Source organism: Chelonia mydas, chromosome 1, assembly GCF_015237465.2.
Source record: "Chelonia mydas isolate rCheMyd1 chromosome 1, rCheMyd1.pri.v2, whole genome shotgun sequence".
In the NCBI taxonomy this organism is placed as follows: domain Eukaryota; kingdom Metazoa; phylum Chordata; order Testudines; family Cheloniidae; genus Chelonia; species Chelonia mydas.
This window is the reverse complement of record NC_057849.1, coordinates 114,609,262-114,743,542: the sequence shown is the minus strand read 5'-3', so window position 1 is coordinate 114,743,542 and position 134,281 is coordinate 114,609,262. Positions and strand designations below refer to the sequence as shown.

Sequence of the window (134,281 nt, the reverse complement as noted above, 5' to 3'; positions counted from 1 at the left end):
CACCCTTAGTGTACCAATCTCTATCTTTTTCAAAGATAACCTGTATTTAAAGGCAATGAAAAATTTCAAACGTCACAAAAATGGGGAGACTTACAGTTTTGCAACCCCATGTGCTGAAAATCATGAGTCAGCTGCCCCCCCCCCCAAAACCCCATGTGATTGGCTTCAAAATAATGAGATTTTTAAATAATAATAAACCTCGAGTTCTTTGCCTTCTGTTTCTTAAGCCTTTAGAATTAATGTTTGCAAGCTTTTCTCTGCAATCACAAGGACAAAAATCTTACCCTTCCTTTTAATTAAAGCTGAGATTCTTATGGAATCACTTGACTCCAGAAGCTGAGGCTTTAAGAAAAATACCAAACATTGAGAGATTTATGATAAAGTACAAGAGTTGGTACCACACTTACCATGGACTTCAAAATGTTTTCATTTTGAACTTTCTCAAGTGTTCTTATTTCAAACTTAGTGTTTTAACTTTTTATGCTGACTTGCATACCTGTCTTAAATTAACGATTAAACAACGGTGGTTGTGGCTGTGTGGGTCCCAGGATATTAGAGAGACAAGGTGGGGGAGGTAATTTCTTTTATTGGACCAACTTCTGTAGGTCAGAGAGACAAGCTTTTGAACTTGCACAGTGATTTTAAGAAGAGCTCTGTGTAGCTCAAAAGCATGTCTCTTTTAACCAACAGAAGTTGGTCCAATAAAAGATATTACCTCACCCTCCTTGTTACAGTTAAAAAATGTTAATCTATCTTCTTGGTTGTGTGTGGGTATTTCCTCTAGTAGGACAAATAATGCAAGTATTTTTAGTTGCAAAACACACTATAATTAAGAACTTTGAAATCAAAGAGGGCAGGCAGTATGAGTAATAGACTGGCCCCGTTAAAAGGACTAGAAAGCTATGGTGCTAAATTGCCTAGTTTATTTACTTTCTCAAGTGAAACTCATTGTAGCTTTGGTTTCACAGGTGTAAAATTTCAAGACCAATATTCATTCTTATTTGTTATAGTCCATCCATTCTCCTTGAGCAATTTAGATTCCCATTACATGACCTTTCTATTAAAATACAACAGAGAGACAGTCTAAAAAAATAAGTTGAGGGCTTGATTTTCAGCCGTGAGTGCAATTTTGGACCAGCAATAACTGTGCCCATATTTTTGTGCCCATTGTAGGCACAAACAATAACTTGAGATCTAACCGGCTGTATGCAGCCACAAATCAAATAGCTAGCCATCTAGTTAATATTTTTCTAGCGACAACAGATCAGTTAGTTTGTTGAATATGACTCTATCTCATAGTATTTGAAATGTTTCAGAGTGACAGCCGTGTTAGTCTGTATTCCCAAAAAGAAAAGGAGTACTTGTGGCACCTTAGAGAGTAACCAATTTATTTGAGCATAAGCTTTCGTGAGCTACTGCTCACTTCATCGGATGCATACTGTGGAAAATACAGAAGATGTTTTTATACACACAAACCATGGAAAAAATGGGTGTTTATCACTACAAAAGGTGGGGGGAGAGAAAATCTTTTGTAGTGATAAACACCCATTTTTTCATGGTTTGTGTGTATAAAAACATCTTCTGTATTTTCCACAGTATGCATCCGATGAAGTGAGCAGTAGCTCATGAAAGCTTATTATCAAATAAATTGGTTAGTCTCTAAGGTGCCACAAGTCCTCCTGTTCTTTTTAGTATTTGAAATGAATCTGCTGTATCACTATCGCTGTATCACTACTTCAGCTACTAATTCCAGGGCACTAGCAGCCCTTGAACCAAACACCTACTATTTGATCTTGGCTTTACAATATTATCCACAATGATAAGAAACAATGAATAACAATAGGTATTCCTCATTGCTGAAGTAAATGGGCTCTTATTTTTTTTTAAGTCCTCTTGTAATAAAAACAACTACCCTTTAGCCAGTTCAGTTTGTCTTTACCCCAGGAAAAATTTCCAATCTCAAAAGGCTTTTGTTGGGTGGGTAATCTGGGAGAAACCAACCACCAGTGAATGAAAGAGGAGATTGAAAAGTTTCTGCTTGCTGAAAGCAGATTTACTCATTTCCCCTTAGACCCACCAGTATATACAGTGTGAGTAATACATGAGTAACAATAATAGGACTTTGAACTTGCATAGCACCTTTCAGACAAAGATGTTGTCATATTTTCCAAAGAGCGGTTAATTTAGAGTCCCTGAACCCATGTGAGTTAAGCAAATATTAATATTGATATCCTCATTTCAAAGACGAAGAAACTTCAACAAAGAGACTCTGTGACCCCAAAACCATCTTTCCACTCCTTAGGCATTCAGATGACTGAAACTTCTTCAGATGAACAAAACAATGGACTGAAACTGTCTCTCTTATTCGCTGCACAGAAGTGGAAGAACTTGAATGGAAAGGATGTTGTTTGTAAACTACCTGGAGTCAGTGAAAAACACCTGCTGTTTAAGAATGTTTAATCTCCTACAGTCCAAGTTAAAAGAAGATATCTGGACAAAAACAATGTGCCAGGGGCTATTTGGGTTATGCCTTTACATCAGAAGAGGATGTAAACCTATGTACCCACCTGAAGCAGTAATACAAACAATAAATAATACAGCATGCCAGGATGGACCTTACAGTGTGGATACCATTGACTTGCCTTTATTTACTTGTGAGGTCAGATGTCATCTGGCAACGTTAGTCTGTCACTAAGTTTGGCCTGGGCCTATACTTGAAACTTAGGTTGACAGCTACATCTCTGTGTGACAGATCCACACAGCTGAATGACATAACTATGCCAACCTAATTTCTGGTGTAGATGCAGCTGGGTTGATGGAAGAATGCCTATATCTGCCTAGCTAACTCTGGTCCTAAACCAATGAAAAAACCCCTTATGTCAGAGTAGGCTGTATCTACGCTATGGGGTTATGCTGGCATAGCTACAGTTGCATAGCTATGCTGGTATAGTAGACATGGCCCTTGAATGCAAAAATTCCCCCAATTATGTTGTTGCAAACTAAAACTTTGGTCCCCCGGTGTGTGCTACACTATTTGTGTAAACACCAACCTCCCGTGATATAATTTCAGTTCAGGAAGAGGCTTGTTAACAATATAAAGCACTGAAAGTTGTATATTTCTCCTATGAGCCTTCATTACCTCCACTGGGAAACTAGGAGGGTTATACTTTTTTTACTTCCGTTGAAGACAACAATATTATTCAAACTAGCCACCCTTCCCTGTACCACCTAAGTCTGGTGGACTGATGAGAAAAGGTAGTTACATTCAGAATAATGACTGACCTCTGTTGACAAAAAAAACTATCTAATTTGATCTCTGATATAGGTATATTATGCAAACACACACCTCTCAGACACTCCAACAAAACCGAATAGACGTGTAAGGAAAAAGAGAAGTGAAGAATTTGCAGCAAATTGACTTATTTCTTGGAGTCTGAAACGGAATCTCTTTTTACCCAGTGTGGTCCAGCGGAGTGGGCACCAGAGTTAGGAAACTTGAGTTCTGTTACTGGACCTGCCACTGGCCAGAAGCGAGTCCTTTCAGCTTTCTGTGCCTCAATTTTCTCATCTGTAAAATGGGATAACGATATCTTCCTTTGAAAGTGTTTTTGAGATCTAAAAAGCAATATATGAGTTAAGTATTTTTTTATTCCACCAGTACTGTTTGAAACGAACATTATTTTCCTGCTTGTAGAAACTGAAGTGTTTACTTTTGTATAATCAATAACTGCAGGAAGATCAGTAATAATTGTTGTAACAATGGATCATCATTGCTAACAGTTCATTCACGTATTGTACTTTTTTTCTAAAGCAATCTCTGACTGCATCTGTGTTTGGCTCGATCTGTTATACTGGGGTATCAGCTGCAAACGCCAACACTCACATTATTGCCTGCTCAAATGGATCTTTTGGTTTGAATTCCTCATTGTCACCAATGACTAATCCCAAATCTACTCCCTCATCATTTTCATAAACATGCAAACACAGATTCAAATTCAGCTAATGGTTGCTGGCCAATTTACTAGTCAAATCCTGCCATTTGGAATGAGAGCTTTATTTGGAGGTCCTTCAGAAATTTTCCCCTTTTTTTCTACCACTCTAGTGAAAATAACCTTCCCTCTGAAATACCTTACCCTCACCTGATGTATCAAGAGCCAGGGTTAAGCTGTAAACCCAGCACCAAGACTGGAAGTACAGACCCTGTCTCCAGGGGATGAGGTATACACCAGGACACAAGATACATATGCAGCCAAAAACAGAAACACAGACACTATCAGTCTTCATATGAAATATACTCATTTCAAAAGCTGATGAGTGACTCCCCTTTAACAGCCTTTTTTACTATTTTTTTTTTCACTTTTATCTCTGTCTTTTTCTGTTCCAATCTTCACAGCCTAATCAAAGTTAGGCGAGAGCCCTACATTCTCTCATGCTATCTGCTGGAAAAGGAACACTTTTAGCAAAGAGCAAAAGTGCCTCAGTGACCTCTGGTGATGAAAACCAAACAATGCACTCATGTAGTGTTTGATTTCAATCACTGAGAAAATGCAGACACAGTCAAGTTCTCCAAATGGGTCTAAATAGGAACAACAGTAACCTTTGTGAGGAAGGCTGTATTTCAAAAGGAATACTTCACACTGTCTTCTGTACCACCTGCAGGCTGGATTTTTTATTTCCTATCTTCTCACCCTCCCCAATCTGGAATTTTTTAAACATGATCAAGGGTAGGTGTTGAGGAGAGAGAGGGGAGAAGAGTTTATATAACTGGATGTAGCATGCTAGGAAAGATATTTTTTTCAAAGTGGTCTGCTACATTCCAAACTAAGTAACATCCTATTATGTTATGTGATTCTGCTTTCGTAGATGGTGTGATGTGGCAGCCTCTCACACCATACTCACAATGTTTTGAAGAGAAGAAACTTTTCATTAGGCTGTCTCCCTGTTACAGAGTCATGACCAAGAATCCAGGAAATCTCTTTTATCTGCTGAAATCCAATTCAGCAGTGAGGGACTTAGGCTCAGATCCTCAAAGGTAGTTAAGCACCTAACTAATTAGTGGGAATAAGGTGCCTAAATACTTTTGAGGACCTGGGCCTTAATGCCTAATTATACACATGGGAGTAGTCCCACTCACTGAAACCAAGGCATTTAGGGACTGATCTTGCACTGTTTAAGTTAATGGTAGTTTTACCATTGATTTCAGTAGGAGCAGGAGCAGGGCCTATGTATCTTACTGAATCAGGGCCTTAGGGCCTGATCTTGCAAAGACTTATGCATGTGCTTAAGATTACATATATGTAAGTATTTGCAGGATCAGGGTTTTAGATTATAAACCCAGTCCGGCAAAATGAGGCCTCAATTGTCCATGAGGTCCCTGGGCACTACCTTAGTACAAATAAATACTAAGAAATAATAATGTGACAAAGTTATAACAAATAACTCAGGTTTTCTCTCTATGGAAATTTACAGTTGTTAATGCTGCCACCAAACCTCTAGTTTCTTTCATCTAATTATTTGGAACAAAGGTTTTTTCCCTCTGGATCCCTGGCTATGTTAAATGCTATTATTAAGGGTTGGTTACTATTAATAGAAAACATTATGGTTATCAGCCTTCATGTCTATGAATAACTAGTGAAAAGGTTAAGGAGGAGTGAAAAGGAAAAGTTATTCCTATTTCTAGTAACCAAAGTTATAGATACAACTCAAGTGTCTTTTTACTATATGTTAAAAGAAGGAAAATAACTTATTGATTAAAGTCACAAACCCTGTCATTACCCTGGATGTTAAAGGTACACACTTAAGAGCCTTATTTCGTTGAGCCTTACTAGGCAGTCAAAAAAAAATAATCAGGAAATGCAACAAGTTATAGTTGCTTAGATCAGTTTTAACTTGACTCTGCCACACATCCTGCATATGTCATGGCACTGTGTACAAATACCAAGAAAAGCAAGAACAAAAGATTTTGGCTACCTCCCTCCCTCTCGGGTTTATCCTGCTGCCTCATCACCACAGTATCTGAGCCCGCTCCCTTTAAAATCAATTGCAATGGCAAAGTCCTCAGTGGACTTCATGGAGTCTGGGTAAAACTCTATGAATTTCTTTTGAGTTAGTTTGGTTTGTCACAGGTGGTTGTTTGCCGGGGACAGGAGGGTGGAGGCACCTGTGTGAAACTCACAGGCAGGGTGATCAGATCACAGAGGCCACATTCCTCACCATATTCCTTCAGGAAATGGTAAACCTACTCGGTTCTTGTTCTGAAGATGCCATGTAATGACAATGGGTGGAGGGAACACCCCAATATTGAGCAATTTTATACAGCATATGTCACATTAAGATTATGGGAGGACATTGAATTTGAATTGATTACCTTTTTTTTTTTTTTGTAATTGCACATCTGTAATATTGCATATAAGATTTTTGCATGCATTTTCCTTGCTTGTTTTTTAAAAATAAGGAAAAGAAAAGACTAAAAGCCTCCCCCGGATGCTCTGGGGTTCACTTGTGTCTTTGCCTGTGTGTGTTCAGATTCTTTCTACATAAAATCTGTCCAACCTGTCCAGAGTTAGAACCCAACCTCTCTGCTTGAGGCCAGTTTTTAACTGAACCCTGACAGTTATGCTTGTTTTCAAAAGATACCCTTGGAACTTGGGTTCCTGGGGCCAGATTCATTCTTACTAGTACAATTTGCACATCTTTTTTTCATTCCTGATCTGCTGCATCTCAGGAGGGATTCAGCTGTGGAAGGGAAGGTGGTAACACTTACTCATGGATTCTGCCAGGGGGTAGAAGTTTTGCTGGAGGGTCTAGAAGATACCCCATATGGCAGCTGCCTAGACAATGTGCAGGATTGGTATATCCCATTTTAACCTTTACTAGGCCTAATCCCACCACTGACACTGTTCATTTTCTGATTGTGCTGGCTTGTTGGGCACGCATCAATGGTGGGGAGGTTTGGGGCACCTTGCACTTCTGCAAACCCACTCCTAGTGGAGGCTAAAACTCAAACACCATCAAAACCTCATACGACGGTGATGGGTCAGGGTGTTGTGGCGGAGGGCTGACCCAATCCTTGTGCTCATTGTCTGAGTAATAGCTGAAAGGAGATTAGAAATCGAATGCATGAAACCTTTTTCCATTCAGTTCATAGTATCTGCATGAATTTGCCTGGCTGTCATATTCCAGCAGGCCACATCTTTGTGTTTTGTGAGATGTGATCATCACCAGAGCTCTACCCAGGAGTTATCATTAAGAGCCTTCCCTAATGTAACAAAATGATATAGAACAGAAACTTGCTATGTTAGTCTTTTGCTTCTAAACTTGAAGCAGTTTTAAGCATCAAAAGGCTTACCTATTACAGCGGAAAACACAGTTCAGAATAATTGCTTGTGTACCTCACTTTGGTTTTCATAGATGACTAGCTACATTTGTTCAGCTTGAACACTTAAAGCTATTGCACTGGTTTTTCACAGGTATAACACAACTGATACAAGTGCAGTCATTCCTGATTTACACTGTAATAACCGAGAGCACAATGAAGCGGATTATCTGACAAAACCTGGAATTTAGCCCCTGGAAGAGATAGCTATGTCCATTAATGGCTACAACCTGCCTCAAGGTACAAACTATCTGGAAAAAGCTGGCCTTTGGTAGAAATTAGGATCAGTGTTATCACTTTAACCTTCCAGGCTACCTGAAAAATGAGTAATGGATTCATTTATCTATGTATACAGCACATGTCTATAAATTCTTCTCTTCTGGGCGGCAACCACGTAGAATGGTAGGAACTGCCCATTACTGAACAGCCTATAGCTAATCTCTGAGGTTTGGTGGCAAGGAAAGGTGAGTCGGCATCGGCGCTGACTTTGTGGGTGCTTTGGGGCTCAAGCACCCACCAAAAAAAATAGGGGATGCTCAGCACTTGCAGGGCCAGATTATTCTGTTGTGGACCCCGACACTTGGACCGTGCCCCCCCCCCGCACTCTGTCCACGCTCTGCCCTGAGGCCCTGCCCCACTCAGCCGCTTCCCCCTCAAAGCTCCGCCCGGCGTTCGCATGGGTGGGAGGGAGCGGAGAGGAGCACGCACCCACTGGCCAAAACAAAAGTCAGTGCCTGTGCGTGTGGGTGCTAATTCTTCCTCCTGTCTTCTCTTCTTTCACCTCTCCCCTGAAACCTCCTCCATACCATGACAGCTCTGCCCAGCAGACCTCTATGCCCCCAGCAAAACACACACCAACCTTTGTGGATGGGAAAAAGACAGTTCCCCTCCTCCAGCCCTTGGCCCAACAATCAGCATTCATTCATGTGTTTATGCAGCGCATTCTTTCCTCAGGCGGTACAAGAGGCAATCTTTTTAGGGCTGGGTTTGCAAAAATAATGAAAATGGCAGTTAAGGAGCATACCTGCCCCACCTTTTTTTCCATGATAGGTGGTGTGAAAGACAGTTGTGTAAGAAAGTAATCGGGGCACGTCTAGATATGAGGCAATATATATAATCCTCCAACTGCTGTAACAGTATACTGGCCTGGCTTCCCCTGAAGACAGTGAGGCTGTTTTATTTGACAAAGGGCACAGTTCCACGTCACCTAACTTCTTTTACACTAAGTAGAAACATCAATTGAGGTTGAGATTTTCCCAGTGCTGCAGGGGATTTAGACACAATGTTCCTGAACTCGAGGACAAAGTGGAATCTTGAGAGCCACAAACAAGCAATGAATTTATTTGCTTTCCAAAATAATATTTTAAAATAGACTATCACAGCGACAAGTTTGTTCAGGGTGCGTGCTTGCGTACTGTCTAATATTACCATGTCCAGGATGATGGAAGATGCTCAGACTGTATTCATGTGTTTTCCTAGGTGGATGGTAAGATGGGAAGCATTATCTCACCTTGTTCTACATATTTTGTTCAATTAACTTCGCTGCTGCTTGTTTCTCCACTTATGGGCCAGATTTATACAGAAGCCTCAGTCCATCATGGCTTTTCTGTGGAAAACATTTACACCTGCAAAAAACGCATCTGTATTTTGGTTCCTGCACTTAGTTGTGGGATCAAAGCCACCTACCAACTATAATATGTCTTTTAAATGCTTGATAGGGGAATTAAATTAGAAATGTTGCCATCTAAATTGTAGGATTTGGATCTATACTAAATTGTATGTTCCAAAATGCAAGTGCACATTTTCTGGGTACTAATTGCATCTGCGTACACCCACACCCACATGCAAAAGAGATGGCAGCCTTTAACAATTTGACTGTATGTAAGAATACTAATAGAGGTAATTACAAATCAGGATACACAAAATACAGCAATTTGTGAAATTAATGGCTAGCAGACCATACAAAAGAATTATATATCCTGTACATGCAAACTGCATTGAAATAACTAAAACTAGCATCAAACCCAATCCACTGAGACTAGACAGGTGGAGGGGGTAGGATACGGGAGTGAACAACAACCTCCAAAAAGGTTCCAATGATGCTGGTGTGACAGATCATTAGTGACCTCCCTGGAAAAGATTTGCCAAATCTTCTAGGCAATCTAACCTACATTCAGTCTTGGTGTCAGAGCTGAATCCAAAGCCCATTGAGGTCAATGGGAATCTTTCCATTGACTTCAAAGACCTTTGGATCAGGGCCACATATTGCTAAACATTAGCACTCGTCATATCACTTTCCTTGTGATGTCACTATCTCCAGTTTGGCAATAATCAATCTTTACCTCTTTTGCACAACTTTCCTTTTATCTGTGCATTGTAGAAGTGCCTACAGTTGGAGTGTGCCTAGAAGTCTTTGCCCCTCTCTTCCATGTAAGTTTAACATTGAAGCCTTTTTGTCCTACAGGCAAAATTTGCCATGTTCTCATACTAAGCATTTGCTCTATTTATTGTCTTTCACTTTTCTCTTTGGAGAAGTCTATTTAACAATTAAAAACTTTTACCATGACTTTGTTTGAAATAGCTCTGGCAGGTAGACTCAGGAGGTGGGCTTCAACCCGGCTCCCACTGAGATCAATGGCAAAACTCTTATTGCTGTTCTTTGGGAGAAGATTCGGGCCCTAATCTGCAATTGATGGCTATAACAAACCATCTGCCTCAAAACTATTATTTATATATTTGTTTTTGTAACTGCTGGGTGCCCCATTGTGCTAGGCACTGAACAAACGTAGGAAGAGAGCGCTTCTCTCTTGAAGAGCTTACAGTCTAAATAGGCAAAACTGACAAAAAATGGGAGAAATTAAGTATTATCCCCATTTTACAGAAGGGAAAGTGAGGTACAGAGAGACTAAATTACTTACCCAAGATCACACAGAAATAGAGGGGTAGAGCTGGAAAGAGAATCCAGATCTCCTGAGTCCCAGGGCAGTGCTTTGAATACAAGAGCAACTCCTCTATCTTGGCTCCCATTCATGAAAGCACGTAAGGATGTGCTTGAACTTAAGCATGTTCTAGTTAATCCTGTGCTCAGGTATTTTCCTGAAAAGGGATGTATTTATAAATATGGTCATAATATTTTTCTTAAAATCTGCTTGCTGTATATAGAATTATATGTAATGGACTTATACTATCAAGAAATGGAATAGTAAGATATAACTATGGGTTATATATGTATTGGGTTGAATTCTATTGGCTTTTGTTGAGTTTGCTGTTTTTATTGTAATCTGGGCTGGGGCACCTAATGCTTTGGATAGGAACTCTTTTTATTTTTGTATATAAATAAAATATAAATGACAAATAATGACTTTTATATCATTTTTATGAAATGTGATTTTTGCTGGAGTAAATTCAGAGCTATAGTTATAAATCGAGGAAGAAGATAATTGCCACAGGATGTATGTGTATTAATATTTGACAGGGGAATGGCTTCTGTCCATCCAGAAAAAACGTACAGATGCATTAGCCTTGCAAAATCAGAATGGCACAGTTAATAGAGATTTGTAAGCCTTTGCAAAGGGTACACTGGCACTATTCTTGGCACAGTCATGGGCTTTAATAACAGTAATAAAAGGATAATATCAATGCACAGCAGGATGGGACCTGATCCAACTCTCCCATTGATATCAGTGGGTGCTGGATCAGGCCCATGAACAATAACTGGCTAAATCCTGAGGTTCTTACTCAGGCAATCTCCTACTGAATTCCCTTGGTGAGGTTTGAGTACAAACTGAGTAACAACCTCAGAATGAAAGGAAGTCTTAGTTAGTTAACTTGTCGGACTACAGATTGCATTATTAACCATACCTTGTGTCTGATGGCCCTAAAGAATTACAAGCCAAAATTGTCATTTTAACCATTACTACCTAGTTATCCCATGATTCTGAAAATTAGCTTTTCCATGGATTGTGCTTTCCTGACAGATGAGAATGGGTTTGTATCTCCATGTGATTTTGGAACAATACTAAATGGGAATAATTTCTTGTGAAAAAAGAATGTAGGCAAGGTTGAGTAAACATAAGGTCAAACTCCCACCAAGGCATATGGAAAACCTATAATATACCTATAATCATCTGTCAGTTCCACCAATGGCCTGAGATGAACAGTTAAGAAACTCCACAATAGCATATTAACCCTCAGGAATAAAAACACACAATGACGTAAGAGTCATAAGTAGCAGATACTTAAATCTGAACACATGGACTAGAAATTCAGAAACTGAAAGCAAGATAAGGACTTTAATTATTATTTCATCTAGATTTTTAATGGTGAAGCTGCATATTTCAACACGTTAACAGAAAGCTGCATTCACACTCAAAATGGATTCTTGCCATGCACTTTTCTTTTTATGTATAAAACACATGCTCACCTCATAACCCCTGAGAGCATGTACACTTTTAGCACACAGTCAATTAACTACTTGATGGCTATGAAAGGCAGCAATTCACAAGCAATCTCTTAATACACAAGTATTCACCTTAAACCCAAACTCCTTCCTAATGATGGGCCTGATTCTGCTGCATTTAAATCAGTGGGAATTTCCCAGTTGACTTCAATAGGAATAATGTAAAGAACCACTAATGTAGAGGATTAACTAGGGATTGCTTAGTTTTTAAAATATTAGTGTTACAGATTTACCATTAGGTTAATGATGTCACAGCTGTTTAATTCTGACTGACTGTGAATGTGTATTTACTTGGCAGCTGGGCTATGGTTTGATCTGCATACAGTACATCAGAGAAAGGAAATGGAATTTCATGTTGCCACAGCTGAGAGTCTTGATGGATAACATAGATAGATGATTAATGAAATTACTGTTTCTGTGCACTGCATTAATTATCCTACTTATACCGAGCTGTTTGGCTTTGTCTTACTTAAGCATTGTTATCTTAAGTACCATCTACTTACTTGTAAGCTTTAGCTAAAGCATTATTCTAGAGGACCTTGATGGTTCAATTGTTTGATTATAATATACCAGGAAAAGGAATCGCCAGCACAGTAATAAGAATATTTTATCTCACTTTTCTTCTTTAAAGGAAAGTGAAAGGGTAGTTTTGAAGATAAAATAATTTGGCTTGTATTGATATGAATGTTAGGGGGCTTATTCCTTCACGCACTTACTTCCCTGGTCCTTCTCGCATGAACAGAGAGCAACAATACCCAAAGTCCAAAGGTGCAAACAATTCGATGTTTATTGGGGTGAACTTCCGGCAAGCATGATTTCAGTTTCCTTCCTTCGTGTCCCCCTTCCCAGCTCTGACACCACAGAGCCTTACCTGTGTCCCTGTTCCCATTCCTGCCCTTAGCTAAACGTGATTCCAATTTACCTACCCCCATTCCCTGTTCCCTTTCCCCCTTTAGCAAAACATGATTCCAATTTCCTTACCCCCATTCCCTGTTCCCATTCCCCCCCCCCACTTCCTGATTGACTGCAGACTATATAGTAAAACTTGAGTTCTGCTTAGCTATACCTTAACCAATCATTTTACTGAAATTTAACTAACCAATCCTAACATATTGTAACATAATTATTTAACCAATTATATCCCACCACCTTAATTAGTTTACACCCAGCAAAATTAATTATACAGCAGACAGAAACAATCACAGAACCAGACAGAGACCATGCAAATAAACAATAGCAAAGTGGGAACTATAATGACAAAACAATACAGAAGTGAGGATTTCACATCCCAGCTATTGATAAGTGAGTTCTTGCCAAACAGATGCTATCAGACTAAGTTTCCTTTTACATCTTCTAGGCACTTCCCTTTCTCTGGAGGCCGTAGGCATTATCAGGACAGCATTGTATTCCTAACAGCCCAATAGCACCTTCTTTCAATGTGACTAGTTTGGAATGTAAAGAGGTAACTGTTCGCTTCCCAGCTTATGGCTGCCTCTGTTGCTTTGCCAGAGATCTCAGCCTAAGCACAGGACTTCAGACTGTCACAGTAAGAGAAGGACCTTACACCAGCAGACAGTGATTTTGATTCTCTCTTTTATACCTCTATAACTAGCCAAGTGATAAGAATACACCTAAATTCTTAGAGTATAGGCCTTTACAGACAGGCCTGAATATCTATCCAATGAAGCATAACTATTTACTGTTCATGCTTTGAAAGAAACCCTTGAAACTTATTTAAAAATATATTTAAAATGCACTAAAACAAAAATGTATATAAGAAGTAATCACAGAACTGATGCAGAGGGAAAACTCAAGAATGTAATGCAAAAACCCACTGCAATGGTTTTTGTTAGCAATTTTGCTGACAAAAATACAATCCTGTGTTATTTAAAAGTAAACAGAAAGATTAGTTTTCATCATAAAAATGAACGGCGTCATTTGCCGGGGCATGCTGTGCTGTACATCCCTTCATGAACAGAAGCACTTTTAGCCACATATAAATAGGAAGGGCCCAACTCTACCCTCAGTTATGCAGATGAACTCATGCTACTGAAAGTAGAATCAGGCCTTAGACTTGGTTTAACATGTAAAATTTTGATTAAAATTGGCATTTCTTAACACTCTGTCTATATCTTAGTAGGGCTAGATTCGAATTTAGACTATGTACCTGTGCCAGGGAGTAAAGAGAATAATTCCCGGCCCCTTTACATGCCCTAGCCTGATCTTGGGTCCAGGCACTTAGGAGAAAGCAAGGTTACCACCTGCTCATTTCCTCCCTAAAGCTGGTAGATGGGGAGTGGTTGGGAAAAGGCATGGAATTAGTAGGAAGAGGGGTGGGAACACATAAAAAGTTAGCTCCACCCTCTCTCTTGTGGGTCAGAATAGGTGAGCCAGCATAGGGCTGGCTGGGAATAGGCTGATAGTAGATCTGATTAAATAATTAAAAAAAGCAGCCAAACATTTTTGCGCAGATTTCTTGAAATTTTTCATCAAATAAAGTTCATCCAATTTTTGAAATGTTCTGTCTGCTCTATTAACCGGTTGAAAAACCAGCCATGTATTTTTCAGGTTTATGTTTTTTTTTAATCCGAAGAGAAAAATCTGTCAAATGTTTAACAAAGAACAAATTTTCAACCAGCTCTTGCTATCAGTTATCATCCCACCAACGTGGAGGGGGTGCAGGTAGGGAATTGTGCATTAGAGGGGTGTGACTGACACTACCTCCCAAGGCTAATGCTAGGGTGAGGCAATTCCACACTACCCCTTGCCTAATAGCAGCATCTAGACCCATATCTTTTAAACACTGCCATAGTTGAAAGAAGGAGAAGAAAACATCCCTGTCACAGTACTCTCTTGCAAAAGTAATGAATATGTCCAAAGATTGCCTCGAAGATAAACAAACACGTGTTATTAAAATGAGCATTTCTGCTTTTTCCGTAGTGATTGGTTTCCTACTGATGAAAAGTGACTGTATTTTTGAGACTAAGACTGGGGACTCCACATCAGAGATCAACAGACCAATAGCAATACTGCTGCAACCTAGCACAAGACATCAAAGAAGACTTTTGTTGTTTAAACATTAAACATTTTGTTTAAATGTTAAACAGGGAGGCTCTTCTGATTGCTAAAACACCATTAAGCAGAATGGTGGCCAGTCTGTAGTCTCTGATTTTGGGCCCAGACAGCGTGTTACTAACAATGTAATTTCCCAGTGGTACAGTGATGTAACTGGGTAGCAAGTACTTAAGGAATGCTGACTGGGAAAAACAACAACAACCTTCTCCCATGTTTGTCAGTGTTGCTACAGCAGAATGAGTGCACTCTTCATTCAGGAAATGTAAAGTATCTTCTTAGTTATTGTACCTCCTGCCACAAATGTGATCTTGTGACATTTGAAACATTCCTTGAACAGTTACTACTGTGCGGGGGCTGGCTCTAGGTACCAGCAAAACAAGCAGGGGCTTGGGGCGGCACATTTCTAAGGGCGGCATTCCGGCACTGGCCATGCTGCCCTTAGAAATGTGTCCCCGCCGTCCCAGCTTGCCTCCACTCCGCTGCTCCGCTTCTCCCCCCTCCCTCCCAGGCTTGCCACGCGCCAAACACCTGTTTCACGCGGCAAGCCTGGGAGGGAGGGAGGAGAAGCCGAGTAGCGGCGCACTCGGGGGAGGTGGTAGTGATGGAGCGGAGGTGAGCTGGAGCGGGGAGCGGTTCCTCTACCCTCCCCGTTACTTCCTGCGCTCTCCCCCACCCAAGATCACCTCCACTCCGCCTGCTCCCCTGAAGGCACTGCCTCTCCCTCGCCTGAGAGCAAGGGGGGAGAAGTGGAGCGGCGGCATATTCAGGGGAGCAGGCAGAGCAGAGGTGAGCTAGGGTGGAGGGGGGGAGCCGAGGGAAGCAATGGGGGTGGGGGAAATGTGGCACCCCCGTGGAAGGAGGCGGGGCCAGGGATTTGGGGGAAGGGGTGGAGTTGGGGCGGGGGGGCACAAAAAAAAGTGGGGGAGGCCAAAAATGTTTTTGCTTGGGGCGGCAAAAATCCTAGAGACGGCCCTGCTACTGTGTAGTTGTTAGAAATGGGTGAGTACTGCAAAACAGTTTTTGTTAATACACCTGCACATTTTTACATGAATGTGCCTGTCAAGGTTCCTTCCCCACTCTGAACTCTAGGGTACAGATGTGGGAACCTGCATGAAAGACCCCCTAAGCTTATTTTTACCAGCTTAGGTTAAAACTTCCCCAAGGTACAACTGTTTTACCTTTTGTCCCTGGACCTTATGCTGCCACCACCAAAGTGTCTAACAAAAATAACAGGGGAAGTGCCCACTTGGAAACGTCTTCCCCCACCAAAAAAAAAATTTCCCCAAGCCCTATATCCCATTTCCTGGGGAAGGCTTGATAAAAATCCTCACCAATTTGCATAGGTGAGCACAGACCCAAAGCCTTGGATCTTAAGAACAATGAAAAAGCAATGAGGTGCTTAAAAGAAGAATTTTAATTAAAGAAAAGGTAAACGAATCACCTCTGTAAAATCAGGATGGTAAATACCTTACAGGATAATCAGATTCAAAACACAGAGAATTCAAAACCTTTAAGTTACAAAAAGACACAAAAACAGGAATATACATTCCATCAGCACAGCTTATTTTATCAGCCATTTAAACAAAACAGAATCTAACGCATATCTAACTAGATTGCTTACTGACTTTTTACAGGAGTTCCAACCTGCATTCCTGCTCTGGTCCTGGCAAAAGCATCAAAACATACAGAGAGAACCCTTTGTTTCCCCCTCCTCCAGCTTTGAAAGTATCTTGTCTCCTCATTGGTCATTTTGGTCAGGTGCCAGCGAGGTTATCTTAGCTTTTTAACCCTTTACAGGTGAAAGGGTTTTTCCTCTGGCCAGGAGGGATTTAAAGGTGTTTACCCTTCCCTTTATATTTATGACAGTGCCTAGCTTTGTTATGCTTCTCCTTTGTGTTCCTCTTCTGGGTGAAATTCACCCATGGCGCTCTGGAGCCCTGCAAGGCTCCCTGTGTCATTTAATAAGGGTTGCAGAATGGAGTGGTGTCCCAGGGTTGTCTACACATGACAGGATATACGGCTTCTGTACCAGCCCAGTACAGGATGATGTGAAAAGTTGTGATGGGGGCAGGCCATTGGCATTGGATCAGTGTTTACCCAGATACAGTTACCCCAATGCCCCATTCAACTGTTGCTCAGGAGACAGGACTGCCCATAATCTGGAATTGCAATCACCATTGTAGGGATGACTGCTCGGCAGTGCCAGGCACAAACCTGGGACAAAAATGTAGTTATTGGGTTATTGTAGCTCCTGTCATCTCACACTTCAACTGATCAATTATGCATTCTTTGAACAGGCAATTGGACTACTCACATGCACAAATAATTGCAGGATCAAGGCCTTAGATGTATCAATCTAATGTAACCCTTCTGCCCGTCAGAGTTGGCAGCAACAAGGGCAGGGTTCAGTATCTAGGAGTTCTGTTTCAACAACACAATGCAAAAACGTCTCAAGCCCCCAAGCAGTGACCTGGGACAATTACATACCACCCCCCTGGGTGCCTCTAAGAGGCAATACTTCCCCTCTCACAAGCACAGAGTCTGAGTGTAGCAAAAAAACCCAAAACCTTTAAATAAAGGAGGGAAACAATGAATCATTATGATGGGGAAACACCACAACTAGGGTTCATAAACACAAAACCATGAACCAGAAGACCCACCCCCAAGCAGACTGGACTGTGTCCTTTCCATATTAGTTCCTGAGTCCAGCAACCCAAAAGTCACCCAAAGTCCCAAAAGTCCAGCGCAGCCCCAGAGTTCAAAAGTTCATCTGTAGAGTTTACCTCCCAGCCTGGGTGGAAAAGGGGGGAGGTATGGGGGCACCTTACGTGCTCCACTGCTTGTGTCGACGGCCGACTGCCCTGCCTTTCCACAGGGGTCTGCTGCAGCCTTCACCATGAGCTGCTCCGGTCCGCCAGCCATCCTGCGAGCCGCTCCGACAACCATCCTGAGAGTCACTCATCTCCAGCAGACGTCCCGCTAGCCGCTCACCAATATATCTTCAGCCCCCACCACTACTTAACAGCACTCAGTGATTTCAGCTCTTAGTAATTTTAGCTCTTTAGTGATTTCATCTCATAGTAGGTGTTATGATGCTGGTTCTGGTGGGACCCAACTGAGAGTGCCAATTCAGGACAAATTGCTTCAAGCAGGGCAGTTACAGCCCAAGGCTGGGGTTTCTATGCACACCAAGGCAAACCAAACCAGACGGACAGAGAAGACTTTGGCTTTACCCCACTGGCTAACCACAAGTCATACAAGCAATTCCCTTAGACACTCCAGTTTCCTAGTATCACCACCAGTTCCACTTGTTATGGGGACAGATGGTTACGAAAACCAATATCCCAGTAAAAGAAAAAAGGTTCTCTCGATCCCAAAGGACCAAGCCCCAGACCCAAATCAATATACAAATCAGATCTTACCCACAAATCACACTGTTGCCAATCCTTTAGAATCTAAAATCTAAAGGTTTATTCATAAAAGGAAGAAGATATAGATGAGAGCTAGAATTGGTTAAATGGAGTCAATTACATAGAGTAATGGCAAAGTTCGTGGTTCAGGCTTGCAGCAGTGACAGAATAAACTGCAGGTTCAAATCAAGTCTCTGGAGTACATCCACAGCTGGGACGGGTCTTTCAGTCCTTAGTTCAATGCTTCAGTGTAGCAAAGTCCCTCCAGAGGTAAGAAGCAGGATTGAAGACCAGATGGAGGAGCTGCAGCAGCTTTTTATATTCTCTTGCCACATGGTTTTTCTTTCTTTGTTCCAAAGACAAGCATTCCATCACATGGCCTGGAAAAACCTCAGAGTTCTGTCCATAGGCAGGTCCCTGCATACCTTGCTGAGTCAAAAGGCAAGTCTGCCTTCTCTCAATAGGTCAGTGGTATAGCTGATGGTCCTTAATGAGCCATGAAGCAGGCTAGGCAGAGCTGACACCAACTTGTCTGGGGTGTCACCCAGAAGCATAGCATAAGTTTGAAATACAGACAGTATACAGCCAACATTCTTAACTTTAACTACAAAAATGATACACATATATAGTCAGCATAATTATAATCAGCAAACCATAACCTTGTCTTAGACACCTCATTTGACCCCTCTATATAAGATTTGGTGCCACTACAGGACCTTGGTTGCAACCATGTTCTATATGGTCCCAGTTCAAGTCAATAACATGACAGTAGGGAAACCTCAGTACTGGTGCAACATTAGCCCAAAGTGAATTCAGCTCAGCAACCTATAACCAGATTCCTAATAGAATCAAAATTAGCTCTGATATTACACAGTGGGGAGAGACAGGGGTGACATTGATGTTTGGAGCCCTCAGAAAACACCCACACCACCAGATCCATCCGTCCACCTACCTACCTATGTCCCTTGCCTAGCGAGTGCTACTTAGTTGAGGGCAAGTCCCTCCATCATAAAATGCCAGGTACAGTTCTACTTTCCTTGGTTCACATAACCAAAATAACAACACTTTATTACTCCTGCCCCAATAACAAAGAGACTGGGGATCCCACAGAATCCAAAGAGACCATTTTGGCAAGCAGTCCCATCATGCTAGGCGGGGTGGGTGTGCTCATACAAATGAGATCAGCCCTTGAAGTCCTTTTCCACAACTCACCACCAGATGTCAAGGTAGAGCTCAACCTGACGCTGCTTACACTAATAAAGGAAATCTGACTATAGATTATAAAAAGGACATGTGAGCAACACTATTCAAAGTCACGTATAAGGTGAACTGTAATAAAAAAACAAAAGGTACACACATCTAAACCTTTCTCTCTCAACAATGCATAGTCACATTGTTTAATGTTCAAATTCTATGAAAGAGGTTATTTTTCGCCTCCCTTGAAAACCTACATCAGCTATCAATGTCAATTATCCTTTACCTCACTGGACATCTCAGTTACGCATACCATGAGCACATGTTTTCCCAGAATTTTGATCACTTCCTCTTGGCTGCTGAAGTGAAATAAGAACCAGACAAGATCGTCCTCTTTACCTGTGGTGATCTGAATGCTTTTGTATTTTGTTCTACTATAGAAACTATTTTTATTATATTTTTATCTTAGTAGTATTTTATTATCGGAAACAAAACTTTGATTTTAAGAGCCTTGTGATTATTTAACAAGCAATGTGAGACAAAGGTGGTGCTGTAACTGTAAATTTATTACTAAATATTATCTTTATAGCAGTCATCTTTAGCAATTGCTGTAGTTCTTGTTGCAAAACAGTTTCAATCATATAACACTCTGTTTTCAAATGCTGATAACTTTCAGAATTGTCCACCTACTTGGCTCCATGTGTAGTCTCTGTTCAGCTGCAATTTTCTTTTGGATATTTTGAGCAAAATCCTTTAATCTCTTTTTAAGTTATGGATGAAAGAGGGACAAAACTTATACTTTTACTTAATAAGGAATATATGCTTTACTATCTTTTGGAGTGGAGGATATCAGCTGTATGCAATTAAAAATCACCTTTGAATACAGCTGGTCAGAAAACTTTCATGATAACAAAATTTCAATAGAAAAATGGAAAAGAAACTAGAATTTAATGAAAATTGCTTTCCATTATTTTATTAGTTTTATAGGTGGTTGAAAAATTGCTGTCAAAATGTTGATGAAAAAGGGGACAAATATTCATTAAAAAGTTCAAGAAATTGTTTTCTGTTTTCCAGTTAGCTGCAGCTTGTTGCTTTTTTTAAAGCAGAATTACAAATCCTAGCCATATAAATATCAGAGACAATGCAATAATCGTTAGAACAGTGAACTTTGGTTTAGAGAAACATTATACAGTAATATAATAATTTTATCTCCCTATTTAATGGGGTGCTCCATGTTACAGCTGCAGTTTTGATCACATTGTTAATGGGCATCTATTAAGATTTTAACAGGGCCTAGAGAAATGCCATCTTCTTTGAGACTTCATTGCACATTAGCCTTTTCAAACCTGGCTGACAAAGGGGTGGCTACTGTCAGGCTACTGCTGGGACAATTTACACAAGGGACATTGCAACGTACTATTGAAACATACACAACGATGTTGTCCAGACAAATGCTTTAAGGTCAGGAGAAAATTATACATGCAAATAAAATTGCAGATCACGTGGTTTTAGGGTCTCTCTGAAAATATGACTGAATTCTACAATATTGTGAGCATTCTCTCTTTTCAAATGTTTATCTTTTTCCACTGTGGAAAAAGAGTGAGCACAATGTTAACAAGTGAATATCTTTTTCCATTGTAAAGATAAAGTCAGCATGATAATAATCCACCCTTTTAAATCAAAACCTCTATCTATACTAAAGAAATGTATTGTTGCAAAGGTATGACTGAACTATCGTAACTTGTTCAGAATCTTTGCATTAACCATCCTGGACAGTGCAAACCTATTAATCATGCCCAGAACCAGCACTCCCTCATACTCACCATTGCAATATCAATGCATTGTGGGTATCCTGCACAATTCTCTATAACTGAGGTAGCAATCAATATTTGTTTTTTTTTTAAACTGAAATGTAGGAATGACTACATATTTTGTAAAATTAAATGCCATTTAGTATTGCATTTTTTTAAACAAGGAAAGCCTGAAGATTTCTGTATTGTACCTTATAAAATGGACAATTTTTATGTATAAAATGACAGCTACTCAAAGCATGAAAATAATCAGGAACACAGGAGATATTGCACGGCATGGCCAAAGGAGTGCGTGCAGGAGTACTGTGGGACTGTGCTGGAAGGGCCATTTACAGTAGCACAGCTGCAATGCCCGTGCTTTCTGTTTGCAATAGCACTGCAATGGTGCAGTTACCCAAGGCAAGATACCATAGCGGTCAGCCTTGCTCTAAAAGCAAATACAAATGCAGTGCTTGTGCACGGTTACAAGTGCTTTTATGTGTGGACACAAGGACCCTTATGTCTGGAACCCCATTGACCTCAGGGGGCTCTGAAAGGGTGCAGAGATCCACCCACACAAATCCAGTTACAGAACTGGAGGCAACATGGACGACCAGAATGATAGGTAATTACAACAGAGCAAGTCTCTAATGTTCAGAGGCTGTAGGAAGAGAGAAAGCACCATCCCATTTATCTCAGTAAACTGTGAGCATCAAAGCCTAACTGGGATTATCTAAATGCCACCATTATTACACAAAACAGGCAATTGCTGTTCCTAAAAAACAAATGCAGGAAATATTTATATAAAGATTTCAATGTAACAATAAACGTAAACATAGCCATTTCCATTAATTCCCTTTTCGCCAGCTCCAGTTTCAGTGCCTTTCCCTTTTTCTCACCTTTGGCTTGTAGCAATATGTTTCTTCATCACTTCCCCTTTTATCTGCCAGGTAAATCACTGGTCCCAGGATTTATGACAACACCTCCCGCTCCATGCACTGTCTTCCTCTCTCCCTTATACCAATTTCCATTCTTATCTGCTCCTCAGTTATATTTACATTAACTCAATATGGAACCTTTGGATCCTAATAGTTCTGAGAAATAGTTTAACTCACAAGATCATCTTTTTATAGAGAGAGTTCTACCACACTCTGGAATTAGTCCAGTAGTACACACTTGTAGGCATTCGTACGTTCCTCTCTGTATTTTCTTCTCTGTACTCTGGCACACCAACAGGTGGCTGATATTTTTCAAAACTTTGAAGAAAAGAAAATGTCAACAGAATAGGTCATATGCAAATGTGGCCATTTCTTTTAGCCAGCTCTACTTGTATCTAAGAGAAAGAATGGTCCAGTGCTTTGGGTGCTAGTGTGGTACTCAGAATTGGAGGGTCCCAGACTCTACTTTGCCACGTGACCTTGGGAAAGTCATTTAGTTTTTCTGTGCCTCACTTCCCCATTGGGGAATGATAGTACTGTACTACCACACAGGAGTGTGCTGAGGATACAATAAAGATTGAAAGCCCCCCCCCCCCCGCCCCCTGATGCTATGTGAATAGGGTTACCATTGATAGGTAAGTGTGGATACCATCTCCTTACTACAGCTTTTTTAGGGAAGTTTGTTAAGATACTGCTCCAACTGGTGTAATGTCCTGAAGCCACAGAAACATAGATCCATCTGGCCTGGTAATGTCGCTTGGGTGTAGCAAGCTTCATTTGTAGGCTGGTCTTTCTTCCTACAAATGGCCAATGGATAGAGGTAATTTCCTGGCATTGCACAATCTTTTCTTTCTGTATCTGTGTCTCCGCCCACGGAGAGTTCCTTAGTATGAACAGTACTCAGCAGTCCCTCTCTTAATTCAGGGAACTTAATACAAGAATCAAAAGCAACATTGCAGAAGGTTACCAAACCCAACGTATAGTTGGAACATTTGTAGACTGGCTAGAAATTCAGACGTATTTTTTCCTTCCGTTTGATTTTCTAGATGATACATAGCTTTCTTCTAAAAAACCTTGGTTTTGATACGTCATGGCCAAAAAATTCAAATTTGGGTACCTAGTGATATGCTCTTAAATCTATTAGAAACTTAAGTACAATGGCCAAACTTTGAAAGATGTTGAAATCAATGAAAGCTGCAAGGATTCAATTCTGCTTTTTATTAATAGAATATTAGAGTTGGAAGAGACCTCAGAAGGTCATCTAGTCCAATCCCCTGCTCAGAGCCGGGCCTTAAAAACCTCTAACAATGGAGATTCCACCACCTCCCGAGGTAACCCATTCCAGTGCTTCACCACTCTCCTAGTGAAATAGTGTTTCCTAATATCCAACCTCGACCTCCTGCACTGTAACTTAAGACCACTGCTCCTTGTTCTACCATCTGCCACCACTGAGAGCAGCCAAGCTCCATCCTCTTTGGAACCCCCCCTTCAGGTAGTCACTCTTCTTTTCTGTAGACTAAATAACCCCAGTTCCCTCAGCCTTTCCTCGTAAGTCATGTGCCCCAGCCTCCTAATAATTTTTGTTGCCCTCCGCTGGACTCTCTCCAATTTGTCCACATCCCTTCTGTAGTGGGGGGACCAAAACTGGATGCAATACTCCAGGTGTGGCCTCACCAGTGCTGAGTAGAGGAGAATAATCACTTCCCTCGATCTGCTGGCAATGCCCCTACTAATACAGCCCAATATGCTGTTGGCCTTCTTGGCAACAACGGCACGCTGCTGACTCATATCCAACTTCTCATCCACTGTAATCCCCAGGTCCTTTTCTGCAGAACTGCCGCTTAGCCAGTCGGTCCCCAGCCTATATTGGTGCATGGGATTCTTCTGTCCTAAGTGCAGGACTCTGCTCTTTTCCTTGCTGAACCTCATCAGATTTCTTTTGGCCCAATCCTCCAATTTGTCTAGGTCACTCTGGACCCTATCCCTACCCTCCAGTGTATCTACCTCTCCCTCCACCTTAGTGTCATATGCGAACTTGCTGAGGGTGCAATTAATCCCATCATCCAGATCACTAATGAAGATGTTGAACAAAACTGGCCCCAGGACTGACCCCTGGGGCATTCTGCTTCATACCCGCTGCCAACTAGACATGGAGCCATTGATCACTACCCGTTGAGCCCGACAATCTAGCCAGCTTTCTATCCACCTTATAGTCCATTCATCCAATCCATACTTTTTAAACTTGCTGGCAAGAATACTGTGGGAGACCATATCAAAAGCTTTGCTAAAGTCAAGATATATCACATAAACTGCTTTCCCCATATCCACAATGCCAGTTACTTCATTATGGCTTCACTCCATCTCCCCCAGATCCTATTAAAAACAAAGTATTTAAACATGGCAAAAGTAATTTTCCCCATCACTGTTGGAAGAAAAGAGCTGTTACTGCTGTCTTTGTTAGTATTTGCATTGAACTACTATTAAGAGCAAGAGAATGCCCGGTGAAGTTTCTATTGGTCTGAGTTTTGGAATACTGCATTACTCATTAGTGGGGAAGCCAGGAGAAAGTTATGCTGATTATCCCAATAAGTCTCAGTAAAAAATGTATTCCATAATATTGGGGTAAATCCTGGCCACTTTGAAGTCAATGGCAAATATCTTTGAAGTTAATGGCCTTCAGTGAGGATCAGATTTCCCCTGTCATGTGCTCTGTATAAGCGATTCATATTATAAAATCTATTTAAATATATTATAGTGAGTTACAAGAACACATTGGGACTGCTTTTGTAGCTAACCACCTGTAAAACTCAATGTCTTAGGTCCCCACCCTGCAAACGTATATGTATGTGCTTTACTTTAAGCAAAGAGTAGTTAAAGTTATGTTACAGTTCAGCACATGCATACATGTCTGCAGCATCAGGCCCAGGTACCAGGAGCCGGGCTGTAGGGGACTCAGACACAGGCAAACCTCTAAAATAGCCGCGGGTAGCTTGTTTTTCACAGATAAGACATGTATATCACTGTCTTAAGATCTGTTAGCCTGGGACCTTCCGGGGCTAGGATCAAATGGCAGGTGTTCTGCTAGGAGGCTAGAAATCTCTCCTTTCAAGCATTATGGGGGGCCAGGAGACATCACCAAGGGGGGAGGGGCATAACTGAGTCCGTTCTGTCCCGGGCCTTGGGTCAGTGTATATATATAGATATCGGGGTGTGGGTGGGGGAGTTCCACATTTCCGTGGCTGGTTGATTTCTCAGAGTCAGCACTGGCAGAGGAGGGACGATTGGGAGAAGCTGGGAGGCGCGGGAGGAGGCCTAGTGGGCAGAGTGCAGGTGAGGTGGTCCCAGGAGGAGGGATCCGTGGCAGGATCCGGGGGCAGGTGGCAGAAGGCTGCCATAACTGCAGCGGCCGGGCTGGGGCTCTGCCATGCGGCGCGCACAGCTCGGGCTGCCCAGCGGCTCCCCCTTTCCCCACTTGTCCCCAACCCCAGCTTTTGGGCGGGGTCTTTCCTGCCCAGCCAGATCCGGAGAGCCGGGGCTGACTATTTCCTGGGCCCAGCCGCACCTCGCTCGCGGCCGCGCCCGGAGCGGGCTGGCCCCTGGGAGCCGGCGGCAGGTGCGCGGTGGCAGCCAGCGCCCCGGGGCCCGGGGCGGCCGCCCAGGGGCGTTGCCGGGGCGAGCGCAGGGCTGGCCCTCGGGCAGAAGCAGGCGGCCGGGGCAGCAAGGGGCGCGGGGCGAGCAGCAAAGGGGCAGAGGGAGCGGGCGCCTCTGCGTCGCCCCGGGGCGGGGCGCATCCAGCCGGCTCCTCCAGCGCCCGGGGAGCGAGGCAGCAGCGGCCGCGGGTGCCCGGCCCGGCAGAGGGGGGCTCATGCTCTGAGTGGCAGGGCGGGACCCTGACCAGCCGCCCCCATGGGCTGCCGCTGCCCCCGGCTCCCTGCCGGGCCCCTCGTCCTCCTCCTCGCCTGGCTCCTGGAGCCCGCGGCGGTCTCTGCCTTCTCCGAAGCGGCGATGGGCATCGCCAGCCCCGACCCCGGCAGCTCCGGGACTCCGCAGCCGCCGAGCGGGACCCCCTTCGAGGAGACCCGGGTCCACATCTTCACCCTGGACTATCCGCACGTGCAGATCCCCTTCGAGATCACCCTCTGGATCCTGCTGGCTTCCCTGGCCAAGATCGGTGAGGGACCCCGGCCCGGCCCGCGAGCCTTGGGGCTGGCACCGATGGGGCGGCTGAGGCTGGGCGACTGCCCCTGAGTCCTGTGTGAGCCAAAGGGAACTTGGGTGGGAGCCCGGTCGGCGGGCGGGTGGGGGCAGTGCCCAGTGCACTTCACCGGCGGGGGAAAGCTGCCTGCAGGAAGCTTTACCAGTGTGGCAAAGGGCGAGCCTTGCAATGCACGCTTTGCCTGTTTATTTCACTGTTAAAAACAGGCAAATATATGGGTAGATAATGTGGCTGTCCCTGTCTGATTATACACTGAGGGCTAGTGAGAATGCAAACACATAAGGCTACTGCTCACTCCGAGTCCCAGGACTGTTCAGAAACCCCTGAAAAGCAGAGAAAGTCCCCACGGTATGGCTCCATTTATATATGTATTCCCTGATTGTTCATTTGGCAAACACCCACCTAGATTCTAGATTTTAACTTAACCGTGGCTTTCACTATGACCCTGCCTGGTTTTTTAAGACGAACAGTGAACAACACTGATTTACTAAAACAAGTGCAAGTCACTGTGGATTACCTTTCAGTGTGACAAGTTCAGTGAAAACTGCTCAGATGAAAGATAAGGTGGGTGAGATAATCTATTTTATTGAACCAGCTTCTTTTGGTGAGAGAGACAAGTTTTGTAGCTCTTCTTCGGGTCTGGGAAAGGGCTCAGTGTCACAGGTAAATACAAGATGAAACAACAGATTGTTTAGCATATTTAAGGAACTTTTCCAAGTGAAGTGTCCCTTTTACACCCCTTCATGGGGAGAATGGAAAAGAGACAGGGAAGGAAGTTTGTGGGGGGAGGTTAGTGGGTAATACATTGTTGCAATTAACTGTAAATCCAGCATCTCTGTTCAGTCCTTGATTTGTAGTGTCTGGCAAAGTTATGAATTAAGCTCCCAGGCTCGTCTTTTGAAGGTGTTGTGAAGATTTCCTTTGAAAATGAGGACTGATAGGTCAGGTACAGAGTGGTAGCTGACTTTTAGAGTTACTGACAAGTGACCATTAGATTTTCTTCTATTGCTTAGTGATGTAATTTGAAGCCTTTGGCATGATTTGGCTGACAGTTTTTTTGCTTCTTCGAGAGAACCAGTATGAAGGAGAACATTAGATTAAATTACCCTTAGAAAATGTCCCTCATAATAGGGCTCAACCAAACGTAAAGCTTAAAATATTTGGTTGCAAAATATTAAAAATGTAGCACTAAAAAAACGAATAGTTTCATTCATCCTTCTGTGTATACATGAAACACATTCCCTAGAGTCTCTAGATACATATTTACAAGAAGTCTATGAACACTGGTTTCAGAGTAACAGCTGTGTTAGTCTGTATTCGCAAAAGGAAAAGGAGTACTTGTGGCACCTTAGAGACTAACCAATTTATTTGAGCATAAGCTTTCGTGAGCTACAGCTTCATCGGATGATGAAGTGAGCTGTAACTCACGAAAGCTTATGCTCAAATAAATTGGTTAGTCTCTAAGGTGCCACAAGTACTCCTTTTCCTTCTATGAACACTGTATTCCTTTCCACAAAATATTACACTAGGTAATGGTAGGCAATTATAGAATTTATCTTTAATAAAGAATTTTAGCGAAAGAAAATGGATGGCAAGGGACTGATGGAAAGCACACAAAAATGTTGATCAGTGTGGATTAAGCCTCCCCTTAGAATTTTTTTTTTTACCACTCAGCTGTGTCCAGGGAATAGTCACTGAAAGATGAGGAGCACTTTAGAGTGGTTAGAAAGGTCATTCATTCTCTGATGTGGGAAAAGTTTGTATTGCATAGTTTCACAGTGTTGTCTTCTGTTTATTTGGGAAATATATTTTTGTTTTTAAATTAACGGTTTTATTTCTTGTTACAATAAAATATGAATTTAAACTGGTAACAGAGCGATCTGGAAAACAAAGGATTTTAGGAACTGTGTAAAAATCGGTAAGACCATGTATAAATGATGACATTCTTTTAACTAGGTCTCTTTCTAAGCAGTCCTTGAGAATCTTAGCTTCGAAGAACCTGCTTTGAGGAATAAATGGGAAGACATAACATCACCATGTTTGTTTGACTTCAAATGCCTTTTTTTGTATCACACATTTCACTGAAAACTATGAATACATTCATGTGGATAACTACTTATTGAGCCAAATTAGCTATCATTTACTTGTCAAACTTTAGTCTTCTACTTGTGAAATCTAGATATACAGAGCCACATTGTGCTTAGTAGCCATATAGCTCTGCTCCTGCAAACACTCTTAAGGCATGTGCTTAACTTTAAGAATAGTCTCCTTGACTTCAACAGAGCTACTACAATTTACACCCTTCCAATGGGACTACTTATGTGGTTAACCTCAAGCATGTACATAAAGGTTTGCAGGTTCAGGGCCTATATATTTAATTTTGATATATAGAGCACCAATGTATTACAACCAATCACCTGATATAAACACATGCCATTCGTTTTGTATCTATCTGTCCTCATTTAAAAGAGTACTGTAAAGTTGATTTAGGCCAAAATTTAGGTTTTGTAATAAACAGCCTTGCAGAAGCTAAGACCAATGGAAATATTTTTGTGATTATTTTTATAATTCCAATTATGTCATTTAAAAACATAAATATTCTGGTGGACTGTTTGCTATCCAAATATTGCAGTACTTTGCTAATGCTTAAGAGTCCAGAAGGTGAAAAAGACTAGTCTAATTTTATTTTCTAAGATGAATGCAATGCAAAAAGTAAACAAACAGCATAAACTATGAGAAGTAAATTAGATTTTAAAAACTCTTTCAGATACAATAATCGAAAGCTTTATCAGTAATACAGAACATTGCTTTATTAAAAAATGCACTAAACAGTAAGACCCTTTCAAAAGTTACTCAAGCTCATAGGATATGATCAGATTTTATAACCTCTCATTGCACATGAACAGAACTTCATGAACCTGAAGGCCAAGTATATTTAAATGTGGTGTTATTACTAGAGCTGGTCAGAATATTTTTGACTAAATGTAGTGTTGTCAAAATATGCAGTTTTGCTGAAGCCAAAATGTTACGCAGAGAACTTGTCGATCTCATCAGTGTTTTCATCTGGAAGGTTTCAGAGGGCGGGGGTGGCTTGTGGTTACTGCAAATCAGAGAGAGTAAGAGAACCCAGAATCTAAAACCTGAGCTTTCTGAGTGAAAAATGGGCATTTTGACACAATGCAGTTTCACAAAAGGTTTTGTTTTGTTTCAACACAGAATGAAAACAATGGCTTTTTTCAAAATGATTTTTAAACTATTTACATTACCAAAATGTTTGTTTTTATGAGCAATTCCATGCATGTAAAAAAATCAGATTTTTTAAAATAAAAAAAGTTATTGAAATGATTTTCAAAAGTTTTAATTTTAGAGAGTCTATTTCAATAAGACATTTGATACTTTTTCTGATAAGCATTTTGAAAAATTCCTGAAGAAAATTCATGACAAATTAAAAAACAAAACAAAACAGAAAAAATGGGTACACTTTGAACTCTTGGCAATGAAAACAACTTCAATGTTTCAGTTTTTTCTGAAATTAGCTTTTTCATGTCCCACCAGCTTTACTTTGTATTAATAATAACTACGGGGTTTGGCCTAAGGGGTAAAATTTCCAAAAGGGGGCCAGAGAAAGTGTGAGAATGACTCTGTAGCCTAGTGGTCAGTGCGCTCACCTGGGAGAGCAGGTTCCAGTACCTGCTCCAATGAATATTTAAACATTTTATACAAAGTGGGCCTATGCAGTCATTCTTACTCTCTCTGGCCCAAGGATGCTTAATTATTTATACCCAGTGAAACAGCTTCTGGAGGAGAAACTGATAGAGTACCATCCCAAATAGCTCTATAGGCCAGTGGTTAAGGCATTTCTGGGGGAGATCTGGCTTCAAATCTCTGCTTCAAATTAGACAGGGTGGGGATTTGAACTCCCACATCCTGCTTGAGTGTTCTAACCACTAATAGAGCCTCCTTCTGGATGTCTTTTGTGTGGTGTAGGTGTGCTCTGAGAATGCCTACCAGATTGGACCCCCCTAGCAGGATAGACAGGGGAATGCTTAGTTTGAGAATCTGCCAGAATTTAGCTGCTGAGCAGATTTGCAGTGTCAGGACTTGGGTGGCTTTGCACATTTGCACCAGCAGAAATTCAGGCACCTCCAAGGCTAAGTAGCTGAGCAGGGGTTTTGAAGATCTAAATTTTGTACTTGGGCATCTGAAGTGGCAGTTAGGCACCTCAGTCCCTCTTTGGATCTAGCCTGTCACTTTTGGAAATGGCCTTTAGGCTCCTAAATCACATGGGCGCTTTTGTAAATGTTACCCCAAATCTATTATAACCAGCTTTCAATATTTTAAGTGGCAGTAATAGCAGTATGACTAAGACTTGGAATTTTCATTAATTAAAGTCTTTCTTTTCAGAGCTGACATACTGAGGTGCAGTTTCCATTGTCTTCTGCTAGTTTCAGTAAACCTTGCCCAATGTCTTTGCATACCATGCTATATATTTCCACTTACCGTGCCATCCTGTGAAAATACAGATGCACAATAAAAGGTAATTCATGAAAGCTAGGAGTTGCCAGCTCTCCACCCTGATGCAATAAAAGGCATAGTTATAGTTTTATATTACCTGTGCAGAATCCAGGTGTCAGAAAGAAAATTTTTGATTCAGTTGACCACAACAAGCACGCAGGGCTATAACTAGCAGGAAAAATTGGAATCCTTCTGGGAGGAGCAAGCCCCAGAAACCTGTGAAACTTGACTCCAGGGGTCCGGTGGGATTTCACTCTCTTTATTGGAAAGTTTGGTCTTCTGTCATGGCAGAAACCAGTGCGAAGCATGACAATTCAACATGGAACTGATTGGAAGGTGCAAAACACCACCTACGGTCCCCAATAGCTCGTTCTCATGTTCCTTAAAGCCCTTACCGGTTGTGACCAGGCAGCAAACTGGAGGTGTCCTAGTGCAGGTGGTACTGAGTGAGTTTGGCAGCTCTTCCACATTCACTCAGATTCTTATTCTTGAAATAAAAAAAAAATCTGAATTTATGTGCGCTAGATATATTTTGGAGGGCAAACTTCCTATATCGGTGCCCTGTAACAGAAAAAATAACTATGCTTGTGCCCTTTTAGTTTAAAAATATCTTTATGGTGTATAATAAAAAAGGCCTGTAAGGTTTTTGTTTGCAGTTTTTTTCTGTTTGCTTTTTACATCAGAAATTCAGACATGGGGCTTGTCTAGACGCACAGTTAATGTTGTTTGAAATGGGAGTAGATCAGAGCGCACTAGGGAACTTTTAGTGCACGGTACCAAGATCCACACAGACGGGTAGTTTGTAGCATGCTAGCATGACTTAGATTTACACCCCATCTTGCCACACACTCGCTCTTCATCTACCCATGCCCTTTGTCTACCCTAGAAGACTCTATGGTGAGCAGAAAACTAGTGAAATATGGTGTTATAAGATCAAAAGCTGGGCAACTGATGCCTGGTGTGCACAAAGGTTTTGTATCAAATTAACTATATTGTTTGTGGGTGTGAGTTTTACTGAAATAGTTAAATCAGTACCATCTGGAGTAGAGATGCAGTTATGTCTCTATAAAGGCATCTAAGGCCTGGTGTACACTAGGAAATTAGGTCGGTATAACTGTGTTGCTCAGGGGTATGAAAATTCCATACCCCGAGTGATGCAGTTAAACCAACCTAACATGTAGTGTAGACAGTGCTAGGTTGATGGGAGAATTCTCCTGTTGACCTAGCTGCCACCTTTTGGGGAGGTGGATTCCCTATGCTGATGGGAGAACCCACCCTGTTAGCATAGGTAGCGTCTTCACTGAAGTCGTTAGACAAGTGTAGACAAGCCCTTATACTGGTTTAGCTTATTCCCCTTCCTGTATGGGAATAGCTATAGAAATATAGGGCCCTTTATCCCAGTGTAACTATACCTACAGTAGGGGGATTGTACTGGTTTAACTATACTAATATAGTGAAATTGGTACAATTTGTGTGTGTAGATAGCTCTGAGAGGGGAAGGGATTGAGAGTCAGGCTGTTTAAAAAATGGTGTGTATGTTAACAGCCATTAAACTTCAGGGACTGAAGAACACTTTCTGGATGTATTTGTTAAAGGTTCAACTTCTCCATCTCTTGCGTTAAAAATGAGAAGGGCTACTAAAGATCCCTGAGTTCCCAACAGATCCTTCAGCGAAGCCAAGTCTGATCAGACTTGACTTTCTTGATATTTTGGAGGAAAAATGAAACAGAAGAAACACACTTGCAAGGGGGAAAAAAACCTATTTTCTAAATACGAGTCATAAGCACTGACTCCGTGGGTGCTCTGGGGCTGGAGCATCCATAGAAAAAAAATAGTGGGTGCTCAGCACCCACCAGCAGCCCCATGGATCAGCTCCTCCCCCTCCCCCAGCACCTCCCACCTGCTGCGATCAGCTGTTCAGCGGGGTGCAGGAGGCACTGGGGAGAGGGGGAGGAGCGGGGGCAGGAAGAAGTGGGGCTGGGGCAGAGTGGGGGCAGGAAGAGGCACGGCAGGAATGGAGGCTTGGGGGAAGGGGTGGAGTGGGTGTGGGGCCTAGGGTGGAATAGGGGTGGGAAGAGGCAGGGCGGGGGTGGGGACTTGGTGGGAGAGGTGGAATGGGGGCAGGGCCTGGGGCACAGTAGGGGTCGAGCACCCCCCTGGGAACTGAGGAAGTCGGCGTCTATGGAATGAATTCACAAAATGTAACATGAGGTGTCAGAGGCTCATTAAACCCTGATCTAGAGCCCATTGAAGAGAATAGGAGCCCTGCCATTGACTTCAGTGGGTTTCAGCTGGGACCTAAATCGGTTTATATTACCATATGTTCTAAGTGTGGGGAGTCAGATGATGTTTACTACCACATTCAAAGTTTACTATATTTATGAATGGTAAAACCAATTTAAAACCATTACAATGCTTTCCAGTTAGCCAAGAATTGTAGACCTTATGGATGTGCTTTGTTTGCTCTTGATTTTCAACAAGCCCGATTTTCCATTCATAAATAATTACAGGCATTAAATATAGCTAAGGGTGGTATGGAAAAGACTGGCATCTGCCGAACCTGAAATGTATCCTTGGTGTGTAGGAGGTACATTCATGTCAAACCCTAAAAGCAAAACTGAACTGTCTGGATGCCTCAGACAGGGCCGGATTAACTCTCCTGTGGGCCCGGGACTGTTAAATTTTGTGGTGCCCCTGTATACAAGTCTTTTTCCTGGGAGGAACTTTGGTGCAGGAGGGGGCTGGGGCAGGGGATTGGGGTGCAGGACGGGGTGCAGGGTCTGGGAAGCAGTTTGGGTGCAGGAGGGGATTCTGACCTGGGGCAAGGGGTTGGGGTGCAGGACGGGATGCATGGTGCAGGCTCCAGTGGGGAGGCGCTTACCACAGGCAGCTCCTGGATGGCGGCTGGTGGCGCAGCAGGGCTCAGGCTGCCTGCCTGCCTGCCATAGTCCCACACCACTCCCGAAAGCGGCTGGCTGCTGGCACGTCTCTGCAGCCCCTGTGGGGAGGGGTGCAGGGGGTCGCTGTGCACTGCCTGCGCCCACAAGTGCTGTCCCCACAGCTCAGCTGCGGAGCTGTCTCCCCACTGCCTGGGGCCTCAGAGATATGCCAACAGCCAGCCACTTCCAGGAGTGGTGTGGGGCCGCGGCATGCAGACAGCCTGCCTGACAGCCCCTTTTAGCGGCCTGGAGATCACTGCCTGTGATTTATTTTTGCAGGGCCCACTTGAGTTGGGGCCCTGGTCTGCAGCCCCTAAAGCCCCTGCCTTAATCTGGCCCGGGCCTATAGGTTATGGAACCTTTATGTCACCACTGAAAGTCTCTTCCAAGAATTTTTCTATGTATTTGTACAGCAGACAGCACACTGGGCATTCAATAGAATTGTGAAATAATGAGGCACTAAGGCCCAGATTTTAAGAATTGCGAATACAAAATGTTAAGTGGCTTCTTGCCTAATTAGAGTGCACAGTTACCACAACTGGTAAACTTGTGCACAAATGTCAAGTCAGATCCCTTACTGCTCATTTACATGTGTATTTACTGCATGATCTGGATTTGCCTGGTGAATGGGTGGGTTGGGAGATGGCAATCAAATCTACATATCTGCTGAACAGGGCCAGTATTCTATCTCCACCTCTTGCTGCACAACAAGATTATGTGTGTTTGTTTTCTGCTTCCCTGAACATTTCTTTGAAGTGAAAATAAAGTTATCATGTGATTATTATTTCTTTAGTATAAAGAAGAAAATAACATGATATGCTTGTAGATTCTGGAGAAGTAACTATTTTACTTTCTTGTGTTTTGAACTCCCCTTGAAGGCTTTCATCTCTATCACAAGTTGCCCTCGGTCGTGCCTGAGAGCTGCCTCCTTATTCTGGTTGGATTACTGCTGGGTGGAATTATTTTTGGAGCCAAGGAAAAGTCCCCACCTGCAATAAAGAGTGATATTTTTTTCTTGTATCTCCTTCCACCGATTGTACTCGATGCCGGATATTTCATGCCAACTCGCCTTTTCTTCGAGAACTTTGGTACTATATTCTGGTATGCGGTAGTGGGAACACTCTGGAATTCTATTGGCGTTGGGCTTTCCCTCTTTGGAATTTGCCAGATTGAAATATTTGGCTTGACTGATATCACTTTGCTGCAGAGTCTGCTCTTTGGAAGCTTAATTTCAGCTGTGGATCCTGTGGCAGTGCTGGCTGTTTTTGAAAATATTCATGTCAATGAACAGCTTTACATCCTAGTGTTTGGAGAGTCTCTGTTGAATGATGCCGTAACTGTGGTAAGTTACTATATAAACAATTACTGTTGCTGCTACTTGACCACATGGCACCATCATGCCATATGTCTTTCTATCTAGTTGCCATTATCTACCGAGAGCCAAAGCCAGTTTATCAAATTCTTTCTTTACACTAGACCTACATGTTAATGTTTAATGGAGGCATATAAATTTTTCATAGATTTTAATGTATGAAGTTTTTAGGTATTTATCATTGAATTTTTAATAAAAATTCAGAGGTTTTCCCCGATGCAGAAATGTCTGTGTGGGAGGGGAGGAGAGAAGAGGTGCTCAGCATGAATTTTCATGGATACACCCAGAAAGAGTGCAAATCACATGGAGACTACAAGCACAGTTTCCAATTAGTGCTAATTTGATTTGGGCGCCTGCCCAGTTAGAGCTGCACTGAGATCACCAAATTATTTCCTATAGGACACCAAGTAGCCATCAGATGTCTAATGATTAACCAGCTGAGCTGAATTTCTTGTGTTGACCTAGAGATGAAAGTCTGCAGAGCCCATTACCCTTTCCCTGAGCCATCCACTTCCCCATGTGTAAATCCGCTGTCACTGTATTTCAAATATTACTGGCATTTATTCTTACCTGTCCTTATCTTTCCTGAAATCCTTACCCATGCATAAATAATCTCCTGTTATCATTCCTGTAATGTCCTGTTTGATGATCAATGTAACTTCAGTTTTCCACATGTCACAAGGACCAGACAGCTCCATGAATTGGAACCATCTCTCTCTCTTTTCTCCATTACTGGCTTCTTAAACATCTCATGCATGCATCCCATGAAGTGAGCTGTAGCTCACGAAAGCTTATGCTCAAATAAATTTGTTAGTCTCTAAGGTGCCACAGGTCCTCCTTTTCTTTTTGCGGATACAGACTAACACGGCTGCTACTCTGAAACTGTTCATCTCCTAATTCAACAAAGAGTTGTCTTCCCGATTTTTAAACTTTGAAAGGATTTTCTCCAGTCTAGGTCACTGACCTCATCTCCCCCATCCACTCTATCTGATCCTTCAGTATTGGCCATTTTTCTTTCCCTTCCCATGATCCTCCATAGTTGGGATATTGTTTTTCCACTTACGCTTCCCAATCTACCTGATGTTATGTCCTTCCAAGCCACTGACTCACATCCTGTCTTTAAAGCTTTTCTTAAAGCCTGACTTTTCTTGTTAGTTTATAGCTGAGGCTCTCTATCCATGCCTATGATGTTATTAGGCTTGGCCAAACACAGTACTGCAAAAACAACACAGGCAAATATTAATTCCAATTCCAAATGGCTGTTTGGTTCAGACATGTCTATGCCTGTCTTTATTTACTCTTAACAATCATTCATGCAAAGACATTTCTGTTTGCATGAATATTTGGGGAATGGCTGTTCTCCGTGTTTATATGGAGCCTTCTCATTGTGTAATTGTTTTTGTTGAAAACAATCACTCTTCAGCATCTAACCTAAACACAAATGAGCACACTTTGCTAAAAAGCCCACTGTTTTTGAGGCCTGAAATACGTGTGCCATGATCAAAATGACACTGACTCCCACCCACCATTCTGTACGTACACAGCAGTGGTGGTGCTGTAACGAGACTGCAGATCTTTTATACAGTCTTCATGTTTGCCTACCTGCTTCTAAAGAGAATCATTTATCACAGACGTTTTGAGCCTGTAGGGGTCAGATATAGAGGACACAATTTATGGACCTACCGAATGAGGCCCACAGACCTCATTCAGCAGATGAACCAACCATGCTAACAACTTCACCTTGCAGCTCCTTTGAGGTCTCTTGTTGGTCTTTTTTAGACATTGTTTGGGCTTCTGTTTTTATCCAGAAATGTTTCGGAGTCAGAATACCTGCGGTCAATGGGAGTTTATAATCAATTCAGTTCCGCTTCATAGCCCGTGAGAGTTTAAAGATATCCGAATGACTGTTAGAAGGCCCAGTATCTTGGCATTGGGCCTACTTATGGCTTCTGGTCATGATTTTGCACATCTCTAATCAGTTGATTGTATTCAAAATATAACCCAGGTGATCACATTCCATATTGTTCTAAACAGAAGTTGGCAGGAGCGGCATTGTGGCCATTTAGGGTTTGCATCTGTCAGAGTTCGGCTGAGCAGATATGTTTTCAGACCTGTTGTCCCACAGCCTCAAATGTCTAATGAAATTACTTGATTTGACTGGTGATCAAACAAATCGTTCTTTTTTTTTTTTTTCCCCGCATTGTGAGTCTGGAAAATATTGCCTCAGGCAGGGAACATGTGAAGTTAGGAAATCTGAAAATGATTGGCAGCATAGATGGGACACAGGAATTTCCATCAATCTGGAGAACTTGGTTTTACTCTTGGCATGGCCGCTGACCTGCTGAGTGACTTTGATCGAGTCAGATGGCCTTTCTGTACCTCAGTGTCTGCAAAATCAATCTGCAAAACAGGAATTTTGATATTTACACCCCTTTGTAAAGTACTTTGAGATCTGTGGATAAAAATAGTATATAAATACATATTATAAGTATATAAGTAGCATATTTTTAAAGTGAATTCAAGGTAAAGACAAAAATACAAAGTCTTCCATTAGAATGCAGGACTACAGTGCCACTGAGAGGAAATGGGAAGGCTTTTGAAAAGTAATGTGCTTTCTTTTCTCCGTAGGTCCTGTACAATTTGTTCAAGACTTTCTGCCAGATGCACACAATTGAGACCATTGATGTATTTGCTGGAATTGCTAACTTCGTTGTAGTGGGGATTGGTGGAGTGTTCATTGGAATCTTTTTGGGATTTGTGGCAGCATTTACAACCCGTTTCACCCATAAAATCCGAGTGATTGAGCCACTTTTTGTCTTCCTCTACAGTTACTTGTCATACATAACAGCTGAAATGTTTCACCTCTCAGGCATTATGGCGTAAGTACACGAAAAAGGTACTTTAGTAATAATAGCCTCAAATGGCAACGCAAAATGAGACATCAGTGAGGGGGCTAGATTCTGCAGCCTGTACCTCACAACGAGTAGTACTTAGTTATTTGAATAAGTACTGTTGAATGGAGACAATGCTGTTCCATTAATGTTAAATGAAAAAACTTCCATTTACTAAATTGGGAGTAAGATTAGGACCAATGGGAGTAAGAATTTCAGAATCTTGCTCTAAGGTGATCTTATAATAACTGTTGATCTTTGCTTCTTGGGGCTAGATCAGTGGTGGGCAACCTGTGGCCCGCAGGCCGCATGTGGCTCATCAGGGTAATCTGATTGTGGGCCGTGAGACATTTTGCTGACGTTGACCATCCACAGGCACGGCCCCCCACAGCTCCCAGTGGCCATGGTTTGCCATTCCCGGCCTATGGGAGCTGAAGGAAGTGGCGGCTGGCATATCCCTGTGGCCTGCTGCTTTCCACAGCTCCCACTGGCCAGGAACAGCGAACCGCGGTCACTGGGAGCTGCGGAGGGCCGTGCCTGCAGACGGTCAACGTCAGCAAAATGTCTCATGACCCACAATCAGATTACCCTGATGGGCCGCATTCATCCTGCGGGCCGCAGGCTGCCCACCACTGGGCTAGATTCATAAAAAAACGTAGGCGTGTTGACACTGAGGGTACGACTACACTGCGATAAAAACCCGGGTCAGCTGATGTGGGCTTGTGGGGCTCAGGCTGTGGGGCTATAAAATTGCATTGTAGATGTTCAGGCTCTGGCTGGAGCCCAGGAGCTGAGACCTTCCCTCCTTGCGGGCTCTCAAAGCCTGGTCTTCATCTGAGCCCAAATGTCTACACTGCAGTTTTAAAGCCCTGCAACCTGAGCCCCATAAGCCGCAGCCAGCTAACTTGGGCCAGCTGGGGCTGTGATGTGGGTCTTTTATTGCAGTGTAAACATACCTTGAGCATCAAAATGCCTACTTTTAGGTGCCTAGAAAAATCATTGGAATTTTCCAAGCCAGAGTTTGCCCCCTAGGCTCCCTATATAACTGGCATGGGGCTGCAGTGCACATGCAGAAACATAGGCACCTAGGCAACTTTTACTGCAAAAAATTAGGTGCTCAGCTTGTTTAAATGCCTACAGGGCTTGGAGGCAGCTGAGCAGGGGCTTTGTGAATCCCAGCGGGCCTGTTTCTTGAATTTAGACACCTCTAGTGGCAGTTAGGCTCCTAAGTCATTTAGTGAGTCTAGCCCTTGGGGGGTGGGGGTGTAATTACATATAAAAATAATACTTTCTGTGTTATTTCTGACAGATAAAAGTATTGTTGTACTCCCCTATAGCACTTCACTAGGAAGAGCTAAGTCACCCTCTCTGTACTGCATAAAATGACCTGTAATGACCTCAGTTTTAGAAAAGACCATCATGACATCAAATAAATTAAAACAGTTTATTGTAATTCCAAGCAATATTGTGTAAAGAACAATCTTCTTTCACTTAAGTATTGCATTGTTCTCGTGACAACCATGAGGCAGTCAGGTTTTAGAAGCGATAACATTTTATGAAACTTAAAGGTTACTACTTAGTATCTCTAATACTTGGTGAAATTGTTGTTGCTTTTAGAACCTTTTCTAGTGTCTGATTGAAGACAGAATTGTTTATTTATCACTGGTGTGGTAATTTAAGTTTTTCCAGGGCCAAGAAGCAATTAAATGGGGAAAACAAACCTAATTATTTAAGTACTATAAACATAGAAATATTCTCCCCATCCCCAAAAAGAAGAAGAGAAAGCAGCGGGAGGCAGGCTAATGGACGTAAGGAACTGAAGGGTGCATGTGTTTCTTTCTCAGATATGAACTGAAATAAAGTAATATACGAATCCAATTTGACCTAGTTCTGAAATGACCCATCTCTTCCACTGGTTGCTATTCATAGCATTTGTGTGGTTTCCAGTTTCCTTCTGTTCTTAGTCAAATGTCATTGACAGCATGTACTTAAAGGGCTTCCATATCAAAAAGGGGAGTGAAGCATTATATAAAAAAGTCATAATAGTTTGCATGAAAATGCTGAACTGGACATTGTGAGCCTAATATAAAACTAATTACAGTGCATGTCTCCTAATGTATAAATGGAATAAGCACATGGGGGCAGAATAATACTGAAAGTATACAGCTGTATCGATAAATATTCATTACTATGACAGCCTTAGTGTCAGCATGTGATTGGTCCCTGCGTGGATATGAAAGATGGAGGAAGTGGTAGGTAGTATTATTACTATTCCAACTATGTGACCACAATATATTTATCATCAAATGTATCTTGAATGTGTTTTTACTCTGAACTTGTTTCATATTGTTAAATATTTTACTCCTAGCCATAACATGCCATATCCACAATACTGTGCTCAGTCATTTCTGGAATAGATTAATAACGATCATTCATAGCCTGACCTGTGGGCCCATTTGGGGAGCAAGCTCCCTTCCCCCTTTATTCTTCTGTGGTGTCTACTTGGGCCTTCCGGTTGTGGATAGGGTAAGCAGACACTGTGCATCTATTTTTCCTCTCTCCCCCTTGAGAATATGGACAGAGGGTCTCTGGGGGCAGTGCAGTTATGCATTGCCCCATACACTGGGCAGAGGGCAAAAGCATATTCTACCTCTTAATTTAATAAAGCACAAAAAGCATATGGTGTATGGCATTGAAATAAAAAATGTAATAGCAGGTCCAGGTTTTCCTCTGTCATCTATTTAGTCATCTTGAACAGCAAAGACTAGAAGGTGTGGGTTCAGTCCCACAGCAGGACTTGGGCTCCCAGTGAGTGCTGACACTGCAGTGCAGTACTTGGAGAAGACAGCACTGCCAGACGTTTCATCATTTGTAGAAGACTTTAAACCCGGCCACTTTTGTCTAGTGGCTGTCTAGACAGAAGTTATGAAATATCAGAACAGTCCTATAGTGTATTATTTAGAAAATCAGATTTTTCTCTGTTTTGAAAATGAGGTTGAAAGTGGTGTTTACTCTATCATCCAGGTAGAAGTCTTGGATCCTTACACTGTGGGAAAAGGTTGTTGACATGTTTGATGCATACATGATAGCTGCAGGTGCCAGAGATGATTGAACAGTGAATCACTGTACCAATGCAGATGGAAGGCTGTGTATATTTAATTTAAAACATGCTGTTTCAAAGATTAATTTCAGATTATTTTCAAAGAAATTCTTCTCCCCGCCCCCCCAGCTGTAGGTTTTCATATATCACAGCCACTTAGCCCTGAACTTCTAAAATCCAGTTTCCATTTACCTGAATGGAAGAAGAACAGGAGTACTTGTGGCACCTTAGAGACTAACAAATGTATTAGAGCATAAGCTTTTGTGGGCTACAGCCCACTTCATCGGATGCATAGAATGGAACATAGTTTTTTTCTCCTGCTGATAATAGCTCATCTTAATTAATTAGCCTCTTACAGTTTGTATGGCAACTTCCACCTTCTCTGTAAGTGTGTGTATATATATATATATATATATATATATATCTTCTTACTATATGTTCCATTCTATGCATCCAGTGAAGTGGGCTGTAGCCCACGAAAGCTTGTGCTCAGATAAATTTGTTAGTCTCTAAGGTGCCACAAGTCCTCCTGTTCTTTTTGTGGGTACAGACTAACAGGGCTGCTACTCTGAAACTTGAATGGAAGAAACACTGAAACTGACATATTAAAGTTGTGGCACTGGTAAATTACTGGAAAGGAAAATGCAGCATTATCGAATAAATAATATCTATTGACCCTGTCTCCTCACCTGTGTGCAGCTGTGAAACTGATTGCAGTCAGAGGAGAAGAGGAAAAAAAGGAGTTAATGCCTTTTCCTTTTAACCAAAATATCCCATGCAACATACTTGTCATGGGGACAAGTGATTCTTGAAACAGCCATTTATAACTCCTGGCCAGATGACTCATCAAAAATAGTTGGTTGTAATGGATTAATCATCTCCTAGATAGTCCCGATTAGAGTGTTCTCCTCTGAAGGTGAGGACATGTATTACGCTGTAATTAGAGCTGGGCCTGAATCAAAACCATGAACGAGAAAAAGTCGCTGTGGAGCTGAACTTTTCAGGCTAGCGCCACCTCAAGTTATACTGCTACATTTTCTATTTATAATTTTTAGAAGGGCTGTGAAACAGAAGAACTATTAATATGTGTTTCTTTTTTTGCAACAATGAATGAACAGCCTACAAGAAACACGCACTGAAATGACCGTTAAGTTTAGTACGTCAAAGAAACTTGAGGACTTAATACAGAGCTCTAGTTTATTCCAGCCACAACAAAACCTGCACTGTTAGTGCAAGTGGTCTTACATTCGTCAAAGGGAGACAAAATACAGTTTGATGGTAATCAGTCCTTTATTCTTTTCCTGATTTTAACATGGCAGAGTCAACAGTCTGAGGGCAAAGAATGCAGGAGCTACATGTAAATTGGATGTGAACAGGAAGTACAAAACAAAATGAAGAGAACACCCAGGCTTCCCCACTCGCAGATTATGTTGACGATATTAACCTCCATTGGAAAGAAAATATTAAAATAATATTTGTACTTTGCACCTTTTAGAAGTTTGGTAGCTATCTTGTAATTTCATTTTGCCAAATGAAGAAACTCACATAGGATTTTTTTGTTCAAACAGAAGTAACTAATCTAAAGAGCTATCAAATGCAAAATTGCACATTGACTAATTGTAGCATATTCATCATTTGAAGATTAATGAAGATTTTTAGCACGGCTCAATCCCTGTACATTACTGAATTAAGTCAGTTACTGACATTCAATAAGTGAAAGTAATATTGTATTGGAAAAAAATATAAAAAATGAGGATGCTGTCCCTTTAAATTTTAGTGGTTAAAAATATGAGATGTATTAAGTTACAGAGGGACAAATTAATCTGGTGACAGATTCTTTTCAGACATCCACACACAGAGTCTCCATTAGCTCAGGATCCAAAAACAAACTGCTCCCAGAACTGGCTGACTCACCCTGGAGTTGCAGGGCTTTCCTACATGTCTGTAATCATGATAAGAATTAAGTTTAAGAGGGTAATCAATAGAATCTAACACTTCATTTCATTTTCTATTTAGTTTGTACACTGTGATGGCCAGGCTTCCAATAAATCAGAAAGCCAGGAAGGTTTCAGAGTAGCAGCCGTGTTAGTCTGTATTCGCAAAAAGAAAAGGAGTACTTGTGGCACCTTAGAGACTAACCAATTTATTTGAGCATAAGCTTTCGTGAGCTAGGAAGGTGAAATATTATATTGCTTAGACACCCTTCTTCACATAGCCTTCTGGGATTTGTCTCAGGCTAACCTTAGTGAGTCCTGGCAAAAGACAATGGCTACATTATCATGGACAATACATTCAAGCTAAACCAAAGGTGTTGAGGGGGGAAGAATGAGATTTTCACCCATTCTTCTCTGACAGGTCCTGGACTGTCATGACGAGCTCCTCTTTCCAAAGAGTCCCTCTGTAGGGACCCAGAGGACTACATCCTAGTTTCAGTTTTACTCAACACTGCATAAAAACACTGGGGAGAGAATGAGGAGATATTGACACAATCCTCACCAATGTCAAACTCATGCTTAGCACAGATGAGGGCCAGGGGATGCAAAGGTAACTCTAAACCAGCTTTATTCCTTCTCCATCCTAAACTTGTCCAGGGACAGAGCCAGCTCTCAAAGCACATTAGAGGAGCCAAATGGCTGCTCCAGATTGCACTGACTGGTCTCTGTTTCATTAGCAATAAGTGAGCCTGCAGGAAGACAGCATTGTAGGAAAGAGATTGTTATTAAGCATGCTGGGGCCAGTATTGCACAATGAGGATCTGCTGTGTAAGTGGTAATGGCCTAGCCTAGCCCTAGCCCCACCCAACTTGCATTTTTGGGCACCTGTTTCTTCACCAAACTCATTCCCTCCTGAAACCTGACCCTCTTTTCCCAGTTCTACTCATCATATTGCACTCTCTTGGGCACCATTCCGCTAGTCAGGGATCAGCAGAGCACACAGCTCCAGCCCTGCCTGCCAGAAGGAGAGGGAAGAGTTGGATTCCCCCCCGACTGGGGTAAGACTCATCAGTCACTTATGGCTCTGGCTGTGCCAAGGGATCCTAGAGGAGGCAAGGACTTAATATAATCAGCTATTAGTCTTTCTCATCCAGAGCAAACAACACTGTCTCCCAGTATCTGAAGGAAATTGGAACCTGGACAAAAGATCGAGCTAAATCAGGAAATGATAGAAGCAGTTTTAGTAGGAGAGGGTAACATTTTGAGAAAGTGTCAGCAACTACAACCTCAACTTCTCCCATTGTCATCTTCCCACAGCTGCTCAAGGTAGTGCATTATTCTGAAGTCACTTTGGACTCACCGCTGACTTTGGATGCACAAATAGGATCTATCACCAGAAATGCCTTCTTCCCTCTTTGGTGTTCAAGGACATTTAGTTTGCTCTTTCCACGAGAAGACAGTCCTAGTCCTGGTTATCCTATAGTGCCACCTCCAGACTGGATGACTGCAGCATACTATGGAGCACACACTGTCTCATTGTGTTTGTACCTTGCATTGGCTCTCCTTTCAATTTTGGATGTGTATAACAATGCTGATTCAGATCTCTAGAGCCCTCAATGGGTTTGGCCTGACCTTTCTCTATGAGTGCCACTTCTTCCGTGCCCCAGTGGGGCGGTTATGACTGACAGGGATGATAAGGCTGTCTCAAAAGTGGGACTCTGTGATGAGGGGCTGAACATTCTCAGTTGAGTGCCCTCTGCCCTGAAAGTCTCCAACAGACAGACAAGAGGCATCATCCTACTGGAGAACAGAAAACCATGTCCCAAATACCAGAAGAGTATAGGTCCAAGTTTAGCCCGAATTTTCTGTGACTCTGAGTGTTGTAACACACATGTCAAACATATAAGGGATTGAATTATGGTCGCATGCTGGGAAGTGCAGCTTTAGTACAGGCTATTTTTCAGGGGCCACATGCAGAAAGGCAAAACGGATACGTCTTTCCATCTCTATCTGCAAACCACTGGGCTTCATGTGCTTTGACCAAAAACTCTTATGCAGGTTTATATGAAGCCAGTTTTTAATTAGGAAATCAGCAAAGAGCTGTATTGGTGGTAGCATATCCCCTTAAGCACAGTGGGGACAGCTGTTTGACAATCTCAGCTAGGGATCATGCTCTCAGCACACACACTTGAGGTAAATTCTTAGTCACTTAGCTTCCTACACTTATGCCCGTCTATTTGGATGTCACTGTGCCTGCTCATAAATTGGTTGCAATATTCCATTATGACATAAGTGCTGTGCGACTAAAGGTTTAGTTGAGCAGCCTGCTGAATACTGAAGGGACAGTACCATCGGAAAACTGGAAGACACCAGGGATACATCTACACAGCAAACACCCTGCATCAGCCAGTCTCAGAGCGTGGATCAGCTTACTTGGTCTCACGGGGCTTGTGCTGCAGCACTAAAAATAATAGTTTTCAGAGTAGCAGCCATGTTAGTCTGTATTTGCAAAAAGAAAAGGAGTACTTGTGGCACCTTAGAGGCTAACAAATTTATTTGAGCATAAGCTTTCTTGAGCTACAGCTCACTTCATCGGATGCATGCAGTTTTTCCACTGCATACATCCGATGAAGTGAGCTGTAGCTCACGAAAGCTTATGCTCAAATAAATTGGTTAGTCTCTAAGGTACCACAAGTACTCTTTTTCTTTTTGCGGATACAGACTAACACGGCTGCTACTCTGAAACGTTAAGATCTTTTTGAGATTTTTACCCAAGGCCCCTGTTTCAGAGTCAGTCCATGAACAGAAATAGATTATTATACTGAGTTATGACCATCATGGACAAGGACATAGAAATACCTGTTATCAGAGGACATGGAGGAATAAGGGAGAAATACGGATGTTGTTCTTTAATAGAGAGAAACTACTAGGTCCTTGGCCCTTGCTGTCTATGTCTGTCTTAGTAAGCTTTGCTTCCTCCCTCATATGTTGGATGATTGTAATGAGCATCCCCATTTCAGTCACTCATGCTGGCAACATACGTATGCTGAAGGACAGGTGTGATGTCTTCCTTTGTGTTTCTTTGAAGGGGTTGTTTTGAAAGCTCACCATTAGAATCTTGAGTGACCCTGCAGAGGGCCTTTCATTTTGGCTGTGTGGATCAGCCTGTGAGAAAAGGTTCTCCAAACTAATACTTCTTTAGAAAACACACCTCTGTGAAAAAAACCCCTCGATAAATACATTCTACATATAATTGAAAATAGGTCATTGGTAGAATTAATTATGCTTTTTATTTAAGAGACGACCAATATTGAAGGGAGTCCTTCCTAGCTGAACATTGCAGTAGGTTTCTCTTTAGATGGGTGGGTTTAAAAAATAAACTAAATGCTTTAACTTTTAACTTTGCAGGATAACAGCTTGTGCCATGACCATGAATAAGTATGTGGAGGAGAATGTTTCCCAGAAGTCCTACACAACCATAAAGTATTTCATGAAGATGCTGAGCAGTGTCAGTGAGACCCTGATCTTTATTTTCATGGGAGTGTCCACGGTTGGAAAAAACCATGAATGGAATTGGGCCTTTGTTAGCTTCACCCTCCTCTTCTGTTTGATCTGGCGTGCACTGGGTAAGAAAGTCTTGACATCCAACTTTGTTCTTGAGCATTCTTTACAAGTGAAACGTGCATTTAGGCACCTAAATCTCAGAATCAGGCCCTACCGGGATTCACAAGCCCCACCCTCCTCAGCTGCCACCAAACCCTATAGGTGTCAAACTTGCTCAGTGCCTGAGTTTTTGCATTAAAAGTTCTGTAGGCACCTATGTTTCCACCTCTGCACATGCGCATTGCAACCTCACATTAGGTGTCAGTATGCCTAAACTCCGGAGTAATGCACAAACAAGAGTACGATAGGTGCTTCTCCACCTAACTCTCCTGCAGGCCCAATCCAGTCTGCTTACTGAATCAGGCCTCACACAAAATGGGGGGAGGAGGAAGAGGAGGAGAAGCTCCCTCATAACCTTTAGCCCAGTGGCTAGGGTACTCATCTGGGATGTGGGAGATGTCCAGCTTAAGTCCCCTCTGTCCCTGAGAGGAGAAGGGATTAGAACAGGGATCCCCTGGCTCTCAGGGGAGTGTTCTAACCACTGGCTATGGGGTATTCTGATGTGGGGCTTAGTGTCTCCTGTTGAAGCTGTTCCACTGTGGATAAATAATTAAAGAGTCATTGGGCCAGAGAGACTGAAAGCACAAGAGCTGAGAATTGCTCAGTTATAGTCTGGTGTTTAGGACACCTAGTGTCCACCAAGGACAGGGGAGACCCAAGGTCCTCTCCTTCTCTTTCAGTGCCTCTTTAATGATATGGAACAGTGGAACAGCTTCAACAGGAGAGTGAGGGAACCCCCGTATCAGAATGCCCCATAGCCCAGTGACTAGGGTACTCACCTGAGAAGTGGCAGATCCCCTTTTCCCCCTCAAGGGGAGGGAGGACTTGAAACAGGGGTCTTGCACATCCCAGGTGAGTATTGTGCCGCTGAACTAAAAGCTACATGGGAGCTCCTCTTTCTTCTCCCCTCTGGCTTCTTGCAGAAAACAACATAGGAATTTAATTTCAAGGGAGTTCACAGCTGAGAATCCAAAGCAGAGGGAGGTTCCTCTATCCAATGTGGATTTAGGTGTCTAACTCTTTGAGCTTGAGAAAGGTGGGGCTTAGGACACAACCCTCTCCTCAGCATCTCCCATAGGCTAGCTTGGCTGGGGAACTGACTGTGAATGCTGGTGATTTCTAGTTGTCTAACAGTTAGGTGTTGTGACACACAGCACCACTATGGCTAAGTTCCTTTGTGAATCTAGCTCTTAGGAGTTTAACTGAGCTCCCATAGACTTTCAGTGGGAATTAGGCACCTAACCAGCTTTCATGATTATATAAATTTCACCGGGTGGACCTAGGTGCCTAAATAGTTTTGTAAATCTGGCCCTTAGGAGCTAAAGCCCATTCATTTTCAATGAGACTTAGCAACTGGAGTGCTTAAGTCACTTTTGAAGATAGGACTTGGGCTCCTAAGTCTCTTAGGCACTTTTGAAAATGTTACCAACATTTTAAATTAAAAATCTCTCAATCTGGTAAACAGACATTTCCTTTCTTAAAAACAAAAACAAATAAACTCTGTGTCATAAAAATAAACATCAGTAATGATGAGGCTTTCCATGTCACCTCAATTTTCCCTTTGACTATTGTCTTCATCCTTTCCTCAGGTGTTTTTGTTTTGACTCAGATCATTAACGTGTTCCGGACAATTCCTCTAACTTTTAAGGACCAGTTCATTATTGCCTATGGAGGTCTCCGAGGAGCCATCTGTTTTTCTCTTGTCTTTCTGCTTCCTGCTGCTGTGATCCCCAGAAAGAAATTGTTCATTACTGCTACTATTGTGGTGATATTCTTTACCGTTTTCATTCAGGTGAGAACTCTCCTCCTGTCAGGTTTTGTTTCCCAGATGTTTTGTGAAGAAGCATTTGAAAAGAAAATCAAAATGTTTAATCTGCCTGAATGAGCCTTTTTCAGAGGGTTTTGTCACATGACCATACCTAAAAATGCAGTGTAGCCAGCAGCTAGGCAGCAAAGGTGTGTCAGGTATTTATTAACAGCTTATGTTAATGTGTAAGTAGCATTAAAATAAAAAGAAGACATTTCCTCCATAAGTTAATGTTAAAAGCCAACCAGCATGTTGGGCAAGCCAGAAGTTGATGTCTTCTCTTAAAATAACCAACTGAGGATAAATACTAACCAGAAATTCCACTGTCACCTACTCTTGGATATTAATTTCCATATTACTATTTAGTCAGCCCTGAATTTTAATTTCTAAAACAATAGCTGATGGAGAATGTAACAAATCTGTGTTTGAATTATGAAAGATTTGCTTCTGGTTTCAAAAGCTGATTGTTTTTCTTCATCGTGGAATTCTTGAAAAACTTTTACTGGAAAAAAATGGTTGCCGTTAGCAAGTGCCATGTCACTAATAGGATTTGTCAGATGAATGCATCCTTTTTTATGGACATCAATCCTAGTCTGGAGATTCCCTTCATTTCTGATTTGCTAGTGGGGACTGTGTTATGTGAGAGAGCACTTTGCCGACTAAATGCAACACTTGCTAATTACAGGGGTGAATTCATATTTGAAACTACTGTACCATACTTGTCTTTGGGGAGCCATGAGGACCCTCAGGCTGGTTGTCACAGTTTTGACTGAAAAAAAAGAAGGCATATGACTGAAATGTATGTCTCTGTTCCTTTATGTCTATGAGTAAACAAGGATTTTTTTTCTGTCTGTACAGGGAATAACAATTCGCCCACTGGTGGAGTTTCTTGATGTTAAAAGATCGAATAAAAAGCAGCCAGCTGTCAGTGAAGAAATTTACAATCGGGTATGCCATAACTTCAGCATTATAGGGTGAAATCCTCGCTCTATTGAAGGCAATTGCAAAGCTCCCATTGACTTCAGTAGGATCAGATTTGACCTGTAATGAGCCTGTGCCACAAGGAGATAAACTTTCTTTTATATATATATTTGCCTTTGGATTGTTCATTTTCTAAATTGTTGATCTGCTGTGCTAAAATTACATTCCTTTTACTCTTTATATATGAATTTGCTGCAGTTTTAGGACTTGCCTATGCTAGAACAGTGGCACATGTTTAACTGAACTGATATTAACTTCAACTAGTGAAACCAGTGCAAACCCTAATGTAGATACACTTAAACACATTTAACCCTACCTTACATCAATTTCTCTCTGAATCTAAGATACATACTCCCACAGTTAGGTGCCTAAATACATTTGTGAATCCCACTCTGGTTGCATCACAATTTGTAACGTATTTACCCACAGAACACCTCGGAGCAGTAGAGAAGTGCTATTATCTCCATTTTACAGATGGAAAACTGAAGCACAGAGCGATGAAGGCTCAGATCCTCAAAGGTGTTCAGGCACCTAACGCCAGTTGATTTCAGTGGAATTTAGGAGCCTAAATGCTTTTAAGGGCCTACGCCTGATGATATGTCTACACTGCATCTAGGAGCGAGCCTCTGAGCCCAAGTCCACAGACCTGTGTTATTGGGGATCACATTAGTATACTAAAAATAGCCGTGTAGACTTTGCTGCTCGGGCTGGAGCTCAGGCTCTTAAGCCTCTCCCACACACCCCAGTTTGAGAGCCCAAGTTACAACATCCAAGCAATATCTACACAGTTATTTTTATACACGCTAGCATGAATCCGCTAACAAAAATCTGTGCCCCTGGGCTGTGAGGCTTGCTCCTAGATGCAATGTAGATGTACCCTAAGTGACTTGCCCCAAGGTCACACAGGAAGTTTGTGGTGGAGTAGGACATTGAAGCCAGGTCTCCGGAGTCCTAGGCTAGTGCCTGAAGCACTCGACAATCCTTCCAGTCAACCTAAAGCAATTTCAACACAGACTAAACTGGTTTAAGTGCATCTATTAACCCTTGCAGTCCTTTCTAACCCTGTGGTTCTATGATTCTACTTTACAGATTTGCACTGTTTTAACTCGATTGACTTTTGAATTGATTGAGTTAAACTGGTGCAACTTTTCTAATATAGACAAGACTTCAGTGCTTTAACTAAGCTATTGTTAAAATGTCATATCTAAGAGCAAGCTAAATGATGTCTGTGGGAATTCATAATGAATCTGTATTTTTGCCTTTAGTTCTTTGATCATGTGAAGACGGGAATTGAAGATGTGTGCGGACACTGGGGTCACAACTTTTGGAAAGATAAGTAAGAATGTTATTTAAAACTCTTCACTGTAGAAGGGAGACTAAGTTGGCTGAGTGGATGAGCTGGCCCACCAACCGCAAAAGCAGCCGGTCAGGCAGCAGATTGACGCCTCAGGGTTTTACTCCTGTTTGCTTTGGTTTTAGCGTGCGTGGGTTACACCGTGAGACAAAACAGTTTTACAAAACTACAGGAAAACAGAACAAAACCCTAAGGCTAGGTAAAAAACCCAGCCCTCTGACCCATGGCTGTGGAATTCCATCACCTCACACTATTTGTTCCCCATTTCTGGCTGTTTTTGCAATGTTTTCTGTATGGCTTTTGAGAGTCTGTCTAAACCTGTAGTCCCCAGCCTGCTTTGCTATTCCAGCCTGTATGGCTTTGTAATGTTGAAGCACAGGGTTAACTCCTTGCTTGGTGGAAACCAGTCAGAAATCTCTGGCTCTTATCACAGGAAGACTCAGGAACTAGTTGACTTTGAGGTGCCTGAAAGAGCTGAATATCTGAACAGCAGATTGTCTGTTGCCTGGTTCTCGACGGTTTTATTTCAAACTTAGTAAGGAGAAGGAGGATCAATAGTGGTTCAGTAAGCATCCAATTGCTGCACTAGAGGCGAGAACTTCTAACAAATTTGAATGTTCTTTTTCAGGGGGCCATTAAACGTTCAGAGCATGAAAGGCAGTGAGTTCAAGCCAAGGCCTTTTTGTCGCTATTACAGTAATATTTACTGCTCCCTTTGTCTTTTAGGCAAATGGCTAATTAAAAATAATAATTGTCAATAAGCCAACACAATTAAAAGCTAAAGGTCACTGTTAGAGGATGAATGTATGAGTCCAAACACAGGCCAGTCCCAGCAAAGAGAAAGATTTACTTGATCCTTGATTACCTTATTCAATGATATTTGATAGACATGCCAGAAATCCATCCTGCAGGGAGTAACCTCCATCCCCATCGCTGCAGCCATGGAATATTTGCTTTCCCAAACTCTTTGTAACAGAATCTAACTGGTCGGGTTGGTTTGCCTCCCCCACAGGTTTAAAAAATTTGACAATAAGTTCCTGCGGAGACTTCTAATCCGGGAGAACCAGCCCAAATCAAGCATTGTTTCCCTGTACAAGAAGCTGGAAATCAAACACGCCATTGAGATGGCAGAAAGTGGGATGATAAGTACAGTCCCATCCTCAGATTCTCTCAAGTGAGTAAAGCCAGTGTGGATAAACCTCCATGTAGGTGTGTGGGTTTATTATACTACACCATTTGTGTACAGGGATCATCTCTTCTTTAAGGCTGGTATCCTAGTGTTGCCTGACACTGACTGTGCAATTACCATTTTCCCCACAATGAATCTGAAATGAATACCATCAGCGAGAGTGATGGCTGTAGCTTTGGGGTCGCTTGGGCACTGCCCCACTAAGAGAAGTGAAGGGATTCATTGTTGCTCAGTTTCACCTTCAGCCCTCAGAGACTGAAGGTGACCTTTGCTCTTTCAGGTTGGAGAGCCTGATGGCACAAGTATCCCAGAGTGCAGCACATTCCCATAGGGAGCTGAGTCTAACTTTTGGGACAGTGCCTGGTCTTCTGAAAGCAGCTGGTACAGCCATGGCCGGATTTAGGGGCAGGCGATCACCCGGGGTGCTGGGCTTGGGGGTGCTGGGCTCAGGTTTCTGTAAGTTATTCAAAAGTTTAACAAATTGGGGGTGTGTCTGTGGGGGGGGGGGTCCATTTAGTCTAGGGCCAGCCCTGGGTACAGCAGCTGGAAAGGAGGTTTCAGGGGCACTTTGAAAAGTACCTCAATCAAATCTGTAGTTTAATCCAACCTGTATAGAATTTTGAGAGAGCATGACATTTTTGGGTGAGTTTTGAGCTTTGAGTCAGAATTACACCCTTCATCTTGTAAAAAAAAAAAAAAATTCCCCCCATGTAAAATGTTATTTTTATCTCTAAGGAAGAAAATTGGTAATTTTAATTTGTATGATCAGATATTAAGCATTTCTCTCTCTCGCTCTTTTTTTTTTCTACTTTGCAACAGTGACTATCTGTTGGAAGATAAAGTAAGGCCGCTTTCCCCTGCTGAAATGGATAATATGCGAGAAATATTAACAAAGAATCTCTATCAAATACGACATCGAGTAAGGGTGAAGTTATACTTAATCGAATGTCCCACATCCGTTTTGAATGTAAAGGTTATCTGTAAAATCCATTCTCAGACCAGATTCTCAGCTGGTGAAAATCAGTGGAGCTCCATTTGGATTTATGCAACTTGAGGATCTGTCTCTTTTATGTTCACAATAAGCCATAAGGGCTTTACTGGTGTTTATACCTTTGTATGGCTGCTAAATATTATTGTTACATTACATCCAGCTTATTTACTTTACTTTTGAAGGGTCATGTGCACACAGCCCCATGAAACCAAACTCCAGTTTTGTCCCAGTTCTGTCATGCCAGTGTTTTGGTCAGCTCTTGATGTGAGACTGCTCTGCTCATTTTCAGTGGTTGTGCGGTTGTTTCTATTGAGAGTACGAATTGATGACCTAAGAAAGTCGCGAACTAAAAGCAAAAAGGACACGGTACTTACACCCTCCTGTGGCTAAAATGGCTTGTGTGTCTGTGTTTTTGGAAGGTGTTCAAATGAGGAGCTGGCTGGAGCTGAAAATATTCTCCCCCTTTGGTGACTGATCTTATCACCTTCAAACGAGTGTCCTCTATTGACACATTGAATGAGCTAGTGTGAGTCTGGCATAAACACTGTATTAAGCCATTTCCCCCCAATTCTTTTTCATGATAAATATTGGCAGATTTAACAAAGGCAGGTGCCGAACAGAACGCCTGCGGAACAGATGACTAAAGAAACATTGACCTAATCACTCAGATTGTTCTTAATCAATGTTTAATGTGATTTAGTTTGCAAGATATTTGTGATGCTTAATAGAATATTAAAGCAAAGAGTGCACTTTGTGCTGTTTGTAAATCTTCAATGCATTTGCCATTGTGCTTCTGAAAATGTTACCACTGCCTTTATTTTTCAGACAATGTCATATAACAGACACAGCCTGGCTGCAGATGCAAGTGAAAAACAGGCCAAAGAAATTCTTATCCGTCGCCGGCACAGCCTGAGGGAGAGTGTAAAGAAAACCTGCAGCCTGTCTAGGGACAAACCGGTATTTGCATTTTAGTATGTTTGTAGAAAAGAACTCGTCATAGCTAAATATCATGCAAAATGTCCCCCTGAAACACAGGAAAACTTGAATGTGTAAGGGAACATGTAAAAATCAGTCATTTGTAATACTGACACTTAGGCTCTGATCTTGCACCTTGTTCTGTGCACGAGCCCTGGAGCTTGTGCGAAGCCCCATTTACCTCCACAGAGTGCCATGTAGTTGCATCTGGGTGGAACATGTTGTAGGGTGAGGTTCTATTGCAGCTGTCATCTGAAATGTCCACAAAAAGAACTTCACAAACTCCATACACATAGCACGACAGACACACAGCTGTATGTTAATAGAGCCTGCTTGGCTGAGATAGACAGTGGCACTGAGGCAGAAAATCTGTCCATAGGATGCTCCGCAACAATGTAAAGAGGAGAAATTTTGACCAAGCTCACCAGACCAACCCCCTCATTTGAAAAGTGCCAGGCGTTCTGCAATATCCACAGAGGGCATATAAAACCTCCAGCTTTGAGGAGGCACATAAAGGACCCCTCTCCCCACCAAGTAAATTGCATGGTATGCAATTTATTCTGCTTCAAATGATGTGAAGGGCTGAGTCAACCTGTACTGAAATAATCACAAACTTCCGGTCATATCTGAAAGACTAGGGGGAAAGGGTCTTCCAGCAGAGGCCACACTGGCAGCTGCTTTGAAATCAATCCATCTACCCACTTTAGGAGAATGGAAAATTAACCATTCTTTGAATATTTATTGTTGCATTCCATGGTTACTTTGTAATTACTGTACTGATTGTTACAGCTGAGATCAGAGTGACATCTGCGAGAATCACTGTATTTGGTTATCATTATTGAGGCTACCATGGCATTTAGTGTAACACTGCATCTTGTTCTGGAATCACAATATTTTTCTGTCACTGCAGCCATGGCTACACATTGCCTTGGTCATGCAAACAACTGATTTACTAGCCAGGGATGCCAGAGAGAAATACAGGACAAAGAAATTTTGTGGGTGGGAAAAGGAACAGGGGGTCCGAGTCAGATTGTCAAAATGCACAGACAGTAAATTTTAAAATAATTTATCTTAAATAATGCTGGATTTTTTTTACTTAACCAATATGCCTTCAGCTCAGTGCTCATGCGTAGCACTGCAGTATCCAGAGGACAAATGTCTGATAGGAAACGGATTTCAATTTCAAGTTTCTTTTGGGTACACGAGCGGGATGGGTAGATAGGAAAAGGGGGCAGATTCTAAAAGTTATATAAAAAATTCTCTTGACAGTGATTCACAAACTGGATTCACTTGAGAAATTGTAGATAAAAAATTAAGAGTCCTATGCAGTAAGCTACCTACCACCAGTTGCTGACTGTCTTCAACTCCACATGATTTTAATGGCTCAGCACCTTGCAGGAGCTAGGTCTTTAGGCCCTGCTCTTGCAAACACTTACATGTGTTTAACTCTATGCAATGAGTTGCCCCATGACGTCACTGGGATTACTCACATGTATCAAGTTACTCAGATATATAGGTGATTACAGGATCAGGGCCTAGATTTATTCCTGCTCTGAGAGTTTGTAAGCCAACTTTCAACTTTGAGCTAATTTTAATAACTGAGTAATAAAGTTCTAAACAGGGATTGTGTATAGAAAGACTTTGGGTTTTCCTACATTAGCGAAAGTGGTCAAGGAAAGGTTGGGATTAATGAACATGTAACTAACTCTGACCTATCCAGACCTTTTCTCTAGTACAGATGCATATTAATATATTTTATTTCAGTTTAGCTGGCTGACATTAACCTTAGGCTTCCCATTGGGTAGGGCAGGCCTCAGCCAGCTAAACTGAGGCAAAAGATTAACCCGGGTCTGTGGTGGGAAAAGATCATGATCAACTATCATGTGTTTGCTAACCTCAGCTTAACCTTCAGCTCTTTTCCTAAAGTAGACAAACTCTTTCAGACATCTCGCTTGTGTTTCTGGTGTTCATTATGTGATATTTCACTCTACTATAATTTAACACTTCCTGCATTTATTTATACAGGCTCTCTCCAAAGCAACACGGTTTCTGTCCCTGCCTAAAGACGCTAAACTGCCAGAGAAATTACGAATAAGGAATAAAACATCTTTTAGAGGTAATGCAACATGTTCTGATACCAACGGCAGCACGGCCTACTATATGGCATATTTGGGATGGACAGACTCCCCAGATAGGGCCACATTTACCCATATGAGTAATCCTTACACGTGCAAGCCATTGCATTCACATCAACGTGATTACTCACATGAGTAAGGACTACTTGCTTGGGTGAGGGTTTGCAGGATTGTGCCCATATCCTTGCTCCTAAACTACAGATTCAGTAACTTCTTCAGTTGTTTTTAAGACCTCAGCACTATTCAGCTGAAAAGGAAGTATTTTTGTAATGTCACCTTAGAGCAGTGGTGCCCATATTTTTCCTGTCACTTTCCCCTCCAACCAATGTTCCCTCTAATTTTTGACACGTTATTTTGTGTGCGCAAAAAATTTCTTCTGTGCAAATTTTTGAAGCTTAGAAGGAACAGTGCCCCCAACCCCCTTACCAGGAATGGAATCTGTTCACACCAACCCCCCCATTACTGCACAGTAGTCTCAGCAGAGGAGCTTGGGCTGAAGGTGGTGCTGGGGGCTGAACTGGGGATGGGGGAGGGGCTGGCCTGGGGGTGGAGAAGGAATAAGGGCAAAGCTGGGCGTGGAGTGGAGCTGCAGCTGGGGGCGGAGTTGGGCTGGGAGCAGCGTGGGGCTGGATGGCACTCCCTTCCTGTCCCCTGTGAAAGCTGGCCCAGACCCCACTGCATGCCCCCCTGAATGTTCCTCCGCACCTGTCTAGGTGGGGCGTGCCCCACGATTTGGGGACCACTGCCTAAGATGGTATTGTGTTACTTTGCCATTGCAAATACTGCTCTTATGGGGCTATTAAGACATGCCAGTGCTAATTAAAAATTAAGATGAAATAAGTTATTGATAATTAGCTGAATTAATTAAAGTGGCTTTTTTGCTCCAATAAAGTTTGGTGGTGGCAGAATATATTTAATTGGGGGCGAGCTGGGGGGAATGGTGAGAACAAGAGCGTGGACCCTGTGGGTGAAATCCTGGCCCTGTGGAAGCCAGTGGGAGTTCTGCCATTGACTGCAGTGAGCCCAGGATTCCACTCTCTATATTCTGTGGGTGAGAGTAAGATAAAAGTGGTCACATCATTTGAAAAGGGAGTCAGAAGAAACAACACAAATAAGTAAATCAGGGCAACAAAGATTTGAAAAGCAAAATATTTAGGCCTTGATTCACATGTCTTCAAAATACAAACACCTTTCCCCCATGATTCCCTTTTTCTTAATACTAAGGGATATCTGCATTTAAGGCCCAATCCTGCAAACCCTTACTCATGAGAGTAGTCCTTACATAACTACTCCCATAAAAGTCAGTGAGATTTCGCATGGTAGCAGTTCTGTACCACTGAAATCAGTAAGAGATTATGATTTAGTTCAGTGGGAACAGGCACATATGAGTCAAGCCTATTCCTGTGAGTGAAGGTTTGCAGGATCGGGCCCCTGTTGTGTTTCGGTGTCTATGACTTTCTCTGTTTATATGTTCACCATAGGGATTATCCCCTTTAAAGATTCCCATGGGGTTAGATGCTAACATCTGGCCTGCTTCTCCTTTCACCCCAAACTTTGATGCTAAAAAATGAGTATCTTCTCTGCATTACAACCTATACATAGCAGATAAGAATCATTGTCACAGGCATTAGAAAGAATGAAATCTTAGATCCACAGACTATTGTCCAAAGAGAACACCTAGTCCAAACCAGGTGAACAGTAGCCATAACTAGTGGCTAGGTCATTGAACATCTGGCAGGAGTTGGGAATAGACTGTGAGTGTCCTAACTTTGCCACTGACCTTGGGCACATCAATGTGTCTTTCTGTGCCTCAGTTTCTCAATCTGCAAAATGGGGATACTACTTACTCTCTTTTGCAAAGTGCTTTTTGTGCTATAAATGAAGCACTATAAACAAGCTGAGTGTTACTACGGCAACTGGCTCAGAATACCGGTCAGTGAATGAATTTGACTCCCTCTGGGTGATGTGTCTTTCTGGACATTGTAGTGTATTTCACTCCCCAAATATCTCAGTGTTTGCCAAACCGGTGTTTAAGCATTTGGTTTCTCAACAAAATTTTTTTAATATTCCATGGAAAGTAGACAGCTTTTGTGAAAAATTTCGTTTTGTTGAAATCTGAGTTTTCCATAGAAAAATGGTTTCAATGGAACATCTCTGGCTTGCCCTCTATATTATTTTTATTATAATTTATAAGTAGATAGAATGAGCTCCATCTGATTCTCTTCCACGTAAAGTAACAAGCAAGAGCTACCCCTAGGCAGATGCAATACATTTAGATTAAAAAGGAGTACTTGTGGCACCTTAGAGACTAACAAATTTATTCGAGCATGTCTCTAAGGTGCCACAAGTACTCCTTTTCTTTTTATGGATACAGACTAACACGGCTGCTACTCTGAAACCTACATTTAGATTCAGTGACATTTCCAGACCATACTGCCCACCATAATTAGTGGAATATGACCCCCACACAAGTTTAGCGATGGACCATGTCCTTGCAAGTTGGTAATTATGTCTTTGCTCTCCTGGAGTGTAGTGATGCCTTTTATTCTGTAGCTCTGTCTACAGAGGTCATCCACTGTCACCTAGAATTAAACACTGAAAAGGAAATGTGCCTCAAGATTATTCAATTGTCAAAAAATATATAATTTGACACATTTAGAAAAAAAAGAAATAAGCCTGCCACCAGAGATGGAGAAAGGTTTTCTTTCTGTGAAATTATGTGGGTGGATGGACAATTATATGAGGATATATTTTGTTGACCTCTTCCTCCTCTATGCTGTGAAGAGTACTAATGGGAACCATTCCTATGACAGTCCCACAATGTACTCCTCTTAAATACTATTAAAAATAGATTTAAAGCACCATAACTGACTTAAGTATAGGAAATACCACAATTCATTTGTAAATAGTAAATGCTACAAAATATGGAAGTATTAAAATTATGGAAAGTATACAAATATTGAGGAAAATATTAAGAAATTTAAAGGAATGCTGCTAAACGGAAAATCATTTTGATCTATATCTATCTTCAGGAATATTATCAACTTAAACTACCAGACAGTGACCATTTAAGATTATTTGTTGATAAATTACCACAGCTTTCATTGAGACAATTTGTACTCGATCGAGGGACGTGATCGTTCCCCTCTATTCGACATTGGTGAGGCCTCATCTGGAGTACTGTGTCCAGTTTTGGGCCCCACACTACAAGAAGGACGTGGATAAATTGGAGAGAGTCCAGCGAAGGGCAACAAAAATGATTAGGGGTCTGGAACACATGACTTATGAGGAGAGGCTGAGGGAACTGGGATTGTTTAGTCTGCGGAAGAGAAGAATGAGGGGGGATTTGATAGCTGCTTTCAACTACCTGAGAGGTGGTTTCAGAGAGGATGGTTCTAGACTATTCTCAGTGGTAGAAGAGGACAGGACAAGGAGTAATGGTCTCAAGTTGCAGTGGGGGAGGTTTAGGTTGGATATTAGGAAAAACTTTTTCACTAAGAGGGTGGTGAAACACTGGAATGCGTTACCTAGGGAGGTGGTAGAATCTCCTTCCTTGGAAGTTTTTAAGGTCAGGCTTGACAAAGCCTTGGCTGGGATGATTTAATTGGGGATTGGTCCTGCTTTGAGCAGGGGGTTGGACTAGATGACCTCCTGAGGTCCCTTCCAACCCTGATATTCTATGATTCTGTACTCTTCCCTGGGGAGACCAATGAGAAGGGGTTTGAGGGGTTGGAAACTGTAAGATTTACTACATGGTATTTCCTTGACATTGTCCCTTCTGGTGGCGTAGAGAGGAGGAGACATGACCTACCACCTCCACAGATCCCCAGGGAAGATCCTTTGTCTGGTGGAGGGTTGGTCCCTTCGTGCTGCTTCTCTGGACCTCCTCCACCCTGGGCCATGCAGTTCCTTCAGGGAGAAATGTGCATGCACAGAGGCTGACTTAATAGTGATTTGAGTACTATTTACTTAGGCAAGGATGCCCAGTGTAATAACGGCTGCACAGAGAGGGCAAAACATCGCAAAGAGCAGCTCATCCACCCCTCTTGCCCATACAACCCTACCAAAGCAATATCTGTGGAACATTCCCAGTGGGAGTTCTTCAGGGCTGGGGAGGGACTAAATGCAGCAGACCTGACACTTTCCCAGTATGGACACTGCTACACTTTGAGCTGGAGGTATAAATTCCAGCTTGAGGAGACATACCCTCCAAGCTAGCTAGTGTGCTAAAAATAGAAATGTAGCCGTGGCGCTGTGGGAGGGGCTAGTTCCCCAAGTACACACCTAGTATTTCAGATGGGATTGTACCGGAGCAGCTAGCTCATCCCACTGCTCACACCGTGGCGGCGACGCTATTTTAGTGCATTAACTCAATCAGAGCTAGTGCGGGTATGTTTCCCCGAGTTGGGAATTACACCTCCAGCTCGAAGTGTAGATGTAACCTATGGATGCATCTACACTGCAATAAAAAACCCGGGTCACTGAGTCTAAGGGCTTGGGTCAGTTGGGCTCTGAGACCCACCCCCATCACAGGTTTCTGAGCCTAGGCTCCAGTCTGAGCCTGAATGTCTACGCTGCAATATTTAGCCCTATGGTCCAAGCCCTGCGACCCCAAGTGCCCTAGAAGCCTCATCCATATGTCTGCATTCCCTTTCCCTTGTGTAAGTGGAAGGGAGCAGATGGGACTGCTGTCTAGAAAAACTGGAAATGTATAAGGAAATGTCACAAATGCTTGTGAAAAATTCAGCCAACTGAGCACAAGTGCAAAATTCTAGCTGTGCAAATTTCAGGGAAAACAGGCAAAATGGCTGTGAATTTCAAAATACAGATAAGCATTTTTATTTCTTGTGGTTGATACTGTGCATGGCTCAGTTATTTTGTTTTACAGCACTGTGTAGACAGTGATATTCTTCAACTAACATTTTATTTTTGTTTTAAAATTAACAGTAGGGGGTGCTGACAGCAGTGACTCTGAACTGGAGCTTCCTACCACAGTGCTCAATTTAAAACCCAGAGCACGAAAAATTTTGCGAGACCAGAGCCAGCAGCAGCCACTGCGGCAATTTAGAATGGAGTGGAGAAATGAAGTTAATGGAGACCAGGATGGAAGGGTAGATCGCAGAGAAACGGATAATGAAGCTCAAGCATCCAGAGGGTTCAGGCAACCACTGCTATCGAGACCAAGATTTGGAACAGCGAGTGAAGAAAATTTGACTGAAGATGTTAGATCAACAAGACCAATGCCACCACCGCGAATAGTCAGGTGGGCATCAGAAGCTGAAAGGCATAAAAATACATCTCCGAATCAGCCATACTGAAAACAGCTGAAGTAGAACTATCAATAATAAACTACAGATTTAAATTAGTATTCTAAACCATCTGACTGCACAATGGGATCTATTTTAAAAACTTGGTGTGGATCCTTTGGGTTGCATGCCCATATAATTAACTGGATGAAATACTACAGCAAATACTAAACCCAAGATGCAAAAGAAAACATCTTTTATGAACAACCTTTAGCAATGCTCTGACAATTATGTTCTTTTTACTACTAAGGGGAAAATGTGCCTTTTATCATCATCAGCTCTGGAACCAAATAACCCAAGTTTGATATTTAATTATCCAACTAAGAATGTTTTAAAAACTCATACAATGAAGAGAATGTTTAAAAATATTCTAGTACATTTAAGATGTTATTTATGATTGAATTTTGCTTATCTAGATCAGATTTTTTATGTGAATAGCACTGAAAATTGCACTATGCCCCTGTCCCATAGACCTTGCAAGACAAATACATTAATCACTGCAGATTATTGTTAGAATGACCAGGATAGTAGGATGCAGTTAGGGGTTGTGAAGGCTGGAACAAGGTCAGAAAAGGAAGACCTAGCTACAGAAGCAGATTCTGAAACACATTCAGTTCATGGAAAATGGGCGGTAAAGACAGGTGAAGGACACTAGCTCTAGAGTAATCCTATCAACATTTTTCCCCTAGCATATAACCAGTGAAAGGTGCTGAGCACCTTCAGTGCAACGAATGCCCGCAACTTTCATTCATCTCAATGGGAGTAGATAGGTGCTGAGTGCTATCAGGATTGGGCCCTCAGAGGAGTTGATGCCTCCTCTGTCTCAGTTTGTGGCTGCTGTGGAAATGCAGCAGAATTGTTATAACACTCATCACAGGCTGAGGGCGGATGGTGTCACGGTGAGGCATGGAGTCGGATTCAGGAAATCTGTGTCCAGTTCTCAGCACTGCTTGTGACTTTGGGTGGCTCATTTGGTCTCATTGTATCCCCTCAGTAAGATGGGGATATTAGTCCTTCCTTTGTCTGTTTTGTCTTTTTTTAGATTGTAAGCTCTGTGGGACAGGAACGATCTCTTGTTTTTGTTTGTACAGCATGTTGCACAATGGGGCCTCAGTTGGAGTCACTAGATACTACCATAAAATAAATAAATTACTATTACTGCTGCTAAAACACCCATGTCTTTCTCATCTCAGTTTAGAACTGGCCGTTTTAGTTTTATTTATGTTTGAGGGTTGTTTTGGGGTTTTTTTTGGATGGCTCAAACTTTTCTAAATTTTGCTGCAGTTACTGTAATCTTTTTCTACTGTTCAGGTTATGCGGAGTTCTTGCGTCTGTCAAATGCAAATTCTCAATTGTGTGCAGATGGAAAGATGATCTTTTTAAAGTCTCAGTCAAAGGCCCACGTCAAGATAATTTCTCTACTGTGAGATACTGATTTTTGCAAAAAGAACCGTGGCCATGTTTAGTTATTGTGGGAATCAGTCACCTGTGCATGGCCATCTTTTTCTCTTTGGCTTATGATGGAGTGAGGTGATGCTACAATGTTAATTTATACAAATAATTTTGAATTCATTTTTCAACAGCATCTTGGGTTTTTTCCCTTTTACATTTATTTGAATGATCAGCATATACTCCCTCACTCTCGTCATATCCGAATTAGAAATGAGCCTGTGCTGGAATTTTCACATTTGAATCCGGGTCCAAATTTTCCCCATCATGAGATTATGTTATGATTTGGGGGTTTGCATTAAGTTTGAATTGTGACTTTAAAAAAAGATGATAACATTATGCATGTAGAAGGTTAGTTTGGTTTACTCACTCTCTCTTTCCTTTGCTGATAAGGACTAAATCAGCGACTTTTAACTGAGCAAGTCACTTAGGGTCAAATTTCCAAAAGTGGCCCCTGATTTCTCACAACTCCTGAGAACCTGCATGCTCCACTGACTTCAGCTGGAGTAGCGGGTACTCAGTGTGACTGAAAAGACAGCCCCAAGTGTTTAAACTGCATACCCAAAAACTGAGGCACCTAAAATTAGGGGCCATTTTCGGAAACTTGGGTCTTAACCTCTTTGTACTTCAATTACTTAATTTATAAAACAGGATGATGCTTATTTTTAAATGCATTTTGAGATCTATGAATGAAAAGCAGTAAGTAAACGCATACCATACAGTTACAGACTCACAATATTTTGAAGTATGTTTCTTACTACCTTTTTCCCTACAGAGAGAAAGTAAATTGGAACATTATCTTTAAGACTTCCTAATCAGCACCTTCAGCTACAGCCTATAATGTGAATTTTGTCTTTTGTTATCCCATGTCAAAGAAAGTTTGTGGGTGTTGGGAAATTAGAAGCCAAATAAATGTCTGTCGCCTAGCACCATCTACTGGCGGAAATGATGTATAGACTATAGACATGGTTTTCATTCCCTTCAAGAAAAACAAGTCTGCAATGACAGAATAATTTCTATAACACAGAAGCAAAGGGAGAAATTTAGGGAGACAGAATTAAACTGAAGTTTGGCCAGGAAATTAATTGGCCAGGAAATTAACATACTTGTTCTTGTGAAAAATATTGTGGGATCTATAGTGACAGTGATCAGCACTTTGTCTACCTAACAAAGAGAATACTTCTTGCAGGTTAGCACAGATCCTCTAATAGGATATCACATTGGGACATTAAATCCTTGGTCTAGTCCAGAGACAACTGGGACCTGAGTTCTGTCAGGTTAAGTAGTGGGGGCATATTTCAAAGATTGGAGACTGAAATTGAAGGGCTGGGGGAGATTAGCCATCTGGTTATAATGAAACTTTAAAATATTATCACTCAATTCACGAAGTACTTTCTGGAAGGCAAGGTGTTGTAATTCTGCAGGATGTGATGGTGGGTTGGAGTAAATTCATACACAGAGAACACAAAAAATAAAATCTGGTTGAACTTGAAAGCTTATAGCAGTATCCTTTCACATGTATGCAACATTCAGCTACATGGAATAAAAACATTAGCTTGATATTTCTGTGCAGTGAAGTACTGTGTGTTGCTATTTAAAATATGATCAATAATTTCTGACTTAACATCCGATTGAATGTGTTCATGCCACCGGCTTCGAGCCATTGTTTCAACCTTAACTGCAGGCCTATTGAGTCAAAGCTGTGCTGTCTTAAGTTCAGAAAGCTCTCTTTACAGTCATATGGACTAGAAATAATGATTAAACATGGAAGCTTCAAGAGGTGAATTGCAAAGCCAAAAAACGCCCCCAAGACAAGACTCCAGGCAGAAGAAAAGCAGTGAGGTGTGACTCATGGGGATGGCAATAGTGAGAATGGCAAGATGCCAAGCTTATTTTCCTAGGCACTGGAAATGGTGGCTCTCGACGCCCAGTCTCAGAACTTGCATTCCAGCTCTTTCCCCTTTCTTTCTTTGTTTCTCTTTTATCCATTGATGGCCCTGCCTTCCTGGGTGAAGTAGAGATCAAATCCCATTTGCCATTAAGTGAAAGCTGGCATCTCCAAAGATAGCATTTAGCAGCAACTACCTTTCGCAGAGGGGAATCCAAACCTTGCAGATGCAGGCACTGCCAGGAACAACATGGAAATTGGGAGAAAAGTGTAGGAGCAGCCCCTAGTAATAACATCCTCCTGTGTAAAGGGGTGTGGTCAGGTCAGGGAGGTGCATAGACTGGAGCCAGAAAACAGAGAAGAGCTGGAGAGCAGGACTGGCAGGGGAAGCTGGTGACAGGGCTGGAGACAGTACATTCGTCTCTGGGGACTACAGAAATAAGAGAACAAGAAGGTATTACCAGCAGTTCCTAAGAAATGGAGAACCCTCTTGCACTCCCTTCAGCTACCATATGCAACTGAACTGCCTTTCCAGCCCCATTCCCCAATTCCTTCTGCTCTTAGATCCAACTCAGGAAAGCACTCATGTTTAACTTTAAGTACATGCAGAAGGCAGTGGGACGTACATATGCATTTCAAGTTAAGCACATGCTTAAATGATGTCCTGAATAGAGATGTTTTCCTGAATGGGTGCCTAGCTGATCAGGCAGCAAGAGGTCAACTGGACCCAAGAAGTCAATCAGGCAGAGGAAGACTAAAGAACTGAAAGAAGGCAGTCACGGAAACTAAATACTGCATTGGATGTGCATCCCATTCAACTCCATTGACTTGGCCACCTGTCTTCTCAAGTGCATTACAAGGAACAATATATAAAGTTAACAGAAGACAATGACTGAAACATTAATAAAAATGGAATGTCATTTCACTTTATTGCTTTTTAAAAAAGAATTTTAGTGCAATATTTGTAACTAAACTACAGAGAGTAATCCTTTCTAAAGTACTTCAAAATCACATTATATTATAAATACAGCCACTTTGTCCAGTAGCATCAGCTACAGTATGTCCCTGAGACCACATCTTCCACAGGCTTCTCACTCCAAATATTAATTTTCCATAATACAGATTTAGACAGTAAGAAAAATACAACATATCTTCCAAACCAAAAATCAATCAATGTTAAATAAAAAAAAATAAAAAAGGTTGTGGAAAGCACAAAGTGCTTCAGCTTGTGCATAAACATAAAAAGTGAAGTATTGAGTCCTATCACCCCAAAGAGTGGTATGCAGACAATTGTTAAATCTAGTGTAAACTAATTTCATGGTGCATTTGGTCTAAGAAAGCCCCACACTTTTGTTATCAGTGTCACAAGTTAGGATGACTTTCTAGCTGTTGGTTGTCGGGCAAGACGACCACCAAAGGTGTTAAATCCTTTATACCAAATACCAGTTCACTATGCTTTATTTCCACTTCATTCCAAGTGGCAGCAGCAAAGTGCGCCATTGCTGCCAAGAAGTCTAACAGCACACTGGGCTGCATTAGTAGAAGCACTGCCAGATCGAGGCAAGTGATTATTCCCCTCTATTCGCCACTGGTGAGACCACATCTAGAGTACTGCATCCAGTTTGGGGCTCCTGACTACAGAAAGGATGTGGACAAATTGGAGAGAGTCCAGTGGAGGGCAACGAAAATGATTAGGGGGCTGGGGCACATGACTTATGAGAAGAGGCTGAGGGAACTGGGCTTATTTAGTCTGCAGAAGAGAAGAGTGAGGGGGGGATTTGATAGCAGCCTTCAGCTACCTGAAGAGGGGTTCCAAAGAGGCTGTTCTCAGTGGTGGCAGATGACAGAACAAGGAGCAATGGTCTCAAGTTGCAGTGGGGGAGGTCTAGGATGGATATTAGGAAAAACTATTTCACTAGGAGGATGGTGAAGCACTGGAATGGGTTACCTCGGGAAGTGGTGGAATCTCCATCCTCAGAGGTTTTTAAGGCCCGGCTTGACAAAGCCCTGGCTGGGATGATTTAGTTGGGTTGGTCCTGCTTTGAGCAGAGGGTTGGACTAGATGACCTCCTGAGGTCTCTTCCAAACCTAATCTCCTATGATTCTATGATAAAGGTCCCTGTTCTGGGGAATTATGTTTCTTTCCTTAGTGGAGGGAAAAAGGGCAAGAGAATTAGTGAGGGCGATGTTTTGAGGCTCTTGCTTAAATGGTCACCAGAGATAAAATTATCAAAAGTGACTTAGGTGCCTAAGTCTCAATTGAAAGTCAATAGGACTTGGGCTCCTAAGTGCCTAAGTCACATAGCAAAACTTTATCCCAGGGCACAGTAAAAAAAAAGATGAAATTTACAGTACATTAAAAATGAGAAGATTCCATTTTTTGCATGAAGCTTAACTCTCACACAGAAATCAAGGGTACCTCCCGAAAACAAGCACATATATAGACTAGTCTCATTGTGTCCGCCTATAAAATTTAAAGTTATTAAAATATATATATGTGCTCCCATTGTGCTCTTACTGAGATCAAAGGGATTTTGCCAGTGATTTCAAACAGGAGCAGGCACTCTGTAAGAAAAGAGACTTTAAGAAGGAGAAAAGTTGATTTAAAAACAAAATTACAAAACGCCATCTGTGACAGCTCTGAAGTAAGATTTAAAGTTGCATGTGCACATCATATATGCTAAATTCAATAAAAAAATCTGCAGAGCGGCTTTGTATACTACATCAAATAATTAAACGGGAAGTGCTATGAAACTTTCAGATAAAAGGCACTATAAGAACAAACTTTTTTTAAAAACAGTGGCTCAAACGTAATGCTCAAAAATGTGATGGGCTAGTAACGCTGACTTGAACCTGGTATAGTATCGGTCAGCGCTATGGAAACCATCTCCATAAATCTGTCAATGCATTTCAGTCTTTACCCGCATCAACCTCCATTAGCTTTGGCCTGCTAAAATGGATGCAGACAAATGAAGATTAAGCTGCCAAACACACATTTTCCCTGGTTACCTAAATTGGGATTTAAATTTAATGTCTTCAGAGATGAAAAATAGTGGATTAATCCTACGTGGAACAAACACTTTAAAACATCACTAGATTTTCCAAAATGTATCTTAAACAACCATTTAAAGAACAGGAAAGAGTGGTTATTCTTAAAATGAAGATGGAACAAAATTGCACAGGGAGTTCTGGGAGTTCCTTCAAATACTCACTTATGAGAGAAGGTTGCCAGATGGAGATGTTCACTAGTCCAGGTACCACTAGTGCAAATTTCACTGTAATTTACATGATCTCATCTTCAATCACCCTTACTCTGCACGATGGCATTTTCTCTTTAAATACCTTATCTAGTATATATAAAAGAAAAATAAGCGCTAGAGCATACACAGCTCTATTTACCAGAAATACTGGGACAGAGGAGTGAAAGCAGAATGTCAGCTAGCCAGTTGGGAATGGCTAATTATGCTGCATGGGAAAGCTTCTAGGCAGAGCATGTGTCACAAGTTATATATGCAACCTCTGATTTATCAACAAGCCATTGTCACAGGAGGCCAATGGTTTATACAGGTCAGCCTTAATGTCTCATAATGATAAGTGCACATAACAAATTGTACTTGTCTAAATAAAAAACTTCACTAGTCTGTCTCTCTCAGTCAAAGAGCCTATCAGTCTAACCGTCATGCTTCAACGTGGGGCTGCAAACTGGATTATTCATCAGCCATTTATATACTCAGAATCATTTTTCTTGAAGGGATTTCAACCTTATTAGCACAAAGAAAATACAATTCTCAATTTACGAAAGTTTTTAAATGATACCTGCACCTCTGAAAGAGAATTTCTCTCTGAACTACAGCTCTGAGCATTCCTGTCTTGAGGTATGATCCTGCAGCAGATAAGTCTGTATGAATCTGAGGGCTCAGGCAGGCTGGCCTCCCCTTGAACTTGTACCATTCCTTTGAGAAAACAGCCTGTTGGTACAATACAGGTTTTTAGTGCTTTGCATTTTATTGATGATGCACCAGCCTGTCCAAAATAAGCTGCTATTCACTTTTTAATTTAGCAGTTCTACCGCTGCAATATCGTGGTGTGTTCACGAGCATTATCAGAATAGCTACCAGCGCCAGCCCCACACCAAGACTTGGAGGGCCACAGGGACTGAACTCCTGTGCAATTCCTGAGAGAAGAGGGGCAATTATGCGTCCCACAGATGTCACAGACTGACCAACTCCTATGAGCGTGCCACTGGCCTGATTCCCACCCAGGGTCAACTCAAGGTCAGTGATGCAAGTGCGTCCTACAGTGGTTGAAAACGCCAAAAATGTTGACGATAAAATGACCGTCCATATGCTGAGTGCTGTGGAATATAGCATTATCAACACACAGGTGAGAACAGTGGAATGTAATAAAAGTGCATAAGTGTTATGTTGATAAAGTCTAGTTATTGGTCCAAGTAGAAAACCAGCAAGTGCTCCAAGGGTGCTACTATAGCTTATGAGGTACCCTGTGAGCTTAGGTTTCACCCCAAATCTCTCTTCAATTGCCAGAACAAAATTGCTATAATACAGCATTACAGCTACAGACATTAGTAGCCGTACTAAAAATACATCCCACAGATCAGAGCATGCAATGCTTTTAATCCTCTTCAGCACTGACCCAACTGGAATCCATAGGAACTGGAGGGGAGTATCATATTTCATTGCTCCATTAACTAGTGATTTAACCTGCAGGTCATAGTTTGCCTTTGCTGTCACTCTGCTGTTACTGGTGGTCTGTTCATTTTCATTACTATCTGTGTGTTCCTCACTCCATGGTAACATCCAGACCAGGCCTGTAGAGGTAATGCAATACGATCAGTTAATTGTAGACAGGTACACTCTTTACCCCATGCTCAAACAGGTAAGTTACTGTTATGTTTTAATGGTGTCTCTAATTGTATAAATCAAAGACAAATGAAAGTATTTTGCACTTTGTTGGCAACATTTCATCTTAAAATAATCACAAAACAGTTTACAAAAATTAAGCACAACATAACCCATGTAGTTACTATTGGTTTCCCCATATTTAAAATGGGGCTCTATAATAAGAGAGAAAAAGGTTAAGTGACTTGCTCATGCAGCATATACATAGCAGATCTGAGAACTGAACCCAGGCTTCAGACTCCCACTCTCCAGCTCTAGACACAAAAATAACACTCCATCTCTTGTATCTGGATATAAAAAAGAAATAAAGAGGGGGAAGGCTGTCTTAAATGAACTATTTTCAAAACGTGAGAAGTAGTTCACATTCAAAGAGCAGTCTGAATGCACAGAACAGAAAGGGATTACAGTCAAATTACTGTACAAACAACACGAACACAAATCTCTTGAAAAAGCCTGAAGTGCAAAATACTACATACAACTTACCAGCATTCAGAATGAAGATGAAAGAACAGATGAAAGATGTCAGGTAAAAGCCACTTTCTAGCTCTGTAAAGTAGCCACCAACCACAGGACCCAGGATGAAACCAACACTGGAGGCTGCATTGAAATGTCCTATTACAAGAGGGCGCTCTTTCTCAGAAACCAAGTCAGAAAGAAGAGCTTTTGATATGGAGAGAGTGTGTTTGAAAATACCTGCAAGTTAACATAAAAACATAGGAAAACGATATCATATTTATTTAGCATAGGATGTAATTTATAAGGTTGTGTTTAATTATTGTTTGAAAATTCCATAAGCTAGAAATCGTCCAATGCCAGAGCTATAGAGGTTGTGTCATGGAAGTGGTGAGCTGGACGTGTGACGAGTTTGGCAGCAACCATTCCCTCGGCTAGTGGAATCATGTTAAACAGACATCTGCGTCAAGTGAGCGCAACAGCTCAAATAGGATAGAAGCAGCACCTCTGATTGGTGGATCCCAGTAGAGGTGAGGCAACTACCAGAGACATCGCATCTTGTGGTCAGTGCTGGGGAAAGAATGATACGGCTGGCTACGGACACTTGCAATTCGTACAGTACAATCCCAGGTTGTTAACCAGTAGGTGTTGGTAGGCTGAGAAACAGCAACAATTAATATGAATTCTGGGCCATTCTAAAAATGCCACATGTGCACAATAAAATCTCTTTCTCTGCTCCTTCCTCACAAAAGGATTACCTTACATCACCACAGTCCACAACCACTGGCAATATAGGAGCATTACAAAAACTCTAAAGAGGTAGTTAAAATTTTAAACATTTATCAAACAAAACACTGAAGTTTCTTTATCATACAAAAAAAGAACCAAAACCAACCCACTGCCTCCTCTATCAAGGAAACAAAAAAGTTTTCTTTGGAATGAGGCTAGATAACAGGTTTTTAAAATTCTGACTATGAGAGTTTTATCATACAGAGACGTTAATCATAGAATATCAGGGTTGGAAGGGACCTCAGGAGGTCATCTAGTCCAACCCCCTGCTCAAAGCAGGACCGATCCCCAATTAAATCATCCCAGCCAGGGCTTTGTCAAGCCTGACTTTAAAAACTTCTAAGGAAGGAGATTCCACCATCTCCCTAGGTAACGCGTTCCAGTGTTTCACCACCCTCCTAGTGAAAAAGTTTTTCCTAATATCCAACCTAAATCTCCCGCACTGCAATTTGAGACCATTACTCCTTGTTCTGTCATCAGCTACCACTGAGAACAGTCTAGAGCTATCCTCTTTGGAACCCCCTTTCAGGTAGTTGAAAGCAGCTATCAAATCCCCCCTCATTCTTCTCTTCCGTAGACTAAACATCCCCAGTTCCCTCAGCCTCTCCTTATAACTCATGTGTTCCAGTCCCCTAATCATTTTTGTTGCCCTCCGCTGGACTCTTTCCAATTTTTCCACATCCTTCTTGTAGTGTGGGGCCCAAAACTGGACACAGTACTCCAGATGAGGCCTCACCAGTGTCAAATAGAGGGGAATGATCACGTCCCTCGATCTGCTGGCAATGCCCCTACGTATACATCCCAAAATGCCATTGGCCTTCTTGGCAACAAGGGCACACTGTTGACTCATATCCAGCTTCTCGTCCACTGTAACCCCTAGGTCCGTTGATGGAAACTTCGTGTTAGTGGCACTAACAAATATGCTTTTACACAACATACACATTCTGTTAAGTAGTGAGCCAAGCTTTTAGATGATATCCTATTTGGAAATATATGTTCAGTATGACAAAAATGTATTGAAGATCTTATATCATGTTATGTGGTGCACACAGACTAACTCTTTTAGAAGTTACTAGTGACTTTGCGTGCTCAACTTGAGAAACGTTAAAGTGGCCTTATTTTCAGGAAGTGATAAGCACCCACCCTTTGAAAAAACAGTCCCTGCACTGAAGTGTCTCAGAAGTTGTTTACCCCCTCCCCCACCCTCCAAAAAACCCAAGCCCTGAGAAATCACTGGTCACATGTCTCATTAAAAAAAAAAAAATAGTAAAAAGATCAACTTAGAGGTCTTTTCAAAGCTGGGGTTCCATAGGTGCCAAAGAACCATTGTACTTGTGATAAGTAAAACTGTTCAAAGCTACTATCTAGCTTGTCCCCACATCTAAATACCATGATTTCCCCAGCAATAATTCTCAAACCAACGTTGGACTAAATATAAATCCAAGTACCAAGTCAATTACTCACCTACAGGTACCCTAGCAATGGCAAATAAACACACACTGGTGGACATGCCAAGCAGCAAATAACCCACTGCACTGAAGAGGATACAGGCAATCAGGGAATACCGTCTTCCTATTACATCACTCCAGCAGCCCTGGTAAGACAATAAATGAGTGTTTTTTATAGTATTGAACAACCCATTGTGAACAATATGCATGTCTGAATTAAATCGATTACTTCTTTTCTCAAAAGAGAGGTCCCTGAGGGACCATCAGTGGAAACATTCATAAACAGATTAGATAACATTCATAATAGTATTGGGTCTAGATGCCAGAGACTGGACATGATGGACTAAATTCAACCCTAAAGTCAATCGGAGAAGCACCTGCTTCCACCATGAATTAATTTTACTAGATGAGGTATGAAAGCCAAGCTTAATTTAATTTAATGTCTCATCTTAGTTTTATGTAAACCCATGACAATTTAGTGAAATATCATGGGCGACAGTCTAATGAAAATGTCATCACACCAACACTGACCATTATTATTTATATATGATAGCAACTACTGTGTGCTAGATGCCTGCCAAACACTCAGAGAGGGCAGTCCTGGCTTGAGGGAGCTATCAGTCTGAGGGCAGACAAACAGAAAGAGGTCATGGGAAGGGGAAAATTAAAAGATAACCTATAAAAATAAGTCAATTTAATTCACCACATGCAGCATGGCAGAAGAGGGTCTTTAAGTAGGAAGGGTAGGAGCCTTACACATAAGTTCAGGGAAGCTGCAACAGACAGAGGAAAAGGTGACTGTGTGCAAAATGGGTGGATGAAACCTATGAGCACTGGCTCCAAAGTACAGATTTGAATGTTGGCAGGTACAGTATGCATTCTTGACCTATGGCCTTGGGTTGTGTCCTTGTGCATATTTGTTTTGGGAAAGGAGGGGAAAAAGCATACCCTATGGGGAAAAAATAAAGTTTGAGAGACATTGCATGAATTAAGGCCAATGGCAAATTACAACAGACTCCATATTAATCGGAGAATATAACAATTTCAGAGATCTGGCCTATGATACTATTTCTTGTATGGAGGCTACCGCGTTAAAGAAAACTGCTCTAATAGCAACACAACATTAAACAGAATGTTACATGCCTGACACATAGTAATATTTGACTGCTTAAACTACTACTTTCAAATCTAGGCAGAGATTTGGTTTTCAGCTAAAAATTTCATCTTGTGTACTAGGATTTGATTAGTCCCTATCACTGAAACAAAGTCCACATAGAGTAAGAGCAGTTCCTCCAACCTCAAAGGCTTGTGTAAACACTAGTGTAACACCGACAGACCCTGGTAGTCGAGGGCAGGATCAAACGAGGGACCTCTGGAGCTTAGAGCATGAGCCTCTACCACATGAACTGAAAGACAACCAGCTGTTAGCTAAGGCTATAGAGCAGACTCAGACTCAATCAATCTCTCTCTCTCTGTGGTCTCAGTACCACTAGATGTGACAGAACAGGAGGTATGTGGGCTATGCTAGCAAATGTACAGTTTCACATTCCCCAAAATATTACCATTAATGTTTTTAATTTTCCTGCAAAGTTAATAGAAACACCAATATATATTTAAGATCCAGTATTCAAAACTTACCACAAATGTGCTGGAAAAGAGCTGCAGTAAACCATAAAGAGATCCTAAAATAAAAATAGCGAAAAAAGACACTGAGAATTAAACATGAACAGACTTGTGAAACTGGCTTTAAAATGGTTCTGCAAAGTGGGAAAATTAACAAAATAATTAATTAGAAGTATAGGAAGAGGCAATAGAGAAAAGCAGGGGCGGAGTCCAGCATGAACAAGATTTTCACCACTTTCCTTTGATGGATGAATTTTCCTCTTTTTCTGAGTGTCTGAAAATTGCAACACTATTCAACGGAGAAGAGTGGAAGCAGCAGTATGCTGCTTTGCCAGGGGAAATAACTGAAACTGGGACAGCTGGCACCCTACACCAAACATTATGACAGGGCACTGTAGCAGCAGGCCTGGAAGAAATTGCAAATCCTACCCTTCAAAATGAAGGGTAAGAACCTAGCAGCAATTGGCAGTAGGAGAGAAGGAACAGAAAGAAAACAACAATTGCAGCATGGAGTCAACAGTACAATATTTGTCAGCCTCTTTTACTGATTAAAGGACATCCCAGCTCCCTCGCTTTTTGAACGCTTAAGTCAATGCAAAGTGTAGAGATGATAATGTACTGTACACTAAAGTCACTGCATAAACAACATTTCTGTCAACCAAACTCAGAAATAGGATTAACATCAGAAGGAGTTCTATTCCATGCAAACTGAAAAGGCAGGATATTAAAAATCTGGGTATAAAGACGACATTTATATCATCATTACGATTTCTAAACTGTGCACTAGACCTGTATTTGTGTTATAAGCCAGCACCCAAGAATCACTTTAGTGGAGGAGAGGAAGCTACAGAATCCAAAAAGGTCATCATTTGGAACCACCATATAGTAGCTTCTGAAGACAACTATGAAGAAATTCAATGACTTAATAGTGGGACAATCATGATTATAAGGGGGAAGAATCAGCTGCAGAAAAATGTCTATCTTGCTTAGAGCTTGCCATTGTTTTCCACTGTGTGGCTACTGAAGGTTAGTTATGATACATACAGTAACTCCTCACTTAAAGTTGTCCTGGTTAACACTGTTACGCTGATGATCAATTAGGGGACGTGCTCGTTTGAAGTTGCACAATGCTCCCTTATAACGTTGTTTGGCAGCCACCTGCTTTGTCCACTGCTTGCAGGAAGAGCAGCCCATTGCAGCTAGCTGATGGAGGCTTGGAACCAGGGTGGACCGGCAGCCCCCCATCAGCTCCCCGCTCCCCTAAGTTCCCTGTGCAGCAGCCGCCCAGCAGGCTATCAATTGCCTATCAATTGCCCTCAGTTCAGCTGTCCCTCCCCCCACTGCCATGTGCTGCTCCTGCCTCCTGCTTGCTAGGGGGGGTGGGGGGGAAGAGGGGGGCTAATGTCAGGGTGTCCCCCTCCCCCCTGCTCACTCCTTCTCCATATAGAGCGGGGGCGGGGGCGGGGACGACAACAGGGCTCAGGACAGAGAGAGCTTGCTGGCCACAGCTGTTGTCTAAACTTCCTGATATACTTAAAAAGGCAATGTACTTAGAGTGGGGTCAGAGTTCTTAAAGGGGAAATGTTTCAGAGTAACAGCCGTGTTAGTCTGTATTCGCAAAAAGAAAAGGAGTACTTGTGGCACCTTAGAGACTAACCAATTTATTTGAGCATAAGCTTTCGTGAGCTACAGCTCACTTCATCGGATGCATACTGTGGAAGCTGCAGAAGACATTCTATACACACAGAGACCATGAAACAATACCTCTTCCCACCCCACTCTCCTGCTGGTAATAGCTTATCTAAAGTGATCATCAAGTTGGGCCATTTCCAGCACAAATCCAGGTTTTCTCACCCTCCGCCCCCCCCCCCCCCCCAACTCACTCCCCTGCTGGTAATAGCCCATCCAAAGTGACCACTCTCTTCACAATGTGTATGCCCACCTTGATTATTGTTTCATGGTCTCTGTGTGTATAAATAAATTGGTTAGTCTCTAAGGTGCCACAAGTACTCCTTTTCGTTTTGTAAAGGGGAAAAGTGCATCTCTCTCTCACACAGGGTGTGTGTCTCTGTCTGCCATGCTATCTCCCCTCCCTCCATTCCTGCTGCCTTGTAGAGTGGGAGGCTACATTAACAACGTGTTAACCCTTGAGGGCTCAGCCAAATGTTAGTTCATCATTTACCAGTAAGGCATTCCCTGGGAAATATCCCACCCTCTTCCAGCTTCTGACTTCACCACCTCAACCAAGCTTCACAATCATCATTGCTGTGTACAGTATTAAACTGTTTGTTTAAAACTTATACTGTATGTGAAAAAAATTTTCCCTGGAACCTCCCCCTCCCCTCCCCCTCCATTTACATTAATTCTTATGGGGAAATTGGATTTGCTTAACATCGTTTCGCTTGAAGTCGCATTTTTCAGGAACATAACTACAACGTTAAGTGAGGAGTTACAGTATCTGACTTCTACATCATGTCCTGAGTAATCAGTACCCATGCTGTACTCACCTACTACTCCTGCAACAGTTGGACTTGCTCCTAGAGACTTGATATGAAGGCTTAACAGAGGCACAACCATACTTACACCAAAGAAGTCCTGAAAGAATAGGGAGAATGGAATTTCAGTAATTGAGCATATTTACAAAGATACAGAAAGTCAAGATTTAGGAATAAATGATTCTGTATTTTAAAAGGGTTTTATATTTTAATTGAATAACAATCTAGGATCAGGTCTACATTTGGAAGGCTCCACCCGCACAGCTATACCAGCATATTATACCGGTCAAGTGCTTCTAGCGTGGATGCAGCTTATTGCTGGTATACCTTATTCCAGCTGCCCTGAGTGAAACAAGCTATACTGGTAAAAGCACAGCTTTGCTGGCATAATTGCATCAACACTAGGGGTTCTAGAAGGCACAGCTATGCTGATCACAAATCACACTTTCATCACACCCCTGACCAAAAGTTTGATCTGGTCAACAAGAAATAAAAAGTTTTGCATGACAGAGAATGTGTTGTGTTGCATTCCATAATCCTTGCAATTTGACTGGTATGTTCACAAATTACAGTTTTTTAAGCTAAAAACTGACAGGAACTACTTATCTTCTGAATGGTACTAAATACATGAAAAAGACAGTGCTACACTTTTTCAGAAGATCTAGTTAAGAAATATTTAATGCTTAATATATATATTGGAAGTTGAATAATTATTCTGAATTTTCAAAATGATAGGCTTGCACTATTTATATTGCATTTTTAATACAGCAATATAAATAGTCTGGTGTATCATGGAAATAAAAAAAAAAGCTTCTCTCTGTACAAATAATTAAGTTATGAAAACAAACATTTAAAGCACCGGAAAATGCATGTACAATGTAGGCTTTCAGTTGAAAAACATCATCTACAATGGGAAGAGAGACTTTCAAGACAGCCCATTCCTGTAAATAGATTCCATTATTTTTCTTGCATTACAATGGCAAAGTGTAGGATACAGCACAGAGGCAAGGCAAAGCATAAGGGAAGCAGAGATTTCCTCAGTAGCATCAGAGGAAGACGAGACAGCATGTGAGGGTTCTTCACTCCGATACTGTACAAGGATCTCCTGGCCTGTCCTTTCAAATTTTTATCTTTTGTTAACTTACCATACTGACCTGCTAATTCTTTACTGTACAATGCTGCTTGCATGCCACTTCTACATCAAAGTAGAACTGTGCTGAAGGGGACTACTGAAGCAGTCTCACCTTTTATCAGAGACTACTGCAGTTGCACTAAGCATTCATAATAGTCCATCCAAAACTAGAATAGAGATGTCATTATAAATACCATCGAGTCACATGCTTCTAATATCTCATTAAGCAGTCATGATGGCTAATTTTTATATATACATACACTCACAAAACTAATATAGCTGATCCCTAGTACTCCTTAAGTAACACAATATTTAAGCCCAGTAATTGTTATTATCATCTGCATGTCAGTGAAGAACAGCAATTATTTCTTATTTTAAAGAGAGAAGTGTATGTTATTCTAAACTCTAATTTATTGGCTATGGGAAGGTTATGTAGCAGACAACAGCTCAGTGACATCGCTCAGCTACTATTCACAGTGGTCACCCTTAGAAATGTGCCAATTGCCTTCTATGGCAAAGTAAATTTACCTCAGTATTAGAAGGGTTCTAATTATTACCTATAATGAGCATAAGGCAGTTTATGAAACATTGCAAACACAAATGTAAGCTTCAGAGTAGCAGCCGTGTTAGTCTGTATCCGCAAAAAGAACAGGAGGACTTATGGCACCTTAGAGACTAACAAATTTATTAGAGCATAAGCTTTCGTGAGCTACAGCTCACTTCATCGGATGCAGCAAAACAGGCAAGCTCTATGGAGCACTATTGCCTACTGCTTTTTCAGACTTGTAAGGAAAAAGACAGAGTTAAAGAGGAAGCACAAACAAAGGAAAAAAAGCAAAAATGAGATAGATTTATCAAAGGGGGAAATGATGGAAAACAATATAAAAGACATGAAAGAAAAAAGTCAGTTCTCTTTGGCTAGTTTAAACAAAAGTAACTTGAAGTAATACATGCAAAAGCATTTTCCCGTTTCATCAATCTTAGATGCTTATTTCTGCATTAAACTATCACACTGGCTAGCTGAACTGAAAGCACTCAAAGTCCCAGACATGAATGGCTAGTTTGCCTATGTTAATAGAGACTATATTTGCATGAAACTGTAGTAAGATGAGGCCCTGAAACATAAACCCTTGGTATCAGAGGCCTGGTATGAGACTAATGCCTGAGCTAAAGTAATGGTCAAGACTTTGCTGACATAAAGCAAAGTTAAGCTGCGAGCCAGAGGCAGGCCCTGCTTGCAGAAGCTGGCAAGGAAAGGGCTGATGTTGCATAAATATATGCTGTTGCACAAACATGTATCTAAAGTGTATTGGATACCAGAGCCACATACAAATGGTATAAGAACATTCTTATACCGTCCACATAGATAACAAGGACAGGGGCAAAAGGCTAGTATGATGGATAGAGTTGTTTTGTTCGAACCAACATGTACAAGGTGAGAGGCAGCACCTTACTGCGTAGAAGGGTGGTGCATTGTTACGTAAAGGGGTTGCACCTCAATACGTCAGGAGTGTTATGTAACTTGTTTGTACCTGTGTATAAGAATACATCCCTGGGGGGGTGTCTCTGTCCAGTCTAGGGGGCAGTGGAGTGTCCCGCCACTGACTGAGCGGCGTCCATTGCCAGGGAGCACAAATTCGTAGTTATGCCCTGTAGAGTCTATAGGGAACTATTACTGTGCTTCGTTTGACAATAAACCTGGCTCGGGTTCCTTCATATCTTACTAGAGTCTGTGGTTTTCCGGGGTTCTCTCGGGGTCTGCTGTGTTAGCTATTTGCGCAGAGCTGGGGCAGCACACAGCAGGAACACGCATGCAGCCGACTGTTATCATCATCGAACAAGAGCAGAGCACCACACCTGTGGAGTCTGACAACAGAAACCACTGTGGTACCACTTTCCAAGGGGCTGAACAGGATTTGGTGACTGCACTCCCCATTCAGAATACTCAGCCGAACAAGGGCATCCTGCATGGCTGCATGCAGGGGGAGATTTGGGAATAGGACAGGGTTGGAAGTTCTACAGCCAAAGCAGAATCAGACCCAGAAAACTTAAGAGACTCATCCAAGGCCACACAGGAAGTCAGTGACAGAGCCTGGATTAGAGCTGAAGAGTTCCTGAGTGCAGCTCCCTTTCTGAGTCCACAGAACAAACCACTCAATTCCTTAACAAGAGCTGCTCAGAAAGCAAGATTTAACATGATTTAGTTCAATAAAAGTGTCTGACAAATTGTCTTCACTAAAATTTATTGACTAGAATATACATCCAATCATTTAAAAAAAAAATAAGAAAAGTTGTTTTAAAAATATGACTTTGTAAACCAAAGATGTTCCTTTAGTCCCACTTTGTGAGGATGAAGATATAATTTGAGACTAAGGTAGACCATATACATTTCAAATAAATGAAGGACAACTGTATGGGGGGGGGGGGGGGAACCTTATTTTTAGGAGAAACTACCCCACACTGTTTTAGTCAATATATAAATGCATGATTTTTGTATAACAGTGCACGATCCTTTGTATGGTTATTGAAAACATACTAAGAGTAACTCAGATAAAATGTAACTCCTTATTGGATATGGGTCATAGGGAAGTAAGCACTAAATAAATGATATGCCTTAAAATACTGAATGGATGGTCATCTTATTTGATGGGAAATAAAGGACAGCAGCAAGGATAAGGGTATGCCTGCTGGAATGCAGCTTTTAGCCAAAGTGTCAGATCCTGGGGAAATCTCTTAGGCCTCAGAACTGCCTCTAAAATCTCAGGGTTTTCAGTAGTGCCATGGATGTGGTGAGTACTGAACAGAACAGAGATTGTCTTTGCCCATCCCTAAACTCAGACATTTGGAGGAATTTTTCAGTCCCTTAGGACTCCCTCAGGAACCTCAGGGTTTTTTTGGCCAGGTAGTTGCTATTGATGTCAAGGCGATGGGAGCTTCAACCATGACAATGACATTAAATACAGACACAGGAGAAATGGGTGGTGTCCGAATAGACTATAAAAAGGCAGCTCTCGAACCCGGATGCTCTAGGGTCATTTACAGTATGGGACAGATTATATTTTATATGTGGATTACACATATTTAAGGTTACATTTGTTATACATCCCCCATCAAACAGCAGAGAAGATCTGCCATGGGGTGCAGGAGTGCCGGGCAATGGAGCCGAGGATCGTTTTTCAGGGTTTTTTGAGTGTTCCAGTGGAGACAAGCGGCAGAGACACCACTGCGGTCCTGGTTCACCTCCAGGCTGGATAATATTTGCTTTTTTACACTTACACACACACCCCCCGCCGGCCAGGGCAGGAACCGGGACACACACCCCACCCCCGCCGGCCAGGGCAGGAACCGGGACACACACCCCACCCCCGCCGGCCAGGGCAGGAACCGGGACACACACCCCACCCCCGCCGGCCAGGGCAGGAACCGGGACACACACCCCCCCACCCCCGCCGGCCAGGGCAGGAACCGGGACACCCCCCCCCCCCCCCCCCCGCCGGCCAGGGCAGGAACCGGGACACCCCCCCCGCCCCCGCCGGCCAGGGCAGGAACCGGGACACACACCCCACCCCCGCCGGCCAGGGCAGGAACCGGGACACACACACCCACACACGGCAGGAAGCGGGGGACCGAGCCCCCGCCCGGCAGGTCCCTGATGCTGCACCCCGCACTCACCAGGAAGCCCACCAGGTAGAGGCACCGCACGAAGCGGCTGAGCCCGGCCCCGCGCGGAGCAGGAGGAGCCGCCGGGCCCGGCCGTGGGGCTGGCGGCGGCTCCCAGGCCCCCATGCTCCAGCCAGGCCCGGCGCCGGCGGCCGCAGCGGGGGAAGGAGCATGCGCGGCGCGGCGCGGGGCTGGGGCGGGGCCCCGCGGGGCTGAGCCAGGCGGTCGGGCAGAGCCAGCTGGGCAGAGCCTCGGAGACCGGGGTCGCGTATTTGCCAGCCATGATCTCACACGAGTGATAAGCGGGGGTGGGTGGAGGTGGCGTTGATTTGTCATCAGGGCTTGAAGCCTTTAAGGATCATGTTCCCCCATCTTTTTTCTCCCCCCCCCACCCCCTCTGCCCAGCAGCTGGACCCCTGCTGGGATTGTCACAGAAGAACAAGATTCCCGGAGCTGGGGCTTTAAGAGGTGGGTGGTACCCGTCACCGGAGGGGACCAGTCTTGTCAGTGCCTTCCTGCAGCGTCCAGCGCCAGACTGCGCCTGTTACGACCCCAGAAAGGGCGCCCTTGTGCTGACCCGTTCTCGCTTCCCGCAGTCCCACTTTTGCCCCTCTGCCAAACGCAGGGGCTGCGGCTGTGCGGCTGGCCCCCAGCATGGGGTGCGGGGGTTCTCTGCGGGTCAGTGTGACAGCTCTGGCGTAAGGGCTGTGTCGGAGAAAAGAAAGGGCAGGAGAGGTCTTGGCCCGAGCACACTATGCCACGGCTCGTTTGTAAAGGTGTGACAGCACACCCGTGGTCCTTAGGAGCCGATGCGTCTTAGAGCAGCCCTGGAGCCAAAACTCAAGGGGCACTAAAGATGGTTTAAAGCCACCCCTCCCCCAGCTCATACACACTTTTCTGCACCCAGCCCTGAAAAGAAGAATCTGACCACACAAACAATAAACCTTTAGCTGGCTCCTTGAGGAGAAATTCATGGAGGACAGGTCCATCAATGTCTGTTAGCCAAGATGGGCAGGGATGGTGTCCTTAGCCTCTGTTTGCCAGAAGCTGGGAATGAGCGACAGGGGGACGGATCACTTGATGATTACCTGTTCTGGTCATTCCCTCTGGGGCACTTGGCATTGGTCACTGTTGGCAGACAGGATACTGGGCTAGGTGGACCTTTGGTTTGACCCACTATGGCTGTTCTTATGTAGAAAATTTCTCATGCCCTCCCACCCAGTAATCTGAAATGGCTCTCATCTTGTTGACCTGCTAGGTACACTGCAAAGCCCATTTGTTTGATTTGGTGTTTGAAATGGGCTGAGATGGTCGAAGAAATGGATGCTAAGAGGTTTTGGCTTGTAATACAGGAGCTGTGCTGCTGTTTTGGCTCTGTATTTGTATTTTTGTATTGTGTATTTCTGAATGTCAAGACTTTGGTAAGCATTATTTTATGCTGCCTTTTAATTCAAATACATAAAATAGCGTTTGTAAAGCATTTTGAGATTCTCAAATGAAGATTGCCATATAATGCAACGTATTATTATTATGTTAAAACCAGAAGAGGTTTCTTAATTCAGCCACTTAAGAATCACTCAGCAAGGCTACACTTTCTGAAAACTTAAGAAATTCGAAGGAAGAGCAGCTCAATATTTTTACATTAAGCATAAACTCTTTATAAAACAAAACCTATTTTAAAATATTAAAGTCTTGGACAATGCTTCAAAGCCTGCAATAATGTCTTAAGAAGAATTAGACTTCACATAAGGCCCCACGCCACTTCCTGCAGCCCCCATTAGCCCGAAATGGTGAACCACGGCCAGTGGAAGCTGCAATCGGCTGAACCTGCGGACGCTGCAGGTAAACAAACCGTCCCGACCCACCAGCGGATTTTTCTGATGGGCCACAATGCAAAGGTTGCCAATCCTTGACCTATTACCATCTCCTTTCTAGCCAAAGCCTCTCTTATAGAATATGTCCTCCTAAATTCATTGTGTCAGTCCTTGTCAGTTTACTAATTTATTCTAGTCACTTGGTAAAACCAAGAATGATGGTTGATGTTTGACAAAAGAAATCAACAGTTGATGTGTACCTGCGAGCTTGATAAATTATATCTTCATGTGTTTTTAAATAGTCAGTTACAGAGTTAAGGTCTTGATCAAGAATAGGGTACATAATAGGAGATGGAGTTGTGTTTGTCTTCTGAGAACAAGACCTGAAGACAAGAAGAAGACAGTCCAAATTCCCAGATATGTAACCTTAAGGGCCACGGAGGCCCAGATGTGGGTGGAAAGCTGAAGATTCCCACCCTAAGATCAGGAACTGGTGTCTCTACTGCCCTGACAGAGGCAACGGGCTGGAAGTCAGATGCGCTAACCACTGCGTGGCCCTCTGAACTCCCATCACAGGCACATCCTAAAATTTAACAAAATTTTGAGAACATATTCAGTCCCTCAGCAAGAGAGACAAAATATTAAGCCTTATAAATTTTCATCTAAAGTTCTTAAAATCATTTTGTGAGACAGATCTAAGACAACGAATGCAATTTATTGCAGTAAATGGAACACATTCTTTAATTTGAGCATTACAAATAGGCAAGATCAAGACCCCCCAAATGTACCATTTATCATCAAACTTACAAAATCTAACAATGACTTATTTCATTCTGGTTTACAACTTCAGATCACTAGAGTGCATTTAGCAGTCATTTCAACTTTTCATATACAGATTGAGCCCAGAAGAAAAACTTACAATCCACCAGTCCAGAAAATTTTGAGGCACTGTAAATGGATTGGAGTTTTAAAACTGCTGATCATACTAATAGTATCTGAAGAGTAATCTCTTCTAAAAGATCTGGGAATGAGCGACAGGGGATGGATCACTTGATGATTACCTGTTCTGCTCATTCCCTATGAGGCACCTGGCATTGGCCACTGTCAGAAGATAGAATACTGGGGTAGATGGACCTTTGGTCTGACCCAGCAGGGCCATTCTTATGTGTTTATTTACAGATCTGAGACATGAAAATTAGTCTTTTTATTGACTGCAACCTCAAAGCTATACACTCTGATGAGTGTGACAGATAGGGTGACACCTTTTTCAAAAGGCAAAGTGGGATACATGCAGGAGCTCTGCCCCCACCTCCCTTGGTGGCCCTGCCCCTGGCTCCTCCTCTTTCCCCTGAGGCCTTTCCCTCTGGCCAGGCTGGAAGCTGGAGCTGGGCTGTGGTAAAAGCTGCCTAGGGAGCCCAGGCCACTGTGGGAAGCCCCAGACCCTCCACCTGCCCTGGGCAGCACACCCCAGGAGGTGGGGACATGGGCTGGGGGCTGCTCTCAGGCACCTGGCCCATCGCCCAGGGCAGGTGGAGGGTCTGGAGTTCCCCTTAGTGGCCTGGGCTCCCTAGGCAGCTTTTACCATGGCCTGGACCAGCTCCAGCTTCCGGTCTGGCCGGGGCAGGGCCTCGGGGGGAAGAGGAGGAGCAGGGCCAGGGCCTTGTGGTGAGGGGGGCTAAGGCTCACCTCAGCCTCCCCTCCCTCCACCACCCCTGAGCCTTTAGTAGGTACAGAGCAGCACTGCAAGGAATCTTGGACAAATGGTGTCCTGGCATCATTCAGCCTGGCACTGGGATTTGAACTTTGCATTTTGGGACTGTCCCATCCAGTTCGGGACTGGTGGTCACCCTAGTGACAGGGTGACTTAGAAGGGTTTCTTTTAAAAAAAAATCTGGTTAATGGAAGGAATTATTTCAAGGATATAGCCCAATTCAGCTTTCTCCTCTCTTCTGGTGTTTTCACTGTAACTAGACAGGTTTCAGAGTAGTAGCTGTATTAGTCTGTATTTGCAAAAAGAAAAGGAGTACTTGTGGCACTTTAGAGACTAACAAATTTATTTGAGCATAAGCTTTCGTGAGCTACAGCTCACTTCATCGGATGCATTCAGTTAGTCTCCTCAGGTGCCAAAAGTACTCCTTTTCTTTTTAGTGTAACTAGAGTTGAGTATAGCAGTTACCTTTGTCCTCTGTTTCTTTTTCTATGTCTATCAAAAATATTAACCAACATACTTCTGTTTTTTAGGAGTTCTGCATAAGGGAGGAATGATGCCTTCAGAGAAATGACTGAGTGCCTTTTCGGAGTGAGGCATGATGAGAACCTTCCCTAGGTATAAAGAGAAATCCTAGCAGAAGAAGCTTAATTTGGTAGGCTGCAGATACGGAAGGGATCTAGGCCTAATTAGAGAACCAACTTTTGTCTCTTTATATATTTTTTTGTTTGTGTTAATAAGTTAGAACTGTTTTTTTAAACAACACACCTTGAATTCGTGCATTTTATGCTTGGAGCTCTGGGGATCCTGCTGACTCCATGTCACATCAGAAGATGGTATTTAGGGATCTCTGTCAGGACAACCAGGAAATCCTAGAGATCCAAGCATATGGTTAAGACTATGGAATGATGCTATGGTCCTAGAAACACCAAAGGATGTGCTTGTCCTAAAACAAAATTTGAGAACCTTGGCCACTTTTTCTAGGGCAGAGTTACTGGATGAGCAAAAATAAAATGTAAAAGGTAGCCTAAGAGTACCTTTGAAAGAGCAGCTTGGGTCCAAGTGATTGGTACATGATATCAACAATGTTTCAACAGTTGAGGTATGAGCTGTTGCAGGCCCTGCTTCTCCAACTACATTTCAATGAGATCATTAAGATTTCTAGAGCTTGAGGTGTTATACAACATGGCCTGTTCTCTTGCTTGCTAGATCTGAGATAAATTTTATGTTACCTCTGAGATTAAAGAACAACAATAAACCCTCTCTGTCCCAGCCACACAAATCTGAACTAAATAGGCTATGTCATTTTGTTGATACTACTAATTTATTAGTCATTTATTTAAACAGAATATAATCCTTCAGGAAGGCAAATAGATTGTGTCACTTTTCAGATTTTCATGAACCATCTTAAGGACATCTTTCGATAGAGTTGTCACGATTACAGGGCTAGCTGCACTTTTGCCCTTTTTCTGGACTCTATGAGCACATCTTAGGCATCAGGCCTTATGCCTTTACCTATCTTGGGGTGGAATTCTACAATTTTCCCTCTCCTAGGCTGGGCTTGGGGCTACAGTTCCACATGTATCAACTGTGCTTACCAGCTCTGACTGAGTTCAAACACCTGTGATCTTCTTTTTGGGAGTCAGCAGTATATAGTGATCAGACAGCCTGCTTGAACCAAAGTATTGTTTTTATTAATAATAGGAACAAAACATTTAGTGAGAAAGGACTTCAGAATAACCGTCTACACACGTCTTACCTGAAGTATTACTCTTCCTTGATGGTAACCCAGGCAGACGTCCCAGCACATGCCTGTATCTTAATCTGGTTCCCCCAAACAACTTACCCTCAATCATTTTGAAACTGCTGTAGTCCTGTTCATCCTACATTCATTCATTCATTCAGTAACCAGGTCAGCACACAGCACTCATAAATTATTACAGAGCAGCTCCACTTCCATCACATGAGTATTAATGCCTTCACTTCTCAAACACATATTGTTAACATCTGCCTTGCATATGACTATAACATGGATTCACACTGGAAAACTTTTCACCTGTCAGATAGTTAGTGCCCACAGTCGCACTGTGGGAGCAGTGCCTACACAAAATATTAATCCAGTTTATGATACCTATCCCATATAAACATATAGGGAAGGAACCTGAGTCCTACAAAGGTCACTTTGCTTCCAGACAGTGCCAAGTGACCTTAAAGCTACTACAAAGAGGCAGCTCAAGATTCCCCCAGCATCCCGGCTGGAGTGGGGTATACCAAGGCGGAGAGGGGGTGTGACGGGGACAGGGCCAAAGGGTGATGTGCTCTGCTGATCTCCTGTTGGTGAATGAGCCTGAAAGGATCGTTCTAGTTGATGCATGTTAAAGCAGCTTTAACTTTTATAGGAGGCTGGTTTTGTGCCCAGGATTGGGGAAGAATAAAGGAGCTTCAGGGCAACCTTTATTTCTTTATAAGCTGCCTCAGCATGACTAAGGATTGAACCACTGCAAATCCTTATGTGAACGGGTTACATTCACCCCGTTGCAAAGGGCCAGCACACAGCCTATGCACCACTTTAGTCTTGTTTAAGCCTTGTTATAATGACTTGTGGCCTAACTCCATAGACATTAAGAGGTCCCTAGGCCAGATGATTTTCACACAGTGTGCATGCCCAGTATTCTGAATATGGTGTAATGGATACCATATAATCCAACTGGGGATGGTTACTGTGGACTAGTTTCTGTATGAGTAAGCGAGAACTTCTAAAGCTATTTAACATGTCTTTCTTTAGCAGTTAATGGGCTATGAGATCCTCGGAGGATTCAGCTGCAGGAGCAATTTTCTCAGCAACTGCCATACTAGTTGCTTGGTATACGTTGAGACCCAAGCCAGTATAAAATGCTGTTTTTAGATCATGGATATATCTGCCAGCACAGATAAGGAGCTGCTTGCCAAATCTAAACATACACACAAAACATTGACTCAATCACACACAAACATAAACAAGCAAACAAATACCCCCCACCCTCCCCAATAAACTAATCAAGCCATTTCTCCTACTGACTGGGAAAGAAAAAAAGAGACAGACTGTTATTGTTATTTCACTTCTGAATTCTTGGGAGGTGTTCAGATGCTGCACTTGCTGCAGAGCCATATAAACACATAAATAGATAGAAACATGCAGAGTTAGGAGTCAGTTGTAGGCTTATTCAAAACAGACTGAATCTTAAAAATCTTGTCAGTTTTCTTAAATGATATATCTGAATTAATCCTTTGTATTAGGTCCTTTACTATAGTCTGCCACACTAAAAAGTAACAACATCAGTTAACAAAAATTAGGCGTAATGAGAGAAATTGATCCCTAGAATAAACTCATTAAACTCAGTGGAATTTTTTATAGCATGGATGAATTTGGCCCAGTTAACTTTTGTTTTTAAAATCCTAGTCTTACTACAGACATTTATGGGCATTAGATATTATGAATCAGTGACTGACCTTACAGTAAGATTCAAAAGAATGATTGTTTTATTTTGATAAGACACTCTTTTCTTTACCTTGATTGATTTTACTTCCTAGTGATGAACCTTCAGGGTTTAATGCAAGTATTCAAGTGGTGGACAACATGAATTTTCATTAGGACATAACAAGTCTTAATATGGCTTCTGATTCATTCCCAATTTAGAAAGACATAATACCGAAGATGTTAGAGTATTTGGAAGATATGAAGGCCAGAGAACATGCCATAAATAACGAAGAGAATAATTAAATTAGGGCCTCTCAGAATGAACATTCTAAATTAAGAACCAAAACACGGCATGTACAGTATTTTAAAAATAAACAAATGACGTAGCTGTCAATTGAGTTCAACCGAACTAGTCATATGAGTGAAGTTACTCACATGTGGAAGTGCTTGCAGGATCAGAGCCATAGGTATCTCTCCTCCTGTCTGCTACAAGCAGGGCTGGATTTAGGGACAGGCAACCCAGGTGATCACCCGGGGTGCTGGGCTTGGAGGGCGCCGGGCTTAGGGTGTTGTTTCTATTGTTTAGCAACAAAAGGGAAAACATAATGTTTGAGGTAAAATGTTTCAAGTATTCCATATGTGGATTAATTTTCCACTAACCTCCTAGAATGTTGTGGACCTTTGTGGAACCTTGGAGAACCTAACAGACTTTTTGAGAACTACATTTTCCTTGAACCTCTTAGAATATTGTCATTCATGCCCTTGCAGGTATATAAGGGGCATGGCGTGGCGTGGCGTATCCAGTCAGTCAGTGTGATATAAGGATGAACTGAAGTGAAGTGAGAGCCCAGCTGCAATATTGTGAACCTTGTTTTATTGTGTAATTGTGAAAGTGTACTTGTGTTTTAAGAATTGAAGATAAGTAGCAACTAATAAAGGACATATTTAATGAGATGCCAGAGCTATCTATCAAACCCCTTTCTACACAATATAAAAGAAATACTGTTACTTCTTTTGCCATGCTTAACACGTAATGTGTAATGACTTTCTAAGACTGTGGAACATAGACTTTTGCTCTTCCTCATACTGTCTGTTTCCCCCCACAGAAAATAAAAGATGCCCCTGAAGAAACCTTCAGGAGCTCCGTATAGGAAGTGAAAAGCTCAATTGCAATATAGTTTGCAGCAAGGGGCAAATCTGATGGGAAAATATTTCAAACAGAACAACATAGACCGTGCTTTAGGCAGGAGTGATCATCTCAGTGCAGAAGAAATTGAGGAGTGAAGCATAAATGATGGAAGTCCTATTACTAAAGAATTAGCAGATTTACCAAGGCTATGACAATGGTGTGAACACGAAGGGAAGAAACAGTGGCACCCAGGCAAGGATCCTTGTGCTGATTCTTTCTTCATGCCTTCTGGTTGCCATTCCCTTACCTGGTTGTGTCAGATGCAGCTTCATCTTCTGTAGATTCAGTTATCTCTCTCTGGAATACTACAAAGGATATACATCCTGTTTTCAGCATCAGCTATCAGGTAGAAGATCCTCATGGACAGTGTTACAAATCTGACCATGAAGCTGCTAAGTGACACTCTCTGGGAGAGCCGTATTGACAGCATAAGGCCAGTGAGGTACCAAATGACTGAGGTCTATGACACCCTGATGGAACTAGCACAGTCAAGTAAAGCTGAGGCCAGAATCTGACACGAGGCGAAAAGCCTGGCAAACCAGATCTCTGACTTCAAATTTCTGGTCTCAGTTGTGATTTGTGGTTTGGCACAATATCCCGTTCCAAGTAATCATTATAAGCAAGGCATGGGGGGAGGGATAGCTCAGTGGTTTGACCATTGGCCTGCTAAACCCAGGGTTGTAAGTTCAATCCTTGAGGGGGCCATTTAGGGATCTGGGGCAAAAATTGGGGATTGGTTCTGCTTTGAGCAGGGGGTTGGACTAGATGACCTCCTGAGGTCCCTTCCAACCCTGATATTCTATGATTCTAGGATTACAGACTCAGTCAATGGACATCGCGACTGCTACTTCTTTGATGAGAAGCTGCCTTGATTTCGTTGTGGCCTACAGAGACAATGGATTTGAAGATGCCATCACTGCTGCAAAGGAAGGGTGGAGAACTTAGGAGTTGAGCCTGTCTTCAAGGAAACTTGTATTCATTGGAAGAAGAGACAGTTTGGTTATGAGAACAAAGATGAGGTGATGGGAAGCTCGGAAGAAAAATTCAAGAGGGAGTTTTTTTGCTCGCTGTTGACACTGCTCAAGGGTCCATCAAAGAAAGGTTCAGACAAATGAAGCACCACAAAAAGATCTGGGGGGTTTGGTATGACATCAGTAAGCTGCCAGTGGACAGGAAAACACTCTTGAACAATTGTATGGACCTTCATTGGATGCTGACACACGGGGAATGGTTGGATGTCAATGACAAAGATCTCTATATAGAATTGGACAACATCCGTCACATTTTGCCACACAGGAAGCACTCTCCACTTCAAGTTCTCCAATTCTTTCATGATGCAGAGCTGAAGGACACATTTTCTAATATGTGGATCGCTTTGAAGATTCTGCCCATGCTGCCAGCCACAAACGCAAGTGGTGAGCGTAGCTTTTTGAAGCACAGGCTCATTAAAACATATCTTCGATCGACGATGGCTGATGAGAGATTGACATTGCTTGCTGTTTTATTGCTTGAAAATGCCATTGGCCAGTCTTTTGATCTCTCTAATGCTGTGCTTGAGTTTGTGAGGGAAAAGGTAAGAAAAGCGACCTTTGGAACGAAAGGAATAGGGTTAACATTCTAAGGCTGTCACCTACTGTAACATTTTTAAATACTGTTCCACCCAATGTTGGTGCACAGTTCAATTTCTTGATGTTAGAATATTTTAGTTATTCTTAAAATTAAAAAAAGTTTCTGTCAGCTTAGAGGAAACTAATTTTTTATTTGCATATATATGGCATTAATAAATACAGATTTACAGATCCTAGCGTCCAAATTTATCTTCTTATATGACAGGGATAAATCATGCATGCAAATTGTGCATCAAAGTTGTGACATGGGCTACAAATGCAATAAAAAATAAGGTATTAAAAATTTAAGAAATGGAGGGGTAGGGGAGGCACTGAAGACGCTTCTAGCCTGGGGCACCATTTGGTCCAGAGCCAGCCTTGACTACAAGTGTCTCTTGCACAGGCTTATATAACAAGAATTAAACTAAGTGTTTTATTACTTTCACAATCTGTAGTCCAATGGTTATGGTACAAAACTTGGGGTCTGGAAACCTGAGTTCTATTCCTTGCTCTGGCATTAACTTACTTTGTAACTTTGGATAAGTAATTGCACTTTCCTCAGTTGTAAAAATAGGAATAATTATGCTTATCTATCTTCATAAAATGATTTGAGATGTATGGAAGAAAGCAACTATAGATCAGGGGTCCCTCGTATATGTCTCCCCCTTATCCGTCATTTCACATATCCGTCACTCAGCAATACGGGAATGTGTTCCGATTAATGTTGGTCCTGATCCACTTATCCGTCGCTTCATCTTCTGCATGGCTTTTCTGTGGGTGCTTAGCACCCACCAGCAGCCAGCATCCCCCACCCACAGCGCCTCCTGTCTGCCGGTGGCCCAGCTTCTCCCCCTCCCTCCAAGCACCTCCTGCATGCTGAGACACAGCTGTTCCCCTGCATGCAGGAGGCGCTGAAAGGTCGCTTTGATATCCATCGCCCTTTTCAAGAATGCAACCCCGAAGTATACCAGGGACCCCCTGTAAGTATTAATATTATTATTTTCACTTAGAATAATATTGTAAAGAAGACCAAATTCAGGCTTGTTCACCTTCTCAATACAGGCACCAGTGTTGTCCAACTGATATGGTTGATGGGATAAATTAATAAAATTGGAAATAAATTTATGTTCCATAAAATTGGGAAATAATATTCTTTAAGGCAATCTATGATGTACAGCAAATCAAAATGAATTCCACATCCGCTCACTTGGACCTTTTGTGTCCAGTTATTAAATAAAACTTTACATTATAATAGATTGTATTATAACACGTGATCATTCTGAAAAAAAAAGAATACAAATAATATAATATGTGTAAGACAATGTTGGAAAGTTTCACTTATGGTAGGAACTTGCATGACTTTAGATCCACCGTAGACAATGGCAACGCCCTCACCCCCATTGACTTCAGTGATTGCAAGATCAAGATTTGTTGAGCTTTGGGCATAAATGATTTGTAAGTTAATAGTTCCCAAGGTAATAGGATAACTTTGATTTCAAATAATTGTTTCATGACACTTTCCATGGTTCTGTTAGTAGAACACACCATTCTAATCCAGGACTAATCCCTTAATAAAAGTTGCTTTACTTTCTTTTATAATTGAACCACATTCACTGCTAATGCCTCTTTGTAGTGTGACAAAATAAATAGTATCAGTAACTCTAAAAAAAAGGAAATACTGACAAAGAATCTGTGATTGAAAAATTCATTTACTTTCATGTGTCTAAGTTGTTCAGTGTAAAAGGGCCATCGCCGTAAAAGAATATCACACTTACATTTTGCGCTATTCTAACTTAATAAATATATATCAGGTTTGCAGTAAATATGTCTTCTAACAACCTGCAAATGTGGCATTGGTTAGATATACTAATTGTGTAATCTTATCCAGACGTTGAAAAACCTTTACCACTCAGCTGTGGGGTTTTCTGCTATGGGTTTGATGTTGGTTGGCACAGGGAGCCTCTTTCACTTTCTTTCCCCAAACACGCCTGTGTAAGATCCAGAAAGATTGCTGACAGCAGTGTTCCTGTGGCGGGGTAGCTAGCTTATCCAAAATAATAGGGTTCTCTGGGACTGATCCTCTGCTAGGGTAAATTGCCATAGCTCCTTTGACTTCACTGCTTCCCAGGATGGGAAATCAATGGAGTTTTGCCTGAGTAAGGACTGGAGGGTTTGGTACATTGTGCCATATCAGCACCCATTCTTGGGAATGTTCCCTGTACTCATGTTGTATCATATATTCTTGGGAATGCTCACTTGCCATCAAAAGAGAAGGGTGCTGGTAGGGCTTTCTCTGTGGGGGACTTGGGAACTTAGGAATTCATTCCATTGTCATGTTCCATTGGCCTTCAGAGCGTGTGGCAAAGCTCCTTCTTTTTAGAACGGCTAACATTTATGCAGCAGGGACTGGGACCTGTGGCTGCAGGGATTTGATTCTCTTTCTGGTTTTGGAGACTGCTTTCTTTCTACAGTATTGCAGTTTAATATGTGTAGGGGGTGGCTGAGTGCCTTGGATAGGTGCTATTATCTACACCTCTACCCCGATATAACACTGTCCTCGGGAGCCAAAAAATCTTACCGCGTTATATGAAACCGCGTTATATCGAACTTGCTTTGATCCACCGGAGCGCACAGCCCTGCTCCCCCGGAGCACTGCTTTACCGCATTATATCCAAATTCGTGTTATATTGGGTCGCGCTACATTGGGGTAGAGGTGTATTGTATATAAATCTGAATAAGTAAATAAAGCACTTGAAGACTTAATCTAGCATAATTAACTGAAGCTAATTGCAAAATATTCTCTTTTAAAGCAAACTGAATTTACAACAAAAGTTTTCATTCAAGTTGGGATTTTGTGTGTGTTCGCTTTCCTGCTAATGGCAGGAGAAATGTTCACTGCCAAATTTACATGTTGTAAGTGCTTGTTGTAACTATGTGCTGTAATCCAGCCCAGGTGGAATAATGAGGGCGCTGCAACTTCATTTCCCTTTCACTGTTGCTGGTGCACCAACTGCAATAATATTTCAAGTCACTCCCTGTCTCTCTGAATAGTTAGGGGAAGGTCAGCTATTTTTGACTGGCCACGCCTTGATAGAGAAACAGAGTAAAGCTCTTCCATCAATGTCCTAAAATAGAAGGGCCTTTCCATTTGTCAGGCTGAAGTCAGCCTTGTGGAACACAAGTCAGGGAACACAAATCAACCCACAAGGCACAGGGAAAAATCGAAAGGCAAGGAAAGAGAAATTTCTTCAAACACAGGGTGCATTCTCCAACCAGCACCTATTGTCCACTTGCCTAATTTTTTACTTTGAGAGGGTTGATTTTTAAAATACTTAAAAAAATATTCAGATTCATTTGGAAACAAATCAATGATGAAACTGAGTGTGGGGATATTTTTTGGAGGCTTCTTCGGGGCGCTGGGAGTTTTGCTCTTTTTGGTGGCCTTTGGGACAGATTACTGGCTTCTTGCTACAGAAGTTGGAAGATGTTCAGAAGGTCCAAACAATACCATGGTTAGTATGTATATTTTTTCTTCAGAATAATAGCTGGTATTAGTTTCACAGATGTGTTAATCTCTTCTTCACGTAGAAAGAACATACTGTATGGACACTAAGTCCGACTCTGGTGTTTATGGGCCTGATCCAAAGCCTACTGCAGTTAGTGGATTTTTATTTACTTAATTTGGCTTTGTTCAGGCCCACTGTGCTCAGAACCACGAGATGCGAGCTGAGCTTTTGACAAAGGAGCTATAATTGTACAGGTTTTCTTTAAATAATCTGCATTCAGGTAAGATGCATTTTCAACTAAAAACCTATATTTGATGGGATTTGATTCTGTTAGGTACCTGAAAAACACCTTGACTGTGCTCATGCATGCAGGCGACAAAGATTGTGTTTGTTTTGTGCAGGAGGAGGTGGTCACTTTCCACCATGAAGGTTTCTTCTGGAGGTGCTGGTTTCTTGGAGTTGTTGAAGAGGACACTAACAATATTTGGAAATTCTGGTACAGTAAGTGTAGTTTATATTTTTACACTACCTTTACCATGTTAATGCAAAGGCTGAAATTCTTTTTCTTCTTTATCTGGTGCAATATCTATATCTATATATATGCTATTATCTCATAAATAAGGACTATCTCTCATCTCTCTCTCTCTCGCTCTCTCTCTCTCACACAAACACACACCAGATTCTGGCCACCAAAATGATTGCTTTTACTGCTTTGGCAGTGCAAATTACCCTTACAGCTGCCCTAACTGGGCATTCTCCTTAGGTCCAGGAATCCCCAGATGGCATGGAGCTGACAGTGCTGATATCCCTTACTCGGGCAAAACCCTCAGTGAGGTTAATGGGGCTTTTGCCTGAATAAGAACTTGGAGGCTGGACCCATAGAATTCAGTCTGCCACTTTAGAGAATGTGTTTAAAAGTGTTCTACTCAGCACAAATACAACTCATGATCATATAAATACTTGACATTAATGTTTAGCCTTTTTTTCCCCCTAGCCAACCAATCGCCGTCTAAGAATTGCACACATGCCTACCTTTCTCCATTTCCTTTTATCCGAGATGAACACAACTCAACCTCCTATGACTCTGCAATCAGTAAGTACTTTCTCGGCTTCAAATGTATACAGTGCCTATAGTTTCAGGAAAACAATTTGGATACTTCAGTATGAAGTAGCTTTATCATTTCACGCAGTTTAATTAATGGAGCTTTGGAATTTCATAGTCCATATGATTTTAAAATGTGTTTGGAAGTAAAAATGTAAGTAAAAATTCTATCATTTCATTTCACCAGGACTGCACTGCTCATTTCTGGAAGCCATAATATTTAGGTTACTATTCAGCAAAGACTTAAGCACATGCTTAACATTAATCATGTGAATAATCCTATCGAAGTCAATGGGACTACTCACATCCTTAAAGCTAAGCATGTGCTTAAGGCCTTTGCTGGATAGGGGGCATAGTTTCCAAATGTGAAATTTCCTTTTTAAGAATCTGTTCTTCTGTTTTCCCAATAAACAAAGTATCTTTCCCAAAAAAATCTTAAAATTGAAGATAGTATAAGAGTATAAAAGCACAATTTAGTGTCTTCAAAGAGAAGATTTATCTTAAACTCCACTAAACTAAGAGCCAGTCTCATAGAATTAGACTGTTCATGTGATGAATTATCCTATTGCATTTATTTGTGCTTTTCTCTGATTGATTGAGTTAGTGGTTCCCTCAATGTTTTTTTGTTCCTGTGTCTTCGTGTTGGGCTTTGTAATGGGGTTCGATCACTGCTGGGATGCCTCCTTGTGCCTGGGTCTAGAGATCAGCTCTTGCTTGGTCTGGCACTCCCTTCCATTGGTTCCTTGTACTGTGCCCCTTCCCCCTGCTGGGATTTAGGGTGCTCACTCTCCGTGACTCGGCCTTCCAGCCAGATCACTATTTAGTCCTCCTCTTCCAGGTGTCAGCATCCCACGGGACAAGCTGTCCATATCCCATGTCAGACAGTCTCTGGTCCAAGTCCAGGTCCACTGGCTGGTAGGGAACCCTGGCTCTCCACTGTCTCCAGGTTCCAGCCCAGGGACCCGATGCCTAGCAACCACCATCTGCTCAATCTCAGACCTTGTTGCTATTTCCCTGGGCACCTTCCTACCTCACTTCTTTGTCTTCTGCCCCACCTCAAGATTTACCAACACAAGCTTCTTCTATTTGCAGTGGCTACCCCACCCCTCTCGGCTTCTTGCCACTCTGTAGTCCAGGGCTTACTCTCCCCATAGATCTCCTTCCCTCTTGCCAATTCCCTTTCTCTCTCTGGAGTGACTGCAGAGCACCTCCCTATAGCTCCCTCCTGCTCTCAACTTCCAGGCTTTATATAAGCCCCAGCCTGCTCCTGCCCAGGTGGGCTTCATCTTCAATTAGATTTTGTCCCTGGTTCTCCTCCAGGTGCAGCCTATAAGGTCAATTGGCCGTATTTAACCAGCTCATGCCTTGTGTGAGGTGAGTATGGATACCTTCTATCCTGGAGTTGCTGAAGCTGGGCTTGCAAGTCATCTTGCTCCATCTCTGGGTCACCCATCATGAGAAGCAGTTTACTCTTCTCTTCCATGGTGTTCTGGTACTTCTGCTAATACTCTAAGTCTTGTGAAGCCACTTGCATGGCTTGCTCTACAGCTACCAACTTCTCTTGTAACTCCTGCCTTGGTCTGCTCTCCCTCAGCAGCCTTTCCCTCAGGATCTGAGTTCCCCACTGTATATTGGTTAGCCTCTGTAATTGTCCTAGTATCATTCAGTTTTATCTTCATGGGACCATTTCTTCCTTCTAGTTCCTTCCCACTTTCTGTCATTACAAACCTGTTGGCCTTCTCTGCTACTGCTACTACCACTACTATGCCCCATATTGAGGGCAACTGGCTCTTCCTCTCTTGAAACCTGGCCCCTTTCCTGGCTATGTTTTACCTTCTTGTGAGGACTATGCTTCCTCACATGTCCCAATTCCTCACAGGAAAAAACAGGCACCTCCCCTTCCTGCTCTTGTAACAGGTGGGACTCTTAGTCTGTCCTGTGTTCCTCCCATTAGGACAAACCTTCTTGTCATGAACTAGGTATACCTAATAGTAAGTGTTTTCAGGATCTGATTCTTGTAGCATATACTGCTTACATAAGAAAATAACTTGCACTGTCAACAGTTCTGTTGACGTTTTAAAAATATTAACTAGTGGTCCAGGAGGAGGTCAAACGTGGCCAATCAAGGTCACAGGTCAAATCCATGACTTTACGGCACACCAGAGAAATTTGTCTTTCCAATGACATATTGTGGAACCTTCCTCTCCTAATACCCTAGGAGGAGTTTGCATTCAACTAATCATTCATAAATTCATAAGGAATCCCCAAATTACATTATATGATTACACAGAAGTCGACAAACAAAGAATAAGAATGGGAGAAAGGAACATCATCAACATTTCTTTTTAATTTTAGTTAATATTTGCCAATAGATCCATTGCTCAAATATAATTTACCTAGCAATATTTTATATTAGGAGATTAAAAACAGAGAAAATTGTACAATAGGTGATATCCCAGGAACTCTATATTCAGAGCCATCCCTACTGTACAAATAGATACAGTTGGATTGCTTCGGAGCTCATTAAAATTCTGGTAAGAAAGAGATTGTTTCTGCATCCAGTTCATGGCACACAAGTTCATTTTCAGCATCTGAGTCTAATTTTTTATTAGAGCAGATATTTACATTCAAGAATATTTTATCATGATCATAATAACCCCCTTTGCTATTTAATGCCTTTTTACATTATCATCGTTTTTGCTAGTACAGAAACTTACTCATCTTTAGTCTAGCACTCCCATATCCACAATATTTTAGTAGAACAAGCTTTTGACAACTTGCAGGATCAGCATTTGTTAAATTTAGAAATACTAGAAGTGTATCCTCTTATTCTTAACATACCCTGGGTGAAATCTTAGCTCTGATGAAGTGAATGGCAAAACGCCTGTTTATTTCAATAGAGCCAGGATTTCACCTATTACTTTTTGTATCTGTTTGGCAGTGTCCAATATGGTATCTCAACTAACCATACAACAAAAGGAAACTATTAAAATATTGATATTATTGCTTCCCTTTATCTGTGCTTCTACTGTTTGTTAATGGTCCCAGCTTACCTTAACCTCAACCTCAAGGTTGCAAAACAAATTCTATTATAACCCCCATTTTCACATGCTTATAACTTTCTCAGACATTCACCCTTGGAGGTAAAATCTTCCAGTTTGTCTCTTCCTGAAGGTGAACTATTTTTTTTTAGTGAATCCTGAAAGCCACATTTTAACTGTGAAACTGTGGAGGGAAAAAAAAAATCACTTTTCCTTCTGAAAAAAATTCTAGCCACCCTTTTTGGAACATGCATATTGCAAAAGAGATGCTCTAAGCTAGTAGGTCCCAAACTTGTTCCACCGCTTGTGCAGGGAAAGCCCTTGGCAGGGCGGGCCGGTTTGTTTACTGGCCGCGTCCGCAGGTTCGGCTGATTGCGGCTCTCAGTGGCTGCGGTTCGCTGCTCCAGGCCAATGGGAGCCGCTGGAAGTGGCGCGGGCCGAGGGACGTCCTGGCCGCCGCTTCCAGCATCTCCCATTGGCCTAACGCAGCGAACCGCAGCGGCCGAGGAGCCACGATCTGCCGAATCTGCAGATGCGGCAGGTAGACAAACCGGCCCTCCCTGCCACGGGCTTTCCCTGCACAAGGAGTGGAACAAATTTGGGAACCACTGCTCTAAGCTCAAACAAAAGTTATGGGATTGATGCAGGAATTACTGGGTGAAGTTTTATGACCTGTGTTATGCAGGAGGTCAAACTAGATTATTTCAGTAGGCCCTTCTGGCCTTAAAATCTATGAATCTGAGTAAAAACAACAACTGAAGTTTTAAAGCTAAAACTTGTGTGAAAAAATATATGTATGCATGTTATGCAATTTTCAAAAGTTTTTCTCTAAGCTATTTATTTTTCAAGCCAAGTAAAGGCACAGGATTTGACCCTGTATGTGCGATTTGACTTTAATGGGCTTTGCATCATATCAGAACAATTTGGTGCTAGCTGCAGGCTGTAGTAGAAACACTAATATTCATGCTTTTCCGGTACCACACTGAGATCAGTTATTTGTGAACATCATTTCCAGTTTGCCCAGCTAAAGCTGCTCAGGCAGAGGAAAGAAAATAGTCTCGCAAGGCCAAGGAGTTTCTAAACCTGGAAGATTTAAGTAGCACACAGGAGGCCAAATTCCCTGCTGGGATAACTCTGTTAATGTCAGTGAAAATTTGGCCCAAAGCATTTAGCGGCAACAGTTCAAAGGCGCCTCAATCCACCCTCCATTTGTTTGCTTATTCCTTTGCATGCTCAGTTTTCAAGCTGCAATGCTTGTATGCTCAGTGACAGTGATCAAAAATGTGCATGCAGATGGAGGCCTTAGAGTTTATGGCTGTCTTTAAACACTGGTAGATACATTTAAAATACCAGTTTATAAAACATCAGGCACAGAGCCCAATTCATTCTGCTGCTGAAACTCAGGCTGCAACGCCTTCAGTGGGCAACTCGGGTAGAGATGTGGTGACACAAGCCACCCAGAATCTTGGCTTTTTCGGAGACTTAAATGTACATTGTAGTGTTCCTGGTTTTCTTGCATTGTTGCCCACACTTACACGATCAACTTTTAACAGTTAGAGTCACAGCTTCAAAACTGTAACTTGTTACACTTTATACAGTCACCATTATTTTGTGCTACTTTACACGTTCACTTTTGTAAACACCATATGTCTTTCGGTGATAGAATGACAGTTTACACTGACAGTGTGCAGATAATAGGCAAACACCTACAGACTCTAGCTGTACTGCCACTGGATCCACTTGCACTGAATTTTATAAAATAATAAAAGTTACAAACGAACAATGAAAGAAAACCAAAATTATTCTGTGCATAAGTAAATGAATAAATCGTCAAAATACATTAATCAGAAACATGTACGCTCATTTTTAGCCACATAATTCTCATGATATTGATGGGAATCACACAGATAATGCTGCACACTACTTTGAAAAAAGTAAGGATATGGTATTAAAATAGTAATGCAGTGATATCATTATTAATGTATTCTATCTCATGACTTATACCAGATCACTTAACACCAAAGTTCAAGTAGTATCACCTATGTTGTCAAATAACTTTTGCTACAACGTGTTTTTTGAATTAAAGAAATATTATTATTATTTTTTCAAATCTGGAACTGATTGTGCAGGTCTTGCAATGCAAATAGTCCTAATTTGCACATGTAATCCCATTGGCCTCTTTGGGACTCTTCCCAAGAATGAGGGTTGTAACATTTGGTCCCTAGTCAAGACATTCATTTGATTTTAAAATTGATATTTCCAAATTGATTTGCAAATAAAGAGCCATTCCTCAACTGTTGTAAATCGGCATAGCTCCTTTGAAGCCAACTCAGAAAGCCACTGAATTCATGAATTTACACTGATTTATACCATCTGAATAATCTGACGTGTAGCTGTCATAAATATAAAGGGAAGGGTAACCACCTTTCTGTATACAATGCTATAAAATCCCTCCTGGCCAGAGGTAACATCCTGTTACCTGTAAAGGGTTAAGAAGCTCAGCTAACCTGGCTGGCACCTGACCCAAAGGACTAATAAGGGGACAAGATACTTTCAAATCTTGTTTGGGCGGGGGAAAGGTTTTTATTTGTGCTCTTTGTTTATGGGGTTGTTCTCTCTTGGGACTGAGAGAGGCCAGACAGAAATCCATCTTCTCCAACCCATCCTAATCCAAGTCTCCAATATTGCAACCAGTATACGTAAGCCAGGCAAGGCAGATTAATTCATCTTTTGTTTTATGTGAATTTTCCCTGTGTTAAGAGGGAGATTTATTCCTGTTTTCTGTAACTTTAAGGTTTTGCCCAGAGGGGGATCCTCTGTGTTTTGGATCTGAATACCCTGTAAAGTATTTTCCATCCTGATTTTACAGAGATGATCTTTACCTTTCTTTTTTTTTAATAAAATACTGCTTTTAAGAACCTGACTGATTTTTCCAAGATCCAGGGGTTTGGGTCTTTGATGATTTTGTAATAAATTGGTTAGGATATTATTCTCAAGCCTCCCCAGGAAAGGGGGTGTAGGGCTTGGGGGGATATTTTGGGGGAAGATGTCTCCAAGTGGTCTCTTTCCCTGTTCTTTGTTTAACACGCTTGGTGGTGGCAGCATACTGTTCAAGGACAAGGCAAAGTTTGTACCTTGGGGAAGTTTTTAACCTAAGCTGGTAAGAATAAGCTTAGGGGGTCTTTCATGCGGGTCCCCACATCTGTACCCTAGAGTTCAGAGTGGGGAAGGAACCCTAACAGTAGCCCTTACTAGCTTTTTTTCCTCATCCTATCTGACTATTTATAGTCTGTGTTTTGTACAGTACTGAGCACACACTGTCAGCACTTAACATATAATACATAATGATATGGAGGCAGAATGACCATAGAGATTAGGAGAATTTCAGTTTTTTCAACTATTATGTTTTAATGACTGAATCAAATTTTTGGCAGCTGTGTTCCTGTTTTGAGACCAACCTAATAGAACTAGCATATATGTCTAGTCGATTAGTCTGTGAAATATGAGCCCTGGCATTTGAAAATAAAAACGTCATATGTTACCTCTAAGGTTTCTATCTCCAGGGCAAGAATTGTTTTGTATAATATGGGCACATATTTGAGCCCAACAATCTTCCAGCTATACATTTCCAGGGAGAAATATTTAACAGAGAAATGTATCAGCAGCATGAAAATTGTGTTTATTTTACTGTTAAGATTCAGTGTTTTGTTTTGTTTTAAAAAGAAGTAATTATTACTCAGTGGTAATTGCTGGTAATAGAAATCTTATGAGAAAAAACTGTCTGGCAAGATTTATACTGTTTCCAGCTGGGTCTCAGAAAGGGCCCAATACTCACAGGATGAGCCCAACTGATCTCCCTTACATTGGTTTTGACTTCAGAGGAACCACTCCTGATTTACACTGCTGTATCAGGCCCTCTACGTCTAGCTTTTATTTTATATTTTTGGGGGGACATTTTGATACTTCTGTCCCTGGGAGAACACAAGAAGGCAAAGAAAAACAAAGTTTAGTTCAGTATTGGAGTTTGTGGGTTAATGTTCAGGTCAATTCTTCTCCAAATCAGTTAGCACTCCTTTTTCATGATTGCATACACCTGTACCCACACACATGTCAAAAGGGCTTTTGGCTTTACAGTATTTTAAGAAATGTATCTTTTGCTTTAAATTGTTGCTTTCTATAGACAAGTGGTTCCCAGACTTGTTCCGCCACTTGTTCAGGGAAAGCCCCTGCCGGGCCAGGTTGGTTTGTTTACCTACCGCGTTCGCAGGTTTGGCCGATCGCAGCTCCGATCACGGCTCCTAGTGGCCACGGTTCGCTGCTCCAGGCCAATGGGGGCGGCGGGAAGCAGTGGCAAACCGGCCCAGCCTGGCAGGGGCTTTCCCTGAACAATCGGCGGAACAAGTTTGGGAACCCCTGCTATAGACTATCAGAAATGTATTCAGTATGTTCTCTGAATGGACCAAATTTTAAGGCATTTGCAGCTAGAATTCTAGGTGTTGCAGAAAGATTAATAAAATAATTGGTATAGTTTCATGAATTTGGTATTAAGATCTCCAGCTAGAGATCTGTGCACACCCTTGTTACAGTTGTATCCTCAACTAGCCTATGCCAGAATATCTTACTTTATAGTTTCTGGGGTATGCATCACCCTTGCACATGATGTGTGTGTTGTGGACTATTCAAGTCCTGATTCTCTGCATAACATTTCACAATATATTTGTCACCAGTGATACTTTGGATGCCCTCTTTCTTTGGAAAATCCTCTCACATCCCTTGACATAAGCTTTAAAACAGCTGAGAGTAATGCTTAATGAAGCCAGTATGATCATGTCCTATCATGTTTCTCTACCTCACTGACACTGTTGTACTGCTGTAGTTACATTAGGCACCCTTTAAGTCTTCCTAGATCAAACATACCACTACTTTTCTTCTCTATTTGTAGTACAGGTATGCATTAAAATACCAGATCATGAATTCCTTTGCTAGCAGGGGTAGAGAGCTATTTCCCCCAACTACCACGGGAACCATTTCTCAATATTCAGTTCACTGCTGAAGACCAGCCACTTCAGCTAATTAATAAATGATGTAGAGAAGCTCTGAAGGGAATCCCCTTAATCCTCAGTTGGAAAGATGATAGGGTTTTTGGAATAAAGCAGGCTAATAAGGGAACAAGAGAATCAACCTGAGTGCTTCACTAGTGACTGAAGATGTTGTTCTTCAGGAAAAATAAATAAAAAGACAAAATTACATGCCAAGCAATATGGAAAACTGGTAGCACATGAAAATGTTAATGTTCCTGTGCTCTATTCTGAATGGAGCAGAGCACAAAGACAGACAGCCTGTTCTCCTGTTTTGTTCCAAGCACGATTATATTTTCAGGCTTGCCTGACACTCCCAAGGGAAGTTCTGTGTCGAGATGAAGGGAAAGTTTGCTGAACTGATTTATGGAACTGTTCAGTTTTAAATTATTGCACCATAAAATGGTGGTATGTAAGATGAATACTGTCTATAGGGTTACCTCAGAATGTGCAGTATTCCCTTGTACTTTCTTACTTTGACTTAAATACTACAAATACAGTACTGAAGTTAGCTAACTCAGTACATCCGGGAAATTAATTTACTTAGGATCTGATTCTTCCACCCTGGCTACGGTTGAGTAGTACCTTACTTTGAGCCAGAACATAGCCTATCCTAAGCACTGTCTCAAGGGAGTAGAAGGGGTGTAAGACTCCCCTTTAATCCCTTGCACAGGCACACAATACTATCGCTTCTTGCAAGCAGTCTCCCCTGAACTACTATGTCCCTCCTTACATAAGTGTAGAGAGGGAGGGCATGTGGAGAGCTTTGACTCTGCTCCCTTCCCCACAGAATGCCTGGCAGCACACTGGCATGTAGAGGAATGCACGCTGCAACCCTTATAGACCGGTTGTAGTTTACTCACTCTCCAGAGCAGCAGGGAGACAGAGAGATAGTGATTTGGGGAGTTATAATCTCCCCATCCCAGGCAGCTTCAGGCAGCACAACAACATACTGTCCCTTTCTATGGGCTGTTTTGCAAACTGATGTCCAAATTCCTATGAGTAGTAGTGGTTTGACTTGTGGCGTAAGGTATTATTCAGTTTGAGTAAAGACTGCATAATTTGACCCTTAGTTTTCCCAGGTGGTTGGCAAGTTTTTACATATCATTCCTGTGCAATTTGGGAGTATTTTGTAATTTCATTTTGGGCACCTGTGGTAGCACAGGTCCATGGCTCAGAATGCATTAATGCAGAGTACTCGCTTTATACACAATCAGTCTAAAATAAAATGGCAATGTTACATGTAAATCAAGTTTTGAAACATTTAAGTTTTTGTTCTTAGACAGGCCCATCAATGTGGTTTCTAAACATCTTCCAGAGTTTAAAATAATGACAAGAATGTGTGTTACATAATCAGATAAAGATACTTTCTATTCTGCCCCCAAGGGGAGTGAGTTAGGTGGGATTTGGTGTATTTATTCCAGAGATGCCAATAGATTAAGTGTTGCTGTGTGGGAAAGCAAGGTCAAAGAAGTGGGATATGCATTTGGATCTGAAGGTAGTGAGGTTCGTGGTCATCCATAGTTCCCGTTGGAATGTATTCCAAAATCAGTGGTCCACCACCAAGAATGACCTGTCTCCTGCACACACAAGCCCTTAGACCGTTGCATTGTTATTGAGAAGCGGAGTTGGCGAGATCTTGGAGAATGAAGGAGTCCTTTAGTTATCTTGGTTCTAAGTGTTTAAGGACCTGGAAAATGAATACTGAGATCCTAAAGTTGACTCATTGTTCAATAGGAACCCAGCGGAGTGGAAAAGTACTGGCGTACTGTTGCTGACAAGGCAAACTACTCCATTCTGACCTGTTACAGCCTTTTCAAAGGATGATGGTTTCAAGCCACCATATATGGAATTGCAATATTCCAGTCTGGAAGTAATGAAGGAGTTCATGGACACCTGGCCAAGTTGGCATGGTGTTTCCTAGCTAGTGATTGATGAATGAATATATTTTTTGTGGCTGACACTATGTGGGAGGCCAGTTTCAGTGGACACTACAGAAGGACTCCTAGACTTCTGACTACCTTAAAGTCTGGGGGCAAACTTCCTTGACTAGTGGAGACATCACATAGTGACAAGCATTGTAAAATCTTTCCCTTTAACTACCAGAATAAATTCATTCTTGCTTGAGTTTAACTTCAGCCAACTCTTTCGCAGCCATATGCTGATCTTGGCTGGATAGTGGAATAGCTGAATGACAGAGGGCTTCATGATTGAAAGATAAACAGTTGAGTATCATCTAAACATTGTTGACATTTGAGTCCATAGAGACTCACAGTTTGTCCCCATGCCACTTGTAAATACTGAATAGGCTAGGAGAGTGGTCTGAATCCTACAGAACACCACAGTTGAGAGCTCTGGTACCAGGAGAGAAGTTGCCTGTTACCAGCTTCTGGGTGCAGCCCTTCAGGAAGAAGGCACACCATTTTAGAGTGTTTCCCCAGACAAGTACCACAAATGTCATTGACAACTGAGTATTTCATTACCGGTAGTGCTTCCCTCCATGTATTTTACTATGACTTCTTCTTTTTCCCTTTTAAGAGACAATGGTTTGGCAAATAAATAGTGGATTTGAAAAATCCCAATTTTTGATTTTGCAAAGTTATATACTCTTGCCTGTCAGACTTCGCTTCACTTTCTAGTGTGGAAAATTGGCAATTAATGTGTTGTTGGCTGCAAGAAAAGAGATTGGGATCGTCATAGAAGTTTGCCATTATTTTTACAGGCGTCATAGGTAAATATTTTAAACAAAAAACCTGGAGCCATATATACAAATGTATATACACACACAAACCACCTGTCACATGTAGATGTTAGCAGTATTTAGTTTATACTAATAAGAAAGTTATGTTAGTAGAACTGGGAAGGCTTTCCTTACTTAAGTGAAGGTTTTAATGAATCTGAATTAGTTACATTTGTACTCCCTTTGTGTTCATTTTCCATGAACATTTAAGCAAATCAAGGTCTGCTCGTAGAATTTTCACACAAAGCAAATTTCAAAGCTGCCTGTATGAGTAGTTTCAGAAAGTAAATATTCAGATTACATACCAAAATTTTTATGCTGGAGGTGCTTGTGTTCTTGTCCACTCAGAAAACAGAAATAATTCCATGTGACTTTTCTGACCAACCATAAAGATACAGAGGAAAGCTTTTCCAGGTCTGTTTTTGCCAATATGTTCTTCTCTATATGTGACTTCCAAGTCTCCTGAGCCATCAACACAAAATAGTTGGGTGGTTATAGACTAGTTTAGCAGCTTAGGTTTTAAATGGGGAAGTAATGTCCAATGGGCCTGCAGATTGTCATGAAACTTCCTGAACTACCCAGGTGAATATCACAATATGACACTTCTTCAAAGGCCCAAGACTGAAGGCCTTGAGAGATTTATTCCTTCAACCCGTGATTCACTGTCCATTAAATAAATCATGTAAGTATGTGTTTACCTTTAAATATGTGCTTCAATGCTTTACTGAACTGGGGCCCTAGTTCCCAGGAGATCTCTCCATCAATGTTTATCTGTGAAGGAAGAACGCTTTGCGCTGGCTGTGAACCTAAAAATACAGTTAGCTGCTCTGATAGCCACTTTAAGACAGATGATGGAAGGGCAGTCCTTCCTACCCCTGAGCTGACCCATGGATGCTACAGGAATATGATTATCTTTCTGAAGCTTTGTCTGATTAATATTTAAATCTCTGTTAACAAGAAGGTATTAGTTAACATATTATAACTAACACATTCTAAAAGTCTACCATGGACAAGGCAGTGTATACTTCAACACAAGCTAAGCTGGTCAAGTTAAAGCCTGTAGACTTTTAGAACATATTACTTAGAAGGTGTTAACTAACACCCAACAGTGCACCTTAAAATCCTAGTCTAGACAAAATCGGAGTGACTCCAGAGTGGCTGCTTCTAAAGAGCTGTAAATTTGAAATTTTCAGTTTGCAAATCCAAATGTAAAAGCTGCTTAGTTGTGTCATGCCAACAGTTGGTCAATGGTACTAAGAAGTCACTTTTTCTTCGATGTTATCTGGTTTGCATGCTTTTCCTTAGCCAGGTAGAAATATTTTTACTGACTGAATTTCCAGAACTCTGCAGTTTTCAGATCCAGAGTTAGAGATTGTAACAACTCCTAATTTGGCTAATGGGCTGCATTAGTACACCCCTTCTTAAATTTACAAGAGGAATTAATTTTGCTATATTAGCCTTTGTCAAATGGTGACTTAGCTTAAGAGACGTGCAATTAACCAGATAAAAAATTGTTAGAAACACTTTTTTGGCCCATGTATTACAAAACTCTTAGCCCATTTATCACTAGCTTCATCCATTAATTCAGCATGGATTGTCCTTGACTAACAGGGTTTTCTGAAACTTTACATTTTGAATTTAATAAAGTACAAAGAGCTTTACTGACAGAATGGGTCTGATTAAAAGCACTTAGTTGTTCTTCAGAAACATCATTTACATTTTTGCTGCGATAGGTTTCTTAAAAACTATTCAGGGCCGGATCTTAGATTGTTGAGTGGTGATATTTCAATATGTTACTACTTTTTCCCCCCCTTCAACTTTGGTAGAACAATTGTACCGAGTCAAGCTGAGCAGTGATCCAAACGTTTCCTGGCTACCGTTTTGGTGCACCATTTTTTAAACTACTTAAATTTGGTCAAGTAAATGAACCTATTAAGCATACATACACTGTGTAAATACAGAGTTCCAGGGTTTCATACCCCTCTATTATATATTTCATGATCACCAGATAAAATCTAGGGTTCAAAACTAATTCAGTCCATATGGTAAAATGTATACTCAATGGAAGCAGTCCTGGAATGACTGTTTGGTTTGATAATAAGAAAAATGAAAAGAGAAAAAAAAAAATCTTTACTACAAAACTGTATTTGAGTTCTAAGTATGTTTGTGTTCTTTCCCTCTTTTCTGGTTGCCAGTTTATCGTGGTATCTGGACTGTGCTCATGCTCCTGGGGGTGATCACTGTTCTGGTGGCCAGCTTCTTCATCATCTGTGCAGCTCCCTTTGCCAGCTATATTCTATACAAAGCAGGAGGAGGCATTTTCATCGCTGCAGGTGGGTATCATGTACACTCAGTCAATGGTAGCTGTCAACACAGTGGGGCTGTTTTCCCCACTTTTAAATATCTACCTGATTAGCCCCAGTAGTAAAAAAAATCCTATACTTCCGTGCTCTGGGTACGTCAAGGACCTCACTTGGAGATGCTATTTCCAATGTTTCTTAGACATACATCTGTATAAAAGTTACATTTGGGTTAAGATAAAGACCCCAAGATTTAAGTTAAATCACACAATTACATTTCAATTTTAGACTAATTTTCACAAACAAAATGAAATAATATTTACTAGTGCTGCCCATGGTAACGTGATTTCCGAGTGCTTGATTTAAAGTGATATTTTTGCAAGAAAAATGATCATAATGGACTTTGTTGAAGTTGCAAGCCACAGTACATTCATATGAGCATTATATCAGAAAGATTTTGAATGAGATTGGAGTGCATGGGAGTATTGTTTGTAAAGTGAAACTTGAATAAATAGTAGCTCTAAAAAAATTATCAACGAAGGATGGCTTATAGCTGACTTCCCATCTCCTTGTGAAATTGTAACCTTAAAGACTCTTCTGAGTCTCTGGTGTCCCTAAATATGTCCCCTAGTTAAAGTTCATGTGTTGATTTAGATTTCATTTGTTACACACTTAGCATATTGTCCTTTTTTAACGTTTTCTTTATTGAAAATGTCAATTACTATCCAGGAAATATGATGAAGAGCAAAATATGACTTGTACAGGAATAGTAACAGCCCAGTTAAATTGAGCGGAACAATAAAAAACTGGAGAAGTTTTTGTGTGTTTCCATTGGTTCTTGCACATCAGAGTACAGAAAGAAAATTTTCCAAAGGGATGGTGTCCAGATGTATAATATACATTAAAATAAACACAAACAACTATATTCAAATATGCTGAGGCAAAGTCCATTTAGGCCTATTAAACTGGGGACGGATGTGTGTTGAGAAAATTTCAAAACTATTGGCCAAATTGCAAGGTGAAAGTGTACACTGCAGTGTAAGCCCAGGGTTAGTTGGGACATGAATCAGATGACCTGTGTTAGAGAAACTGGGGCTTGAGTGTCTACACTCATTCTTAACCCTACATCAAGACTTTTCTAACTGGGGCTCGAATTTGGGGCTCTGGCATCCACCCTACACTATGCAGACCCGAATCACACCAACCATATCCCAGACTCCCTAGTGCCTTTCTGAAATGTGGCTGCTGTGGTCCTTTTGAACATCAAAACCTGGTCTCTTTGAACATGTGGGAAATCTTTGCTGCCCACCCTGCACGTTAGAGGAAGTTTGAACAGCCTGCCAGTGCAGCCTGTCGAGCAACATGGAGGAGACCCCTCTTCAAGAAGTTCTCTTGCTTGCGCTTTCACTCCTGTGTGAGAAAACAGGGAGAGGTGCTGGTGGACATTTTGGCAGCCTTTTCTGACCCACCAAAGGCACCTGATAGAGCTTTGGAGGAGGAAGAGGAGAAGGCAGAGGAGGAAGAGTACACTGGCATGGCAGACTAGCACTGTCTGATGCTGCTCAGTACCCTTGTTATAGCTGCTGATGCCCGCTGCTTAGACCAGCGCTTCTGGCACAGGGTCACAAGCACAGACTGGAGGGATCACATCGTCATGCAGACCTGGGATGACCAGCAGCGGGTCCAGAACTTTTGCATGAATAAAGCTACATTTCTGGAGCTTTGTGAGCAACTTGCCCCAAGCCTCCAGCGTAAAGATACATGCATGAGGCCTCCCTTGCCGGTCCAAAAGTGGGTTGCTACAGCCATCTGGAAGCTGGCCACCCGAGGGTGGTGTAGGTCCATTGCCAACCAGTTTGGTGTTGGAAAGTCGACTGTGGGTAAGGTGGGGGCAGAGGTTTCTGAGGCAATCAGGCATGTGGTTTACCCCAAGATAATGAGCATAAAATAATGTCAATGTGAGGTGGCCGTGGAAAATACACCCTTATCCAGCGTGTGACTACCTATATGGGGTTCCTGCTTCAGAAAAAGTTTGCAGCTATCAGCACCCACGATTGGGTCAGAATCCATGGAGGAATCAACAGGATGCTGCACTGGCTTTCCACCTGGCTTACCCTGTTGTGGCTTCATGCAAACACGCAGACCTCCACAGCCTTCCTTCACCCCGCAGCCAGCACATATCTGGATAAAAATTCAAACTACAGTAATTTTTGAGACACAGGATTTTGTCACCTATGGTTGGCATGGACTATGTCTAATTGAAATGAACTCGTTCTGGAAATGGAAAACATTTCCCCAAACACACGCACACAGTTCACTGTTTCCAGGCAGCTCCATAGACTGTTGCGGATTAGAGCAGCAAGCTTAAATGCATGGCAATGTGATGTTCTTATTTTTAAGAACCGGAATGGCCCTAGCAAAAATTTGTGTCTTTCCAGTAAAAATACTCTTTAAAGGTGTACTTGACTGTTTGCGTTTCTCAGGCACCCTTTTGAACTCCAGGTGGTGGGGGAGGGGGAAAAGGAGGACAACAAGACACTAGCCATTAGCAGATGCCATGGCTTGCAGCATGTTTCTCATAACTTTTGCATTGGTTCTTAGAGTAGAAATACCTCCCATTAGTGTAGCAATTAACATTAAATTGGAGCCAGGAACTTATTGGGATCAAGGGCGGCTTCTGTCCCTTCTGTGTCTGCTGCAGACTCAGCAGTGGGATGTTCCTTGTGGGAGTATCAAACAGCTCCTCTGAGTGTGGACCCAGAATTTGCTGCTGATCCTGTTCCAAAGCCTGCTCTGGGACCAGTTTCAGCAACAGAATAACTTCCTGGTCCTTAGTCGGTGGCTGCTGCTGACTCCCATCAGTCCCCATGCTGGATTCTGGGGCCAGCAGGGCATCATCCTAGCTTACCAGGTCATCATGCACCATGATTGGCTCTTTGCTGGGTGCAGTGCCCAGTACCCAGTCAAACTCCTCGTAAAATGAGAAGTTTTTTGGTGAGTTGCCTTAGGGGTGGTTCTGATCCCTGGTCTTCCAGTACTTGCTCTTGAGCTGCTTAATTCACTCCCTGCACTGGTTACCGGTCTGGTAAATGTGTAAAGCTGCCGGCTTCTTCACTATCTGCTGTATGCATGCTCATTCCTGGTACTTTTACTAAAGGCCACAGTTGTGCTAGCCTCAGACCAGAGAGTCACCAAAATCTGGCTGTGCTCCCATGACCATGAAGCAGCACATTTTGCAAAAGGCTTGTTCTGTTCAGTCTCCATTGCAAACACAGAAGGCTCTCTGATGGTGCGTTTGCAGCTCAATGGTCAGAAGACAATGGAAGGGTTAATGCTGTTTTTACTTGAGTTGATTGGAGATTGTTGGGATAGAGAGGACAAAGGAAGTTGGCCCATGGTATTGTGAAATACTTTTGGTGGACTCTCAGGACCTGATTCAAGCATCTACCATCTACACTGCACATCAGTAGGGCTTGAACCCTGAGTCCTGGCTTGATATGGGCTCAGACCCTCCACCCCGGGAGGATCCTAAGATCCTAGGATCCTAAGATCCTAGTTCCAAGCCTGAGTCTGAGAGATGTGTGCAGATGGCATTGTGGTTTGGTGGCTTACATTGCAGTGTAGACATACCCCCAGGGACTCTAAGCTGCTATGAAAATACATGAAGGGTGCCGAAAAAAGGCATAAGTTTATAGCAACTTAGAGTCCCTCTAAACGTATCTCTGAATTTGCCCTAAATATACTCTTCTATATTCCTGCCACTTTTCTGTCTCCTTTTGTACTGATGCCTACATTTTACATAAAAGAATAAGCAGTGTTATGCTATTCCCTCACTTATTGACTCCCATAGCTCATTGGAACTGGTTACCATTTTCCATCAAAGTACTACTTTCTCAACAAAAATAACACTATGTTGGCAGGTTATTAAGTTGCAAGGGTATTACCTCCTTCCCCCACTACACTTCATCTGCTCCTCTTTAATGGTATAATGTAAATATTACAAAATCACAAACACTCGGAGCTGAAGTTGCAACTTTTACTCTTAAACTCATATATTACACAATATATAGTCTCCCAATGTACAAGTGCACAATTGATATGGGCATCGTATTGAAGCATTGCTTTGTCAGTCTTGGAGAGTATGAGGTATCATTTTGTAGTAGAGAGGGGGAGTATGAAGCACTGGGCCTGGTGCAAGATCTAAGGCCTAAGCCAAAGGCTGTAAACTAAAGTCAGGCCATGTATTAGAGCAGATTCTTAAAGTTCACTGTCCAGTATATGAACTTGGCAAAGTTGTTGCTAGCATATTAGGCATTAAATATGTAAATATATTTCAAAGTTAGTACAGATACACCACAATTTAGTACAAGATAAGATGGTTTGACAGAACAATGAATAGGGATGTTGTGTCCAATATATCGGGAACAAGGGAAGGTAGCAAACAAATGTCATGAAACATGTAAGGTGGTATGTAACTTATGTGTCTCAGTTAGTTGTTTCAGTCTATAAATGTTGGGGTACCCAACAAGTTTTATTTTGTACAAAATCTGGAGATAAATTCATTGAGGTAGAAACCAAGAACTCTGGCCTCCATTTCTGGCTCTGCCATTGCCCTGCAGCATGACCTTGGGCAAACCACTTTATCTATCTATACCCTGGCCCAAATTCTGAGTAAAATGGTGATAATAATCTCTATATCCCTTTAACAGACTTTTGAGATCAACCTAAGGAAAGCCCTGCACAAGTACTAAGTATTTTATATTATTATTATTATTGATTATTTAAAAAAAACCCAAACATTTGCATTTGTTCCTCTAGCTCCCACGTAATCATTTCTTTTTTAAAAGTTAAGAATTTATACGAAATCATAGGTTATCTTTCCTAGCTTTAAATGCTTTGTAAATCTTTATGCAGTAGTGGTGTTGTGATATTAGAGAGGCAAGGTGGAGGAGGTAATGTCTTTTACTATCCAATAAAAGACATCACCTCACCCACCTTGTCTCTCTTGTACAGCTTTATTCTTTTACACTCTAAAAATCCTTGGAAGCCCTGCTCTTTCTTTCTTTGTTTCTTTCTTTCTTTCTTTCTTTCTTTCTTTCTTTCTTTCTTTCTTTCTTTCTTTCTGAAGACATTAGCCTGGACTTGTGAGACAGCAGAATTTTTGTATTTGTGACGAGGCAGTAGGAAAGCTGTATAAACTAGTGGATAGGGCACTGGATACACTTGGGTTGTATTCTTGACTGATACTGGTCTAGTGAGTGACCTCGGACAAATCACTTCACATCTCTCCATTTCTTCTCCCACCTTTTGTCTATTTTAATTGTAAACATGTCAGGAAAGACACTACCTCTCATTATTTGTTTGTACAGTACCTAGGTCACTAGGGACCTAGTCTAGGCACTACTGAAATATCAATAATAATGAAGAAAAGCTGAGAAATTGGACAAAATCCCACTCTGATTTACCAGGAGTGATACCGAAGAGAATGACTTGTGACATTATCTGGACTGGTACATTCTGAACCAAAATATGGCTGCTAGACCCAGTAAAGAACAAGTGTAAGTGTGTGTGTGTGTATGTGTGTATGAGCGAGCAGTGTGGAGGGAGGCAGTATGCCTGTGTAAGGAATAATGCCTGCTGGATGCTTGAGGAGGTGTGCTGAGAATGCTGACCTTGCAGCCAGAGCTCCTCCTTCAGCATTACGGTGCATGCAACAACAGTGGCTTTCATAGTGCAGGCAGTAAGTAGCATTATGGCTGCCTCCTGTGTGAATATGTTACAGAAGGGGAATGGGTGCATTCCTTAACATACTCACTGACAGCAGTAAAGCCTATAATTACCATGGGCGTAATCCTGCAAGGTATTGTGCACTTCCTGGGATGAATTTAGAGCTTTCTTGATGGGACTCACTAGTCCCCGTGAGACGCACAGCACGTTGCAGGATCAGGCCCTTGTGGGGACTTGAGATCAGAAATGTATTGAGGATTATTTCACTTTTTTGCGGATAGAGACAGAATATGTGAAGGGAATCGTCTTCTTTTTAGCTGCTCAATTATGGTCAAAATCTGCCCTCCGATGTACATGCCAACCCCATTATTATTCTACGTGAGATCTGGTGCGCATATCTAAGAGCAGAATTTGTCTGTCACTATCTCCTATAAAGGTCCCAGGAGTGATAGTGACAGCGGTTAGAGTGTGAGAGAAGCCTGAAGTAAACCTGAGGACAAAAAAAAAAAAATTAAAATAAAAAAAAATGGGATTATAAAAAGTTGCCTACAAATTAGAGGAGTTCTAATCTCCTAGGCACAAGCAAAAGGCTCACATCATTCTGTCCAGCACCTGTTGTTTTCATGTCTATGTAGTGAAAGATTTGTGCTATAAACAGACATTTTCCTTTGACAAGTGAAAGGCATTTCTACGAGGGAAGAATGAGTATTAAAGGCCAAGAAACTGCCTCTTGAATTCATAGACATTTCTAAAGGTTCGGTATTCTTTTTCTTCTGCAATATGCAAAAGTATTTGTTTGAAAGAAATTCAAAAGAACAAATGCTAACGACAGAAAAGAGTGACCTCAGAGAAGTCCATGTCTTATCACACTGCACAGTGCTGTGTATCAAACATGTGTGTTCTTAAAAAAAATAAATGCAAAATGGAAAGAAAAGGGGGGGAAAGTATTTATTTATCCTAATCTCTCTCAGACATATTTCATGTTCTCGAAATAATTTCACCCATCATTCCTGATTCATCCAACTGCTGTTTTATTCTATGCTTTGCAAGGGCAAATGGACACCCACACCCTTTGCAAAAGGTCTACAATCTGAAAAATGTAGAAATATACCACAGTCTGAAATGTTGCTAAAAATATCTGTTTCATGAAATTGTGAGGGTTTTTTTTTTTTTTTTTAATCTCAGTCATTTTGGCTGGAAGCTTGGCCAAGAGAGTTCATGACAGATGGTCAGCATAAGATTTCCCCAATAAAGATATTCATTTTGCTACATTCTGCTTTGTAATGAACTGAGATTCGAATTACACTTTGAATGGATGCTTGCTAGATTTTTATTGGCATGGCTAATATTTAGAAGGAGAGAGATGAGCTAGTGGTGAAAATTTGTGTCTATAAAAATAAGATAGAGCAGCCACAGCAAATTATTTAACAGGAAATTATTTCCTGCAACCTTCCACAAGTGATGTAAACTTTATCTAAATAAATACTCATTACAAATGACGCACATAATTCTGATTTCACTCATATAAGGTTTACACTGACTTCGTTATTTATTATGATTTACACTAGTGAATTAGCTTCAAAATGAGGCCCAAAGCTTGTACATATCAGGGAATATACAGCATTATGCTGATTTAGCTTGCTGTCTCAAAGCTTCAAACACCAAAACAAGTTATGTTTTTCTTATTATCTTATAGAGAAACTTCCTTTAAAAATTATTATATTCCCTGTATATAAAATGAAGTACTTACATACAATGGTAATAGGTGCCAGTTTAAAACCCTTAAGCAAACAGCTTCTCTTTGAATGAATATCACTATCTGTTAAGTATGGGTAACAGGAGGAAAGTCCCATTAAAGACAATGAAATTTAAACATGTGCTTAAAGTTTAGCACACACGTGTGGTTTCCCATAGGGATGGTTTACTAAAAGGAAGCCTCCAACCCTAACATCAGAAGTTTCCAAGCAGATGATTTAGCAATAAAGCAAACACTGTATGCTGATGATTTGCTCCTCAGATCCTGACATTACTATTAATAGGGTGTTTTTCTCTAATATCTCAGAATACAGGATGAAATGAGCAAAAAAGTGGGGTTTTGCCTCTTACTAAATTCTGCTTCCCAACCCATTTTATGTGTTCTTTTCTGTGATGGAATGCACAAGGATTTAAGTTCTGACTTTAATTCAGCAATAAACTAAAAGGTAGAAAACTTATTAGTCCTTATTACCTGCTGGGGGCACTTAGAAACAATAAAAATGGTCTTAGTGCCTCAGTTAACAAATGTGGTTTATATGTGGTCCCTTTCATTTCCTTCTACCTTTTCCAGAAGTATTTTTCTCTCTGCTTAGGTTACATTTTCCTAAGTAGGTTTCCCTGCATTACAATTTGGCACACATAAGTCTCAATGCCCTGCTCTGAAATCACATGATGATATCTGTCTTAGTCTATGTTGCTTCACTGCTTTTGCAGTTTTTGCTCCCTTCTCTGCAGCTATTCAAAGTTGGGCCCTTACTTAACAATTTATAAGGGTTGTTCACTATTGCTGTGAGTATGAAGGGTGTTGATAGTAAGATATCACGTTTCACGGTGCTGATAGTAAGATATCACATTTCAGGAATCAGTCATTTTTAATACCAGAAGCTCTAATCATGTTATCTAGTACATAGCTGCACAGTGCACTGGAGATTGAAAGTGCTAGAGGTCTATAAGGACTAGTTATTTTTAGCTTTTGTTACAATAAAAGCACCTATGTCACCACTTCACCTTTTTACTTACTCTGGGTGAAACACATCCCTGTGGAGAGGGCCAGCACAAGGCCCATGTGCCACTGAGGTCGTACCTGCACCCTCTTTTGAGGGAATTAAAATGATCTGTAGGTATGGTGTTGATATGATGTGTAGGCCCCTTGGTAAAGGTCCCCTGTTCTTTGCAAACAACTCTTGTTTCAGACTTAACAAACTCACTGCACCGAACACATCTCTTCCAGGTTATTTATCCAGAAGGGATAACATAAGGTATCCACAGAAAGCTCATAACTTATCGAAACTCATAATCATTGTGAGATGTGTGTATGGGTAGTACTTAAGGAATAATGTAACTATAGTGAAAGTATGCTTTGTGGACTTCAAGTAAAAGTCAGTCACCAGGGGATAATGTCGTGGTGCAGGAGGGAGTTGTCACCTCTGCCTGGTTAGCTGGTGATGTAATGCAAAGTTCAGTGGTCTAGCCTTGCTCCACCCCAGGACTATCAATGGAAAACCATCAGAGACAACTGCAAATAATCAAAACCACTTGGAGGTAAAAAAAAAATATTACAATAGACAGGGGATCGCCCTGCCTGTGAATAAAGACAAAAGACTGTTTCAGTATAACACACAGTGGGGAGGGGCACTCTGTATCCATTAACGGAGGAGACATTATGGAGCAGGGGTGTTTTCATGAAAGTTTGCATCCTGGTTCCTATAAAACCAGTCGGCTCTCCGATAGACTGAACGGTGAGGGGAACACCTACTTTACTACATAGGAAAGGTTTCAGAGTAGCAGCCATGTTAGTCTGTATCCGCAAAAAGAAAAGGAGGACTAGTGGCATGTTTCTAAGGTGCCACAAATACTCCTTTTCTTTTTACATAGGAAAGGTGACTGTTAATAAGTGTAGGCATTTTATGTAGTTCGCATTTTATGATTTTGTTTAATAACCACTTATTTCTACCAATCATTTGTTTCTAGTGGAATCTCTATTCCTTCTTAAATAAACCTTCTCTTGTTTTATTACAAGTGCTGTGTGTTATACAGGCGCAGTGATTCAAGGTAAAACTAGTAGACTAGGGTGAAGTTCTACTATGGGGGCAGAGGATCTGGGATTTCTGTGAGAAGTCAGTGTCAGGGGCTGGATATCACAGGGGAATGCTTCAAAGGGATGTGGGGCGCACCTATTGTTAACCTGCAAGGCAAAGACAGAGCTGGCATAGCTCAGAGACTAGTACTTGAATGGCAGACAGGCTGGTGGTGTTAGGAAGCTAACAATCCACCTGCTACGGGCAAGGCCACCTCTCACTAGAGGCAGAAGGTAACAAGGTGACTCCAGTCCTGGGTACCCCAAGGACAGTCACAGTTGACCATCTGCCGAGAGATAATTTAATCTGTGTATGGATTTTGTCACATTATTATTAAGGCATCTTTCAATATTTGGGTACTGTCTTGGGCTAACGCCATCTTTGCTGTACTCCATTAATGTATTTGGCCCTGAGACTTTTCTCCCGTTACACAGAAAAATACTAGACTATGTCCTCTATAATTCTGTTTGGTTCCAATTTTGTGCTAGTCCTCTACAGTATCTGTTATTGTTAGGTGTTCTGTTACAAGATTCTCTTGCTCAATTTCACGTTTATTCGGAGAATCTGCAGTTTGATTTCTTCTTGTGCATGTTTTGCCCTAAGGTGATCCTCTATCTCAGATTGTTTCACTAATACCAGTTGTATGTCTAATACAACATCAGTACTACATGTAATCAAGATTGACTTTATGCAACATTTTGCTTAAAAGATTTTCAAAATTTAATTTATACCTTGTAGAGTTGGGGTTTTTGCCTTTGTCATGAAATCAAACATTTGGAAAATAAGTAATCCCGAATGTGTATTTCATAGATGGGCAGTGTGTATAGAGACCTGCCTCACTCTTTATATAGCAGTTCTGCTTGCCTTCAATCTCATTAAAATTGCAGATCCTTTGGGAATTTAAGTCATGGTTTGATTATGCCTCAGGTTAACCACTTTAGCTCTTTTTTGGTAGTCTTCAAAGTCTAGTTTTCCTAAACTTTAAACAGTTGTGAGCTGTCTCCTGTCAGATGTTCATGAGGCAGTATAAATGTATTGTCTTTTGACAATAAAGCACCATGTCAGTGCACTTAACTCTCTGAATTTGGGTTGACTAATGATTCATGAATACAATTCAGCTGGTTTTAGGCCTTTTATATTTAACTACTTGATAGCAATTGACTTCATACTAGGAGACCTGGAAAACCAAGCTCCTAGTAGAAAATAATTGTTTTCCAATTATTCCAATCCTCCAATTATTATTCCAATCCTCCAGTTTTCACAAATATGCTACCACATTCCAAAAATGAATGTCTGGCTGGAAACCCCTTTATTTATTTAATAACACATAGCACTTGTCTTTTCAAAGGGTCACACCAACAGTAAGTCTCTCAATAAACCTCTGAAGTAGGTAAATATTATCCCCATTTTACAGATGATGCACAGAGAAGTTCAGGTTAAAATTTTACAAAAGATTTTGGGTGCCTATCCTTGGTCTGATTTTTCAGAAGTGCCGGGATATGCCACACCAATTGAAATCAAAGGGAGCTGTGAAAATTAGTACCAAGGTGACTCAAATTGGACACACAACATCTCAATATATTTTAGCTTATGTTACTTTGGCAGAGTTTGGAATAAACACAGAAGAAGCCTTTGACTCCCACTCCCCTGCTCTTTCCTGTGCAATCTATTGATTGTCATATTTTGTTGCAAAGTGCCCATGAATGAGTATTTTTTAATATTACTGAACAGTGGAATCTTCATATTAGCATAATGGAATGGAGATTTAATAAGTAGAACATCCCTCTAACATTTTAACATTTGATCAAATGGAAGGCAGTAAACTGAGGGCTTGATCCTGTAATCTCAGTATACCCAGAATTCCCGTTGTCATAAATGGGAGTCTTGGAGTGTGCAAAAAATTCAGGATCAGGTCCTTACCTTAACTGATGATCCCCAACTCCAGTCTGGCATCCATGCTGCACGGTCGTATTTTTGAAATACTAATATTCCATTGAATGAAATGTAGTAGTGGGGATGTAACCAATACCTCAGCCAGATGGCGCATTTGGCTCCATCTACCTGGTTCTGGTACATAAAGTAGTAGAAAAGTGATTAATAAAGTTTACAGGACGTGTGTTCCTATTTTTCCATTTGTAAGCAATCCAAGGGAGCTCCAGAATGGTGACAGGAGGAAAAGACCATTTGTATTATGGTGAATTCCTTTCAGGAAGCTATTGTAAATCTGATGTAAATATTAACATACGACTTCATTTTTATTATTAAAATTTTAATTTTTTTCATATTGCAGTCTTATTCCAGAGGGAAATTTTGGGGACTTTTCCAGTGTGATGCCACAGGATTTGCCCCTAAAATGATTGAGTGGAATCTCTGAACTGAATATATTCTAAATGATGCCATTGACATTAGGTACTATTGTGAAGTGCCTTGGTGTGGACATATAAAAGAGGTGAAGGGAATGCAGGAGTCTCCCTCCCACCCTCTTGACATCCTGCACAAGATCAAGACACAGAAGCAATCCCTGAACTTGGGGAGCAGAGAGTTATCTCTAGAGCCCTCACAGGTTCAAGTACAATACAGTGGATACCCAGCCAAATCCAAGACATAAACATGTTGCTGTTTTGCTTCATTGTGGCTTTGAACTGCATACCAGAACCAGCAGCACTCTTGCAATTGGCTCCCTTTGGGCTGATGCTTCCCTGTGCCCCCCTGGTGCAGTTCAGAAACAAAAAAGGGAAAGTTAATACTGCTTAGAGCAGCAGTAGGCAACAAATATGTGAAGATAGCTAACAGTACTTAGCAAACAGGACTCGATCATTGACTGGTTCCAAGGTGATACCATAATCGGTAAATATAATAATTATTTATTTCATGTCCATTAACAGTAAAACTCTCATGTTTCTTTTTCAGGCATCTTGTTTTCACTGGTGGTCGTGATGTATGTCATCTGGGTCCAGGCAATGGCTGATCTGGAAAACTATATGAATATGAAAAAAATTGATTGCCCAGACTTTGTTGCTTATGTGCACTATGGCTGGTCTTTCATACTGGCTCCTATAGGAATATTTTTTGCTTTGATTGCAGGAATGCTCTTCCTATTAGTAGGGCGTACTATTCACCTGCACTCTGACTTATCACACATCTAATAATGGGTATACTGGGATTGTGATAAAACTTTTAAACTGGAACACAAATTATGTACATTATTGCCGCTACTACTATATAGCGTTTGTAGAGGCACTTCTAGAATTGCTTACGTTACTTGTTTAATTGAGACGTTCCTATGGGACATAAAACTCACTATAGGGAAAAAAATAACTTTCATTCCTATCCAATTTCTTTAAGTTCTTTAGGTACTACATGGAATGGTTCTCCACATAACATTAGTTGCAGCATTAGATCTCCCTGCAAACACAGGAGGGCAAAAAATCACCAACAACATAAAAATGGGTCAAATCAGGATTTTCTACATTTGTCTTAGCCATTTACTTTGTGCCACTGTCAAAAAAGTCCTTGTGGAGAATGGTAAAGACAGAGGAAAACAAGTGTTCAACGGAGTAATTTAATCCACCTCCTCTCCCCCTTTCCAAAACTTTCCTTTGCTTTAATATGAACAAACTCTTCTGCACTTAAAAATAGAGTACAGTTGTTCATGCAGTATCCACATGAACTGGGCAGTAGAGAAGATGATTCCAGTGAATAATGATTTGGGGCTAGTATCTACATGTAATAGCTTAACTGTCAACATGATATGTTTTACTGCTATGTAAACATTTGAAAGCCGTATTCTTCTATATTCTGAAATCTGTGTTCATTTGTGGCATGGTTCTGTAAGCCAAAATAATATAGTTAAACTACTAACTAAAGGTATGCCAAAATTATATAATAACACATATGGTGTACATTTTTTAAATCAAGTTTTTACCAGGACATTTTGTAGGTATGTTTGATGATTGGCTTTTTCAAACATTATCCATGATTTACATACTTTAAATAGTGAAAAATTGCTGTATAATGAGATTTTTAATTAAAAATGTTTATTATGAACACAATATAAAGTGCATGAACATGTATGTCTTCTGCAGCCCTCAAATGTCTAAATATTTGTATATGAAATCTACAACATGATAGACCAAATCCTGCTTTCCTGCAAATAGTCCCAATGAAAGCAATGAGACTACTCCAGTGAGGAGGGAAGCAGGATTTGGACCTACATTATGTAACTGGGGATAGCTGGCTGTGTGTGTTTGTGCCTGCATGCATGAGTGTAGGTGCTTGTATTCCTAAAGTGGAGGGGGTAGAGTTCTAATATTAGGGAAATTTCTTTCGCTTGGGACTAGTTCTGGTTGAAATTCAATTCATCTGAGAGCATGGGTAGAGTCTGCACTTTGTAACTGAGTGCAAAGTAGTCTTGAGTTGATGGAGAAACATAAAGATTGTATGTTGGTTTCTTCTAGTACCCAGTGCTTCATTCCACAGCTGTTATGAGTACTAATGGCATCTCTAACTGGCAGAAAAGCAGTGACCTCTTAGAAGATGTGGTGGGATAGATTGTCTGTTGCTTCCAATCCAGCAGCAATCCAAATTAACTCTTCCCTCCCGCCCCCTGCCGATGTATTATGATCCTGTCCTGAATTACATGATCATATGCTGTTTCTCAAATAATACAGTATGTCCTCTTTTTTTCTCTATAACCTTAGATATTCAATGGCAATTGTGCGAGTCAATTTGATGATCAAGAGCTATTTGACTAGAAAACATTGGCAAGCCCTGTCCAATGCTCCCCAGGAGGGAATCCTTCTCCACAACCCCTTAGGAGGTCCGCAGGGGGTGACACACTTCCCTGCAACCCTTAGAAGTGTGTGGAGTGCTGAGAAGCCTCAGAGCTGGGCTCCTTCCCTGTAAACCTTACAATGTATGCAAGAGCAACTAATAGATTCTTCAAGGAATGAGCCAAAGGCTCCTGTGGAGCCCTTAATTCAGCCTATGAGCATTTTCAGAACTCTTTCTATTATGTAGCTAAATTGGCTAGCTACCTACATGCAATTCAGCTTTCCTTAATGGTGCACTCTGGGCCAGACTGGCATAATCTAAATAGGAGGATAAAGGAGAGATGTACAATATGTCATTCCCATACCTTTCACTTGAAAATTCAGTGATGCCTTTTTACTGAACTTTGGAATCTTGCCTTTCTTTGAATGGATTATGTTGCTCATGTCTCAGCAGCATGATAATTTTTAGTAAAGGCTTGAATATTCCATTTAGCTGGTTACCCTCACTTTCTAGCACCTTTGTGCCTGTACTAAATGGCTGAGTTTCAGGACATTTTCACTCAGATTCACACTTTGGAATTATTTTACCATTGTGATGTAGCAATTACTTCAATTTCCATCATCTTTTCTGCTCTTATGGAAAAACTCAGATGGCAAGGGGAAGAACGGTGGCTTTTTTTGGTAGAAACCCATTTTCTCATTTATTCAAATTACAGTAGTCAGATTATGGGATATTTTGTTGAGCCATCATGGGCCAGATCCTCATCTGGTGTAAAACAGGGTAGCTCTATTAAGGACAGTGAAACTCTGCTGATTTACACCACCTGAGGATCTGATTTGATTGTTTGGTTCTACTGCTGGTTGAGTAGTCTCTCCAATTTCCATAAAAAACATTGGGGCCAGATTGTCACTACAATCTGGCCCCAGTGTTGGAGGGTCTGAGCCACTGGGCAGAATGTTATGATATGCTGCTGTTGTAGACCAGCAGTAAAGTGGGGGAAGAAGGGAGGGAGTGGTGCTCAGAGGTGCTGTTTCCTGATGCGTCAAGCTAAGAACACTGCCTTTTTCTCAGGGCTGCATCTAAAAACCTTTGGTACTTTGGTTTTCAATAAATTTAATTACAGAGAAACGTCCTTTTAAGGACTCCAGAAAGGGCAGGCTAGCTAGAGAGTCTTGCTCTGTGGTATTCTTCAGATTTAATGTTTATCTAGAAACACTGGTGGAGACACCAGTATTTTTGTGATTAGAGCACAGTAAAAGATTTTTTAAAAAGGTTAAATACCTTAATCTAAATATCTGGTGAAATTTGTCAAATGAATTTTTCCCAACCGTATCTGTATTTTAATTGACCTCTCAGCTGACCAGTCTGTGGGAAATAGTGAGAAAAAAAATGTTTATCAACTAATTTATCTGGAAAAAGATTGTGAAAGGGGACGAATAAATAATAACAAATATTTTGTTACCAGATCTTATCACAGGACTACGTTGGAGGCTGGAGGTGTTACTAGGAATCTTGGTCTCCAGCGAAAAGGAGGCTGCAAGGGGCATTCACTTTGTGGAGAACAATGCAGAGGTGACACTGTGGAGCAGTGCCCTCTGCCAGCCATTCGATGCAGCTGTTATTGGGTCCATAGGAAGGGACTGACACAAATGGCAAATGCTGCTGTAGCTGAGATTACAATGAAAGATTCTCCCTAGTTTATTCTAGTTTCTAGGCAGGTTGCTGGAGTTCCAGCTGAGCATGATCTTCATTAGGTTCCTGGTAATTTATTAATATTTAAATTAGTGAGACAAAGGAATTATCTCCTTTGTGGAAACAAAGAAAGAATCTGGTTTTATTACTCTGCAGGGTGTTCAGCTATTAGTCACAAACTCCAAAAAAGCCCCACGATGTGTTAGCAAACTGTTAATAACAGAACATGTGAGTAATAGCTGTGCTGCTTTCCACATCCTTGAACAGCTGCTTATTCTCTTTTAATAGGTGATCCCAAGTTACAGGTGTTAGGTGATAGGTTGTCACAACCCTGACTCAGTCATGCAAGGAAGTGAGGCAAAGTTAAAAAGCTGGGCACGCTTGAGAAAAGAATACTGAGCAGGGACCAGATAACAGTCTACAAATATGTTATAAAGAGGATCATGATCAGTTGTTCTCCATGTCCACTGAAGGTAGGGGAAGAAATAATGGGCTTAATCAGCAGCTAGGGAGATTTAGGTTAGATATTAGGAAAAACTTTCTAACTATACAGATAATTAAGTTCTAGAACAGGCTTCCAAAGGAGGTTGTGGAATCCCCATCACTGGAGGTTTTTAAGAACAGGTTGGTCAAACACCTATCAGGGATGGTCAAGAACAGTGGTCTCCAAACTTTTTACGCCCAAGATCACTTTTTGAATTTAAGGGCAACCCAGGATCTATCCCTCCCCTTCCATGAGGCCCCGCTCCTTCCCAAAGCCCCACCCACCTCACTCCATCCCCCACCCCCGTCACTCACTCTCCCCCACCCTCACTCACTTTCACCAGGCTGGGGCAAGGGGTTGGGGTTTTTGAGGGGGGTGCAGGCTCTGGGCTGGGGCCAAGGGGTTTGCAGTGTGGGAGGAGGCTCTGGGCTGAGCTTGGGGGTTGGGGTGCAGGATGGGGTGATGGGTGCAAGCTCTGGGAGGGTGTTTGGGTCCAGGAGGGGGTTCTGGGCTGGGGCAGAGTGTTGGGGTGCAGGAGGGGGTGTGAGGTGCTGACTCTGGGAGGGGGGACAGGGCTGGGGTTTGGGGTGCAGGAAGGGGTTTGGGGGTGCAGGGGGGTATGCAGTGCTGACTCTGGGAGGGGGGTCACGGCTGGGGCAAGGGGTTGGGGTGCAGGAGGGGGTTTGGGGTGCTGGCTCTGGGAGGGGGCTCAGGGCTGGGGGTTGGCGTGCAGCCTGCCACTGGGTGGCACTTACTGCGGGCGGCTCCCGTCGGGCGGCACAGCAAGGCCAAGGCAGGCTCCCTGCCTGTCCCAGCCCCACGCCACTCCCAGAAGGGGCCAATGCATCTCTGCAGCCTCTGGAAGGAGGAGCGGGGGGGGGGGGGACACGTGGCTCTGCACACTACACCTCTCTGCAAGCACCACCCCCAAAGCTTCCATTGGCCACAGTTCCCCATTCCTGGCCAGTGGGAGCTGCGGGGGCAGTGCATACAGGCAGAAGCAGCGCGTGGAGACCCCTGCCACCCCCCCCCCCCCGGGGGGGTTGAGGGAGAGTGCTGACCACTTCTGGGAGTGGTGTGGGGCCGCGGCAGGCAGGGAGCCTGCCTTAGTGGCAGCCCTGCTACACCACTGGAGATCGTGATCGACTGGGAAAGTGCCCAGGATCGAAGTGCACTGGTCTAGGAGGTTTGGAATACATGACCTCTTGAGGTGCCGGCCAGTCATACATTTCTATGATTCTAAGCAAGAATCAGTAAGCTGCCCCCCACCCTTACTCCCCTGCCTGGCCCTGCTCAGATTGTGTCCCCAGCTGAGGAGTAGGGAAGAGAAAGAGCTATGTATGCAACACTCTCCTCTGTAGGTGGGTGGAGGGGGGGATGGAGCCAGAGTCTCCATGAAGTCCACCAGGTTCTTTGATATTTCTAATTGATTTTACAGGAAAGATACTGCACTGATGGGCAGCGGCATAAAACCTTAAAGTAGGCAGAGTGGAAAAAGCCCTGCTTCTGTGCCCCACCTCTCCCCACTTGTCAACCAGAGTAGCTGGCCAGGTGCACAGGGAGTGTAAACTGCTCCATTAAAAGGATGAAGTAATGAACTCTTCCCCATAGCAAGGGGGAACCGTGATCATCTGAGTCATAATTCAGTCCCTAGTCTGTTCCTGAGGCAGTGCAGCTGTGTGCTGCTCCTTACTCAGGACAGACTGTAAAGTTACAATCCTAGCCCCTGTGAGTAACTGCTCACCAGTAAGAATAAGGGGTTCACAATCTGGACCTAAAGGACTACAAAATATTCTCAAAAAGAAAAGGAGTACTTGTGGCACCTTAGAGACGAACAAATTTATATAAGATATATATATATATAAACATAAACTCTAATAAATTTGTTCGTCTCTAAGGTGCCACAAGTACTCCTTTTCTTTTTATGGAAACAGACTAACACGGCTGCTACTCTGAAACCTGTCAAAATATTCTCACTGAACAAAGCTGAAATTCACTGTCCTCTGAAATGGGAATAGCTTTACTTAGCCCAACCCCAAGGCTGGAATTTGAGCTAGTAACAGCTGAATTCAGAAGGCTGAGGCACTAAAGTCCAGTGATTTATGAATCAGTCACTATGTCACAGTCTTGCCATAGAGGATTGTAATGTCTTGAGCATGCTAGCTACTGAATAGCTTGAATCAAATGTACCATTCTGCGGGTACAATTAAGAATTCTTTCAAATTGAAACAAGGTACATACCATGTTGGGATGCAGACTTCCACAAACTGGCTTGCTGCACTGTTCAAAAAATGGACTGTTTATATGTGTTCAAGAGAGAGCAAAACCCTGCCTCAGTATACTAATTTGAACACTAACTTATTCATAGAGTCATAGATTTTAAGACAGAAGGGGCCACTGTAATCAGCTTGTCTGACCTCCTGTATATCAAAGGCCATAATATTTCCCTGTTTTAATTCCTGCTTCATGATCAATAGCTGTAGTTGAAATAGAGCATAGCTTTTAGAAAGACACCCAGTCTTGATTTAAAAATTACCAGTGATGGAGAATCCACCACAGCCCTTGGTACGTTGTTCCAATGATGAATTACCCTCAGTTTTAAAAAATTTACACTTTATTTCTAGTCTGAATTTGCCTAGCTTCAACTTCTAGCCACTGGTTCTTGTTATACTTTCGTCTGCTAGATTGAAGAGCCCTCTATTATCCAATTTCAATTTCTCATTTAGGTATTTATAGACTGTCATCTTACTCCTTAACTTTCTCTTTGATAAACTAAGTAGATTAAGTCTATCACGATAAGATGTATTTTCCAAACCTTTAATCATTCTTATCGGTCTTCTCTGAACCATCTCCAGTTTATCAACACCCTCTTTGAAGTGTGGACACCAGAACTGGATCTAGTGGTTGTATTTGTGCCACTTACAGAGGTAATATAATCTTCCTACTACCTGAGATTCCTATTTATACGTCCAAGGAGTGCATTAGCCCTTTTGACTGTAGAATTGCACTGGGAGCTCACAGTCGCTGATTATCTGCCATGACCCCCAAGTCTTTTTCAGAGTCACTGCTTCCCAGAATAGAGTCCTCCATCCTGGAAGTGTGGCCTACATTCTTTGGTCCTAGATTGATGACCTTACATTTGGTGAAATCCCAAACCAGAATTTCAGGGTCCAAGTGGGAAAGTCCTGACTGCTGAAATTCACTTTATTAGAATCAAAATATACTCTCAGGTACACTGGAGTAGTTCAATTGGAGGCAAAGGAGTTATGACAGAACAGAAGTTGGTACTTATTGATCAATGGTGTCGGAAGAGATGAAAAATGCAAATATAAGTGTATCATATTGTCCTTCAGCCCTCCCCTTTCCATTATATCCAGTTTAAGTGGGGGAGAATTTTCCTCTCCTCATCAGCTTGAAACTGGATCATAGGACCTACCTATCTAAGAGACTGCCTCTCTCCCCCATGCCTCTCTCCCCCATGCTGCCAAATGGTGTTTAGTGGAGGTACCTGAGCTGGAGCCCCACTGTTCTAAGAGATAGTGGGGGGCTGGCAAGATGTTTTCCATTAGTGCTCCTCAGCTTTGGATCTTGTTTCTTACCCAGGTCTGTAACAACATCAGGTGGTTAGTCTTGGGCCTTGGGGCATACTGCCAGGCCCATCTTTTCTCCCTTGGCTGTGAGGAGATGCGTGTTGTGCAGAACTGAGTAATGGTGATGTGGGATGTGTGGGGAGGTTGATTAGTTTGTTGCTCTCATTGGTTATTTGAACTGGGGTAATTTACAAGTCATTTATTATTTATACATATGTAAAAGGTGCTCAAGGGTGGGCAGAGCTCTGGCTGGGTGTTCTTGTATTGTAGTTTGTACAAATCAAAACAAATAAATAAAGCATAGGGTGCTGTGATGGGATTACAGACCCCACATGAAGGCAAAAGGAGTGGCAAATCAGTATTGGGCCAAGAAGGCCCTTCCTCTCAGCTGCTGTCAGGCATGCTTCCTATGGAGGGCCTGCTTAAAAGGGAGCTCTGCCAGTCTAGCAAGAGGGAGCTTGGAGGAGAGACTGGCTGAAAGAAGGCAGACAGGCTGTAGCCACTGAGGTAGAGCAAGCTATAGGTCAAGGACTGTGACTGTGAGTAAGACTCGACTGGGATCCCCTTTACTACTGACTAACGGTGGAGGGGCGGGGGGGGGGGGGCAACTGAACTGTGAGGATGGGCTGGGAAGCATCTACCTTCTCCCAGCAGCTGAATCCCTGAACTACTGAGACTGTGTAAGCAGAAGGCTGGGGCCACGCCCCACATGGAAGGGAAAACAGGGAATATAGGAAGCGGCCCAGGGGAGGCTGATTATGAGTGACAGTCAGAAGGAACTGAGCCACCCCTCGCCTCTCTCCCCTTGGGCCCTGGACTTGGACCCAGTGGCGAGGGAGGGCCTGGGTTCCCCTATCCTTCCCCCAGCCTCCTGGGAGATCCTGCAGAGTCCGGGGTGGGGGATAACAAACTGTGGCTTTGTTTCTGGACCCCTGGACTGTCTGGAAGAGCTGCCTCAAGGCTGAGAGAGACTGTCTGGCTGTGGCTTGACTACGAGGCCTGCTGGTCCCCAAGCGAAGCCCGCTACAAACTGGTGGAGAATGCGGGCACACTAGAGAGGAAGAGGAACAAGCAAAAGATGGATTTTGACAACCCATTGAAATGGGTTATAGACCAGCAGCAACAACTACAGTAGCCCCAATTATATTATTTCCCCATGAAATAGGAAATAAGGACAACCTGGGGAATTACAGACCAGTCAGCATAACTTCAGTAGCTGGATAAGTTCTAGGTCTGGTTCCATTCAATATCTTCATCAATGATTTAGATAATGGCATAGAGAGTACACTTATAAAGTTTGTGGATGATACCAAGCTGGGAGGGGTTGCAAATGCTTTGTATTAAAATTCAAAATGATTAAAATTCAAAATGATCTGGACAAACTGGAGAAATGGTCCAAAATATATAGGATGAAATTAAATAAGGACAAATGCAAAGTACTCCACTTAGGAAGGAACAATCAGTCGCACACATACAAAATGGGAAATGACTGCCCAAGAAGGAGTACTGCAGAAAGGGATCTGGGTTATGATTCAACAGTGTAACACTGTTGCAAAAAAAGCAAATATCATTCTGGGATGTATTAGCAAGAGTTTTATAAGCGAGACATGAGAAGTAGTTCTTCCACTCTACTCCACGCCGATTAGGCCTCAACTGTAATATTGTGCCCAGATCTGGGTGCCACATTTCAGGAAAGATGTGGACAAAAGATGTGGAAGAACGTCCAGAGAAGAGCAACAAAAATGATTAAAGGTCTAGAAAACATGACCTATGAGGGGAGATTGAAAAAAACTGGGTTTGTTTAGTTTGGAGAAGAGAAGACTGAGCAGGGACATGATAACAATTTTCAAGTGTATAAAAGGTTGTTACAAGGAGGAGGGAGACAAGTTGTTCTCCATAGTCTCTGAGGATAGGACAAGCAGCAATGGGCTTAAATTGCAGCAAGGGTGATTTAAGTTGAACATTAGGAAAAACTTCCTAACAGTCAGGGTTGTTAAGCACTAGAATAAATTGCCCAGGGTGGTTGTGGAATCTCCATCATTGGAGGTTTTTAAGAGCTGGTTAGAAAAATACCTCTCAGGGATGGTCTAGATAATACTTAGTCCTGCTAGGAGTGCAGGGGACTGGACTAGATGACCTGTTGAGGTCCCTTCCAGTCCTACAATTCTATGATTCTATGAATTAATCTAGCAGTTGGCCACCCAAAAACAGCAGCAAGCCTTGCAGCAGCAACAACTCATCAGGGAATTAGTGGCCCAGCAAAGAGACCAACAGCAACAACTGGTGCAGCAGATGGCCACACTGTTTCATCGCCAGGGCATGTCAGGGAGTTCCCCAGCAGGCAACACCAGCCTGGACCTGGCCTAAAGTCATCCATTGAAAGAAACAAAAATAGGGAGGTGGGATGACCCAGAGGCATTCCTGATAACCTTTGAAAGGGTGGCCTTGGTGGCTAGCTGGTCTGCAAAGAGCTGGACCACTCTGCTAGCATCCCATTCCACAGAGGCAGCCCAGGCTCTGGACTGGGGTCTCCACGCGAGGGCTGAACAAGACTTGCTTAAGACAGCCATCCTAGGCACCTTTGATATTTCTGCAGAGACATACTGCCAGTGATTTCTGGGGCTACCTGGGGCACAACTATGGATGATGACCCAGGACCTGAGAGAACATTGCTGGCAGTGGCTCCAGTCCTATGAAAATAGCCAAAAGAATTGTCCTAGAACAGTTCACACAGATTCTCTTGGCTGGAGGATGGGAATGGGTGATGTGCCAATATCCTGAAACCCTCTCCAAGGATTACCTTGGTGAAGGATTACCATTTCTCCACAAGGCCCAGGGTGGAACCCCTCAGGTTGGTGCAGTCCCACCTCAACTGACCCAGGCGACAGGAAGGGAGAGTGGGGGCGTGGCCCAGAAGAACAGTGCTACCTGGGCCCAGCAAGGGTGGGGGGCAGATCAAGAGTAGAAGTTTGGGACACGCATCCTCTACCAGAACCAGGACATAAGACAGGTGAGGGACCTGGGAGCCAGCCCCTCCATAAAAGTGTCAGGAGACAAGATGGAGCCCTCCTTGGGGACAGGGGCTTGTTTCATGTGTGGGGAGCCAGAACACTTTTGCTGTGTCTGCCCATACATGGACTGCCTCTACAGCCAAGTGTGGGTGGCCGAATTAAGGCCCATAAAAGGGGGATGGGAAAACTATTAGAGCCCATACAGGTCAATGGCATGGAGGTGCGAGGATTGACTGACTCGAGTTGCTGCCAGAGTCTGGTAAGAGAGATTCTGGAGTGGCCTGAAACAGTTCCCACAGGGACTGTCTCTTCGCAGTGCATTCATAGAGATATGCATCCTTACCCCTCGAAGAATGTACAGCTGAGGATGCAGAATCACAATGAGGAGATCTGTGTGGGGACAGCCCTGAACCTGGCATATCTGGTGATAACTGGGTGAGATTAGAGGGCTTTTAGAGATCTGATGAGGTCTGAGAATGGGGAGGCCCTGTGAGGGACCAAGAGCAACACTGGAGAAAGGGAAATGGCAGAGCTTCAAGCCTTAGCAGGTGAAGGCAAGAAGGAAGACCCGGGAGAAGGAACATTGGCCTTTGTGGACGATGCCTCAGCTGGGCGGGACAGACTTTCCCCCAAGGGGAAAAATGATAGGAGAAATTAAGTGAGCTGGCGCTGACTGAAATATTTTTGGACAATGTGGATTTAATTGAAGAACAAAGAAACAACCCAACATTGGGACAAGCCTATGAACTACTTGTCGGGGTTAATGGTGAGGTGGCTGAACCTTGATTCCTGAAACAATGGCCACACTTTGAGCAAGCTGGAGAGAAAATAGAACAGTGAAGGACCATCAGATGAGGGAGATTAGAATGCACTCGCTTGTCCCAATTAAGTACCTATGGGAAATACTAGGCCTGGCACATGACATACCCTGTGGGGGACATGTTGCTCAGGAGAAAACTCTCTACTGAGTGACATTTCATTTCTGTTGGCTGGACATGAGGTACAAGAGTAGTGTGCCTCCTGCCTGGAATGCCAGTGGGATTCCCTGGGGCTTGCTGATATACCTACCTGTGGTAGGGACTCCATTTGAGAGGATTGAGATGGACCTGGTGAGCCCATTGGAAAAGAGTGCAGCCAGGTTCCAGCACATACTAGTCATATTAGATAATACCACATGGTATCCTGAGGCAATTCCCCTCTGCTCCACGAAAGCGACAGCCCTTGCTCCAGAGCTCATGAAAGTGTTCATCCAGATGATTATCCCTCAGGAAATAATCACAGATCAAGGCACCAACTTTATGTACCAATTTATGAGGGAACTGTATAGCCTGGGCAAGATAAAATCTTTAAGAGCACAACCCCCAATCTGATGGGCTGGTAGAGAGATTAAATAAGACTTTGAAAAGTATACTGCAGAAGTTTGTAGTCTTGGAGCCTCTCCACTGGGACCAATTATTTCTGCTACTCCTGTTCACCATCTGCCAAGTCCCTCAAGAGTCAACAGGGTTCTCCCCATTCATATTACTGTATGGGAGACTGCCAAGGGGAATACTAGACCTCCTTTGGGAGACGTGGGAGGATTGAAGTTCCACGCCATGAACTTGGTACAGTATGTTCTATGACTGAGAGAGATGTTAATGTCCTTAGAAGAGTCTGCAAGAGAAAATCTAACCAAAGCACAACAGGGGCAAGCACAAGCATACAACAAGGGAACCCATGTCCAGGAGTTCCAATTGGGGGACTGGGTGTTACTCCTTTCCACCTCAGAATCCAAACTGTTGGCTAGATGGTAAGGCCCCTTTGAAGTGATGAGATGAACGGGGGCAGTAAATTGTAAGATTTGTCAACCGTACAAGAGGAAAGACACTAACGTGTACCATGTCAACCTGCTAAAGGCTCCTGGTAATGCCGTTTCCCCCAAAACTGGAACTCGGGCCCCAGACTCCTGCAGCTCCACCCAAGTCCCAATGGGAGAAGATCTGCATATGGAGCATAAGCAGCAGATTCAAAACCTCACTCAGTTCTTCTTGTTAGTCTTTGCCACAGTTCCAGGACAGACTCACGTAGCTTTCCATCACATAGAGACTGAAACAGAGAAAAAAGTAAGAGAGAATTTTTAGCCATTGCCGAGGCACATGTGGGAAGTGGTACAGAAGGAACTGCA

The 134,281-nt window shown here is 42.1% G+C and overlaps 3 protein-coding genes across 5 annotated transcripts; 2 read left to right on the top strand and 1 right to left on the bottom strand.

Moving 5' to 3' along the window:
• Positions 1-25,600: 25,600 nt before the first annotated feature.
• On the top strand, positions 25,601-61,669 carry SLC9A2 (solute carrier family 9 member A2). The gene is made up of 12 exons (XM_037884197.2): positions 25,601-26,412; positions 34,790-35,253; positions 37,912-38,162; positions 46,617-46,834; positions 48,461-48,663; positions 49,537-49,626; positions 50,925-50,995; positions 52,026-52,187; positions 53,022-53,121; positions 54,019-54,150; positions 56,194-56,284; positions 61,251-61,669. The coding sequence occupies exons 1-12, from the start codon at positions 26,148-26,150 to the stop codon at positions 61,619-61,621; spliced, it is 2,418 nt and encodes an 805-aa protein (XP_037740125.2). The 5' UTR covers positions 25,601-26,147; the 3' UTR covers positions 61,622-61,669.
• Positions 61,670-65,850: 4,181 nt separating this feature from the next.
• Positions 65,851-81,642, bottom strand: MFSD9 (major facilitator superfamily domain containing 9). Its single transcript, XM_037897940.2, has 6 exons — positions 81,478-81,642; positions 76,686-76,773; positions 74,194-74,237; positions 72,572-72,701; positions 70,349-70,558; positions 65,851-69,774 (listed from the first exon to the last, which is right to left on the bottom strand). The coding sequence occupies exons 1-6, from the start codon at positions 81,589-81,591 to the stop codon at positions 68,987-68,989; spliced, it is 1,374 nt and encodes a 457-aa protein (XP_037753868.1). The 5' UTR covers positions 81,592-81,642; the 3' UTR covers positions 65,851-68,986.
• A 240-nt stretch (positions 81,643-81,882) lies between these two features.
• TMEM182 (transmembrane protein 182) lies at positions 81,883-123,125 on the top strand. 3 transcript variants are annotated; one of them, XM_043536632.1, is made up of 8 exons: positions 81,883-81,933; positions 85,521-85,605; positions 89,551-89,979; positions 90,445-91,206; positions 95,148-95,247; positions 95,741-95,839; positions 108,903-109,040; positions 121,478-123,125. In XM_043536632.1, exons 4-8 carry the CDS (start codon positions 90,745-90,747, stop codon positions 121,711-121,713), a joined length of 1,035 nt encoding a protein of 344 aa, XP_043392567.1. In that variant the 5' UTR covers positions 81,883-81,933; positions 85,521-85,605; positions 89,551-89,979; positions 90,445-90,744; the 3' UTR covers positions 121,714-123,125. The 3 variants fall into 3 exon arrangements, with proteins under 3 accessions (XP_043392567.1, XP_037753854.1, XP_007069014.1); XM_037897926.2 differs by lacking the exon at positions 81,883-81,933 and having other exon boundaries at positions 85,521-85,642; positions 89,551-91,206; XM_007068952.3 differs by lacking the exons at positions 81,883-81,933; positions 85,521-85,605; positions 89,551-89,979; positions 90,445-91,206 and adding an exon at positions 94,224-94,752.
• Positions 123,126-134,281: the final 11,156 nt, after the last annotated feature.

Bases quoted from the DNA above. Each gene is read 5' to 3' on its own strand.
- SLC9A2 (XM_037884197.2), top strand. From the start codon at position 26,148: ATGGGCTGCCGCTGCCCCCGGCTCCCTGCCGGGCCCCTCGTCCTCCTC. The intron at 38,163-46,616 runs GTAAGTACACGA...TTAACTTTGCAG, and splicing joins CACCTCTCAGGCATTATGGC to GATAACAGCTTGTGCCATGA. The intron at 52,188-53,021 runs GTGAGTAAAGCC...ACTTTGCAACAG, and splicing joins CCATCCTCAGATTCTCTCAA to TGACTATCTGTTGGAAGATA.
- TMEM182 (XM_043536632.1), top strand. From the start codon at position 90,745: ATGAAGCACCACAAAAAGATCTGGGGGGTTTGGTATGACATCAGTAAG. The intron at 91,207-95,147 runs GTAAGAAAAGCG...TGTTTTGTGCAG, and splicing joins TTGAGTTTGTGAGGGAAAAG to GAGGAGGTGGTCACTTTCCA. The intron at 109,041-121,477 runs GTGGGTATCATG...TTTCTTTTTCAG, and splicing joins AGGCATTTTCATCGCTGCAG to GCATCTTGTTTTCACTGGTG.
- MFSD9 (XM_037897940.2), bottom strand. From the start codon at position 81,591: ATGGGGGCCTGGGAGCCGCCGCCAGCCCCACGGCCGGGCCCGGCGGCT. The intron at 76,774-81,477 runs GTGAGTGCGGGG...CTATTCTTTCAG, and splicing joins TCTACCTGGTGGGCTTCCTG to GACTTCTTTGGTGTAAGTAT. The intron at 74,238-76,685 runs GTGAGTACAGCA...TTTTTATTTTAG, and splicing joins AACTGTTGCAGGAGTAGTAG to GATCTCTTTATGGTTTACTG.